Here is a 144,179-nt window from a genome sequence, read left to right on the forward strand (position 1 = left end):
GACCCGATTACTGCATATCTCTCCATTTCAATAATTCGATTCAAAATACAGCCATTCAGTAGTGTTATCACTCAAAAATGTTCACGAAAGTCTCAACGTGGCATTTTCCATATAATATTTCTGTAAAAATATACACATTAGCTAATTATTCCTCTTTATTTTGATGCATTGTGATGTAAGTGCAAATACCATGCTTCTTTTTGTGAAAAAACAGTGTCAAACACTTCTTGATTGTTATAAAGATCTGCATTAAACATACTTGGAAAAGAAAAACATTATTTCAGAGCACAAATTAACATATATATTAAATTTCATTGTAAGGCTGAAAAATATTAAGATTTTTTAGCTGTATCGCACCCAGCTCATATCTCGTAGTAGATGAAGCATCACTATAAAAGCAAAATGATATATCCACCAGAATTAAATAGTTCCAGAGAGTTTAGATTGTTTGGTAAATGGACTGTGCAAATGATTTTACACACTGACATGATTTAAATGGATTTCATCACAGAATATGCTGATCGTTTTAAAAAGTTAAAGCCTAATAGAAAGCTTTGTTTGTCATTTTAATATTGAGAGCAGAATGACCTGTGAGTGTTGATGAAATGTTGTAGAATTTGATGTTAAATTCACGGGTAAATAAGGCCATAATGGACCTACTAGATGATGACCTGGACTGATGTAATGTAATATTTTGATTGCAGTGATATTAGTTAAATTAGCAAAGTTGAAGAGATAGCATATTATGTGAGGATTGACGGTGAAAGAGTAGAGAAATCAAACCACACAACTGTAAAGTAGAAGTTTACCACAACCACCTGTAAATAACTTGCTGTAAAGCCATAATTGCAAAGGGGCATTTCCTCTGAACACAGTTCAGCATAAGACATTTGAACCTGCTGCAGTGTTTTGTGTGTGAAGTCTCCGAAGGCCATGGATTTCAAAGCTTTCCTGGAAGCTTTTGAAGTTTTGAGTCCATGGCCGGAACTGCTCTCTGTTCTCTGCAGCCATGCGGGTCTCATTCTCCTTTATTATGCCTGTTTTTTCTACATCTTTTTCATAAATGCAGAGGTATCAGCTGAGTGCAAAATGCCACAGCCAAATATACCTGCTGAGAATTGTGAACAAATTCTCACTGAAAAATGCTCTTGGTTATGTATGCACTGTGCAAAAGTCTTAGTCTGTGTCAGTTTGTATCTGTTTCTTCATGTCATTCCGGACAGACTGGATGATGATCAGATCAGATCTCTGTGTGGAGCACTGGCTGTTGTCAGAGAAAAAATCTCACTGGATTATTACAATGAATGGCAAAATGAATGTTTGGAAATGTAAACTGATATTTCCTACTGACACATTACAGCAAAAGATAGAAATAACTGACAAAACCATTTTTTATAGACAGATAGTTTAAATACCCTTTTGAAAAATAACCTAGAAAGGTTCCGTTCTTGCACTAAAAAAAGACCTTATTTCGCTCACTGGGTTTTTGGCCTGATGCCCTGCAAAGAACAAGTGATAAACATTATTTAAAGCAGAACTGAACAGAATTTGACATGTGGAATCAGGAATGAGAGATGGATAGAGACAGAAGTGTTGAGGGGGTGACTGATAAATTTATGAGCTTAATTTAGTCTGTAACTCATAGACAGATCGAAAGATGCCTCACGGAAGATCATATGAATCATGATGAAACTCTTTTCAACTCTTTCAAAAAAACGCAACTTTTTGCTGTAGCTTTTTTTTTTTTTCTCTGTTTTTAGTAGGCTATCGTGCCACTTTTGTTAACATATAATGATGTAGTGTTGCCATTACTGGTAAAATTCATATGTATATCCATTAACAAAAGCTAGTTATGACTATTATGTTTATGTTATGTAAATTAGTATGTGTAGTTATTAATTATTCATGAGTATTTAGTGCATTTTTTTCTGTTCAAGCTGAACGCTGTCACATTGAGATCCTCGTTATTTTTGTTTTAGATAAACACATCTAAATTAATTATAATAATGAAAACAAATATCCTATAGTTATGTAGTAAAAACTAGTATTTTGCTCCTTTAAATAGCTGTGATATAGTTATTTTTTCAGTAGTTTATAGTGTTTTTTTATTTTTATTTTTTCTATGAGATGAATTGTTTCTAATTAGCAGTAGCTTATATCTTGAGAAGTTTGAAAAAAATAAAATAAATTATATACATATATATTTGCAAATGAATGTCAGTTTTTAGGAACCCCTTCTCCAGTGTTATCCCAAAAGTGAAATATCTAGACAGGGGACCTGAGTTACACTCCAAGGATATACTGCACTGCCAGTATTATTTTTTTTATTTATTTTTTTTAAGAAAAGCTTTGAAGAACAGAGCAGCTCTTCTGTGTCTCAGAGCCAGCATGAATTTCTATTCTCAGCAGGTTTCTCAGATGATGCCGCTGATGGCAAAGCTGCATCATCACTGTCAGATATCCCAGAATTCCTCCTGCTTTGAGAACGCCAGCTCTGCATGATACAGGAGCGAACAATGAATATCGCACATATCTGAGTCAACAGCTTTAAAAAGACACACACTCACAAACACACTCGCACACTCATGCATCTCTACAGTCAATAGTCCCAATGCTTTCTGAAGTCGTACGCTTCTGAAACGTCCCATATTCATTACCATCCCAGCTGGAGCAGCTAAAAATGTAAATGCACCCATTTTAAAAGTATATTTTATTTTGTACAAACAATAGCGCATATGAAATATGTAAAATGCACATATTTACACAATGAATTTGAGAAAATCCGTAAGTATTTCACATCCGTTCTCTGCAAGCAGAGAGTGTTCTTTTTATTTTAGTTTTTCACAGCAGATGATTTCATTCCATATGAACTTAGAAGTCAACATGAAACCAAAACTGACCCTGATTACATAATATGCACAGCTGGTCTTATAGTACATGTTCTTAAGAAAATGTTCTCTGTAAACTTTCATCAAAATGTAATAACTCGCTCCACCTAGGCTGGTACTAGTTAACCCTTCAAATTTTTTTCTGCATTCTGTTTAACGATCATGAACATTTTCCAAGCTATCAAAATAATACACTGTAAAAAAAAAAAAAAAAGAAAGTTGTTTCAACTTAAAATAATTTGTTACCCCGCTGACTTAAAATTTTTAGTTTATTCAACTAAAATATTCCAGTTGTCCCTTAAATTAACACTGAGTAACTTAAAATTTCAAGTTGACAAAACTAAAAATTTTAAGTCAGCGCGGTAACAAATTATTTTTTAAGTTTTTAAATTTTTTTTTTTTTTTTTTTACAGTATACCAATGTGAGTTAGATTTTATTGGTTTGGTGTCAAATGGCTGTGAGGTCTGTTAGGCAGCACATTATAGGCTTTCTGATTGATTTTGATTGATTTATTTAGTTGTTTGATTTTTTATTTATTTGTTTGCTGTGAATTCAAAGCATTCAGAGATAAAATTTTCATTGGATCTGGAAACACTTCATTTTAAAGTGACAGCACATATGTTACATGCACTTACTATATAATAACAGCAAAGTATGCATAATTACAAGCAACTAACCCTAAAACAAACCCCAACCTTAACCCTACAGTAAGTACATGTTGTTAATTAATATTACTCAGTACTTATTTGTGTAGTAACAATGTCACCTTAAAATAAAGAGTTCACATGGATCTTGATTCTACTGCCATATGTTTTACCTTTACCCTTTAAATCCAACTCTATTTTGTCCATGTGCATATCTATTATGCATAGTGATTACTGTGAAAACCCACCATGTTTTAACTTAAGCAACGGATGTATTTTATGATTATTTTTATAAACTGCCCATCTGTAACGTTAGCTTTAAAAAGTGTAAAATGTGTACAGAAATGAGTAAGAAATGCCCATAATGATGTGGTAAGCAGCAGCAACCATGCAGATCCAAAGTTGCATAGAAACTACAGCTATAACATCATTTCCTATGTGCAAGTTGTTTTTTCTTCTCCTAAACAAACATACATGTTCACAAAAATGTTCCTAATTGAAACTCTAATGCAAAACTACACCAATGGGTCTGAAAGGGTTCATGTTAACTGTATCCTGTTAGGCTGTTTCAGGATACTGTTGTTGGTAATGCAGGTGAATTCTGGTCAAAAAGCCTCCTCAAAAGTACATAACAGAGGTGCTTTCAAATGGAAATGATTTCTTTACAAATCACTGAAAACTCAGCTCTGACACCAGTGTGATTCTAAATCCTTGCAGCCGTTTCTAAATATTTCACCGGTTGTGTCAATCACAGCCTATACAAATACTAACCTTTAAACCTAATCTAAAGCCTAAACGTTAACCTCAGTATAGTGATGGCAGAACATTTGGATAGATAGCAGCACTGTTTGTCACAATCAGATCCATGAGTTTTCTGAACTCTAAACTGAGTCCATTAGGTCTGAACTTGTCTTTAGAGAAGAATGTGTGATTTAGTTTACAGATTAATAAGGGTTTGCGTTTAACCGGTTTGCGAAAAAAAATAAAATAAAATCACATCTCATCCTACTCTTCTGTGAAACTTCTATTTGAACAAATCATAAAACCATTTGCTAAGATCTCCTATTCCCCTAAATATAACACATTAAAATGGGTTGGGTATAGAGCACTGCAATGCTAATGTATTTGTAATGTAATGTATTGTAGGCCAACCTGAAAGGTTGCATCACCTTGATTGAAAATTACAAGTGGGTATGATGTATTTTACATTGTAGAATAAAACATGAAAGTATCTTGGGTTTGTGTTAAACACAGACCTTTATCAGGCATTTAACGAAAAAACATAAAACAAAAAAACATTGACTTCGGGATGGAATTGCTGAGATGCATCTTGTTTCTGGGTTCTGGCCTACAAAAATACATTATCCCTGCAGCACTCTATAATCTTTCATGTTGACTTTAAAATTCATGTACAGTTCTGACACTTTCAGCATTCCCAAAGCTACAGCTTCTAGAGCCTGACCTGCATCACAAAGGAGCTCCAAACTCTTTCTTTCTGCTCACGTCATCCACTCTTGAAACCACCACCAGATGAGTTCTTTCAGATAGACTTCATAGATGGTGAACCTCATAACATCAGGTTACCATCATCACTAGCTCACCTGGAGGTAAAGTTTAGCTTTGGATCAAAGTATCCAAGAGTGAGGACACTTCTCAACAACCTCAGTCCAAAAATTCCCACAAACCTGTTGCGTTCTGGGGACAGGTTTGACTGTCCAGGACTGGCCTCAGTTTACCACAGACATCTCCGGAGGTCTCTGGTGAAAGCTCAAAGGCAGTCCCTGCATAGCGCCACCTGGCCATGGAGGTAGTCTCTGCATGGACAAAGCCGCTGGTGTTTGGCACTGACTCCAGCGCAACTGAACAGCAGCGGCTCCTTTTGCTGAAAACACTCTCTCCTGTCCACATGTACGGCTGGAAACACGTGGTTCTTCTCCGCTTCTAAGGACTCACACTGAGCGTTAAGCCTGAAAAACACACATTCAAACAACCGCAGATGAGAAAAGGGGGAAAAAATGCAATCCAGCACAGTGAATAGTGAACAATGCTCATTTTTACAGCGGTCTTGGTTACATAAATATATATATTTGTTTTCATTCATTAGGGACTGAAGATCTGTCAGCTGTAAACCAAACCATCTGTGAGATGAATCAAAATAATACAAGCTTTAATTTGAAGCAAAAAAGTGCATGAACAATGAGAAAAACACAAAGGCACAAGACTGTACATATATATTTGTTGAGTACATGAAGCACTGCAAAAAAAATAAATAAATAAAATAAAAAATAATCTACCAAGACCAATTCATAATTGATGCAGATTTCTTTTGAATAACTCATATTAACTATCCACATATCGACTGTAAATTTCATTTAATTATATGTATTATACCGCATTATACTTTTTAAAGGTGTAAATATGAATAGATTAGTGTATGTATTCTAATAATAAGTATGTATTCTAGTGCTGTCAAACGATTAATCGCGATTAATCACATCCAAAATAAAAGTTTTTGTTTAGGTAATATATATGTGTGTATACTGTGTATATGTATTATGTATATATAAATACACAGACATACTGCATATATTTAAAAAAATATATATTTACATGTATTTACATTTATATATTTATATTCATAAAATGTATATTATTTATAAATAAATTTAATATATAAATGTAACAGATTTTTCTTAAATATATACATGCATGTATGCGTATTTATATATACATAATAAATATACACAGTACACACACATATATTATGTAAACAAAAACTTTTCTTTTGGATGCGATTAATCGTTTGACAGCACTAGTTAATACATACTTATTATAATGTTAAACAAGGATTACACTGTGCATTATAATGCATTATACAGTAATTACAGGTTTTAAATAAAGTGTCCCCCAACAAATGAGTGTCATAACTGCATATGAACTGCAATAATGGCTGCACAATGAACAAATAAATAAATAAAACAACAAACACATTTGAGCAAAAATGCGCATAATCCAGAAATGCCGTTTGTCTCTCACCCATTGAAGGCCTCCATATTGTTGATGAAAGGAAAGTAAGCTGGCTCGCAGATTAGACCGGCATCCTGGCAGGTTTTCACACAGGACGATGCCTCTGGAGACAGGAAGAGCCGGAGGGCGCTGAGGGGCGGCCAGCAGGCCGGAGCACTGATGTTGGGAGCCCAGATCAAAGCTGTGGAGTTGGGCAGCTGGAGGAAAGGACTGGGTGGATTCCCAGGCCATGATCTAGATTCATTGGCTGCAGGGAATGGACTGCTGTTGCGACAAAAATCCTGCAAAAAATACACATTGAATGTGACTATGACTGAAAACATCTTTGTAAGAGAGCCTTATAATAACTTGTCACTGACAGACCATTTAAATAATGTAAACTGCTATTTTACAATTTCGATATGGTTCATCCAGTCAATTCTATCAGCATTTAAAGTCAAAACGGTTTTGCCAAAATAATAATAACAATATAAGTAAAAAAAGAGCCCAAAGCTTCCCCCACACTATCACTTTAATAAATTCTCACAAAAGCATGTTTAAGTCAAATGAAAAACAAAAAGAAACCGAAAATGAGGCCTATTTTTAGGACCATTAACAATTGTACTGTGACATTTTCTTGATAATTAACATTAAAATGTCATTTTTGTGGGTTTCTTTTTAATTAATATTGCATTATTTAAACCAAACGTTAACATGCATTGGTGTAGGCACTAATATAGTTATCATTACGAATCACATGTATATATATATATATATATATATATATATATATGTATATGCTTTTTAACCACAATTTAACATTTTCCCTTTTAATTAACTATTGTTTAATTAACTCTAAAAAATTTATACTCCCAAGGGTTTTCTTTAAAAGAGACAATTATGCCTGTAGTTCAAAAGAGTCATTTTAGTTTCTGGATGTTATTTTCAAGTTTGAGCTCAAAAAGGTGAGAGTGAGTGTTGAAGGTGTGGAACAAAGCATTCAGCGTTGTTCAGGTTCTCAAAAGTGTGCGTTTCACTTTATGTGCTCATATCAAATCCCAGAGGCAACTGACTAGCAAACTCAGCATATACGTAGTTCACATCACAGGCAAAAATTTGCTTACACTTATTCTCTTACATTTTTGTCTACGTGTGCATGTGTGTGTAACACAGATCATAGACTTGCACCGCTCTCAATTCACACACTACCTGTCCTAAATATTATACAGCATAAAGAGAAGTGTGTCCCAAATCATAAAAAATATATATTTTATTAAAGGTTCCTGCATGACAGTGTTGCCAGGGTCGCAGTTTTCCCAAACAATTAAGCTATTTTGAAAACGCAGGGTTGCCCTTTTTTTGGGCTACTTATATAATGTACCACAGCTGCCAAAAACTTTATCTGTTGACTAGGAAAAATAAAAATACATCCTTTGACTAATGTGTTTTGATCGTGGGAACGAATATCTGAACAATCTAGAAGTTACGTGAGTTTCGCCCACTCAGGGAATTTTAAGGAAGGTTAATTGAGTTTGACATTTTAAATTAATTGCACATTGAAGCTTGTGTGCAGACAAAACAAGAGAATGTGAAAATTAAAGAGTATGTAGGCTATTAATAATGATCTTGACTGAGATCAGAAAATAGTTTTTTATTTATTGTATTAAGATGTGTGCAATCAACAGTACAGTATGTTAAAAGAATTGGGGATGTGAACTCACAATACACATTTTAAGGCAACTATAATCAGATTAAAAAAATAATAATCTGCTAAATCTATAATTTGCGAAATGCTTTATAAGGCATAAAAATACTGTATATGCCTTTAACAATAAGCATTAACATCACCATTTTCTCTAAAGCTGCTCTAAAATGATGTGCATTGTGAAAAGTGCTATGTATATAGCCTAAATTTGACTTTTATGGATGGCCATATCAGTTTATCACATTGTGACAGACATATTTGAAACATTTATTTTATGGGAATCCTGCAGCTGTCAATGTAATTTGACAGGATAAAAAAAAGACTAGTTTTCATTACCTTTGGATGAGTTTTGAATTGATTTTGGGCTGGCTTTTTCTTTTTTCTTTTTTTTTTTGGACCTGGCAACCCTGCTGAATGATATACTTCTCCCAGTGTGTATCTGTGCATGTTGTTAGGCTCTCGTTAGGCCATTTTCTCATGCTTTTATGTTTCTGTGGCTCCAGAGAGATTAGTCACATGGCATTTTTGGCTTGTGTGATTGGCTCAAAAATAGACCAGAACTGATAATCATTAGCAAAGATGACAGAATTCAAATTGTGTATTTCTGGAGGTTGTTAGCAAATCACATTGAGGCAAATGGAAACTTTAATGGATCAATTTCTCCTTAACTATTTATGTTTGATTACACAACCCGAATTCCGGAAATGAAAACTTTCAAAAAGACTTTCAAATCACATGAGCCAATATTTTACTCACAATAGAACATAGATGACATAACAAATGTTTAAACTGAGAAATTTTCACATTTTATGCACAAAATGAGCTCATTTAAAATTTGATGCCTGCTACAGGTCTCAAAACAGTTGGGAAGGGGGCATGTTTACCATGGCGTAGCATCTCCTCTTCTTTTCAAAACAGTTTGAAGACGTCTGGGCATCAAGGTTATGAGTTTCTGGAGTTTTGGTGTTGGAATTTGGTCCCATTCTTGTCTGATATAGGTTTCCAGCTGCTGAAGAGTTTGTGGTCGTCTTTGACGTATTTTTCGTTTAATGATGTGCCAAATGTTCTCTACAGGTGAAAGATCTGGACTGCAGGCAGGCCAGTTCAGCACCCGGACTCTTCTACTACGAAGCAGTGCTGTTGTAATAGCTGCAGAATGTGGTTTTGCATTGTCCTGCTGAAATAGACATCGTCTGGAGGGAAGCATATGTTGCTCTAAAACCTTTATATACCTTTCAGTATCCATAATGCCTTCCAAAACATGCAAGCTGCCCATACCATATGCACTTGTGCACCCCCATACCCTCAGAGATGCTGGTTTTTGAACTTAACACTGATAACATGCTGGAAGGTCTCCCTCCTCTTTAGCCCGGAGGACACGGTGTCCGAGATTTCCAACAAGAATGTCAAATTTGGACTCGTCTGACCATAGAAGACTTTTCCACTTTGAAACAGTCCATTTTAAATGAGCCTTGACCCACAGGACACGACGGCGCTTCTGGGCCATGTTCACATATGGCTTCCTTTTTGCATGATAGAGCTTTAGTTGGCATCTGCAGATGGCACGGCGGATTGTGTTTACCGACAGTGGTTTCTGGAAGTATTCTTGGGCCCATTTAGTAATGCCAATGACAGAATCATGCCGATGAATGATGCAGTGTCGTCTGAGGGCCTGAAGACCACGGGCATCCAACAAAGGTCTTCGGCCATGTCCCTTACGCACAGAGATTTCTCCAGTTTCTCTGAATCTTTTGATGATGTTATGCACTGTAGATGATGAGATTTGCAAAGCCTTTGCAATTTGACGTTGAGGAACTTTTTTATGCACTCTTTCACAACCCATCTCTCTCTGCCCATCTTTACTTCTGAGAGACTCTGCCTCTCTAAGACATCCCTTTTATAGCTAATCATGTTACAGAACTGATTAACTTAATTAGTTGCTAGATGTTCTCCCAGCTGAATCTTTTCAACATGTCTTGCTTTTTCAGCCCTTTGTTGCCCCCGTGCCAACTTTTTTGAGACCTGTAGCAGGCATCAAATTTGAAATGAGCTCATTTAGTGGACATTTATTATGTTCTCTATGTTCTATTGTGAATAAAATATTGGCTCATGTGATTTGAAAGTCTTTTAATTTTCACTTTAAAAAAATAAATAAATAAATAAAATAAAAATAAAAAAACATCCCAACATTTCCGGAATTCGGGTTGTATTTGTTCTTCAATAGTATTGTGCCTGAAATGCCTACATACCTGATGTTGAATGTAAGCATTCACTCTCTCCAGCATGCCCTCACAAGTGTACTCATATGGTATAAAGGGCTCCACCTGTGCAAACGGACAAATGACAAAAGACACAGACAGACACTTGAGACATTTCTGCAACAAACTTCAACTTATGCACCAAACATATTTATTTATTTATTTAGCTTAAACAAACAGGAAGAATGCTATAAGACATTTTGTGTTTTGAAATCATATGACAGGTTTGTATGAAGAACTGTCTCAAATTAATGTTGGTATGGATGGGAAATCTTCTCCAATGCAGCTTTTAGGTATTCTTCTTCATCACTTTTGCTTATGGCCCAAGAAAACTAATGATATCAAATTCAGCGTCAAAGAAAGAAATTACATTATAAAGTAAAATAAAATGGAATGATGTGAGCATGTGGAAATCAAGAAACAATTGTCATTAGTAGGTGAACTATTCCTTGATGGAATAGACAAATTTACCTGCCATAAGTTAGGAAAATGGCAATATTTGGTATACTTCCAATTTTTTTATACTTGGCCCAAAATGTTGTGTTGTCAACCATACATTTTTTTAAGCTACACATAACAAAAATCTTTTCAGCTGGTCTTTTGAGGAAACAAACATTACCACTGTGTAAACAAAGTGCTAATAATATGATTTTGTTTGTTGCTGACCATTTTAGAAGCACTGACTAAGAATTTGAAGACGAGTCAAGATGAGACTGACTTTTGTGCATCTCTACAACTGAAAACGTTTGTTCTCTACATTCAAAAAACATGCTTCCGTCTTTGTTTACTTACCCTATTTTTGCACTGTTGATGAAAAACATTAAAAAAAAAAAAACTTCATAGTGATTTCAAACCTTTTAAAGGTACTGTATGTGTTCCCATAACAACGAGACATTTCTGCTCAGAGAAAGTCAGAACTGAAGTCTAAACCAACTCAAAAACACTGCATTGCACTTTATGGTGTTTAATTGGCACCCATTAGAGACTTATACAATAAAAGTTGAAAGCATCTCCAACTCTTCGTCCTCCAACAACTAGACATTTCTGGATGTCTGTATATACTTTTCAATCAATCAAGCAATCAATCAACATGGACATTCTACATATCTATATATAGCCATGCAACCACCTGTGTTACACAGACTGTAACAGAGCAGTAACAACGAAAACTAGTTTACCTTCTCTTTGAGAATATCTTGAACAGCTGTCTCGAATTCTTGAGAGTTGTTGAAGTCTACTGTTATGACGTGGGGTTTGCCAATATACTGTTCAGTGTACGGATGCTGAGATGACACCTGATGAGAAGAAGAAAACACGAGTACTATCTATCATGAGTGCACTATACCAATTCTTCAGCTCCAGTTCATTTTCACAGTTCACAGCTTTGAAGATCTGAAAAGCAGGATTATATGAACAGCAGAATTGTGTGCCATTCATAAGTGAATTGAGATTGCCTTTTAAAGTTTAGTACAATTCCCCTTGAATTGAGGTAGCAAATATATGCATATTATATTATGTATAGTTTGAATTTAAATTTGGCAGTAGAACAAAGGAATACAATTCAGAAATTCACACATTTATAGTTTGAAATGCTTTAGAAAGTATAATATACAGTATATTTTAAATTTCTACAACAAAATCTGACTTTTTCTCATAGTTATCTTTTTTTTTTTTTTTTTTTATTCAGTGGCAGAAACAGGATTCCATAGACTGTAAAGATGGCTATGTTACATGTTTTAGAAGTACTAAGCTTTTTGTTTGGAGAAACGTGTCCAGAAATAAATATCAGGAATAAACATATACTTTAAAAAAATCTAGATGAATGATATAATACAATTTTTTTTTTTTTTTTTTGTAAAATTGTAAAACAATTAAACTTTCTTAGATTTTTTTCTGGCAAAATGGCCACTCTTTGAATTGATGATGGATATAGTGAGCAGACTGAGCTTACCTCTCTGGATGTGGGCTTCCCTCTGAAGAACTCATGATTGAGGGAGCTACGAGGGGGACTGAAATTTGGCTGCAGGAACACACAGCCATTGGCTATTGCCTCTAAAGGGGCGGGACCTTCATAGGGAAAGCCAAACCCCAAGAAGAGCTGAGAGAAAATTGATGTTTAGGACTGTTAGGGTTGTTAATTGATTACAAGTTTAATCAAATTGCTACATATTATCATTAATTAAAACACTGTTAATAACATGTATAAATATTTGATGAGGAAAGTATAAAGGTCATTACACACTGAGTCCGAAATTTTTGTCCAAAATTGTCGCACGTTAAAAAAAAAAAAATACCTCACGTTGTGTCAATCACATTTACACACTGCCTCCAAAACTTTCATCCATCATAAAACAATTCGGATCAGATTCGATTTAATGCGTTTTCACATCCGTAGCATGCATTTTGATAGGAAAGGATGAGGAATACGAAAAAAATTGAAAAACGCAGTGTTCAATGACCTTCAGTGTACATGCAGTAATTGCTCTACTGGTAGAAAAATCGCTTAAAATTGAATTTGCATATGGGTCATGGGTTATTTTTAACACGTTATTTTATTAAATATATATTTTAAAAATATTTATTGAATGTTAATTTTATCAGTCTTTGTGCTGGGTAGGATCTGATTACATGTAATCTGGATTATGTAATCAGATTCCAAAAATTAAGTAATTGCAGTTGAATAATATGCTCATAATCAAATTAAAGTTTTTTTTTTTTTTTATGGATTACATGATTACATATTCACACGGCAAAGTTGTAGTTTTGTGAATTATATGTGTACTAAATGTGCTTTTGTAATACCTTTTTAGATTGTTAATGTGCATTTGTAATGCCAAAATTGCCTGTTCATAATTAAACACTTCCATTATGCAAACATATCTGAGTCTACATCTGTATCACTGGGAAAAATTCCCCTTGTATTTGCATGTATAATTTTGCAATCCACACCATTGAACAAAAGCACCACTCAATCCTTTAGACCATGTATGAGACCAGTAATTACGCAAGTTACAAAACACTGACATTTATTTAAACTGCATTATCGCTTAAATATGAAAGTCCATCATGCTAACAGTACCTTAGCCTTCCTCAGAAGCTGCTGTAGCTCCTGTTGGGGCAGTAAACCGTGGTTCCTGACAAATGCGGGCACCTCTGGGGGCCGCTGGGCCTCATAGTACACTGTCCCGTGGATGTCCATGTAACGGTGTAAGATGGTCAGCAGCTTCTCCTTACCCTGCAGGAGCACAGAAATCAAAAAGCAGATAAGAAACACTAATGTGTCTCTTGATGCCTCCTACTTATGAGTCCCATATGAGGTCCCTATTTATGAGTCCATAAATTGTAATTATTATGTCATAATGAAGATCAAATGATTTTGGAAAAAATAAAAGAAAAAATGGTCCTAAAGCAGCATACTGAAGTGCAAAATATGTGCATTGCATTTAAAGGGATAGTTCACCCAAAAATGAAAATTCTGTCATCGTTTACTCACCCTCAAGTAGTTCCAAACCTGTATGAATGTCTTTGTTCTGCCGAACACAAATAAAGATATTTTGAAGAAAGTTTGTAACCAGGCTGTTTTGGGGCACCATTGACTTCCATAGTAGGGAAAAAAATACCATGGAAGTCAATGGTGCCCCAGAACTGCTCTGTTTCCCACATTCTTCAGAATATCTTCCTTTGTGTTCAGCAGAACAAAGTCATTCATACAGGTTTGAAACTACTTGACGGTGAGTAAACGATGACAAATTTTCATTTTTGGGTGAACTATCCCTTTAATTGTTGCTTTATCACTGTTTTAACATTGTTCTGCCACAGAGAATTATGGGAAATGTAGTTCAGTCACACAAATCTGTCGACTTTTCTCAACCGGCTAAATTAATTATGTTGTCTGGCATGCATTTTAGTTGTTTTTAAACAGAAGTACACAAGTGGATAGTTTTGTGTCTGACTCGAGATCAGCACCATGGACAGCACATACACAAAAGCAAAGGCTATACAGATGAGAGCTGTGAAACTCACTCACCGCTGCGTCCAATTACAATGCAACAGCAGAACCGCTACAGTTTTCCATTAGTATTTCAGGAAAAGTGTTTAATGCTTTTACCTTTGACAAAAACAAAGAGTCTGATCTGATGTAGCCAGAACCCCCGCAGCAATAATTCACTCCTGTTGTCGTTCAATAAAGAGCTCAGCAGAGCACAACACTTAATTTCCCTGTCTTTGTGTGTGCATATGCATGTGCGTTTTTGCATTGTTTCTGTGCATATTTGACCACAGTAGCTGCACAATTTATAATAAAAAAAAAAAAAAAAATAAATATATATATAAATGGTAGTGACTTGCAGAGTATTTACACACTGAATTCCAATGACATCCTAACCAGGAAGACCATTGATCACAAATACTAGTTTTATTCATGTAAAAGAGTCCATTCTGGCTCACAAGATGATTCAAAGAAAAATATTAAAAGTAAAAATGCCAAAACACATCAGCATTCATTTATTATGCTGGCAAGATATATTGAAAGTAATACATCTTATAGCTCACATCTTTAATTACTCATGACTAAAGTCAATTTCACAATCTTCTCCACACAGAGATTATTACATTTCATACATTAATACAGATTGGATGCTGTCAGAGTTTGACTGAGAAACATGTAATCAAAATGAGCCATGGGCAAGGTTTTTTTTTTCCCTTCTCTGGCTGCTTATTAAGAATCAAGTTAGTAGTATGCAGTATTTCTTTTCTCAAGAATGTTGCCGTTTAATTTATATTGGCCAGCTATCAATTTCATAGGTACAGGTATAGTATATCTGGAAGCACTGAACCGCTAAGTGGGATTTTTATTTTATTTTTTAATAATAATAATAAATTAGTAGTAGTTTTATTTATTTATTTATTTATTTATTTATTTATTTATTCATTCATTCATTTAGCGGATTAGGGCTTCTGTAGATATATATAATCTAAAGGTTTCAGGTGAACAAAATAAGTAAATTATAGTATAAATTAATAAGGTGGCGTTTTTCCAATCTGACCCTTGCCCATAAGTTTGACATAGCTATTTTTGATGTTTCTATTTTCACCTCATCATACACCATGTTCTCGGGAAAATAATGAAAGTTCTACAAGATGTGCAGTAAAAGAGTGGTATGAATTATTTACTTATTTAAATCATTACTCCTTTAATAATTCATACATCTCCTCAGGCAAGTGTTACACCTAATTTCTTATATCACACCATTAAGAGTTTTGGAGGCAAGCGCCTCCTCTTGAGAATAAAAACACATTTGGCTCTTTTCCTTGCACAGCAAAAAAAAAAAAAAAAACACTGCTTGTTCTCTTTGCTTTCTCATGCATGCTTTAACAAATAGCATACTGTAGTTCTTAAAACAAAGTGACTGCAACAGTTCAAAGTTTACCTTCTGGACATTTATGACCGAATCATTCTTGCGTAAAGCAAAATTGCTTCTCCTCTTAGCGGTAATGAACGTGCGATTGAAGAATAAGCGTAACAGACGACGTGCTGTTTCAAACAACGGAGTGACATTCAGAAAATCAATGTAGGGCCTCGTTAAGGTTCGCATTAAAGATTTCTGTCTGTCTTCGGAAAAGCGGTGCTACCTTAATGACATCTCTGTATCGATCTCTGGATGCAAACATTAGTTAAACAGCACTGAGGATGAAACATCATTATAGAAATCTGGAACAATTGATCAATCTAAATTAAACAAATTAAAGCTTATTTGTGAGTCAGCAAGTTCATTTATAAGAAACTCGTTGACTTAAATGATTCATTCCAGTGCTGCTTTCAGAATCTAAATTGAATCTTGATTAAAAATCATGCATTTGCTTGTGCAGGCGTACTACAAAGTCTGCAATGTAAAACTAGCTCCCCAATCTGTCCATTTATTAACATGGAGCTGTAAAACATCATTAGTGCTTACTAAGTTATTCAAAACCTCTAGTCCTAAGTATTAAAGTTCAGTGTGTAACACATGCCACACTGCCGATTCCCCAAATCCTATGATTTGAGTGATCAGACAATTTTCGGCTTGTGTTCGATAAACTGGGTGAACAAATCCCATAGATTTGTGTTGAAGAAGGCATCTGAGCCCAGAATATAATAGAGTCTTGGGGATGGGCTTTTCCGACTCTTTTTGGCAGAATGAGGATTACCAGCCTTAGCAGAAGAAAATAAAAGAGATTCACTTTCTTTTATAGGCAAATAAAGGACACTCTCCCTTTCTTGACACATATGCTGTTTAACAACACGGTAAACAAAACCTCAAGTGCTACAATTAAGTGCTAAAATGCATAACTTTTGGCTGATTGTAACATCTTAATATCTTGTATATATATATATATATATATATATATATTACATTTTTTTTAACTGCTACATTTTCTAAACTTTGCCTCTTTTTTTTTCAAAACTTTACACACAACTTGCAAAATGAAGCACTGCATTCACAAACACATCTCAAAAGCAAACATTTGCAAACACCTTTGCCATAATATTAATTCCTGTTAGATTTTTTTGTGTGTTACATAGAGAATTGTGTTGTGTTTTGCAAAAAGTATTTTATGAAATTGAAAATTGAGAATTAGTGTGTGGTTTTGCAGATTTGGTGTCAGGTTTCAGAAATTGTGTGACAAGTTTAACAAAATAAATTGATCAAAGATGACTGAAAAGATATTTACAATGTTAATATTTCAAATATTAAAATCCAACACAAATGTTTTCAACATTGATCAAATTAAGAAAAGATTTGTAAAGAATCGTGTAATACTGAATAATGGAATAATATATTAAAATATGTTATAATATATTAAAATAGAAAGAAATTAATTTATTTCATACTATTACACTATTTATATATTACTCTATTTACTGTACAAATAGATGCAGTCTTTTGCAAAGAAATGCAAATAGTTGCATTCCCATGACTTGCTTTCTGACTTATTTTAGTGCAAGAGGTATTAAAAAAAAAATCAAGTTATGCTATGTTATGCTACCCACACTTTTACCAAGAGGGATTCTGGACCAGTGAGTTGCACCTCACAATTTTGACTTATTGGGACAAAATGTAATAATATGTATATATGTATGTGTGTATTTCTTTATTTATTATTTGCTGCTTTATTATATAGGTTCTTTTAGAATGCATTCATTAATTGCCATCTACATATTTAAGGTATCTATGCCTTTTGACCAATGAATTTCCATGACTTTCCATGTCTGTTTATATATATATATATATATATATATATATATATATATATTACATTTTTTTAACTGCTACATTTTCTAAACTTTGCCTCTTTTTTTTCAAAACTTTACACACAACTTGCAAAATGAAGCACTGCATTCACAAACACATCTCAAAAGCAAACATTTGCAAACACCTTTGCCATAATATTAATTCCTGTTAGATTTTTTGTGTGTTACATAGAGAATTGTGTTGTGTTTTGCAAAAGTATTTTATGAAATTGAAAATTGAGAATTAGTGTGTGGTTTTGCAGATTTGGTGTCAGGTTTCAGAAATTGTGTGACAAGTTTAACAAAATAAATTGATCAAAGATGACTGAAAAGATATTTACAATGTTAATATTTCAAATATTAAAATCCAACACAAATGTTTTCAACATTGATCAAATTAAGAAAAGATTTGTAAAGAATCGTAATACTGAATAATGGAATAATATATTAAAATATGTTATAATATATTAAAATAGAAAGAAATTAATTTATTTCATACTATTACACTATTTATATATTACTCTATTTACTGTACAAATAGATGCAGTCTTTTGCAAAGAAATGCAAATAGTTGCATTCCCATGACTTGCTTTCTGACTTATTTTAGTGCAAGAGGTATTAAAAAAATCAAGTTATGCTATGTTATGCTACCCACACTTTTACCAAGAGGGATTCTGGACCAGTGAGTTGCACCTCACAATTTTGACTTATTGGGACAAAATGTAATAATATGTATATATGTATGTGTGTATTTCTTTATTTATTATTTGCTGCTTTATTATATAGGTTCTTTTAGAATGCATTCATTAATTGCCATCTACATATTTAAGGTATCTATGCCTTTTGACCAATGAATTTCCATGACTTTCCATGTCTGTTTATATATATATATATATATATATATATATATAAAATTTTAGAGATAAACTACTAAAAATGTATATTTACTGTAAGTTACAGTACTTTAAGATTTTATTCATTTGCAAGACTTTTCCAGGCCAAGTGTAATAAGTCAGACAGGCAATAAGGCAATAAGTACTTTCAGGTTTTCCAATGACCGTGAGAACCCTTCTCACCCATAAACTGATGAAATGATTGTCACGCTCTGACTTGGAGCTGTAAGTGAGCCAAGACGGGCGACAAGAGACCAAAAAAATAAATTAGAAGGGGGAAAACCAGCGGACAAAGGGGCGATGATTGTCTTTCCAATCTCTAAGCGTACAGTTGTAGCGCTGGGCTGAGTGACACATGCACAATGAGAGCGAGTGGGCTGCCATTTGGCCCAGAGGGAACTGTCAGTGTTTAGGGACTCCATAGCGCAGATAGCTTTTAAATGGCAACCTGTCAAACAAAACATACACGACAATGCACACCTCAAGCAGCACAGAGACACAATAACACGGCGCTGAAGAACACAGCGTTAAAATGGCACTCAAAACATTCAGGTTAAACGTGGAGACTTCATTCTTCAAAGACTCTGAGCTTTTCGCGCCTCCCGAGGTACATTTTACTCTCATCAAAACCAATCTCTGCTCCCAAACGCCTGGCGGTTTGAACACACTTTCTGATTAAAGTCTGCTACTTGTCAAGGTTTATTTATTTATTTATTTATTTTGTCGGAGGACGGGTGGGCGCAGTTTCCTCTGGCGATGTTCACAGCCTGTCTCTCTCGATGCTGCAGAATGTTTGCTTTCATCCTTCTTTGAAGCGTGTTAAAGCAGCCTGATGTTATTTGCTGTCAGCACATCCAAACGCCACTTTAGCGCAATCAGTGTGCCCAACAAGCCATGATAGGAGCCAGGCAATCAATCTCTGTATGTTCTGACAGTTACACAGACTGAAAGCAAGTCTACAGTAGCGATGCCAGAGTGTTTTCAAATGCTGAGCAAGGCTGGCGGTACATACTGTAGAAAAGTGTCAAAATTCTGCTAATTCTGCTGTTTCTGTTAACCATTGGGAGAAGCACTGCTTTGACAGGCTGTTATTGGACGTATGCGCTCTTACCTTCCACATACTGGCCTCTTTGCCGTAAACCACAGCCATGTTGTTGACTTTGTCCCTCTTTATGTTGAATCGTACAGTCTGGTTTAGTTCCTCGGTCACAAAACCCATGAAAGAGTTATCAGGAGTGTGTGCTGCGGAGGAAAAAAAAAAGTGTATTTCTAACTTCATAAATACAGTACTTTGACGCAATGAGACCATTACATTCATTTGGAATGTTGCAAAGAGAAGCAGCAAACATAATCATTTCATGAATAGACATAGTTTCAGTTTGATTGCTGAATGTAAGGTAGTAAACAAGAATTGTGATTCATACGATTAAATATGAAAATAAAATGAAACAAGTATTATATATAACATCTATACATTTTTATTTTTTGTTTCTTTTAAAATGTTATGCAAAGGAAGAACAACAACATGGATTGAAAAAGCAAATGGTGTCAAGTAAATGCTTGTTTTAAACAGTTCATAAACATGAGTTTATATAATGCAATTAAAAACATTTTGATAAACAACAACATTTACCTAAAAAATGTTTGTTTCTTTGTTCGCTCACTCGTGCTTTCGTGCATTCATTAATTTGTGCATTCATTCATTCATTCATTCATTCAGTATTTATTACACATACACACAACCTATGGATTATTTCTATAACCATTTTAAGATATTTAGCCATTTTGAATATTATTGACACTTATTGTAATATATATATATATATATATATATATATATATATAATTATTTTTGTAATTATTATTTATTTCGTTTTTAATTAAATTTAATACAATCCATTGTCTATGGGTGAAGTGTTTCATTTCTCAAAGTAATTAAATTTTGATTAATATATAACATTTATACACATAAACACACAATTTACAGGAAATGTTGTGGGTTTGTATAAGAAAATTATTTCTGATGGCTGCTAACGGTTTGACTGCACTAATTGTTAGAGAGAGAGAGAGAGAGAGAGAGAGAGAAAGAGAAAAAAAAAATATTCTAGTATTCTACACTAAATAATCATTTACTGAAAATTAATCTTTGTTATGTGTTGAATTTCTGTCATTCCGATACGAACTCCAATTTGTCATCCTGTGGGGCATCCGGCCAATTCAATTTAAATTCACACTCATGAACTGAAAGGGAACAAATTGTTAAATTCTGAATTTGGGCCAACCTTGTGTGGTCTTTAATATACTGAAATGAGGAGCAGTGCATTGGAGTTTGGAGATGCAGATTTGTGCATATGCTGCACAGACACAAACACTCTCCAGCTCTGACAACATCTGCTGCTCTTCTCCTGCTTACAGATGCTCTGCGCCTATAGCATCTGCTACCCAAACACAAAACACTCACCCAGACGTACTCACTGTTCTCCTTTTCTGTGCCATGACTACTAAAAGACTTTTATAATGCAGCCTGATAAATGCATTTATGCATTTAAATGCTGAGAAGCTACAAGATAATCAGCCCTTTCATAAAGAAGTTAGCCACAGTACAAGCTACTAATAATGAATAGATGACTAAACTATATTTAGTAGCAATAGTTTTGGGATCACTAAATCTTTGTTACATCATGTACTTACTATATTAATTATTATATATGCAACTAACAATTACTTATTGTGTACATACATGTTTTGTACTTATATTTTTAAACATATCAATATGTAATTACATCTGTAATTAATTTCTGTAATTACATTTATAATTACACTGCTGACCCATCCCTTACACCTGAACCCACCCTTAAACCTACCCATACCACCAAACCTGTCCCTAACCTTACCAGCAATAGTGTTTTGCAATACAATATGAACACAATAAGTGTGTGTGTGGGGGTTCTCTGTAAACACATTTTTCCTTAAATTATTTTCATAGTGCATATTTTTCCTATTTTAATATTTGTTTTGAAAGTATGGTAAATACTGGTAAAATGTACCAACAATGACATTTAAAAATGTACACTTTTTGATATACCATGAAAATATCCAGAAGTCCATCTGAATTATATAATATTTAGGCTATCAATCTCATAGTAGCCTACCAAAATTGTATTAATAGTAGAAGTGAAATCTTATTGTAGTCTTCAAATCTGGGTACTGTCTTATGTTTTAAAATCACTTACAGAGGAAATTTGTTCCCATCAGGCTAACATGACAGTCACGACTTTTGCCGCTGTAAGCTTTTCTTTTTCTTTTGTTTTCACTGGCGATCTTTACAACACACATTACATAACATATTTCATTGCACACTCGTTTTATGCGTGTTTGGCGCCACCTATTGTTGTGGGTGTATTATTGACATGTCAAAATCTAGCCCCCGAATATAAGACGACCTTGTTTTTTCAGATGTATTTCCAAGAAAAAAACATTGTCTTATATTCGGGTCAATATGGTATTTTACTTCAGTTACATAAAATGTCCCATTAAATTTATTACAGTTTTTCACCCTAAATAGTAAGGAAACATAAAAACTTTTTTTTTTTTTTTTTTACTATGGAATTTGTTTCTTTCAAGGAGCATTTTTGACTTTTTTATTTATTTATTTATTTTTTACAGTGTCTAACTTATATAATATGACATATTTCCAAACAAAACACCATTTTAAATTAGTAAAAACACATAGACGTGGTGTAATCCATTGGGATTTGCTAAAAAAACCCCACCAGATAGCTAGTTTGTTTTAGAATATGTCTTGTCCATTCCATCCCTGGATACTCCAAAATTCGGAATAAGTCAAATCAAACCTTTATTTTCATAGCCCTTTATACAACAGGGATTGTTTTAAACCAGATTTGCACTATTAAACAGGAATGTAAAAAAAAAGTTTAGATTAGGGAACAAAATTTATTATTAACTAGTTGTTTATTTGCATGCATAATACTAGCACATCGGCTGCTTATTAGTACTTATAAAGTGTAATGGAGGCCAGCCGGTAAGAGATGCACAGGTAAACCTCTCTCCCCTCTCAAGAGGCACACTAGCGACTGATGCTAGAGGCTGTGCTCTTTAGTGTCCTTATTAGTGCGCCCACCTCCCATGCTGGCGGCCCACATTCGAGTCCCGCTCAGAGCGGAGTTGAGACCCTTTAACCCTATCCAATACCTTAACATAACTACCTTAACAACTACCTTACTTTCTAGCAAAAAACAGCAAATTAGAAGTTTATAGAGGGAAAACTCTTAGTTAATAGTGAATATGTGTTCCCTAATCTAAAGAGTTCCCAAAATTTCAAAAATGAGCCACAGCCAAATTCTGCTGTAAGGCAGCTCTAACAAGACGATAGTGTCACGATGCAGCTCCAGAGAGTAATAAGCAGTCATAGACTTACGGAACATGGTCATATATTGTTTGCAGTTGAGGTTCCAGTAGCCCCAGTTGGTCCTGTATCCATGCAGTGTGGCGTACTCCTCATTATTGTATGCCGGCTCCGTGCCGAAGGTGTCGATCACGCGGATGTGGCACCTAGACAGAAAAACAAAATAGTTTTTTTTTTTCTTTTTTTTTCACTGTACCCTCAATTCTGTTTATTTTAGTTTGTTGTTGTGTGGTGATGCACAAACCAGCTAATATTCTCACACATCCCATTCCACCAAACTAAACGATGTGCGTCTTGTAAATGTGATTATAAACATTAGCAGAAAGCTTTCTATTAATTTCCCCATTAAAGACAATAACCTCTGTGGCTTTGTTTTTTCCCACGTGGAGATGTTTTGCTGATTTTTCAAACTGCTTTATATTTTTCATAAAATTAAAGTGAATGGTAACCAGGGGCTGACAAGCTCCAAAATGAAAAGAACCACAGCAGTAGATCATTTGACTTGCAATGTACGTTAAACAGACTACCGCTGTGGTGCTTTTCATTTCCAAGTCTTCTGAGGCCATATGATAGCTTTGTGTGAGGAACACAGTGAAATTGAAGTAATTAAATCTCTCTCCATTTTAGATCTCAATCTCATTAATGGGATTAAATATGCAATGATATATGACTGAATATACAGCAGATATTCTTATCAGTACATAATCAGATTACATCTCATGACTGAAAATATTTTAAAATAACATCATTCCCTGACTTAAACTGTTGCAAAAAACAAAACAAAAAGGGAATCACACACCATATGACTCTTAAGTTGTTACATTAGCATATACTTAAAAAAAAGAGTATTTGTTAATTTGAAATATTTTTATTTAAATTTTTAATTAAAGAGTAATTTAATTAACTCTAATACTCTCTATTCTATTTTTATTCTAACTACTTGTTTTCTTTTTATTTATTATAAAAAAATGACCCTCGGACATTAGCATTCTCTATTCTTTTCCTATTATTTTGACTTGTTTATTTTAATTAAAAATGGAGCCCGGTCTCATGAAAATACGAATAAATATTGCAGCAAAAAAAAAAAAAAAAACTTGTGGTATTGATACGCAAAAATGGACTTTGGCAGTTATATGCTATGCACGTTTTTGCCGTGCATACAGTATAAAATATGCAGTTTTCGCGTGCATATGATACAAAATTTGTTGGCGTGCATATGATACGCAGTTTTCGCGTACATATGATACGCATCTACACCACAACCCTAATCCCACCCATCTCGTAGCATAGACACGCCAAAGTCAATTTTTGTGTATCAATACCACAAGTTTTCGTTTTTACGCACTTTCATGAGATCGGGTTGTAAAAAAGACCCTCTAACACTAGCGTTCCCTATTCTTTTATTTATTTATTTATTTATTTTTGATTTAACTTAAATCTTTGGACAACAAGAGGGTGATGACAGAATTTTGGGATAAACTATCCCTTTAAATTTTCTGCATGCTTTAAAATGTCTTGCAAAGGGATTCTGAAACAATTGAACTTTGTAATGCAATAATCAAATGCGTTGAGTAGTGGAGCCTCAAACTTTAAACTCAGAAACTAACTAAAGATTTCTGTTATAAATGTCGGCTCAAAAAATCAAATATGTCTTATTATCTTTAGATGGAATTATGATGTGAGAATTGAAAAGTGAGAGCTAAAGTCTGTTCTTCCAAAATAGTTCTTACTTCAGCAGACTCAAATATAACATTTTAGTCATATTGACTACTTTCGTGGATCATTGTTTGTGAGGCTTAAAAGCACCTGAATTTACTTGGATTGTATGGAAAGGGCAACATTCTGCTAAACATCACCTTTGGTATTCCAAAGAAGAAAGAAAATTATGTTTGTTTTGTGGTGAACTATTGCTTTAAGGGTGGGTTTGTATTTATCTACTTGAGTCGGCTTGCTTGTTACGAAGGTTCTGCAGTCTTAACTCACACTCACACTGAAACACAGCAGTGGGAACATATAGGCCTCTGTAAAGGGATTCTGCTGCATCCCAACAAAGTCTTACTCTGATTTTTGGGAGGTAACAAGATTAAAGCTTAAGATCACAACAAAATAACTTCCTACAAAGAGGCATGAGGGAATAAAGTGCAGCTGTGACCACACACTCATCTCAGAGGCCTTCGTTCCCATCCATAGAAATTTCAAGAATTGCTCACTAAAGAAACTTACCAGGATGAATCAAAATACAACCTCATAGAACAAGAAAAAAGAGAGCATGTAAATTGTGCTATAAAGTCATCAGATAGAATTCACTACTCATCCTATGAAGCACTGCGAATGGCACACTCGAATCAGTAATGGCGGTAAAGTACCAATGATAAATGTTTAATAATTCTTAAAGAGAGATTTCTTATCGCATCCAACTACACTTTAAAGTTTTCCTTTAAAGTAGATTTTAAATATTATGTTTTATTTATCTTTTGTTGTACTTCAAATAAATATAGCATAAAGTACTTGATTGTAATTTCAACTGTAGTGTGTTATTCATTTTAAAGTTAATAGATTTTAAATGTACAAATTGTGAATAAAAACAGAATGCAATGATGTGGAAGTTTCAAATTTCAATATTTTATTCAGAATACAACATAGATGACATATCAAATGTTTAAACTGAGAAAATGTATCATTTTAAGGGAAAAATAAGTTGATTTTAAATTTCATGGCATCAGCACATCTAAAAAAAGTTGGGACAAGGCCATGTTTAGCACTGTGTGGCATCCCCTCTTCTTTTTATAACAGTCTGCAAACGTCTGGGGACTGAGGAGACAAGTTGCTGTTGCTCAATTTTAGGAAAAGGAATGTTGTCCCATTCTTGACTAATAAAGGCTTCTAGTTGCTCAACTGTCTTAGGTCTTCTTTGTCGCATCTTCCTCTTTATGATGCGCCAAATGTTTTCTATGGGTGAAAGATCTGGACTGCAGGCTGGCAATTTCAGTACCCGGATCCTTCTTCTACGCAGCCATGATGTTGTAATTGATGCAGTATGTGGTCTGGCATTGTCATGTTGGAAAATGCAAGGTCTTCCCTGAAAGAGACGACGTCTGGATGGGAGCATATGTTGTTCTAGAACTTGGATATACCTTTCAGCATTGATGGTGCCTTTCCAGATGTGTAAGCTGCCCATGCCACACGCACTCATGCAACCCCATACCATCAGAGATGCAGGCTTCTGAACTGAGCGCTGATAACAACTTGGGTTGTCCTTGTCCTCTTTAGTCTGGATGACATGGCGTCCCAGTTTTCCAAAAAGAACTTCAAATTTTAATTTGTCTGACCACAGAACAGTTTTCCACTTTGCCACAGTCCATTTTAAATGAGCCTTGGCCCAGAGAAAATGCCTGCGCTTCTGGATCATGTTTAGATAAGGCTTCTTTTTTGACCTATAGAGTTTTAGCCGGCAACGGCGAATGGCACGGTGGATTGTGTTCACTGACAATGTTTTCTGGAAGTATTCCTGAGCCCATGTTGTGATTTCCATTACAGTAGCATTCCTGTATGTGATGCAGTGCCGTCTAAGGTCCCGAAGATCACAAGCATCCAGTATGGTTTTCCGGCCTTGACCCTTACGCACAGAGATTGTTCCAGATTCTCTGAATCTTTGGATGATATTATGCACTGTAGATGATGATAACTTCAAACTCTTTGCAATTTTTCTCTGAGAAACTCCTTTCTGATATTGCTCCACTATTTTTCGCCGCAGCATTGGGGGAATTGGTGATCCTCTTCCCATCTTGACTTCTGAGAGACACTGCCACTCTGAGAGGCTCTTTTTATACCCAATCATGTTGCCAATTGACCTAATAAGTTGCAAATTGGTCCTCCAGCTGTTCCTTATATGTACATTTAACTTTTCTGGCCTCTTATTGCTACCTGTCCCAACTTTTTTGGAATGTGTAGCTCTCATGAAATCCAAAATTTTATACCCGCACTGCAGGGCGGGGTGCGCGTGGCGAAACACGCACGCCAACTGTCATTGGCTTGTTTTGTTAACATTCGAAGGTGATTGGGCTCTTGGGCGAGATCCCATTAGTCAGTCACACTGACATTACGTCGAATGTGACTGACTGATAGGGAACTAAAGTTTTGCAAACTGCTTTTATATCAATGTTATCTAAATTTTTGTTTTATTGCAGTTAAGTGTCTAATTTAGCACAAGAATGGCGTTTTTTGTAATTGTCTGAAAATAGCAATGTGAAGATTATTAGATTATTTCTTATTTTGTGACACTTGGAAAGAGCAACAGCTTTCAGACTTGGACTGCTGTAAACATTCCAGTGCAATAAAAAAATGAGACTGAGCCCTACAGGGTTGATTTATTACACAAAAATCAGTCTTATTCTCTCCCAGACTGAAATACAGAGACATACTGTATTTTACAACTGACAAATGCGAAATGGCCTTTAATTGATCTTCCAATAATTTTAATACATTATGCATGTGACGGTCTTGGTGTGAGCGATGAGACACAAATATTATCCATTATTTATGAGGTAAATTTCTGAAGTATTACTCATCAGTGTTTTATGTATCCGAGTTCATCTCTATTCATTATTGAACTTACTGATGGAAGAGACAGTGAGATTGCTGGCATGACCAAGTCAATAAAGACTCCATTATAAAGCATATGACACAGCAGCTTAAAGCCCCCATGAAATTAAAATTAAAGTTTTGTAACTTTTTTTCAAAAAGTCACGCAAAGAAATGTCTTATTGGTTAGAAGGCAGGGGTTCAGGAGCTCAGTTTTTAGAAGAGAGGCTTAAACTGACCTGTGCAGTCTAAAGGAAAGGCCCATGTGTTGTTTCATCTGCTGCAGGCCATGGTAGTCTGTATAGATAAGGTCAAAGGGCAACGGGCCAGTCAGAGGACAGCTTCCTCTTCCTGGAGGCACGCCAAGTGACCTAAAAGTGAAGAGAGAACAAGCTTTAGCATTAGCATTAGCATTAGCATTATAAGTTAAGGGCACTAATCAACATCAACATTGAGAGAACATTTCATTCCTCTGCTTTTTTTTTATGTATAACAACTCATTTACTGTACTTGCTTTGATACAATATAGATCTCTGAGTGATTCAGTGGATTTCATTTACATTTTGTGCATTAATTTCAGGATTTCTTGCATGTCCACTTTTAACCCTTTTGCAACATGACATGCAAAACTGCAGTGTCTTCAGAAACCTTGCAGTGTGCTTAATTGCACTTAATGAAAACTTGTAGTGTACTTCAAAATGTAAAAGTAAAACTGTATTTGCAGATAATATATCATTAATGCAATAAGGATGTTTAAGCGTTTTTAATGAGCACACTTTCATGACTGACTTTGTAATAATGTCAAACTAAAACATTTTCTTTAAAGTATAGAGTTTTTTTTGTTCTGCTTGAAAGTACACTTGTAAAGTACTTTATAATTTTAAACTGTAGTGTGTTATTTGATATTACATTTAATGTTAATGTTTTAAATGTAATAAACTGCAACTTCATCAACAAATGTGTAATTACAAAAATATAGAAATACATGACATACGTTTCAATTAGGCCTGTCAGTCGATTAAAATATGTAATCGTGATTAATTGCATGATTGTCATGAGTTAACTCGTGATTAATCACAACTTTTTATCTATTCTAAATGTACCTTAAATTAATACTTTTCAAGTTTTAATACTATTAACACATTTTGACAGCTCTAGTTTCAGTAGAAATTGCATTAAAATATATTTTAATTTAATATACAAATGAAAATATAAATTTACTCGTCAGCACATTTGACAGTGAATTTTAACCATATTTCAGACAACAAAAGTAATTATGAACTACATATAAAGATGCACTACTTAAGTGGGTCAAGAAAATGGTTCAACTAATTGCATTTTAATATAAGTTGAAACATTTTCTATAATAATTTTTTATTTAATTGTAAAATACATGCAATTTTGTGTCTGGGGGAAAAAGTATATAATTTTCTTTAAAGTATGTTATTTCTGTAACAAGTACTGTTTTTAAAAGTGTGCAAAATGTCACAAGGATCAGTTCTTCATTTAGGGATAAAAAAAAAAATTAATTAAAAATAAAAATAAAATAAAATAAAATAAAATAAAATAAAATAAAATAAAATAAAATAAAATGAAATAAAAATAAAATAAAATAAAATAAAATGAAATAAAATAAAATAAAATAAAATAAAATAAAATTGGGGGACACCAAGCATGAGGTTTCAGAGCTAAATTTAGTGTGACTCATCATCTAGATCACACACACTCGCACACAGCAGGTGACTGTGAGAAGAGCACCTCCTCTCTGCAGGAGATCATTTGTCAGTTGGGAGAGTTTCTCTGGGATTCTCCTCCAGGGATACTTGAACTGCCAAAGCCAAAGCCGCTGGTGTTTGTGAGCAGATGCTTCAGCAGAGAATGTGTAAACCACCAAAGACATGCAGCTAAACTGGATTCTGATATTTCATTATGAATTCTGGGCTGGTTTCAGCCACCCACATCTTTCATCTACAGAAAATGGAAAAAGAGCAATAAACGCATCACAATCTCATGCAGGTTGGGCTCCGTTAAAATTCATTTCCGAACACCGAAGGTTTTTGATCTTATTTCGATCTGAAATGTCAAAATGCGAGTGCCTTTAACCGTAACACCCGGGGTTTAATAGACAATACTGGAAAGACCTTTTTTTCTTAACCAATGCTCAGTTCGTTTATGCAAATCCTCAGGCACAGGTAAAGGTTTTTTTTTATCCTGGTCTGCAAATCTTTGGTTTTGTAAATGTCAGCTCTGTAAGTGAAGTGGTCTCTTGCATACAACAGGTTACTGGGTCCAAAGCAACTCATTCAAACTGGTTTGCAAAGGGGCTTGAATACATGTAAACTGACATAATATTTGTAGATTAACTTCTTAAATGAATCCATGTTAATTGAATGGTTTAAAGTCTTGTGAATAGATACACTTTTTATACTGAAAAGACTTAATTTCAACTTTTATTAAAATTTATTAATTCAAATTGATCCATTTTTTGATGCCTTTATGGCTTTTTTGGACCTTCTAAGTTTCAATGGAGAGACAGAAACCTCTCAGATTACTGTAAAAATATCTTAATTTGTGTTTCAAAGATTCACCAAAGTCTTATAGATTTGGAACAACATGAGAGTGAATAAATGATGAAAGAATTTTCATTTTTGGGTGATCTAAGAAACATAGTCATGAAAGTGTACTCTCTTTAAAAAACACTCAAGTGGCTTTTATTTCAACAATATTAAATGATCTGCAAGTACAGTTTTACACACTTTTAAGATTTGAAAGAGAATATTCAACAAGCACACATTTTTCCAAAAGTGTAGGACACAGTACCAAGTAAACTCCTGAAACATTGGTGTCTCATATTTTAGAGCAGTCAATGCATTTTGGTAAAACTAAAATCAATCAACTCTGTATGTGTGTGAAAATATTCAGATGTAACCCCCCTTTGTAATCATTAACATTTTCATAAGTAACTGCAATTTATTTTATTTATTTTTTTCTCAGTAACTGTAACAGATTACAGTTACATTTATTTAGTAATTAAATCACATAACTCTGTTACATGTAACTAGCTACTCCCCAACACTGCATACAATACATATCACAAAATACTTGCAAACAGTGTATACTATAGTATACAGTAGTTTGAGACTTGTCAATCAAAATGCTTCATGGCAGTAGGCAGTCACATTGGGAACCATTAATGTTTCCATGGGAACAGCAACTTTTGAAACTCTATATACTCTGCTGCTCTAATAAGATTATATCAATAAAGTTAATTATGTCAGTGTTAATTTCCTTGGCAAGACACAGTTTGAAAATAGTTTCCTCAAACTTTGAAAACATTGTCAATTAAACATAGAAGAGTTACAGCCAATGGCTGATAATTTCATAAGGATCTACAAAATATATTATAAGTAAATAAAATTAAATAAATACAATAAAAATAAAGTAATAAATAAATTATATGAAATAAATATTCTCATAAGTTTTCTTAATGTATTGCCTGTTTCCTCACACAACTAGTCAGATCACATCCAAACAGTGTGAGAGGAGAGTCTGAGCTCTGAAGTTTACAAATGTAGATGGTCCTTAAGCAGTTTTGTAATTATTAATCTAAAGCAATATTGGTTTTCCTGGTCATGAGAGAACAGCTAAAGCTGAATCATCTGTCAGATCTGCTTTAGAATTAGTCAAATTGTCAATATCTGTTACTTACAGACTGTCAAACAGAAATAAAAGGGATTCTAGAATGCACAGCTGAAAGAATATGGGATACTGTTAGTTGCAATGAAAACAGTGTATGTTTAACCTACTTTGCGCAAACCAAATGGCCCCAAAATTATATAAAAGCTGAAATCAGCTCCTTCGTGGGGACTACCCAATGACCCCCGTGAGGAAAACAGATAAATAAACATACTAAATAATTAAAAATGCAAATACAGTTCCTGTGAGGATTAAGTTCAGGGGACAGAAAATATCATTAGCTCAGTAGTGTTTGTGTACAGGTTTAACCTATATAATCTAGCAGCTGCTAAAAGACAGCTTGCTGTTTTGTTTTCTTATTAAATATAAATTTGAGCATGCACATGATATTTACCATTGAATTATACAATACATATGTAAACTAAATTGACATTTCCTTTAAATATACAATATAGCAAACTACTTGCCAAACAATTAGTTCACATGATAAAAGACCCTTAACGTGTGCATTGCCAGATGAAAATATCACTTATGCACCATAGTGCATGATTTGTAACCTGATACATTTTGACATTTATATTACATAACCAGCTTCATATGTATTGATTTTCTCACATTGTAAACTTGCTCGGTACCCCACCCGGTAAAGCATCGCATTTGTGATACTGAGCACTCCTGAGTATCAAAAAGATCACACACTTGTAGAAGCAAGCTAAAATTGCACTGATGCTTTAGCAAATGTGTTTTTATCTCACGTTTGCTTTTGTTAACACTATCAGTTATAGGGTCAGGTTTACTGTAGGCGGTACATTAAATGTGACAGAGCAACCAGGGTACAGCACCAATGTAATAAAATGTTGCCTGATCCATGTTCATCTGTTCTGGATAATTTTGCAGCAATGCTGCTGCAGGTACATTTATTTTATTTTATTTTATTTTTTTATTTATATTTTTTTCTGTGGGTTGAGATATCTCCCCAAATATTTTCTGAAAAGTCTGGTTCATATTTGGTAGCAGCTGGAGTGTTCTGAGGCTAAAAAATAAAATTTTCCCCACTTAAGACTGTCACGGTTTCCAAGCTTTCTTTGCAAAACGAGTGAACTAAAACTGCCTCCCTTTCTAAAAAGAGAAATGACTGTGAGCCAAGTGTGAGCTGTGTTTCCACAGGTCACTGGAGCTCAGCAAATGTGACAATTGACAGATACACAAACTGTCACAGTGAGCGGCACACAGAAATACAACACAAAACATAACATTTATGCACCATTTACAACGAACGTCCAAAGATGACATCTACACCTCAGTGGAAAACACCACATGCTCAACACTACCTCACACAAACCCAAAGGAATGAAAAATCACAAATGTCATCTCCAAAATACCAAATAGATGGAAAGTAAATGGAGATGTTTGCCTAAAGTCAACATGAAACTCCATTAGGACATCATTGTTTTTCCAACTGATAGGATATCCAACGATAAAACTTTTTTAGATTACTGTGTCCATTTTTATGTAAAATTTAAAAGATATTAAGAAAACAGAAGTGGCAATTCCACAATAAACAAAGCTTGTTACAGTGCTGTACTGTGTGACAACAATTGACAATGTTTCTTATGAATTTAAGGAGAAACATCTTAGTGTGATACTTAAAACAGTGATCTGATACTTAGTACTGTGAGACATTGAGTTTCATGAGCTATAAAACACAGACACACACAACAATAAAACAAGTCTTTACAAAGCAAATGTCCTCGCACAGTTAAAATCAGATACACCCCACTGTTCTGTTTCCATGTGATAGATTTATCTTGCTGCAGTATTTTATTTCAACGAAGAACGGATGTCTTGTAAAACACTAGCTCAATAATCAAATCTATAAGACAACTTGTTCTACAGACTAACTGAGCCATTACAAAAGCTGTAGTTATAAAACACATAGTTCAGCTTTAAAATCTGATAGGATGAGCTACATTTGAAAACACTGTAAAAACTGCAGGTGAAGCCATTTTTTCTTATGATTGATTTTATTTGACATGCACAACAAGGATCATTGCACACAGAGATGTGCTGTTTAGGTTGGATTTGTGTTGAAAAGCTGTTAATGAAGTAATCTGTGCACATAATGTTCCCTCTCTTAAAATGTAAAGGTGAACAGTATCTTACATGTTAAGAGTTTATTGATGCTATTCAGTCAATCCATTATTTTTTTAGAACTGTTGCCCCTGCGACAGGAGGTTTTGAGGGATTTAGTTTATATCTAGAGTTATGTTGGGTAACACTTTAAAATATGGAACACATATCCACTATTAACTACAAGTTTTCCCTCAATAAACTCCTAATTTACTGCTTATTAATGGTTAGTAAGGTAGTTGTTAAATTTAGGTATGGAGGATTAATAGGATTAAGGGATCTAAAAGATGGTCATCCAGAATAAGGCATTAATTAATTTATAAATACTAATAAACAGCCAATATTCTAGGTAATATGCATTCTAATAAGTAACTAGTTGATAGAGAGAATACATCCCTAAAATAAAGTGTTACATTATACTTCAACTAAGTTCAAAGGTGCAGAGCAAAAATATTTATTAGTGTGCAAGTTATAACTACAACTGGCCCCTGCTGATTTAAATACAGTGAGCAACAATGACGAAAGAAAGTGAAGTTAGTGAAGAGAAAAGATCCTGCAGCATATGAGCACAGATGAGACTTGTACTGCAGTGACATTCAGACATTTTTAATTGTGAGTTAATTGTCCAAAAAGTGTAATCAGAGAACTCTCTTTTACTATGGAAATGAAATCCTGGCAAAACAGCTGAGCAGTGACTGTCCACTCCCATGAAGCAATGCACATTAATCAAGCTGGTCTCCCTACACAGACTCAAACTATTCTGGTATTTGTGTACATTTGAATACTTGGCAATATTCTTGGAGATTATTATTCAAAAATGCTCATTCAACCTTGTAAGCATGACTGCTGCCTTCCCTCAAATCCCCTAAGTTACATGTTCTACCAATCAGTTTGAAACTAAACGTTTCGTCCAGCTCTTGAATGTGCATTATGCATCAAGTGGTCAGTGAAAGGATTGTAGATGGCCTGTGGATGAGACTACTGCATTAATATATTCCCTAACTCCTTTCTGTCTCATAGTCTATTGACCACTGTGAGCAAGCACTTTTGATACCTCTTAAATTAGCCCATATCTTAGCATCTCTGCCAGTTGCCACACTGTTTCGGCTGCTTTAAAAGTGGACCGATTAAAAATTAAAATGCCCACATTTCTTTCCATTCATTTCAAGCCTCACTGCTTCAAAACAGTTTGTCTGTTTCCAGCTTACCCCAATTAAAAATAAACTCAACTCTAAAGCTGTCACAACTCCTAACTCTTAAATTACGTGGAAACAAAACCCACACTCTCTTTTCTTTCAGGATTGTCTTCTTTCCAAAAATGCAAAAGGTAAACACCCCTGGTGCTGTTCATATTCTAAACTCTGTGTGCACAAAAAACATAGCCTCATTTCCTATACCGCAGTATGTGATTTTCTAAGCACAATCACAGCAGGACAGGTCTTTATTACATCTCAAATGTGTTTTTGTAACAAATGCAACAGATTACACAGATTAGAAGGCGGAGCATTTATGAATAGATGAACAATTGTGACGGGCTGAAAATCAAGAGAAGTGGTAGTGTATCACACAGTGAGAATGAATATGCTGTAATGGAAGAGCACAAGTCTGTATTTAGCAGACTGCAGTTTCATTAACTTAACACTGCTAGAGGCTTTAATTAGATGTATGCAAATTCCAGTATGAACGCGTAGAGCAATCAAAGGGTTTAAATTTGCAGCTATGTAGCATAAAGTGTGAGCAGTGGTAAAAATTAATACTGCATACACACAAACACACAAGTAAGGAATTTAATGATTCTGGTTCTGATTACGATTCCATTTAATAATTCCAGCTCTGTAACAAATTTGTTAATGATTCTTTTTAAATTTTGAGGAAGGAATACTGAATGAATATTTATTTATTTGGCATCCTGTTGTTAAATTACATTTCAGACTTGAACAGAATAGCAACAATTAAAAAATAAATGATTTTTAATTTATGAGGCTGAACTCACAAACTCACAAAACTCAAAACCAACATCAAGGTTGTACTGCAATTGAATTGCTCTAATGCTGAAATAATTCTGTATTATTTAATTAATTTTTTGATGTAAGTACATAGTAGTTAAGGCCACCTAATATAAAGTGTGACCGTCATTTGCATTACTTTTCAGTCACACCTTACATGTCAGTCATTTCACAGCTATTTATTGTGTGTGTGAGTGTGTGGTACATGCATACCTTATGCTATGGGGACAAAATGTCCCCACAAATATAGCTATGCCCAAAATCCTTGTCCTTTTGAAAGGTTTATTTTAAAAAAACCATTACATATGGAATGTCCCCAACAAACATGGAGACCCAATGTGTGTGTGTGTGTATATGTGTATGTGTGTGTGTGTGGGGGGGGGGGGGTATGCATGCATTATGCAGAGTGCAAAGTGTGTGTTAAAAATATTTACCTACTTAAGAGACTCGTGTCTCCAGCCACAGATTCAATATCAGTTCCTAGGGAGTACTGCAAGGTTTGGTGTTAGGCCCTTTAATCTTTTTTCAGCTGCACGTGATAGGATCAGACTCTCACTGGGAGAAAGATTGTCCAAACTGGATGCAGACGCACATTTACAGGGAGCAGTTCATGTTCTGAATATACACTGCTGAGTACACAGCTCTCGCACACAGTTCCAATTCAATAGAGCCACACTAATCTCTCTCCTGATATGAAATAAAGCCCGAGGAGAGATTCTATAGTGAACATACCACTTCATTTTGACCCTGGGTCTATAAATATAGCCAAAGACTTCCATTCTTGTCGGATCTTAGGGCTTCACAGAGGGCCACTGGGGTTCAGATTGAAAAACGGCAGGAAAGTAATGAAGCACTCCGTGTGACCAGCGATTTGTGTCATATGGAAGAGATTTGTCTGTTAGTGTCGGCTCACTGCACTCAAATGAATCAGACACCTAGAGACGTGAGACAGGCACAGACATAAATCCCAATCACCACTCACTTATTGTCTTTCTTCAGAAAAATCTCTAATCAAATGAATGCTGCATTAGAAATAAGCCCCCAAGGACACACATTTGCTTTACAGAGTGAATGGAAATCATTGTAATCTTGTAACAATATTAATCCTTTTGCAATTTATAATATTTGTTTGGCTTAAAAAGGTACCCAGAAGTTTCCTAAAGCACTGCAGTGGAGCAAGTGTGGTTCACTATAGAATAAAAGCCTTAGGATTCAGATTAACTGACCCTGTTGTGTTTAAGACTATCAGGTTGACACGATCTTGATAAGACACTATGTTTTATTCTCAAGAGGCTGAGTTTGCTTGCTATCTCCAGTAGAACATGAAAAAAAAAAAAAAGCTTGAAATTCTATTGCACTTCAACTTTCTACTACAGCGAGCCACATGATTTTTTTTTTCTTCTTACCAGTAATTAAATAAATTGAATGTAAAACAGACATAAATATTAATGTCCTTACTGGCTCACCACCAGGGGGCCCTTTCACTATGATTCCACCTCGAGCAGTGGTCAGAAGCTCAGAAAAGACAAAGATAGCTTCCTGAGTTTAGATAATCCATATTTCCACTTCCATTTGCACACAATTTCCAAGTTAAAGTCATAATTGAAGATCTTTTAAATTCCATTTTATTCATTAAGAGTAAGATGCTAGTCACCAGTGATTTTTGATCTATAATTCTACATAATTCTACTCTCTTCAAGATAAATTGAATGGCTGATGAAATTTTAGCAATTCTCTCAAAATATGTAATTGAAACCATAACAAGACCACAACAAGATTGAGTGTGATTATATTCTCTCTTTTTTTTTTTAATTCATGCATCAGAATGTTTTATTTGCTTTTAAAAACAAATGGTTATAAAGAAATTTAAACCTTCTTAGGTTAATTTCTGACATTTATGCAAGTAAAATGTGAAAATAAATAGATAAATAATTTAATAATAATAATAATATTTATTATTATTATTATTATTATTATTATTTTAAACAAGAAAAAAAATCTTGTCGTTGACCCTTAAACATGAACACGAGACTCATTTCCAGAAAACTGTGATAACGATTTCCCTGAGTGATGTAGAGGGTTTAGTGCTGCTTGGATTAGCAGATTTGCAAACAGATTTGCAGCTAAAGCAACAAAATCACATTCATCACATGCTATCAGGAAGGGCTACAGACTGGACAATTTCAATATGGCAATATGACTCAGAAATGTGTCATTTACCAGAGCTTTCTCAATCTATTATAGATATATACTTTGGTATTAATGCATTAATGGTCCTTGAAATAGGATCTGATCTTATATAAGGACTTATGAAGGAAACTGCATTTCTTTTTTTAAGCTCAGGTCATATTGCACTGCAGGTTAATATTCAAACTATTTTTAACAAGCATGGATAACCAAACCCTTACCTGTACTGATAGCACTCTAATGATCTTATTTTCAGTAACTCAATAACCTTGATTACTTTGATAAGTTCAATGAACAGTAAACTCTTGTATGTAATTAAATACAACTGATTTAATTCATTCAAATTAGCTAAAGATCAGAGTACATATTAGGAGCTATTGGCACAAAAATGAGAATTTTTTTCACAAAACCTGTCATAATTAAATCTTATTTTATATTAGTGAATTAAATATTGTATGCCTCCAAAGGCTGAAAAACCACTAAAGGGGTCACGCCATGAGAAATCAAATTTTCCTGTTTAATGGACTGAAAAGCCAAACGATTGAGCACAATCAGAGTGATAATCCTACAGAAAATGAAGCATGCACATTAGGGGTGTGCCACAAGCCGAATACCTTATTCGGAAGGATAATGGCTTTTAAAATGAATAACGGATAACAAATAATTCTGCCCGAATATTCGGCTGAGGCTTTGCTAGATTCACAGGTGAAGCCAGGGGATCAGCGCAATATTTTACACAAACTTCTAAATTCACGCAATGATGAGTGTGCGAAGTGAATGAATGTAAACTTTACGAATGAAAAGAGTGCAAATCAAACACAGCTTGCTGTTATACTACCTACCTAAAATAATACATCATACACATTCTATTATTTGTGTATATTTAAAAGGCAATGATTTAAACCTTATAGGCTACGATATGATACACGAATGAATGGAATAAGCACAGCGTGATCACCAATCAAACAGCCTCGTTGCCGTCTCTGCGCATCTCTCAAAAACCAAACCAGCTCTTTGTCAAGAGTAAGCTAATAATCAACTTAGATACAGATACATTTTCTACTAGGCCTACATGTTTGCTTCTTTATCTTTTGCTTGTTTGCGTGGCACATGCACATTTGTTTAGAGAAGTTAAAAAAAAAAAAACTTGCTTAAAGAGTTCTGCGTAATGAAAATGTGCACCTTGAATTAATCTAATTCAGTCGTGTTCAAATGATCACTAAACGTTTGTCATGAAATCTCTCTACTTGTATGATACATTTATTTTTAGAAATTATTAATTTTATATTTTAGAATACTGAATAGGGTAAATAGTCGAAACACAAATATTTTTCCATACTCTGTTCACTTTTCCAGACCTGCAAATTACTTAAGTTAAATACTTTTTAAACTGCGCAGGAACCGGTTAGCCAAAGGAAATCACGTTGTTTTACATAAACCTCTAAAATTACAACGCAGTAAGAAGTGTGTGAAGTAAATGAGCTTAAAATACTATGAATGAAATAAGCGCAAATAAAATAGCAGTGTTGCAGTTGCCTTCCATGCATTTCCTGTAAATTCCTTAAATCAATTTCCATATTTCTAAACTGCGTAGGAACCCTTACTGTTTTAATTAGAAGATATTTAAATATTTATTTATCGGATCACGAATAAATAGGCACTGCCTATACAATACAAGGGTATCGGCTCCGACTGTTAGAAGATATTTAAATAAATGTTATAATCCTAAAAAATAATTATTTTAGTTAAACACGGCATATTTGTTCAGTGATAACTACAAAAAAAAAAAAAAGGCTGTAAAACCATAAACATAATAACGGACTTATCAATTTTAACTGTACGAAGTTCTGATAGAGATACAAATCATTTTGTGATTGTTACAGATACAAATACAGATACAAATACTGGCTTCACTGCACACCCCTAATGCACATAAATCATGTATGTATGTATGTTTCTGACTGTGTATGTAGCACCTTCCACTCTGCATAAGCTTCTGAAGAGTCCACTATTAAGAAAGTAGCACTGAGGCATTTATAAACTGTTATTGTAGAACTTAACCAGCAAACCAACACAAAATGCTGTTGTTTATTGTGAATAAGTTATTTGAAGACATGACATGACCCTTTTAAAGCATTTCTTTGTAAAGTGAATCAGGCCTGTAAGTGGGAAAGCAATAAGACTGTTCTAGTAATAACTCCTCGTGTGCCATCAGCAGCACATATGAACTGTTCGTTTTGCTGAATATTTTACTGAGTAGCTTCAGTAATGGACATCCATTCTTTGTACCTCAGGGCACAGATTTGTCTTCCCAGTACCATAATACATAATTTTGTGGTAAGACAGCGTTCATTCGCTTACAGGCAGCTGATAATTTAACAACATGCTTTGTGTCCATAAAAGGTCTCATGTGTCTCAGTGAATTTCTACAGTGTACCACGTCAGCGTTATCTTGATTAGGCACCTAACATTGCTTTCAAACTCAGTGCTGTGGCTGCTCCAGATAGAGCTTCAAAGCAGCTGAACAAAAGTACAGCGATGGAGAGAAACAGAGAGTATGTGCCCTGTGGCAGTAAAAAAAAAAAAAACTCTTTAGGGTTTGAGAGTGCATTCAAAGAAAAACTGAAGGGACGATATGTGAAACATAGGCTGGTTGGTACCTTTAATACGCACTAGGGTAAAATAATGAGGGCCCTGAATGTTACGACTACAGGAGGTATAAACACAAAACACAAACCAGCGGTGATGAGAAATGAAAATTCTTCCATCATCATAATTTATTTATTTATTTTTTATTTTTTCACCCTGAAGTCGTTTCCAACTCACATGGCTTCCTTTCTACATCGATACAAGAATGACTATCTTTGCTGCTCTTTTTCATACAATGAAAGTAAATGGAGATTGGAGATATCAAGCTTTGAAAAAAGCAGAATAAAAAAACAGCCCAACTTATGTACTATATTCTGAGCCTTCTAAACACAACAACTTTGTGTGGGGGGAAACAATAATAAATAAATAAATAAAATAAAATAAAACAACATAGTTGACAATGCAATACAGCACAGAACTGGATTTATTTATTTATTTATTTATTTTTTATTAGTTTTAATAATTTATTTTATTTTTATTTTATTTATTTTTTTGGGGGGGCGTGGGGTGGCCTCTGTTCTTTAAATGCATTAAGTATTTAAAAGTATTAAGTATTTAAAGCAATAAATAGATAGATCAATAAATTAATATGAATATTGTTATTCCTTATTTACTTTTTCTATTTTTATTCTTTTATTATCTGTGTTTTTGTTCTGTCACTGTCATTCTGTTGCACTGTCATGAAAACAAATTCCTCATATGTGTAAACATACCTGGCAATAAAGCTCATTCTTATTCTGATTCTGAATAAAGAAATGAATACTGTAGCGTGTGTATATGAAAGATTTGTAATTTTTTATTTTATTTATTTAGAAAATATTTTAATACTTAATACATTATTTTTTAATACTGTTATTCACCAAAAACATTAAATTGATTAAAACAAAATATGGGGGAAAAATATTTATATTTTAAATAACTTTTGACCTTTAGATTCATCAAAGTATTCAGGAAAAAAATACAGGGGGGGATGAATGGATGGATGATAGATACATACATACATAAATATTAAGCAGTGCAATAGTTCATAATAATAAATAAGAAAATTAGCATATTAGAATGATTTCTGAAGGATTATGTGACACTGAAGACTAATAATGATGCTCAAAATTCATGATGCTTTGCATCATGTCAATGATATCTGAACGTATATTAAAATTGAAAACAGTTATATGAAATTGTAATGATATTTCACAATGTTACTGTTTTGTTTTTTGTATCAAATAAAAACAGGATTGTTGAGCATAATGTTGCATAATAAAATTGTTGATTCAATTTTTTTTTTTTTTTTTTAATCTTACCAACCCTAGATTTTTGAACAATTTTTATCTGCAATATATTTTTCTTTTGGTTCTGTGGAAGAAAGAAAGTCATGCAGGTTCGGAACGACATGAGGGTGAGTAAATGATGACTGAATTTTTATCTCTGGCTGAACTATTCCTTTAAATTATGCACATCATTTACATTCCTCAGAGTGAAAGACAGTGGTGATTTGAGAAGCACAGCTGATGCTGCTGCAGTGCTGTGCTGCAGACATATGCTCCTCTAATTCAAAGTGCACTGAATGACAGTTTTTAAACTGCTGTCCCCTCACAGCAGGAGAGACCCCATTTATTCCTTCCACCGGCTCATTTTCCCTTGAGTATGACAGGAGGATGGGTGCTAACAGGGAGAAAGATCAGATAGACACTGGATCAATGACAGAATGAAATGTAACAGGAGATATTAACACTGCATTAATCTTAATTTAGTTTCTCTCTAGCTTATACCGATGCTGAATAATTACCAGTCTGTTGTACAGGAGATCCCTGATGGGATGTGACAGCTGTCTATGTTTCTTTTCTCACCTCTGGTGTCTTGTAGCATACAGCTTTACAGCTTGTGTGACAAACTGTATCTGCAAGTTGTGTGCTGCCCTTCCTCTCACTGAACCTGTTCTCCACAGATGCCTGGGACTCCAAGCCATTCACACTGATGGCTGTAATATATTCCCATCAAATCTCTGATGGGATGTTCACATACACAGTCACTGTATTGTTGGAGGTTAGCAAGAGGCTGTGGCGAATTGTTGTTATATTAATAGATGCCCTAATGTTTATGCACAAATGGCCAGGGATTCTAATCAATTGTCATTTACAAAATGTATTTTGTTGTAAAACTTCATAAATTAATAATTTTGAAAAAATACCAGTATTTAACCCTTTCGCACGTGAGTTTAAAATATTCTAGCTGAGCCCCAGGCGTGAGTTTTTTTAGGCGACCGTTATTTTAGAACTTATAGCCTTATTGTTTCCATGGCGACGCGTCATGCTTGTCATGTGACACACCGCAGCCGTAATAGCGCTGTATGACACATGGATTGCTTTTATTTCGTTTTTCCTTTTTTTATTATTAATATTCACAAACATACTCGCTATATTATTAAATATCTGATATTCCGATTCTGAAATATGTGCAAGTAAATGTGTTTGGTTGTTTAAACACGTTTATAATGATCGTGTTAGTTGATCTATACCGGGTGATGGGCGCCGCCATGTTTGCTCGCGCTGAATCCAGCTGTGGGATTTACAACACGTAAATTCATCCTCGCCTCCTGAAACACGTTAAAACAAGTCTCCAGTAAACTGGGAGAAGAGCAGAGTTAACTTTATTGTTACCTACACTATGTGTATATGATATCAATAAAACATGTCGTCAGATTATATTTGTAAGGATCATTATTGCTGCTTCCATAGACATCAGTGCATATTTTACAAACTATAAATGTATGGCTTTGCTAGTACTTATGTGTATTTAAATGTCTGAAATCTTAAATAAGCATTATATGGTTGAAAACACTGAATAAGTGATAATATTACAAGCGCTCGCGCGTCTGATCTGGCTCCGCGCCAGAAAGCAGATTTGAATTTCAGCAGTTGATGACGTGACTCACTGAAAGTTCTAATCACACCGGTGTGATCGTACGCTCCAGGGACCAGCCAAGACTGATCACACCGGTGTGATCGTACGCGTTAAAGGGTTAACTTTTGAAATATTCAATTAAAAAAAAAAAAAAAAAAAAAAGATAGAAATTTTGCTCTGGCAACTAACTGAAGTGATTAAAATTAGTTACTTTTAAATTAGACTACTACAACTAATAGTAATAAAAGCTAAATAGACATATATATTTAAAAAGTAATAAAATCACATAAGAAACTTACTAACACATTTAGTTAGGTTTGGTAACATTTAACTATAATTAAAGTGAAAAATAAAACACTATATTTTAACTAAATTAATTCATATAAATCTGAAATAAAATAAAGCATAAACATTTGATGAAAAATGTCCAGGGTTACACATGTAACCATGGTTCCCTGAGAGGGAGCGTGACGCAGCCCAATCACTGTGAGTACTTGGAAAAAGCCCACATCACAAGGGAGAGACTGGACCAGTCAATGGTTCGTCAACAAGTGAAACACATAAGAACATGATTAGTCCAGTCTCAGAGCCCAATGTAAGCAGAGGTCTAAAAACACTCTAAGGGGGTGGGGAAGCATCAAGAAGTGTTAGAATCAGAGCGCGGTTTAGAATAGGAACACCTCTCATCCAACACCTTCCTGAGATCCACTCTCTTTCTCTTAGCGCTACTCTTCTGATCCTGTCTATGATCCTCAGCTCAAGATGGACCAGCCTCCTCAGAGGTTTTAGAGGAAGACTCGGGACAGCAGAGAATGAACTTCCTAAAGGCAGCGGACTGCATCTTCGCTTCCCTGAACTTCTTGACCACCGCCTCAGCGGAGGTGCTGAAAAACCCGGAAGGTGCCCTCAACATTAGCATAATTTGCATGCTGAAAAGACGCAACCGAGCTGAATATGGCTTGTCCCACGATCTCACTAACTCTGTGTGGAGGTTGGGAAGAAAGGGGAGACTCCTGGGAGAAGTTAGTAGTGCGTGCCATTACCTCAAACCTTTCCCCCGTATGCGGGACTGGAGTTAGGTTGGGAAGACTCGGTGCTCACACTTTCATCTCAACCACAACCACCAACCACATCCACATCCTTACTTTCACCAGATTAGCCCAATGTAGCATTATCCGCAGATTCAGATGACCCAAGAGAAAGAGTATCCAGATCCCGCCGAGGAAGCTGTCAGAACGGTGTCAGAAACATAGAACATAGAGGCAAACACTTTCTAAAAAACTCACTTGCCTTGGTTTTTTCATGATGCCTTCACATGCACGGTCAAACGAATGGCTCCTGAAAACATCAAAAGTTGGCGATATGTTCGCAGGACTGCGTGGGCTACTAGGATTGGAATTGTTTCACACGTGCTTCAGACACCGGTCCTGCTGGCGGCAGTCCCCATAGTGTCCACTAGAGGACGCAGCACGAGTTCCCTCGAAGGGGAACTTACATTTATATATATATATATATATATATATATATATATATATATATATATATATATATATTAATAAGTAATAAAATCACACGAAAAAGTGCTAAAACCTTTTGTAACTTAACTTAACTAAGATTAAATTAAGACTAAAAATAACTATATAAAGGCTAAATACTAAATACAATAAATAAAATAAATACTGTTACAGTATATAAATAACACCAAGGCCCTGTTTACACTAGTGCATTTTCGTTTTAAAACACATGACTTTTGCTATGGTAACGCTGTCATTTACTGTCATTTACACTACCCCGGCATTTTTGACCCTCGAAAACTGAGACTTTCGAAAACGCTGCAGTCCACATTTTAGTTTAAAAACTCCAGGGTTGCATTCCAGTGTAAATGGACCAAAACGGAGACTTTTGAAAACGATGGCATGGCTGCCCACATTCACTCTGCATATGCTTGACAACCGTGTAAACAATAACATCATGCTCATTGTTGTACCTGCATGAATGATCATGTGACACGCATCTGACACGTGTAGTGTGGATGAAGATTGTTTCTGAAATGCAGTGAAAACGCCAGTGTAGACAAGGACCGTTTTCATTTTAAAACAAAAACACACTAGTGTACACAGAGCCTAAAATAACATTGTCTTAGTTTATTTTATAATTAATTATTTTTAATATAGCACTACATGTGAGCAGAGATAAATCATAACACTGGAATTTTCACAATAAAAATAACTTATCTATTGTGCCAGCACTTAACTATCACATGACAAATCGCATGAGCTCTAATGTCTTCAGCTACTATTGGTAGTTGCTGCATTGCCTCACTGCTCATTTGCATAAAACGACTTTGTTGTATTTCTAAACATGCCCACATTGCATTACCAGTCACAGTCACTGATAATATTCATGACAACTTTCATTAAAAAAGTAAGTCAATTATTTCCACATCAATTATCTTTAATCTTAAAAGCTCAGAAATAATTTCCCAGAATTCATTCTTGTCTTCTGTGTTTGAAATGCACACTGAGTCAACATCACAGGATGTATATAGTGTGTTATTGTATATGTCAGCAGTGTCTTATAATTATTCATGAGGCTCTATTGCCTCATCCTAAGAGAAGACCGTCTTATAATTATTCATGACTCCACGTGACCTTTTCCTTAGACAGGTACTTCAAATACTTTATACCACACATAGGTCACAAGTGTTGGCTTGCATGGTGCAAAAATATAGTGCTCTCCCTCGAAGCTGACAGAGCGACAGGCTTTCAGTCAACAACTGACACTTTTGAAATGCTTGTGTAATAATAATTTATTATGGGAGAGTTTCTAGATTTATGGAGAGGTGGACTGCTGCTCATTTGAAACGATGCGATCTGATGTTGATAAAAATAGCATTACAAACACTATCCATCCTTACTGTCAGCGTGTTCACTGATTAGCGCCATTACATCTGGAAATCATCACACAATGACAGTTATTTAATAATTCTCTATAAAAATGTTATTTATAAGACATTAAAAATGCGAAAGCACATTTCTATATATTCAGAAGTAGAGGACAAATGCAAACAGCTCTGCATTTATTGGTGCATAAAATTACTGATACAAAATGATCTGTGCATGTGCGTAATATAAGCTTACAAAAAGTATATAATATATTTGTGTATTTTTTGGAAAAATCATATAACAAATTTACTAAAATGTTAGACGTTTTGCAACTTTTTAAACTAACATTAAAATAAGGACTAAAAAAATAAAATAAAAAAAAAGAACAATTACTGTAATAGTAGAATAAAGTGTATAACATTTGTAAATGTTTGTGCATTTCATCGCATTTGCAAATATGAACACTTAAATCTGTTCAAATGTATTAAATTGTAACAATGGTACCTCTGTTAAAATAACTAAAACATTTTTGTTATTCTTAACTTAAAAAAAAAAATAAAATAAAATACAAATCTTTTAACCTAAAAATTCTAATAGTATAAAAATAAAGTGTATAATATATTTGTAAATTGTTGGTATATATTTGTGCATTTTTTTGAAGCATGTATTTACACATTTGAACATAAAACATAAAATGTAATAAAAATACACATAACAAAATTACTAAAATGTTTTGTTTCTGTTTGCAACTGAAAATACAATAACATTAATTTGATTGATTTGATATTATGAAATTGAAAAAAAAAGGAATTAAAATGCATTTAATATATATATATATTTTTTTTAATTATAATGAAAATTAAATTAAAATAAAAGATTAAATATATTTGTAATAGCATAGCAATAATACAAAATGATCTATGTCTTTAATATACAGTGAGCTTACAAAAGTATTTGTTTGCACATTTTCTGTGTGCAATGGTGAGTTGGAGCATGCAAATGTCAACATTTTTAACTCTGTTAAAATGTAATAAGAGAATAACAGAGGTTATAAAATAATATATTCTCCTCCCTTCAGTCCACAGCTTCAGGCATGCATTTTTACATTTTCATATCTTTGGTGAGAACTGACCTGTGCTGAATTGGGGAGTTTCATGACATTTTAAAACATGAAAGGATGACAAGCTTCTGTCGTGTAGCATGTGCTGGGCTTTTGACAGGAAGCATCAGTGTTTCATGTATTTGCTGTGAATCTGTGCTCTGCTTTGACACTGACAGAACACAGCCAGCGGGAATAAAGATGAGAATAGAGGGACAGCAGCTGCTGTGGAGAAAAGAATATCATAAACCTCTCCAGCAGCTGGAGAACAGACATCTGCCTATTCCCTACAGAGAAAACACATGAAGTATGCAGTGAAGAGGGAAAGCCAATCAGAGCATGCTGCATTAGTGAGACTCATCAGAGAGGCTGAGTGTGAGTCTGATCAGTTCAGAGAGTCAGAAGATACTGAGCTACAATCAGGACTAATTCTGGACTATTCTGCTGTGAACAAATGTAGAGGTGATGGGGTGGTTGCTAGGGTGCTCCGAGTTGTTACTAATACGTTATTATGGAGTTGCTAAGATGTTCTAGGTGGTCACAAGTTTATGTGGATCTGTTCCATAACCTGCTGATCTCCATATATAGATAGCACTGTAAAGCATTATAAGCAATTAGTGTGAAGACTATGATATGCTATAGTATGCAGTATGTTGTAAAGAAATAAATAAATAAAAATGTTGCGAAATAATTTTATCATTTGTGGGGAAGACAATCTCAGAAATGCACTGCATCACGCTCTGTAAAAAAAAAAAAAAAAAAAAAGGCTGGATAAAGAGGAAGAATTCCCCAATAAATACTTTTTGAATTTAGAATTCATTCAATTCATACAAATTATAAATACTAATAAGAAATTTGTTCAATACATACAAGTTGTATAAAAAATGAATTTAGAACGTATGCCGTACATACAAGTTATAAATTAGAAAAGAAAAATGACAGACAAAATCAAAATCTAATCTAAAATAATAGATCTAGTGTGTGACAATTCCATAATTACATTAAAATATATTTAGAATTAATTCAGTATAGAGAAAAATATTAATTATATATATTTATCCATCCAAAATGATAAAGCGGTATAATTATCTAAGAAATATATTTAGAATTTATTCAGTAAATAAATAAATGAGTATCGCCGAGGACTATATATACCAAGATTGCTTACTTATATTAATAATGGGAGAAACTGCAATGTGCAATGTCAGAATAAGTCCCGACTTCTAAATAAAACAGCCAATCATCAATTTGTAAAGTCAATGCATCACTGCAGCTGCCATTAGAAGCTCCATTGTGCATTTTTAATGTTATTTGAGCATAAGAAACAACATTATGGAACAGTTTGTGTCAGATTTTGTTGCTGATTTTTTTTATTTAAATGTGAGTTATTGAGATCAGTATTTCCTCATTCAAGTAGGCAGGAATTGGTCTTGCATGTTCAAAATAGTCATTGCAAATATATTCGTCAAGTCAACTGACATTCGTTAAAAGGGAATTTAGAACTGCATCATTAGCATGCTAACAACGAACTCTTTTGAAATCGCTTGGATTTAGCACTGTTCTATTTTAGTTTGGATGTTGCCTTAGAAGACTTTCTGGGTTTTGGAAAACAGCCTGTGATATTTTGGTCCCTATAGATATGGCTCAGGTCCCTGCTAAGCTTAGGGGTTTGTTTGTTGGCAAATGCAAGAGATGAGGAGCCATTTATTTGTAGAAATAATTTACTTGAGCGAATCTGAGCAGAGCAATCTTGAGCAACAGAGCCAGTTTCCTAGAGTGATTCTACAAGACACTGCAAAGAATTTATAAAGTACATTAGTGTTTTGGCTCTCTTATAGACGGTTCACTATTTCACAGGCCAATTTATAGACGTATCAGATCATAATAAAGGAATTAATTTTTCTTTCTAATGAAAAGACTATAGAAATTGCATTTCATCCAACTTCAAAGCAACATATTGAAGTCTGTAAGAGATATGGATCAGCAAGAGCATTAACTCCAGCAGCCTCCCATCTTCTGACAAAACAGATTAAAGAAGAATGTCTTCAAGTTAAACACAAAAACTGTAACTGAAGGCAATTTTCACACATTTCATTCAGGCCTGACAGTTAACAAGATTGGCAAAAACCAAAAGCTGAACTTTTGAAGGTGAAGTGAGAATGGCGTTATCTGTCAGTGAATTGAACCATTAATCAGAGGAGGGCTGATAGAACTGTATACTGAACAGAGACTGACAGATAGGTCTTTCACAACTCACGTCAGCATTGCTCGATGCATTAAACTGTTAAGCAAACCATGAATTACACCATTACCTCCTTTTAATCCTCCTAATTTCCCAAGAAACTGCCAGACTTTGAAAACGAGGGTAAAATGAGTCAGATTTCTGTATAAAGAACATATAGGGTAAACGTACCTATTAAGCTCACCAAAATCCACATCGAGACATTTTTAGTGCACAAGATGTTGGTTTCAATACAAAAAAATATGAATCTCTCACACTAAAATATTTCATTTTGTTTTAAATGACAAAAATAATTTCAATTATGATGTACATCATTAAATTCAAAAGGTCTGGCTGTGCTTAATGGGTAAATTTTTGTACCCTTTAATCACACCCCTGTTCCCATTAAGCTCACATCATGTTTTATTAAAAATTCTTGTTTATTTTAAGGAACATTTTTAAAGAATAAATGTAAAAATATATATTTTTGAAGGTACAAAGTCAATCACAAAAAAAAAACAGAACAATAAAATCAAGCAACAAGGTACTCTATTTGATCAATTATATATTCATAATGAAGTGTCATTTAAGCATTGATGAAATAAACTGTTGGATGTGCCAGAACTTTCTTCAGTTAAACAAGGAGAAAACTGAAGTCATTGCATTTGGAAACAAAGATGAAGTTCTCAAGGTTAATGCATACCTTGAGTCTTGGGGTCAATCAACTAAAAACCAAGTCAAAACTCTTGGGGTGTTTCTGGAGACAGACCTTAGTTTTAGTAGTCATGTCAAAGCAGTAACTAAATCAGCATACTATCATCTCAAAAACATTGCAAGAATTAGATGTTTTGTTTCCAGTCAAGACTTGGAGAAACTTGTTCATGCCTTTATCACCAGCAGGGTGGATTATTGTAATGGTCTCCTCACCGGCCTTCCAAAGAAGACCATTAGACAGCTGCAGCTCATCCAGAACTCTGCTGCCAGGATTCTGACTAGAACCAGAAAATTTGAGCATATCACAAAGGACTGCCCTCAGGTCTTTACACTGGCTTCCGGTTACAATTAGGATTGATTTTAAAGTACTTTTACTCGTTTATAAATCTTATAAATGGCCTAGGACCTAAATACATTGGAGATATGCTCACTGAATATAAACCTAACAGACCACTCAGATCATTAGTATCGAGTCAGTTCGAAATACCAAAGGTTCACACAAAACAAGGGGAGTCCGCTTTTAGTTATTATGCCGCCCGCAGTTGGAACCAGCTTCCAGAAGAGATCAGATGTGCTAAAACATTAGCCACATTTAAATCCAGACTCAAAACTCATCTGTTCAGCTGTGCATTTTTTTGAATGAGCACTGTGCTACGTCCAAACTGATTGCACTATGTATACTCATTTTCTATTCTTAAATGTTGTAATTTTTTTTTTAAATCAATTTTTAAATCACTTTGTTTTTATTGTTGTGATTATTATTTTGTTTTTATTTTTAATGACTATTTCACTTCCTTTTATATAAAGCACTTTGAATTGCCACTGTGTATGAAATGTGATATATAAATAAACTTGCCTTGCCTTGCCTTGCCTAAGCACATAGCAACATCTAGACTAGTCCACGTTCAGCTAAGTAACACATATTCAAAAATCAAATAAAACAAACCAATAAAACATTTAATTCATGGAGATGAGCACAGAAATTAGCCTCATTATGAAACCTCTTGTTAAATGGATGTCAACTTATCTGTAGTCTCTTATGGCTGGAATACACTACACAATTTCCCCCCCGATTTTCCACAGATTTACAGTCTGGAGAAGTTAATGCTAGTTGCCAAAGGTCAGAGCCAGTCTACAGATTTGAGTCGACTGATTCCATAGAAAATCGATTAACTTAATTTAAAGTGACAACCATCAGTTTATATGTAAAGTCTGTTTATGAAGTATTTACATAGACGTTCAATGTGAAAGATCTTAAAGAGAGCACACAATTTTTTTTTTTTTTAATAAATTTCATGTAATATTTATTAAAATGACAGGACTTTGCTAAATAAATAGTCTTGGTCATGTATTAAGTTCATACATATTTTAATATGAACAACTATTATTAACAATATCTATGACATTATACTTTTTCTTATTGATGTCACACTGAAGCTGTGTGATTTTCATAGTAGTGCACCCTTTAGGCTCACCTTACAATAATATGAAATCTTTAAAAATTACAGCACTGTAAAACGACAGACCAGCAATAAACTGTCAATTTATAATATTATGGATGTAAAAGTACAAGCCAGGAATGCCTGTGAAGTAATATGTTAGCATAGTACACAGTTTTATACAGCTAGTCAACTAACTGTGTTCTGTAGCATCTGCACTGTGTTGCTAAAACTATCTTTTGGATCTAATGTAATTATTTCCCACATCCAAGTTCCAGGTTATAATATGCAAAAGTCTGAACATTAATCTCTTAATTTTACACTAAGTAGTGAAACATACCCAAAATAAAGGCTTAAACATCTAAATAACGCACTCTAAATAAAGGGGCTCCTCTTTTGGTGAAAAGTTTTAGACAGCTTTCAAAATGGCCGCCAGACAGTGTGAACACATGGAGACTCATATCTCAGTGTGCAATGATCTGATTGACTTGAAATTATAGGAGGTATATAGTAACAAACATATCAATTGGTTAACACATCAAGTAGGATAATAAATTATTTTTTTCTTTTTATAATCTGATCTCAAATATGGAAGTGTGCTTAATGGGTACGTGAGCTTAATAGGTACGTTTACCCTACATATACATATACATTTACTCGTATTTATAATCCTTTGGAACAGGAGGTCATGGCTGGACAATTTCATGCTCCTAGTCACCCTGGTGTGCTAAACATATAAATATGAATATGGGAATATACTTCAGAGATATTTTACTCATAAGAATTTCTAGGGGTGCCAATAATTGTGGCCAACACGCATTGGAGAAAAAACATTTATTTCATCACAAGATTTTCTCCCCATTTTCAGTTGTTTTACTTCAATGATAGGTTAGAATTTTGTGAAGTTATTTGAACAAAAGATCAAAAGGATAAACAATGCAGATTTATTTTCACAGCCGCCTTTGCTCATATTTGCCAAGGGTGCCAAAATTAGTGGAGGGCACTGTACCAACACACAACTGTGTCCCTTTTCCTGGTTGCATTTCATATTGTATATCAATCATCTGTATTATTCTGCTTTACTAAGAGCTACAATTTTAGTTCATGCAGATTTCACAAATAAAGGGGTTCTACGGGTGTTCAGTAGTGTTTTTCTTTTTACTGTGTCATGCACAGTATCATTTTAGGGGAAAATAACATTCTTTTACTTTAAGTGGCCTTTGCACCCTATCATAGAGAACACCATGTGTTAGGTCATAAATCTTTTCAAACATTGTCAAATATTTTGGTGAAATTGTATCCAGATTTTCAAAATGAATGAATGAATGAATTAACAAACAAACAAATAAGGCTGAATAATAAACTGAAAGTTGATTTTGTTCTGTTTGATTGACATTCTTGACATTGGAGCGTTAACACATAAATCATTTGTCCACATCATCCAAAAAAATTAATAAATAAATGAATAATAATAATAATAATACCTTTGTCCAGAGGTTTAAAGAGTGCCTGAAATCCATAATTGAGTACAAGTACAGTGAAAAAGACTGTATTACAAAATACAAGTCACCAATTTAAACACAACTTGAGTAAAAGTCTTATAGTATCTGATTTCACCAGTAGTTAAGTATTTTACTTATGCTGAATAGGCTCAAAGATGCACCTCAATACCTAAGATAAATGGCCAGTGAAAAACAAGAAACAGTTGATTTCATAGAAGAGCAATCGCATATTTATGTTTGCTCACACTTTATTTTAAGGTTCAATTCTCGCTATTAACAAAGCATTAATCATTAACTATGACTTTGGCCTCAATAAACTCATAATTTGCAACTTATTAATACACTGAACAAAATTATAAACGCAACACTTTTGTTTTTGCCCCCATTTTTCATGAGCTGAACTCAAAGATCTAAGACTTTTTCTATATACTGTACACAGAAGGCCTATTTCTCTCAAATATTGTTCACAAATCTGTCTAAATCTGTGTTAGTGAGCACTTCTCCTTTGCCGAGATACTCCATCCACTTCACAGGTGTGGCATATCAAGATGCTGATTAGACAGCATGATTATTGCACAGGTGTGCCTTAGGCTGGCCACAATAAAAGGCCACTCTAAAATGTGCAATTTTATCACACAGCACAATGCCACAGATGTCGCAGGTTTTGAGGGAGTGTGCAGTTGGCATGCTGACTGCAGGAATGTCCACCAGAGCTGTTGCCCGTGAATTGAATGTTCATTTCTCTACCATAAACCGTCTCCAAAGGCGTTTCAAGGAATTTGGCAGTATATCCAACCGGCCTCACAACCGCAGACCACGTGTAACCACACCAGCCCAGGACCTCCACATCCAGCATCTTCACCTCCAAGATCATCTGAGACCAGCCACCCGGACAGCTGCTGCAACAATCGGTTTGCATAACCAAAGAATTTCTGCACAAACTGTCAGAAACCGTCTCAGGGAAGCTCATCTGCATGCTTGTCATCCTCATTGGTATCTCGACCTGACTGCAGTTCGTCGTCGTAACCGACTTGAGTGGGCAAATGCTCACATTTGATGGCATCTGGCACTTTGGAGAGGTGTTCTCTTCACGGATGAATCCCGGTTTTCACTGTACAGGACAGATGGCAGACAGCGTGTATGGTGTCATGTGGATGAGTGGTTTGCTGATGTCAGCGTTGTGGATCGAGTGGCCCATGGTGGAGCTGGGGTTATGGTATGGACAACGAACACAGGTGCATTTTATTGATGGCATTTTGAATGCACAGAGATACCGTGACAAGATCCTGAGGCCCATTGTTGTGCCATTCATCGACGACCATCACCTCATATTGCGGCATGATAATGAACGGTCCCATGTTGCAAGGATCTGTATACAATTCCTGGAAGCTGAAAACATCCCAATTCTTACATGGCCAGCATACTCACCGGACATGTCACCATGTCAACAAAAGTGTTGCGTTTATAATTTTGTTCAGTGTAGTTAGTAAGATAGTTGTTAAATTTAGGTATTGTAGGATTAGGGATGTAGAATATGGTCGTGCAGAATATGTGCTTTATAAGTTCTAATAAACAGCCAATATATTATTAAAAGGGATGCCAATAAGCAACTAGTCAATAGTGAGAATTGGTCCCTAAAGTATTACCCTATTTTCTAAAATCAATATAAAACTGAACACCTCAAAATTTCAATAATTCAAGGTCAACACAACAGTCTCTTAAACGTCTACAATAGTTTATTCAGTTCCAAGCTCATATACATGATTTAACGGTTTATTTTGTACGCTTACCGTCTTCTCGTCAACAGTTTGACAAAGTCAGACTGATTACAAGCTCACATTTTGTCTTTATTTCCTCTTATATAAGCCTCTTATACTTTGTACTTATACTTTTATAATGGCTATTATTGTTCATTAAAACATAAAAGAGGCAGAGTTGTGCTTATCGTCACGCTTTATTGTCGATCGCTACTTTCCAGCATACACCACGCCTATCAAGTGAGGGTACTGCTGGCAATGGAAACGCAAGCTAGATCAGAGTGTTCAGTCCCGGACCGTACCGTACCATACTGTACTGACCCGTACCGCTTGGTGGAAATGAGCCAAAAGTAGACAAAAATACTTAAGAACAGTAACTAACTACATTTACCCCAATACTTTACACCACTAATAGTCTATTGTCTAGTGATATAATAGCATAGTCTATCATGTGTTTATTGTACAATCATTAGTAAAATAGAAAAAAATAAACCCATTCAGGCTGAAACAAGATCCTGTTATCCCTTTAAGTTTGTATTTGTGATGATGGCTGGCTGTACATTATTCTTTACTTAACTAAGTTGTAGTTGTTTTTTTAGCACTAGGGACAACACTTTTTTGTATGCTTTCCATGTAAATGTTCACACCTCTATGTTGCGCAAGAAGGAAAAAAGTGTACCTTTTTCTCAGGAGAAGGTCAAGCTGGTTGTTGTCCAGCCTGAAGCGAGACAGAAACCTGTTGTCATGGTGCTCCAGTTTTTCAACTAATTTAAATTCACTAGGAGCATCCAGAGATAGTAAAGTTCAATGTTCGACGTTGACATTTTTCTTCCTGCAATTTATCAAAGCCTTCACTGCAACGTTTATTCAGTTCCAAGCTCATATACATGATTTAACGGTTTATTTTGTACGCTTGCCGTCTTCTCGTCAACAGTTTGACAAAGTCAGACTGATTACAAGCTCACATTCAAGCAGGTGTCACCCCTAGGGTATTTCATAATAGCCTTCTCTTCAGCTCTAATAAAAACTACAGCATCCAAGACAAGTACAAATTAAGCGCTTTAAAATCTTTCAGGGACATTTCGCATATAATTAGAGCAAACACAACCAGACTGTTGTATGTACAGTATATGCAGCTGTCAGCCACAGTATCGCATCAGATGGTAAGTATAGATCCCATGAGGAACAATTCCACTCATTCTCTTCTATTGGAAATGAAGAATTGTATAAACTTGTTAAATCATCTAAACCAACAACCTGTATGTTAGACCCTGTTCCATCTAAGCTCCTAAAAGAGGTGCTTCCAGAAGTAATAGATCCTCTTCTGAATATTATTAACTCATCATTGTCATTAGAATATGTCCCAAAAACCTTCAAACTGTCTGTTATTAAGCCTCTCATTAAAAAAACACAACTTGACCCCAAATAATTAAGTAATTACAGACCGATCTCGAATCTCCCTTTTCTGTCAAAGATATTAGAAAAGGTAGTATCATCACAACTATGTTCCTTCTTAGAGAAAAATTATATATGTGAGGATTTTCAGTCAGGTTTTAGACTTAACATAGTACTGAGTGCTCTCATTAGAGTTACAAACGACTTACTTTTATCATCTGATCGTGGTTGTATCTCTCTATTAGTGCTACTGGAACTTAGCGGCGCGTTTGACACTATCGACCACAACATTCTTTTACATAAACTATAAAATGATGTTGGCATTGGAGGAAATGCACTGGCATGGTTCAAATCGTACTTATCTGACTGCCATCAATTCGTGGCAGTAAATGAAGAGGTATCATACCAATCACAAGTGCAGTATGGAGTACCTCAAGGCTCAATACTTGGCCCCTTACTTTTCACGCTTTACATGTTACCCTTGGGAGATATCATTAGGAAACATGGTGTTAGCTTTCACTGTTATGCTGATGATACTCAGCTCTATATTTCTTCCCGACCTGATGAATCTTACCAATTTGCAAAACTAACGGAATGTATAGTTGATATCAAAAACTGGATGACTAGCAATTTCTTACTGCTAAATTCTGAAAAAACAGAGGTGTTAATTATTGGACCAAAAATGTCTTGCATGTAATAACCTAGATCACTGTCTAATACTTGATGAATGCTCTGTAAATTCTTCATCATCAGCCAGGAACCTAGGCGTACTTTTTGATAGCAATCTTTCCTTCGAAAAACATATTTCTAGCATTTGTAAAACTGCATTTTTCCATCTTAAAAATATATCTAAATTACGACCTATGCTCTCAATGTCAAATGCAGAAACATTAATTCATGTGTTCATGACCTCGAGGCTAGATTATTGTAATGCTTTATTGGGTGGTTGCTCTGCACATTTAATAAACAAACTCCAGCTGGTTCAAAATGCAGCAGCTAGAGTTCTTTCTAGAACCAGGAAGTATGAGCACATTAGCCCGGTTCTGTCACACTGCACTGGCTCCCTATTAAACATTGTATACATTTTAAGATCTTGCTAATTACCTATAAGGCCCTGAATGGTTTGGCACCTCAGTATTTGAGTGAGCTCTTATCACATTATAGTCCTTCACGTCCGCTGCAATCTCAAAACTCTGACCATTTGATAATACCTATAATATCAAAATCAACTGTGGGCGGGAGATCGTTTTCCTATTTAGCGCCCAAACTCTGGAACAATCTACCTAACACTGTTCAGGAAGCAGACACACTCTGTCAGTTTAAATATAGATTAAAGACCCATCTCTTTAACCTTGCTTACACATAATACACTATCGCATTTCTATAATTCAAATCCGTTAAATGATTGTTAGGCTGCATTAATTAGGTCAACCGGAACCGGGAACACTTCCCAAAACACCCGATGTACTTGTTACATCGTTAGAAGAATGGCATCTACGCTAATATTAGTCTGTTTCTTTCATATTCTGAGGTCACCGTAGCCACCAGATCCAGACTGTATCCAGATCAGATGGTCACTGCAGCCACCCGGATCCAATCCGTATCCAGATCAGATGGTGGATCAGCACCTAGAGATGACCTTTACAGCCCTGAACGTTAGCAGAGACCAGGACAACTAGATGAGCCCCAGAGACTGATCCCCAGTGAAGACCATGTCTCCTAGACGGCCATCGGGACAAGACCACAGGAACCAGATGAGCCATCTGCACAATTTGACTCTGCTTTAGCCTAGATTTAAACTGCTGATTTTGTCTGGCCAGAGGAGAATGACACTATTTCGACACACTATTTCCCTGTCTAAATACTGTAAAGCTGATATAAAGCCACCCAGCTTTATATCAAGCTGATGTAAAGCTGCTTTGACACAATTTGCATTGTTAAAAGCGCTATACAAATAATAGTCACTTGACTTGACTATGGGAGCTGTCACTCAGTACACTCAGTACTGTATGCAGGAATTTAAAGCGGCACTTGTGGTTTCTGGGTCACTCAGTGCCTTAGGCAAGGTAAGAGATGACTAAAAATAAATCCAAATAAAATAAAACATGCAAAGTATAGTAGGGTTAGGATTGTTAAGTTGTTGGCTGCAGTTCACTTAATGTCCACCGGTGTCGCTAATAACAAGAGTTTCTGATTTCTACAAATAACCCCTTTAACAATATGTAATACATAGTGTATCTGATCACATTTCAATATCACCGTCAAAACAATGCAACTGAAACACACATCTGCACAGGCCATCAGACCATAAATAGTACCAAAGCAAATGCTTGCCTTCTGAATATTAATAAGGTAAGAGCATTATCAAGAGACTCACCCCTGCAGTTCTTTGACTGAGAGTGATATCTTGAGGTTATGTCCCAGCACATGAAGGGTGGTCAGGATGTCTGCCCATTGGACCATCTCTCCGAGCGGGCCACCCTTCAACACTTTTGGACTGAACACATCACCGGATTCCTCTGTCAGAAAGCCCACATGCACCAGGATCTGAAAGGAGCGGGAAAAGAGGTTCAGAATAACATATTACTACATTACTCATAACACATAGCACTATTTCTGAAGAATAGTATGTCTGCTGTGCACATTATACAAAACCTCTGTAAGTGCAGAATGATAACCTACAAAATTTGCCCAAATTCAACCATTTTTTTTTGTTTTGTCCAGTGGGATAAATTAAATATAATATACTAATTTTACTGCCAAAAACACTACCTATCAATAATAAGTCAAGTAGCAGTTTTAACTATCCACAGCCTTAAAATATTATTATCTTAAATTTATTTTAGATAAAACACGAAGCTATGTTGTGACAAAATATACCACACTGTAAACTCATAAAATATCTGTAACTTACTGAAACTGCAAACTTACTGATATTTCATAGGTGTTATTATACTTTAGTACCAAACTGTTTTGTTTTGTTTTATTTTTTAATTTATTTTTTTATTTTTTTTAAGGGAACCATTTCACTCACACTCAAATGTCTGATATAGGAGATACAAAGCGGGCCAGTGGCAAAAAAAAAAAAAAAAGTAATAAAAAATCAGGCCTTTTAAGTATAAAGGCACGGTCAAAAAATCTTTATTATTTGGATTTACAGTTCTTCCAGTCACCACACAAGGTTGATAACATTTGCCCTTTTGGCTAAAAAACATATTTTTCTAAATTTCAAATGAATAGCTGTATAACTCAACCTACATATATGAAAGAATAAAAACATTCACTGCTAAGTGTCTATTCCTGACAGCAGTACGAGTTTACTTTAGTATTGCAACCTCTTTCAGATATAAAGAATAGCTACAACCCTCCAAAAAGAACAAAAGACTATGTTGAAGTTGCATTATTACATAAGTCTGTATGAATACTACAGCAAAATAAAAAAAATAAAAAAACTCCAAATGAAGTATGAGCTTGTACAGAGATGTAGGTGAGGCACTGTGAGACCACGAGAATGGAGAGTTTTTTTAGGAGTAACATCAATCTCAATATAACTGCTGCGATACACTGAATGTAGCAACAATAGCCAGCTAGTGAAGCTAGAAATAGAATGTAACATGCACTCTAAAGGTATCACCATAATTGGGGATGAATATCTCTGAAACCTTCCACCTCCCCCAGATCCACCTGTCTAGATCTGTTACAAGATTTATGTATGCCTATTCATGCAGCAACAGTATACTTTGTATGTTATCTATTTGCAGCAGGAGGGTTCTGTCATTGATGAGTCTAACTGAATGGTGGTGAATTGCAAAGTTGGCTGTGGATTGAGTTCTGACTGAAAGGCTCCTCATGACTGATGTCTAATGTATGATCAAGTGCACTATTAACAATTTCCAATCCAAACATTTATTCATTTAGCAAACACTTCAAGTTAAAATGGCTAAATGAGGACTGCTACAAACTAAAGTGTTTTTTAGGAGGCAGAGACACACAAAAAGTACAGCTCAGTAGAAGCCACATCAGTTGACTTGCCATTTTTGTTTGGCCACATAAGACATGTCACTGAATGTGAAGAAATGAAAATTATACAGTCGCCCGCCTTAATGTTTAATTGAGGGCAAGTCAGTGACAGGTTTAATGGATCAGCACTAATCGGAAGCAGTCTGTGGCTACATTTTGCTGTTTGTTTTCTTTCTCTTCATTTATTCTTATTTCTACCTATACCTACCCTCAATATACTGTCTTAGCATATGTAAACCAACCATGTGTAATTGAATTGTATAATTCTGTAATATCAGAGGCTGTGCTAAAAGATTCAGAGGCCTGAATCATTCATCGTTTTCTTGTGAATAAATAGCATTTAATCACATAGTCTTTGTTGTTTAAATGTTTGATTGAAAAAGCTGAACTGAGTGTCCATAAACAAGTAATCTTTTCACCTACCAGATGCTCTTTTTTTTTTTTTTTTTTTTGTATGTATAAAGGAAATTATATTGTATTTTTAGTTTTAAGGGGAAAGCAGTTTATTTACTGAACTTGCAGATGGACTACTATTTTCATCTAGAGGGTTTATTGAGTGAATGTCATTGAATGTACCTTAAATGAGTAATGCAGTTCTCAAATATTTCAAGGTATTTCAGAATGATTCATGAAGCTCAACGTCTTATCCTAGTTTTTTTTTTTTTTTTTTTTTTTTTTTTCCCCAGCCATTCACAAGCATTGTTTGCATGGTGCAAAAGTGTGAAAGAGTTGCATGACCTCCCCTGAGATGATGACAGACGACACCTCTGAAATATTTGTGTGTAACGTGCATTTATTAACATGTTGATATACTACAAATGACACTTTCTCTGAAACAAGACACGGACTGACACTCTCAGCATCACAAACTACCCTTACAGTCAAATATCTATTGTTTTTAATATAGCATTGCTTTAGAATATGTATTTAAAGCAATATTTATCACATAAATATTAAATTATTACAGCTAACAGAAAAGTTGATTTTTTTTTCTACTGAAACTGAATGATGGAATATCATAGAATATCGGAGTCCAGACATGGACTCAATTTCTCTATCTGCGGTTTTCCAATGAAATCACTCTCAATGAAAATGAATTGCTGATAAAATGATAGATGGGAATAGAGGCCAAGTGCTTGATCAATACCATTTTTAATGTGCTGCACAGCAACTTCAGCCACTTTATTTCCCCTCTCTGTCTAAAATATAATGTTTTCATTAATAAATAACATATCAAATTTTGCCATTAATTCATTTTATTCGTTGTATAATTTTATTTTGATTGCATGGTACATTGCTAGCCCGTGCTTTAAAGAAGTACACTTATTATAACTATACTATTAATATATGATTATTAACTATTAATATATTATTAAATTAACATGGAATTGATTCTAAGCCAAAAATAATTAGATTCCGTAAGATTCTCATGCTCCTCGTGGTAAACACAGTCATCTGGTAATTCATATCCATTAATAGCTTTAGACAGATTCAACCAACACTGGCTTTTACAGAATGTTAAATGACTCAATAGGGACATAAAAAGTGCACCAACCAAAAGGAATGTTGAGAAAGCATGGACAAAGACAAATCGACAGAGAAACAGTCCATAATTAAAAACTACCACATGGGAAATCTTTGCAACCAGCCACCACAAACATATTCAAAAGTACCTGCAATTATCCTACACTTACCAGTCAAACTCATAAGCAGCAGACTTCACCTACAGTAAACAGCTTTTTCATGGTCACAGTCAACCTCTTCACAGAAAACCACTTCTCTATGTGACAGAACCGAGAGTGGGTTTCTGGTCTGTATCTCGCAGTGAGACTGATTTAATTTAATCCACAGTTTTTCATTCAGGCTTGGCTCTAGGACAGGAAATGAAAATAATCAGTCTGTAAAGGCTTATTTGTAACCGATTTCTGAAAAAGCGAACGGTACAAACATTACTACTAATCATTTTTTTCTATAATAAATGTTCCTATTCAAACTATATTTTTTTTCCCCCGGAGAAGGTTAGGTAAATGTGTGTTTTGCAGACCTATTTTTCATTTTAATACCAAATCAAATACGGCTGTGTTTTTCTTATACAACCTCTATAAAAATTGTGGAGTAAATTCCATACTCAGTTGGGTCCTCTGAGAAATCTAATCCCATCTTTATTCCAACATCTGTGATTGCACAATATGATTGCAGTTCTCATTTATTTCGACCTTCATCAAATACCATATCTACAGCTAAACTTCTGGTTTGAAGTTCCAGTCGCATCCAAATCAATACATGACAGGACAGATTTCCTCTGTTAATAACGAACTCAAATGTCACTTAGAAAAAGAAAAACTAATCCGAATAGTGCGAAGTAAGAAATGAGGAAACCTCATTATATCCTATAGCGCCTTTAATTCAACTTGTTTAGACAGTGTGTGACAGCTCACCCTCTTCTGCTCTCTGTACTGACCGCGCAGTCGCTCGTCAAGTCTGCGTGTAGCTGCAGCCCACTGCGCAGCCAATCTGCGCATACGCCTCCTCATGAAGCTTAGAGATTCTTTTCCCGAGCCAACCCGCTCCAACAGTAGAGACAGATCTGAACGGAAATATGCCTATAGAAAGAGATAAAGTTAGAGATAACAAGCAAAGAAGTGTACAGATCAAATTTGTGTCCATAAATGCGGATTATTTCACTGACCAAACATATACAGTATATATTCATACTGTTATACTTTAGAAGTACACTTTAGTATACTGTACTTTTAAAAAGAGTACTTATTATGGAAATAATGTACAGTAGCCTACTTTAAAAGACGTGTGAACTGAACATAATATTTTCAAATGCAACTGCATGCTTATTGCAATTAAATGAAAATGTGTTGTAATTTCAGTTTATATTAAATACAATTATCTGAACTTTAAAGTGTTTTTTGACCTACTTACTGTAAGTACATCTTGTGTATGTAATTTTATAACTGATTTTATTGTCTTTGAAATATGGTTAAAGTGTACTACTGAATGTACTTACAATCATTAAAGTATTATTTAGTTTACTATAAATGTAATTTCTATTACAACCTGTATGCCATGTATTTAAATATATTCGTAATTACACATTTGTAATAATAAAGTTGCAATGTAGTGCATTTAAAATATACTGTAGAAATATATTTATAAATATACATAAAACTGCAATACTGAATAACACACAATTAAAATTATAATCAAGTGATTTACATTAAGTGCCCTTTTATTTCATTAATATTATGTTACAGTATGCTACTTTTTAAAATATACTTTTAAGATTTGAAGTACACTACAAGTGGACATTCAATACAAATATGTGCACTTCCTTTCACAAGGGTATACACTAATATGCTGTTCTGCCAATCTAGAATATTGCTAATAAATGACTTGCTACTAAACTCTGAATATCTTTTTGAATATAAAACCTGTAAAATACAGTCATTAGTTGTCAAAAGCTCAAAAGCAGTAAATGTAAATGAATGGACTATAAGTGGTTTGTGGACATGAGGTCGAGGTTAATCAGGGTTTTGCAAATGAAAGAACTGCCATTTTAAAATAAGAGATTGTGGCATATTTCTAAAAGAGTTCAGATGCATACTGGTAATAGCTGTGTGGAATTTACAGAGGTAATTTTGCTAGGCAGGAAAATGCTACAGTATTTTATGCCTTAGGGGAAAAAAATGAATAAAATGATATCTCATTTCAGTCTTAGCAGGGCTTGGAGGCATTGTGAATAACAGTTAAACAGCTGGAACTCTCTCACTTGAAATAACACACTGTGAGAGTAACTAACCAGGTGAGAACACACATACTGCTCACACAGTCTCTGTTCTAAAACCCACTGAGCTGCCTTGCCTTCTATACAACCTAATAAGTCAGAATTCCGACTAAAAATACAACCTGAGTTGGAATGTTGTATAGGTAACAACTTGTCCATTCTAGGATTGTCTTCCTGGTAATAGATACCTGCAAAACTGCCTATGTATGAAGGCAACTCAATGGGTTTTGGAAAAGAGCCATGCGATCTTAGCCATAATCACACTTCACTAACTCCTACACTTCTCTGTTGCAATGAATTCAGTGTAGTGATTACTGACACTTTCAGGAACTCACCTGTCTTTTTGGCAGGCTGCTGGCTGTGGGGTGACTGCTTTGATTCCTCCAGGCCAGCGGGGGGCAGAACCACTCGACTTCACTTAGGTAGATGAGGAAAGAGCAGTCGGAGCCATCTACTCCATAAAAGGAGTAGCAAGGGTCCGATGTCCACCTGGCTCTCATCCACTAGAAAATAGAGAGATGAGTAACAGTTAAAGTTGTCACTATTTTGACATTTCACTGAGGGGACCAAGGTGTGATACCTGAACCAAGTGCAATGAGAACCATCAAATGAAGAGTTTTAATTAATAACTAATTATCTTTTGTCTTCGGGTAAGCAATCAAGCAAGCCTCATATTACCAAGTACAATACCAAGCATTGAATGGACTTGTGTAAAGCAGTGGTGTCCACTCCTGCTCCTGGATTGCCAAAGTCCTGCAGATTTCAGCTCCAACCTGCACCAACACACTTGCCTAGAAGTTTCTAGTGAGTCGGAGGACCTTGATTTGCTTGTTCAGGTGTGTTTAATTAGGGTTTCAGCTAAACTCTGAAGGACAGGGGCTCTCCAAGAACAGGACTGGACACCCCTGGTGTAAAGCATACTACCACTGTATTCTAAAGCAATGGAAACCTATTCTGTGGCATGATGAATCACACATCACTGTTTGGCAGTCTGATAGCCGAGTCTGGGTTTTTGACATATGCCTGGAGAATGTTATCTGCCCATTGTACCAAATGTAAAGTTTTGAGGGATAATGTTATGGGGCTGTTTTTCAGGGGTTAGGCCCCTTACTTCCAGTGAAGGGAAATCTTGATGCTTCAGTATACAAAAACCCAAAACACACTGCACGATTTTTGGCTATCCCAGACAAAAGATTGGCATCGTGAAACAATCGTGGCAATTTCTGTGATCGTGGCTCCTAATCGGTGCTCTTAAGTCGTACAGTGAGAGAGGTTCAAAGACAGCCATTGTCACGGTCTTGCAACCAAAGACAGCCTACGATAATTTTCTGACAGAGACAGAAATTCAGCATGATCATTGCAAGGTGTGTTTGCTACTACGACCCACGTTCACTGACCAGCCAATAAAAATACGACATGAAATCAACGCGACATGGTGCTAAAACATAAAACTTATTCTTTCCTCTTTCACCACTTACACTTGTTTCAGCACACATAAAAAGTACAACTGCTTAACATGATTCGTCATTCTCTTTTTGTTTACCACTAGCACATGCTGATGATGTTTTATTCTTCTATAGTAACGTGCGTCATAGCGAGTCAATAGATGTCATTATCGTACAGTCTACATGCATGTCGTACCCACGTTTATTAGATTTACAATGATCTTACAGGATTGTTAAAACTGTGCAGTCTGAAGAAGGCTTAAAGGCACACTATGTAAGATTTTCGTAATATCCAAAACCTACTTGCACAGTGTGATATAGTTCATGCAGTTGTGTATTTATGTTATGCCAACAATTCCCAATGATTTGTAAATCCAGAGAAATTCCAATTTTAAATAATGACTCGTCCCTGATCATTGACGCCTATCAATAATAGGCGCATATACCGCATATCCTCAGTTTCCACTTGTAGAAACTATGGCAACACACGGACACAAATGCTGCTGTACAGTTAAACTAAATCCATTACGGCTGTCGCAAATAAAATGAAAATGAAATGAAAAATGAAATGAAAAGTGTTGACCGCAGCATTAAATTTAGTTCTATGTTGCGCCATGATTTTTTACGTGTTTTTACAGTGTTGCGCATTATAACCAATCACACACGAATCTGCTGAGCTTATGAATGCGATGGCCAATCAGAGGCGTTCAGATGAGTTTTTGTTCAGTGCACGCGCTCGTTGACTGAATTCAGCGCTCATGCGAATTCATCTTAAATAACAAAGTGCAGATGTACGCATGATGTAAGAGATTCATTCATAAAACCGTGTATAGACAGCTTTACTGTTTATAAGGGGAGCTTTTTGAGAGTGCTTAAACTCTAGAATTGTCCCAGTAAATGTTAGAATTAAGTCAGTCATAATGTTCTTTAACAATGTAAATGTTCTTTGCTTGCATTCTCTTTATAATTTATTCACTGTTTGAATAGCTGTGAAAGGTACAGGCAATAAAAAATAAAAATAAATAATTCATTATCTCATCCATGAACACCCTCCTTTATAGCGTCATCAAGTTTCGCCATTGCTATTGTTTTGAAAATGCGACCTCTACTGGCTAAAACTTATTGTGTTTTGTGCTTTTAAGACACAGCATACCAACTATTAATATCTATGTATTTAGAATGTGCAACAATCCCTCATAGTGCAATGTTGTCCATATAGTGGATTTCCCTGCATGGGAACCTTGACATTGTTCTAGCAGTTGAGCATCAGGGCCTGATATAGGGCATGACAATCTTTAATGAAAAAGGTCGAGTCAGTTCAGGTCAAAGGGTCTTATTTATGTGCCGAGTTCAGTCTTCACCTCAATGCCTCAGCAAACCTTTACAAGAGAATAGAAAACTGAACTCTAAGTGCTTTCACACCCAGTTTATTATTTTTTTTAAACCCAACTGTATATGCTTTGCAAGCAAAGATTGGTTTGATTTAACTGCTTTCAGGATTTGTTTGGAATGGGACTTCTGAACAAACATTTGACCTAACAGAATCTCTCATCCATACAACAGCCACTTCACATGGGTGATGGATGGTGTAATACTTATTTGAATCAATCCAGACCTGAGTGACTGACTGAACAGAGTGTACAATTCTAACAGTCCTTTCACACCAAATGTGAAGTAAAGCACAAAGGGCCCTATCATACACCCGCAAGTGTTTTTGCTAGTTTCAGCCCGACGCAGTTCTCATTTTAAATATCATAAATATACAAATTTCATACATTTAATGGATAGTCATTGCGTGTATCAGAATTAGCCTACCTATTTGCTCGCACATGAGCAGATCCGTTTGCTCTCTGGAGATGCGTTCAGTCTGTGCACCTTAAAATTTAAATAGCGCAACTCGCTCTTAAAGGGAATGGGTGATGAGACTCTGATTGCACGTTATGCCCAAAAACAAAAAACCTGCACCGTGCGCTTTAGACCGCTTAGATTGTTAAAATAGGGCCCAAAGTGTTTTGCATTTTTGTATGATGGAATTTAATTAGTGAAGGTCAGCAGCAAAATCATCAGCAAATAAAGTGAGATAAAGTCCATAAACTCTGTTTGATGTATTATTTAATTATTATTTCATAAAGTTCAGAAACTGTTATTGCTGGACACCGTTGCTGAAATATACTCCTTTATGGTTACTTATCTGTATCTGCACACATTTTATGTGCTCATACATTTTAGTTCCAGAGTAATGAATGTAGGAACTTTGGAAGGTAAGGTGAATGCAGCAAACAATTGCACTTCTGGGCACTGTATTTCAGCCCAAGAACCTGTTGTAATGCAAAGTGAATACAAAGTGAAGGTAAAAACATTTATAATGTTTACAAAATAAAATGTAAAAAAAATTTAAAATTGTTTCCACAAAAATATGTCATGTTTTGGTGGTCTGCCTCCATGATATAGCAATACAGCACTCCGAGGTAGTTGTGAGATCTGCACTGTGTAAAATGCGCTCAGCCCAGATTTTCAGGGCGTTTTTGAGCTGTTGCCTGATCTGCATAATTAATTTTGTGAATCAGGGGCTAAAGCAGCGCTGACAGCACATGCAAATAAACAGCTTTCAGTGGGAGCAATTCATTCTTAATAAATTCCCCTCTGTATGCATTAACTACAATACATCATAATTATTTTAAACTTTTGACAGCCCAAGATTTTGTTTCATAAAAGCTCACTTAATGCAATGAGGAAAATATGCAAATGTAAAATGTGTGGTAGAAGAATGTCCATGTAGGTAAAAGACTAATGAGGATCAAATGTGTGTCTCACACAGGGCAAAAGTGTGAATGATTGTTAAGTATTTTATGTAAACAACTTGTTTACCATAGGTTACGCATGTAGTTCATGAAGACTAAAGAGCTCATGAACTGCAATCATTTTATTTAATAAGTAGCCTAATTTTCAGGCTTGCGCTTAAAAGCAGGAAGTACAAAGACAACAGTAGTTTTAAGTTGCCACCAAAAGCTCTGATATGGGATGTTCACCATAAAAATATGCATTATTTATTTTACTTTTTTGTACTGAATATTCACATTGGAGTGAAAGGACCATAAGACTCCATCCAAAATCACCTCAGTCACCATGAATGCAACCCAGATTGCAGTTGATGTATCCAATATTCACAATACATTTGTTAACCATTTATTTTACTTTAATTTATTTTTTAAAGCCTATTAGAACATTTTGTGAATGCACTCTGAGTTTCTTGTAGTAACTGATAGTGACACTTGTTAAACTTGGCTTAAAGGCTAAGCACGTCTTGGTAAAGTGTCTGGGATGGTCTGATTTTAGAAAGAAAAAAAAAAGAGGACAAACTGTACTCAAACAAACAAAGGAACTAGACATAATCTAAAAAAACAACATTGTCAATCAATGAAACAGGTGTGAAAACACTCCGCGAGAAATCCATTTGCTGGGTGCCAGTGTTTGCCTCCACCTATCTGTTTTTCTCTAAGGCAACCAAGAAATAAAAAGACCAGACATAAAGGAGTGTGAGAGTTTTTGAAAAAATCTCTGTCAACTCACATCCACTTTACTAGCGCAATCCGGGTACCTGGGATCCTTCGGGACTTCACACTGGCCTGTAACTCCATCTCGGCCTGTAGATGAAAAGGACAGGCAGTCACAGTCTGACAGCACTCTTCCACACTACAGCAGCTTCAGTGTGGAACACCAGTGGGATCCAAACACTCTCGGTTTTTAATGAGACTTTGGGAGAGCCCTCCATATCTTCTTCCATCTCCTCAACTTTCTTTAAGCTTGCTTTATTAAGCATTATGAAAGCGGCCTCTTGCCCTCGTACCTCTTAGTTGTCGGAGTAATGCTTGCTCTGGGCTTTGTTAAGAGCTCTGTACTACTTTGTGTTCAGTTGGGTAGAAAAAAGGAACAGAAAATTGCAAACATCCCTCGCCTTGATTAATAAACTCCCATCTCTCACTGGTAGCCGGTCCCAGTCAGCCTAATTAGTGAAGAAAGAGGTTGTTCTTTGTACAACAGGCTACTTCAGATCCATCAAGCATGCTCACAGAGAAAGGAATTATGGGCTATTCTGCTTGATTATGAAAAGATACTAAGCAGCCGAAAAACACCCTTGAACTTTTCAATCAGAAGACATCCAGTGACTCCATGTGCTCTGTACACATTGAACATTGATTTAAGAGATTCACTACCACATCTTGCACTTGTCACTCCTTAAACTTTTAAGTTTGTAAATGCTCATTGAAATCTCTCTGATTGCAGTTTCTGATATCTTAAAAAATAATAATAATAATAAAAAAATTGAAAATTCTGAAACCCTCTTGATGAGACACTTTGATATTATTGTTTTTTCTCAGGAGAAAAAAGTTTAAAAAGCAATTCACTTTTTCAGTATTAACTGTCACATGATCCGTCACAAATCATTTAAATATGCTGATGTGGTGTTCAGTTATTATTGGTGCTTAATCATTAATACTATTTCTTATTATTATTAGTGTTGAAAACTGTTTTGTTTTTTTTTCCGCTGAATAATTTGTGCAAAATGAATATAAACATAGTTTATAAATAAAATAGAATTACATTTTAAAATATATTCGGTCGCAATTTATTTTAAGGTTCTTGCTATTACAGTAACAGTCCATTAACTTTGACTTTTGCCTCTATAAACTCCTAATTTGCTGTTTATTAATAGTTAGTAAGTTAAGTTTAGTAAGTACGATGTGAGATGTTAATAGTAAGATGTTAAGTTTAGGTGTTGGGTAGGATTAGAGATGTGGAATATGGTCATGCAGAATGTGTGCTTTATAAACAGTCAATGTATTAATAATAGGCATGCTATACTAAAACATTACCATATATTCAAATCGAAAACATTTCTAATAACATTTCACAATATTACCAATTATAGTACAGTACTTTTGATCAAAAAATGCATAGTAAAACGTTGAGAGACCAATTTTCACTATCAACTGGTTTCTTGCTTATCACTAGCATATTGGCTGTTTATTAGTAGATAAAGCACATATTAATGCATTTGTCTTTATGACCATATCTTAGATCGCTTAACCCTACCCCATACCTAAACTTAACAACTACCTAACTAACTGTTCATAAGCAGCAAATTAGAAGTTTATTGAGGCAAAAGTTGTAGTTATAGTTAGTTAATAGTGAGCACTGGTCCCCAAACTAAAGTGTGATCAAATACATTCTTATTTTCTGGGATTGTGTCACGTTTTCATATTTTCACATTCATTGTGAACAGGCACAGTCACTGGAAACTGAGAACATGATGTATGACTTTAGATCAAAAGATACTGTAATTGGAAATGTCCAAAAAGTCATTAAAACACAATTTCAATAGCACACAATGTGCTTATTTTCAGCATAAAAATTATCATAAAGTAAGGTGAGTATGAACAGAATCCTTGAGTATTCTGTTCAAATGGCAGAGCAGAAGTAAGAATTCTCTTTGTCTTATATTAATAGTTTAAATAAACCTCCCACACAGCTTGCACATATGCTCGCTAAAAACCTGCTGGAATTCTACCAAACTCTGTTGGCAAACTTTAGAGATATCAAACCCTACAGAGGCGCTCGCTGTACAAATAGCGGCAAAAGATGATTGGCATTATAGCGATCGAGTCCAATCAAGTTGCATTAAATAATAAAGAGCGAATGTGCTGTCCTGAAAAAATGGAACTGAGCCCAGACCTCTTCATGTCTAATTTTAAACAGCGCATTTTAATGAATTTGGCTCACTAAGAGACTAAAATGGGAGTTTTTGGTGAGTTATTCAGTCTTGTGTGTTATGTGCAGCTCTTCAAAGACCTAGCAGACTTAATTATACTCAATTTAAGGTTAGACAAAATGAAACAATTGTTAGTCAATTATAAAGTATGGAAGAACTGGCAAATGTAAAATACGCGTGGCAATCGTAACTCAGATCATTTAAGCTTTTTTGATTGAATATTTAGGTATCTTGGCAAATAGTTTGAAATACTGTTTGAAATATCACTGATCAATCTCTTCTGAAACTTAAGAGGAGAGTAATATGAGACCTTTATTTGCTCTGTAAAAAAGCAGGATGCTTAAGTATTAGTCTCCAATTGGCTCTACTTAATGTGATTGCTAATTCCTATCTGATTATATCTAAATCCTACAATATCAACAAGGAAATGTTCGGTCCTTGCCACCCAAACATAAATGAACGATTCACCTCTGGCAGGGATGCTAGTCTTCTTCAGAATCTGCTCCATTCGTATAGCCATGTCAGACACATTTTGGGCGATGGCCTGGATTCGCTCCACCAGACCCACCGGCTGGAATCTGGAAAAGTGAACAGGAGTAAGAGAGAGAAATGATGTGCGGCAACAGGGCTATCAAAGAAATAGTTCACCCCAAATGAGGCTGGGCTACTTTGATGATACTCTAAAGGAAAGAATCAGCTCAGACTTTTCGCCTAACATGTTGTGTTCCACAGAAGAAAGTAATAGTTCAGAACAACATTAGGGTGAGAAAAAGCTAGCTTTAAATATGCAAAATGGAAATGGAGCAAATCGTACAGTACCTGTGCCTAATGAATATGAGAAAATATTAATGGATAATTGTGTGTGTCTAATTTGAATTAAAGTGCACCTACACATGCTACAGCCTTGAGAAGAAACAAGAGTGTGAAGCACCTCTACTGAAGCAAGTCTTTCTATTTATTGTTGAACTGAATTGCAGCATCCTTGAATGGTACGATTATCCATCGGACATGCTAATTGTTTGAAATTTGCTAGGAGCATGAAACAGCGATGCTTCTGCACTGACACCATTCACGTAGATAGATAATGAAAATGACATGCGGCATGTTTAGGTTTGGCCCTGAGAGAAAAACATGTTACAGCAATTAAGTCGGTAGCAACTTAATTCCCTTGATGTTGACAGCATAAAAAAATGATCTAAAAGATTAAAAAGCTGGGTTCAAATGAAAGGAAACATTGCTTCATTTAATTGTCCCAGGGGTTGATTTTTATTAAAACGAACAGATTGCACTGTTTTGTTATTTAAAGGAAAGTTTTAACCCTGTGCTCAATATTTTCAAATGCTTTTCATGTGTCATTATGTATTGATTATAAGAATAATATTAGGTTGTTAAAGTAAAAAAAAAAAAATCCACAAAAAGTATGAAACAATTCATTTCATAGCATTATGAATGCACTGATGACGTATCATGTCTGCGCAAGATATGCAAATACATGCGATGACAGGCAGCTAGGACAGCCTATCGTAGCCCTCGGACTGAGGGATATGATTGGACGAACATTTTATGGTTCTACGCCTTCCACAGATTATATAAATACACATAAATATATTTAGACCGCTTAACTTAGTGATCTTATCGGGGTGTAAATACACTTTAAAACAGCATAACATTTTTATTTATTTATTTTTTAAACCAAATCACCTACCCTGGCTATTTTTTATACAAAGTTATGAATGTCCCACAGTTAGTGATGGGATACACAGTAATGCTACAGAAGGATCACCTATCCTTGAGTTTGAACACTTGAGTTTCTAGCTCAGATTTTTAACCATTACGCTTCACTGCCCCATAATGCTGAAAGACAAGGCTGAAATGAGCCTTAACAGAATTGCAGGTACTAATTGAGTACTTCAGTACTCAAGTATTTAGAAGTGACAGCAGTTTAACAACCTTTGTACAGCAATAATGACACAATTATGTGCAATACAGCATGCTGAAATTATTTTCAGTATTTTAGCACAATTACCAAATAGTTGATTTGCCAATATCTGAAAGTCAGAAAGATGCTGATGGCCAAATAACAATAGAATTATCTGCATTTACAACCAAATAAAAGATTCAAATATTTGCCCATGTTAGCCCTAAAAATATAAAAAGACAGAATGATCAAATAATCAAAAATGTTCAAGTTCGAATGTTCAGTGCTCAAGTTCGGATGGATGGATGGATGGATAGTGTTTCTCTGGAAGCAAGAACACCTGACTGTATATACACATAGGCTACCTGAGTTCACATGTTTATGCATTTGCTTATTTAATTCATAAAATTCAAGTAGTTTACTATTTCTAGTTTACTTCATTTTACTTTATCATTGCACTATAACTTTTGTTATTTTAAATGTGCAAAATCCCACAACTTTGTTTATGTGCAACTAAAAGAAAATAGAAAATAGACTATCACTGTTGTCTCTGTACCCACTGTACTTTTCAAGCTTTGTGCAATTCTAGTTATTTTTGACTATATTTTTCTCTTGCATCTGAAACTATTTCAATAAAACCTCAATAGGTTTTATTTCAGGTATCTCAAGAGACTTGAAAAATCTCTTTCAGAGAGACAGGAAAATGTCTTTCAGCAAGCTTAAGGAACGCATTGTCATCTTTGTTTCACACCAAGAGCTTGATTTCTTTATAATACAGCTCACATGAACCGCCTGCAACCTTGTGCCCTGCAGCTACATCAGCAACACGCTGAAGCAAACAGCCCCCCTCTGTGAGCAACACTGTCACTCCCAATAAATGTCACCTCCACACGGCACAAAGCTGAACGCTCAGAAAAACACGCCATCTGAACCCTGACCTTTCTGACTTCACACCCAAAGACAATAAAATGTTCAAGCAGAGCTTTCACATGCATGTTTGACTTCCGCAATCTCTACACTTCTAAGATTTCTTTTTTTAGATACTGTCAAAGCTTTTTACCTCCTGTGGTCTTTCATCCACACCAATCAAATCAGCTTTAGAAAGAACATCAGTGGTGATTTTTCAGTCCAACAGACACATTTCAAAAACACAAGTTCTAAGGCTTTGCTGATACTAGACCCAGTTCAATCTGTATACTGTATTTCAAACCCGATCAAACCCGGTGAGTGATGACGGTGTAGTCAATATCTGTTAAATCTACATCGGTTGCTGTTATAATTACTTTGGCAACAATATGATGCCCAGAAACGTTATTCTGCAACAACACAGAGTACAGTGCTCTGGGGCATTGCTGTATTTTACACCTTCATGAACATGTCCACTCATTCACTATTTACTATATAGCAAATGGCACATAGTTCACTACATTGTGAAAGAATGAACAAAAATGAGATCTGGCCTTACTGTAGACTGCACATTATACTACATCCACATAAAAACTACTCAGTATCTGATCTTATATCATTCAGATTGAGACAGATGTCCAAAAACCTGTTTTTCTTATATCAATTCCCTTACATTTTACGCTCAACTCAACTTTATTTTACAGTAACTCAAGTCACAACAAACAACCTAATTGTAAAAGAAGGCTCTTTACATCATCACATAATTGAAAAGCATTGTGTGTATGTTTGCAATGCTAATATACTTGTCCTGACCAAACCAAAACTGTAGCATAAACTCCTTTAATGGAAAATCACTAGTAAATTTCTATTTAGAAATCATGTGTGAACAGGACCTTGTGAAAAATACCAATAAATTAGTTAAGGCAATTTTCCAGGATGAGAAGTTGTAACATTACCAGTAAATTTCTGTTACAATGAACGAAACATTAGATTACTGGTATATGAGCATGTACAGGGTCTGTAATAACACACTCCTTGCTACAAAGACGGAACAAGTTAACACAAATGTTTATTTGTGAATACACCACAAATCATATTGCACCATAGGCTTCTTACCCTAAAATACCTCTTTTGCACAACATCGTTTACAGTAATTCTCTAAAGTACTTGTACAGTTTGTCTTAGATTTTGTGCATGTACAGTCAACTATTTATAGTATTTGTGATTACCGCTTCAGTAAGTTAGCTTTGTACAAGTTCAAAATTGTTTCTTACTTCTATGTTTAATTATGCAACACTGTGGTCCTGCGAGACATGAAATTCCGTTCCACTCTATATCTACATATGTCGCGGAATGACAATAAAACTCAACTTGACTTGACTAATGTAAGAAGTCTGCTTTGGGCCAGTTATATGGTTTTGACAGTGATGACACGATTACACCACACTGTTTACAGTAAAAATTTAAATAGTTGCTTTTTTTTTTTTTTTTTATTATAATTATGAACATGCTAGACAGACATCTTTGTAGCAGGGTGTCATTCTGCTTTACCCTGTCTTCTTTTCCATTCATCAGTGGCTCTGCACTGAATATTATTGTGCAGTCTTCTGTTAGATCATTCCCTCATGCCTGTCACTCAGAATTCAAAACATTTTGTCAAATTGGACAGATGGTGAAACTAAAGCGATTCTCCTCATCCGGGCAGATGCAAAAAACGGTGAACCGTTTAAAGGTCATTTCTGCTGACTGACATCTTGGAGATTATTGGTATTTTGGTACTGATGTGTGAACGGTATTTTAGCAGTAAAAAAAAAATGTAAAGCATTTGTGTATTTACCAGAAAATTCAGTCTAGTAAATTTACGGTAATTTACCAGGTAAGCATCAATAGTTTGACAGTTTAATTATTTTTGCAGTTTCATCAGTGACACCAGTGGTGCAAGAATGACATACTTCAGCTTTAAACTATCACTTCCATTGATTACTTTTCAGCGAAACAGAAGAAATAGAAAGTTGACATCATACTTTGATGCGCATCAAAGATTGTAGAGCTGGGGTGTGTGGGTGTTTTTATCCTCTAAGATTTGTTGATGTCTGGAGAAATCACAAAGTAAAGCCATGGCACCAGCGCCCGTTTGAACTTCTGATGTGACAGGCATCTGTTTCCATGGAGATAGCTGAAAACTCTGGGAAGTGTCTTAACTAACTCATCGGCAAGAAGTTGTCTGTGTCTGAAATGTTCAGACAGCTGCTGCCTTCAAGACCTATTGGGAACTTCCCACTGGCAAACTCTGAACTTGTCACTGCGGTGTGATGTGTGTTCAAGTGCTGTCGCTGGAAAAAAACGCATTTTTGATGCATATTTGTGAGGGTCAAGTGTAATCTCTATGTTTTCTCAGTTTATGTTTCTTTCTGCATTCTCATGCAGCCACAGAAAATGATGACAGATGTGTTTTGGTCATGCTGGCCAGTTGCTTCATTATCCAGCAGCTATGCTAATGTTTTCTGGCGAGACTTATCGCTATTCCTCATCACTTACACAAAATATATGCAAACCAGTTTTCACAAAGCGATAGAGCTCTTGGAAAACGCATCCGTAAAAATCTAATCAAATCAATGTAGTGTATCAAGTAAAATTCTTAAAATTAAAACATTGTTTGGTCCCACTTTATATTAGGTGGCATTAACTACTATGTACTTACATTTGAATTAATCATTTGGTACAATGCACTTATTGTGTACATGCATGTTTTTACATTTTACTTATATTTTTAAAAATACCTATATATACTTACATCTGTAATTAATTTCTGTAATTACATTTATAATTACACTGTTGAACCATCCCTTACACCTTAACCCACCCTTAAACCTACCCAGACCACCAAACCTGTCCCTAACCTTACCCGTATCCACCTCAATAGCTGCAATAGTGTTTTGCAATACAATATGAACACAATAAGTACATTGTACTTATTTTTTGATGTAAGTACATAGTAGTTAAGGCCACCTAATATAAAGTGTAACCCATTGTTTATTAGCAGCTGCAAAACCTCATTTGGTTCCATTTTAGTTTCACAGACTTGATTAATTTGTCCTCAAGCCGTGATGAACTGCATTTTCAGTTGAACCATGCGCTAACAACACAAAGATAAACATGGAGATAACTGGCAATTAAAACATTGTGGTGCCGTTCGTGTGCATTCATCTTCTAAATACGATTATCCCTACGTGACTTGAAGGCAGCAAGTGACACCTGACTTGAAGAATGTCACTGCTGCTGTAATCATGAGTGTGAAGCTGCACCTGTGGAGAGCAGAGCTCAGCTCCTCCAGTCTGTGGGACTCGCTGCTGTTGCTCATTTTTGATAAGGTGTCGATCCTCTTCATGATTATCTCCAACATCTCGCTGATCTTTCTCAGGACCCCACGAGACTCCAGACCACCCAACACTGTCACACAAAACAATGAGGACATGTCAGTTCAGACAGATAAAACAAGCAACATGTTATGCTTACAGACCTTGCTGGAAAGATCAAGGTGAGTTTAAGAAAGGGATAGTTAACTCAGAAAAATGTATTATTATGTACTCATTATAAACCTGTCATTATAAATCAGTATCACTTTCTTTCATGGAACACAAGAGGATATATTTTGGAGAATGTATCGAAAACATGCAACATTGTAACACTGTCACATAAGATATGTTTTAACCACTTTATATTTAATAATGATTTTGATGTATATAGGACTTGGTTTGCATTTTACTGTATATGTGTATGTCTTTTTGTGTATGACTAATATACACAATGCACCTGCCACGTGAAAACAGAACAAAAGTCAGTGCAGTGCAAGATCGAAAAATGCAAAAATTTATTGACATACAATATTGACATAAATGTCTTCTGAAGAAGAGCCTATGTGCTTGAAACGTGTGCTTGTGTGATAGTCCAGTAATACATTTTTTGCAATTTTTTCGAGCTTTGGTTATGGTTGCCAACCGATCCGTATAGTACAGAATTGAGAGATCACAGAAGTTTATCCCATATTCACAGCCGTTTGCCATATATGACCATCAGACCATATGAATAACAAATTCAAAATCAATAATTAATCTTTTTTTTTGGACAAATTATTGTTTTATTTGTTAGCGTAGCTGGTCAAGGAAGGCTTTTGCAGAATCCCCTGGTTGCTTTTGCTTCACAGCGAGCAGGATTTGAGCTAACGGCAATTCCCTTCACACGTCCACGTTTTAATTTCAACAAATCAGTTTGGGAAAGTGCAAACAACGTGGTTATTGATCATGAGTCAGCCACACAAGAAACAATGCAATCTATCTGACGGAAGACATCTTTTACTATTGTAAGTTAATGTTGTTAAACAGAGAAAAAAATATGCATTTTTAAAATTGGAAATTCTAGCGTATTATTAATCTTGGGCCTCATTGAATCACAAATTCAAGCACCAAAATCAGCCCACACTAACTCGCCCACACTAACTAAATCTATTATTATAGATTAATAAGGGATTATTTTCCTTTTCTGAAGTTGGCAACCCTAGCTTTGGTGTACCAACCCAAGCATGCATTCGTTTTTACTGAACAATCACATGACAGGAAACTTGGAAATGCACCAGTGTTAAAAGAGCAGCATGGGAATAAAAATGGCTGTCACCAAACACAATGATAGCTGTGGGGGATCACTGCTACTCTGGACTGTGCATTTCCCTATTTGTGGGCTTACCTTCCCAGAGACTGGCTTGAAGGGTTTTGGATTATCAATTTCTTGTGGATTGTATATACACTGGTGGGCAGATTTGGACTTTCAGCGCACTGGGACTCTTAAAGACTGTTTGAGATGGTGCAAATTAAGTCTATGCTTTAGACAGCCTATTTTATGTTGTTTTAATTTCAGTGTGTTTTAACAACTCATAATTAAAATCTGACCCCATTGTGACTCTTGAATCAACAACCGAAAGGTTGTTATTGTTCACATATGAGAACATTTATGAGATTTAAGAGCTGCTGAGAATGTTCATCAGTGGTAGGACGTATTCATAAAGTTAATTTCTTAAACATTTCTTATTATCAATAATTAAACCAGTTGTGTTGCTTAATATTTTTGTGGAAATGTTTTTTCAGGGTTCTTTTGAATAGAATTTATTAGAAATAACATGCATGTATAAGTTGTATAAGTAGTTGTATAAGTACAGTATACTGTAAGTCATTGTCACTTGATCAATATATACATCCTTGCTGAATAAAAGTACAAACTTGCACAACACTGCTTTTTCAGTAAGCTTCAATGACACCTTAAATTTTAAACTAAACTACTGCCTTTTTTTCATTTTCAAAGCTCAGCAGACCCATTCCCGCTTCACTTTTCATTGTATGGTGAAGATTAATGTGCCATGAATTTGTAAACATCTTTTTTGTTCTACAAAATGAAAGAAAGGTTTGGAATGACACAAGGGTAAATGATTGAAGAACAGTTGACACCACAGCGGGTCCCCATGCAACTAGACCAGCACCAATCCAGCATGGAAATTTATGTTGGCCTGAGCCAGTCTTTTCAACAGAGGAAAAACACAATACAGAGATAAATATACTCTAGGGCTGCACTCTCTTCTGAGAAAGGCTCAAAAACAAAGTCATGGCAAAACAAAGAGCCTAAATGGAGACTGAACTCAAATTCGCTGGCATATTAGTTGTATTTACTCATAATGCAAACAACAGGCTGAGGGTTTTATTCAACAACATTTCAAAAGCATCTCATTAGCACAGCCTCTCTCTCTCTCTCTCTCTCTCCAGAGTATCAGCGGTGAGGCAGCCTACTTCAAGTCTTATAACTGAAGAAAGGACACAAACAGCACAATACAGGAAGGGGACCAATTAGGCTGACAGTCAAGTTTAATTTCAGAGCTTTCTGAACTCCTGCCGTCTGTTTCCCGGGAAGCTGGTGCAAGTGAGTGGATGCCTCTCACCTGGCCAATTAAACAGAACACATCTACAACTGTGAGGTCAGTAGGCCTTCAGAACACTCCGCTCTGACATTCTCTGTTCCCACTCGCTGTTGAGATCATCCTGAAGTGAATGCATCTTACTAATGATGAAGGCTACAAGAACATTATAGCCGAGTTATTTCAAAACCTTCTTTTACCCATATGAAGGCATCTCCTCCTACATTATTTTGGGGTCAACCCTTCTCAGGGTTGGATTTGTGCACTTTCATTGTACAGCAACATTTTCACCAAAGCATAATTCTGTGATTGTTTACTCACCCTAATGTTGTTTCAAACCTGCATGCTTTTCTGTCTTGTGTGGAACACAAATGAAAATATTTGAAAGAATGTTGGGGTCCAAAAAAACACTGTAACCCATTGATTTTCATTGTATGGATACTAGGTCAACTACAGTAATTGGAAATTAGGAAGCCTGTATAATTAGTCTTTAGCTTATATGTTTATTTGAAAGCGAATGAGCATTAAGACACGTCCAAATATAGGACAGGGACTTGGTTCTGTGCTTTGGTTCTTGATTGGATGGAGGCAAATCTATTGAGTAGATAGAGTTCTGAAAATTTTAATTATGAGAAATTTAAATAATAAAAAAAAAAATGCATGGATGAATTGTTCACAGTACAGTCAATAATATGCATTTAGAATATAGATTGAATTTTAATGTCATGCCAACTTTAGGTTTATCCTAAAACTGCATTACAAAACAAACTGGTGGATTGTGACACATCCTTAGTTAATGCGCTGAAATTTTTTCACAAGGTCTGGCTCGAAAGCAATTATGATTTCATATCAAACTTAAAATATGTGTGACAAATCAATGATAGGTAATATCTAGTAATCTACAGTAGTTGAACTATGTCCAGCAAGAGTTTAAAAGCATTCTGGCCCATATTGGTCTGCTAATTAAATGACCACTGAGTGATTTTGATCTCACTGGATTTTGTGCAGAGAGTGCTCTCATATATCAGCCCTTATAGCCATTTCATACAAATCAATTGGAAGATGTGTAAAAACGATTAATGGGTTGGATTTGGCCTGCAGGGTGCTATTTGAGGATGATCAGACAAGCATCTGAAATACTGTTCTATATTTTAACATGATACAAAATAAGTAATAATAATCCTGAATAATACTGGGTTTGTTTCAATGTCTTTCAGTTAAAAAATAAATAAATAAATAAATAATTATATTTATAATAATTTATATATATAAATAGGAAATTTTGTGACTGTCAGTTCTAGCAGACAAGTGTTCTACAGGGTTTAAAACTAGAATTGTGATTTTCTTTTTTTCTCAAAGCACTAAACCAGGGGTCATCAAACTTGATCCTGGAGGGCCGGTGTCCTGCAGAGTTTAGCTCCAACTTGCCTCAACACACCTGCCTGCACTGTTAGACATTTCTGTAATTTCCACAGTTATTTACTGTATATCACCCAGTATAATACTGCAAATTCCCTTTACAGTAAATAACTGTAATACCCTTTGCATCATGGGAATTTTCTGTGACGTCAGACCCCACATACAGAGACTTGCTGTATTTTTTAAAATTGCTGTATACTACTGTATTTGTTGTAACGGTCTCTTTGGCGCCATTCTATTGAGGTCATTTTATTTTCCTCATTTCTTACATTTGGATTGACACGATTTGCCCTGGACCATGTCTATAACACCGCAACAGCTTGGGACTGACTGCACTGGATGTGTTACATCGCTTGTAATGATTGGAAAAATCCATTTGTACTTTGTGTCAGAAACAGCACGAGTGCTTGGAGTACATCTGCACGTCAGAAATATACCGGGGTATCAGTTTACTGTCCACATCCACTGTAGATAGTATATATAATGGGTTCTGTTGTCTGTTGTCGAGTTGCGCCGCGCCTCTCGTGTCCGAGGAAAAGACACAGAAGCAGTGGGGCAGCGCCGCGGGTTTTGCCCGGGGATGAACCTGCAAGAGTGGAAGAGCTCCGGAGAACATCTACGCTGTGTGTTGATGCACCTTACGAGAGAATAAGACCAGCAATCAAGTTCAAAATATATATATGTCTGTGTGTTTGTGTCAGATTTTTGCACACCAGTTTAACCTAGTAACATTTACCCGTCAACATGGCGGTTACAGAACTTTACCATGGTAAACTGTGCTGTCGTTTCAAACGACTTTTGTCATCTTATTGAATTAAGTTACCGAATTAAAATTATTTTTAACGAGCAACGCTTATCTTATATTAACATTAGGTTAACTAATGTGAAATTTTGTTCAGGTGTTAGTAGTTAATGTTAGCCAGTAGCCTATTGAGAAAATAAAATAGCTAGGTTAAACTAGTTTTATTTTTCTGCCTTTCTAGTTTTAGAATTGTTATTGTTATACACTGTAAAAAAAAAAAAAGGTTGAGCAAACTTTAAAAAAATTTTTTTACCAGCTTCAGCAGATTTTTGAGTTTGCTCAACTTATTTTTGTGGGAGATTCTCAAATTTTTGTTGTATAAACTTAAAATGACAAGTTGAGAAAACTCAAAAATCTGCTGAAGCTTGTTGCCTTAAAATTTTAAGTTGGCTAAACTTTTTTTTTTTTTTACAGTGTAGTTTTTAATGGAATTTAAGATTTACTGCATTTTTTGTATTTGTGTTTTAAAGGCAACTGCAATGAAGCATCAAGAAAGACATGAGCAGGCCAGCCACCCTGAGACTGATAATTCATGGTAAGAGAACAACTATGGTTTTGAGAGATTTGTGTATTCTGTATGGAGTTTGCCTTTTAAAAGTGTGCTATTTCTACTTCTTGTTTTTCAGAGAAGACATTTCTGTAACTGACAAAGTGGATGGTGAGCAAAGATGGTGGCCACGTTTTGGAGCAGCACCTGGGTTTTGCAGATAGCTATTTATTCTTTGGCTGCTTGTCTTTTTTTTCCTATTATGTTTCTGTTGCCTAAAGATTCTTTGTAAGGATGAATCCAGCAGATACAACATAATGCACTGCAAAACGTCCTAAGACAGGAGAAATGGTGAAGATGCACTGTTCCAGAGTTGGAAGTTTATAATTTTAAGTGTTATACATGCAGTGTTTGAATTAAAGAATTTTATATTTTGTAATTATTGTGTCTGTTTTAACTGAATGCCAGTAGTACCTATGTAGAGTAAAAATAACATGAATTATATATAAAAATTATAAAATCTAATGAAATCTATATTAAAATGAATGAATTACAGTAATGAATTGGATTTTATTTATAGTAATTTACTGTAAAACAGTACAGTTTTCAACAGTAAATCAAATACAGTTTGCTACTGTAGATCTTAATTACAGTAACTTACTGGCAAAAGTTACTGTAAAAACCCTTTGAAATGTCTAACAGTGTGGAAGTTTCAAGTATACCTAGTAAGACCTTGATTAGCTGCTTCAGGTGTGTTTGATTAGGGTTGGAGATAAACTCTGCAGGACACCGGCCCTCCGGGACTGAACTTGGTGACCCCTACACTAAATTGAAATGTTGTTTATTATTTAAGCAAGCAGTGATGATGAGTACATTTTGTGTAAGTAATAAGTGACACATCATAAATTATGTTTTGAAACCTCAGAGTCCCTTTTCGCTTACTGTTTACATTTTAATGTAAGCGTTAGCAGCGGTAGCAGCTTCACAAAGTTCTCTTCAAAAGGTTATGGGCAATCCCTTGAAAAGCTGGAAAAAGGCAGCATACTGCTGGACTTTGCTGGTTTAATTATGTTTAGCTGGTGTTCAGCTGTCCAAAACCATAACCAGACTAGCTTGACAAGGAGAAACCAACCATCGTGGTGGCAAATTAAGAACAGCAAACCACTATAGTTTGGATTTTTTTTTCTTTCTTTCTTTCTTTTTTTTCCCAGAAGGGATATTAACTCAAAAAGCCTGCTCAGATGCATACTTCAAAACAGTACACCATCTGGGATACTTTGGCATACTATTTTGAGCGTAGGTCTACCATTATTTGGGATGCAAATTTTAATCATGCATTCAATTCAGGACAGATTGTATGCAAATTAGAATGCAGTCAGTGATTTTTGAATAGTTATGTAACGTCGCTTTTATGTCCCCTGCACTGAGAAAAAATAAAAATAAAAAAGGTTGGTAAACAACTTCCATTCATATGCCAACATGCAATTTTACACTTTCAAAATCCGGTAGTTTCACTGATTCACTGAGGGTTAAATCAAAATTACTTTGAGAGGTTACTGACAGAAGGCCACAGACAGTGGGTTAAAAATAACCTGGAATATTTCTTTACGTCATTCCTTAATTTCATTCAAACTACAGAATATAAGCAGTCAAGCAGTAAGGTAGGCATTATGATTCAAAACTTTTCCTTTTGTGTTCCTTAATCAACCCTATTATGCAGCCAGAACTGTCCCGATAGCAAAACTGGCTGCACAGTTCAGTCATTACTGTCCATGATAAAGTCACCAGCATTTGCTTAATTACATGATACGTGGTGGTTATTGCGTTTTTAATCTGATGAGAAGTCATATTTCTGCTTTGAAAAGTGGAGGTGGACTCCATAGTGCTTGAAGTTTTGGAATACTTATGTCTTTGAATATCCCTGCTGAACCTGAAAACCAGCATGACCTGTTTTGGTTTTTCATCAAGGCTTCTTTATTGTCTTATCTTAGTCGGCCAGCCAGTGTTGTAGTACTTGAGACTGGAGTCTGCCATGAGTCCGAGGATGTATTTTCAGTCTTGGTCTTTCATGGACCGAAGAGCATGTCATCTGTCCTGACTTGAACCTGAGATTAGATTCAACTACTACAGCACTGCAGCTACATTTTTTGGTTTGCGCCGATTTGCGAATACAATCCTGTCTGGGCTATTGTGTCTCTGGACCAGAGCACACTGTTAGTGTGTTACAGAGGTTCGCATAACACTGACATGAAACCAGCCTTCATTCAACCCAAAGGAAAGCATATGTACATGGTTTGAGACATACAGACCCTTTTCAAGTATCTGTCTTGACAACACAAATTCAACCTCCTTCTTGACCAAGTAAAGACCAAGTCTGTGCTTGTTCACCAGCAGTAACCCAGCACTACAACCAGCATAAACAAGCCTAGCAGCATGCAAATTCATCCAGGTCTTGTTCCATGTTTTATCCAATGAAACTAGTCTCCAGACTGGCAAAAAAGTGTCTATAGGAATTACAGTAGTACACATTTCAAAGTATGTTCACTATACCACAGTATAATCCCAGCTGTGATGTAAAATCATTATCCCTGTTTCCCAAAACCCTCCTGAACCTTAAGCGATACATTTGATCTTTGTGCTGTTCTAAGGCTGACTTTAATGCGGACACCATTTTCAAAGCTGTGGATCAGTGAATGATGTGAGCAGCATGTGCCTACTAATCCCACTAACGTATGCTGCCTCAGCTTCCTGATGTATTTATTAGCTTACTGAAAATCCCCTATTTGTTAAACGGCGAGGGCTGATAGAGTGATTCGTGACACCCACATGCGGCTGTATACTGCTGACTGGAGCCGGATCTTGGAAGGAATGCTTGTGTGTGCATGTATGCAGGTGTCAGTGTTAGAAATCCTTAAGGCCATTATTCATGCTATGTGTGGGTGAATGGGTTTAAGTAATACAGTAATACTGTATCTAGTATTCTCTATCACAGAATATTTACAGATTTACAGTCAAGATTTTTTAATTTTATTTTATTTTTTTATCATTTTCATGACCATTTTCCACCCTCACTCTGATCATTACAATTGAACAAACCAATAAGTGCTTGACTGACCAGTCTCACCTAGTGTAGACACTAGTGTAGATCCATACATTAGACTATGGGATTGTGCTATGTTGGGTCTACAACCCAGCAAACTTTGTAACTTTTTTAGTCAACATTTTGTGGTTACAAAGGGATGAGGATGGTATTTGGGAAAGGGCTTTAGTTTATAACAGATCAGGCCAATTTTCTGGATACTGAGTAGACATATCGCTTCTGAAATTCCCAGCATTGCTGGTCAGCATAAGGTAACTTTTGCGAAATCTGACCAGAATGGAAACTGATTGTTAGTTTGCTGGTTCCCAGCATGGCAAGAGCTCAAACCAGCTCTGTTTGGCTTGAGAACTGCATGACAATGCTGGTCCACCAGCTAGACCAGCACTAACCGACATAAACCAGCCTGGATCAACATAGAATTTGTGTTGATTTATGCTGGATGTACTCATGGTTGTGATGACGATACTGTGACAATTTGTAAGTCTAAATGAGGTTTTTGCAGAGCAATTTCAATAAATGCTCTGCATGGACCGGAAAGGATTTGTGCTGACTTTGTTATGAGGGCTTTTTCACTAGTCGTTCTAAACACTGTAGGGAAATAATTTAGAAGAGGGGTTAGTACCGCTTTCTTCTCATGGTTATGAAACTCTACTCTGGAATGGGGTTAGCACTTAATTTACGGTAACAACCCCGCATTGTGGTGCCAAACATGCAGTTACACTTTATTTCGATAGTCCACTTTCCACTTTAGACATTCTACAAATATAAGTAACTTTGCAACTAACTGTCAACTAACTCTCATAAGAGTGTTAGCAAAATGTTAGGTTAGGGCAATCCTGCTTCTGGAGGTCAATGTCCTGCAGATTTTAGCTCCATCCATACTAGATAGCATTTTATTTCTAAAGAGTCAGTAGACATACCCATGTACATATTCCAGGATGACAAAACCAAGATTTACTACCAGGCTAAATTTGTAATAAATTAGCCACCACAGAGTCCTGACCTTAAACCCATTGAAAGTCTTTGGCATACACTTTATAGATTTTATACTACCTGTCCAAAAAAAAAAAAAAAAAAAAAGTTGCACAGTCTAATATTTAATTGGACCGCATTTAGCTGTGATTATAATGTGCATTCATTGTGGCATTGTTTCGACAACATCATGCAACGTCACTGAATTTATTTCCATCAAGAGCTGCATTCATTTTTTTTTTTTTTCCGAGATCTTGTATTAACAATGGGAGAATCAAACCACTCTGTAAAGTCCCCTTCAGCACATCCTTGTAAAGACTCTCAATGAGGTTAAGCCCAGGACTCTGTGGTGGCCAATTCATACAAGAAAATGATTCCTCGTGCTCACTGAACCACTGTTTCACAAATTAAGCCTGGTGGATCTTGACATTGTCCTCCTGGAATATGGACATGGGTACACACTGCATCAGTTTTGCATCCTAAACTCTTCAGCATTTGCTTATTTCAATCCAGTTTTAAATAAGTGTGCATAGTAATCCTGTTTTCCATGATTCTCCCCTTTTGCCACACGTTAAAGGTATTCTTTTGTTCATGAATAATAAAGTACCAAGTTGCACATGTATTACTTCATAAGGCAAGCCAATGGCAACACTTAATACAACTTTCACAGCTGTGATAACACTTAACACAACCTTCAGTGAAGTCAGAGTCTATTGCATCTTTCGGAAGCTCCAAGATAAGCTTCAAGCAGCTCGCTGATAGGTAAACACTCTGAGTCAGTGCAGGCTGTTGGGTAAACATTCACTGATGGCTGCGAGCTCCTGAATATGGAAAAGTGTACCGCTTTGATTGACTATGGCTTGGTATTGTAGCATGCTGTAAGCCCCGTTGGCTTAGTGCATAAGACATAGGCCATCTGAACCAAGGATTGTGGGTTTCAGTCCCATCTGGGCTGAGTGAGGCAGTAGATGCATGCTGGACACAACACCTAGAGGTCAACAGATAGAAACAATCCTCTTCTAAGACTGCTCATTACTCCTGAACTTCCCCTCAGGGGTCAATACAGTGCATCTGCCTTCTAAGAGTTGAGAATCTTCTGTTCTGAACAGCTGGAAGAAATGTTTCCAGCAGTGTGAGTGTGGTGTGATGGGCTTCCTCCTGCAGAACAGACAGATGTATTATCACTAATTGGCAGAAGAATAAAGTCACATCGTGTTCATAGAAACCCACATATGCAGAATGTTGGGACATGGATTTAGAATTCTGTCGCAAATGTGATCTAGCAAAATTGAAGTTTGCCAAAACACGCTTTTGTAATTTTTGCAATTTTAGAAAAAGCCTTTTCAAAATAATGTTATAGCCAAGCTTTGCTAGTGGTTCCTTACGGTGTTCTGGATGGTTGATTAACTTTTCTGTTTGTGATTAAGATCTCTGTGTGGTTGCTAATGCTAATGTGTTCTAGGTGGTTTATAAGGTGTTAAAAGTAGAAGCTAGAGTGTGCGTAGCAGTTGCTAGGTGTTCGGAGTGGTTTCTAGGGCTTTCTTGGCAGTTGATGTTTACTGTCAGTCAGTGATGGGAATAAGTTACTAACGGCGTTATTTTTTTCAGTAACGAATAATCAAACAAATTACTGTTTCCCCCGTTACAACGCCGTTACCGTTACTGACAATAAAATGTGGCGTTACTATATTATATTATTAGAATTAAATTTTTCAGTTCATCTGAATGGATGCGCAGTGTAGCTGTATTTGACGTACCATAAACTCTAGTGTGAAGGCGCACGTCTCGCCGTCGCTTTCTCTCACATACACGCACGCAAAGAAAGATACAGAGCAAGAGAGTCTTTCATAACATGTAGAATTGACGCGCTACATGTAAACGACATTCTTTGATGTATTTTCCTGTCAAAATAACGGAGTTCCTTTGGAATTATTCAGCTTTTAAGAACTGCCGGGTTCTCTGGTAATGGGCGGAACCAATGCGCAAACGACAATCTCATTGGCTGGCGCTCACCTATTATCGTCCCTGTTTTAATTTCAGCAAATTAATTAGAGTGAATGCAGACAACGTGATTAATAGTAATGAAACCAGCAGCTCATTAATCCTTAGTGTGTTTTATATTGATGACAAATATGCATTCATCCTTGGTTATTCTAATTACTAAAGTTCTATCATCATATAATATTAAATTATCATTATATTATATTATAATGCTTGACTGACTTATACTAAGTGTCAGTAGATAAATAGTGTAGATTAATGTACAATGTTTTATACTAATAATTTATTCTTTTTAGTGTCCATTTCATTAATTTAACATATTTAATATTGGGGGCATCCAAAGTTATTCGACATTTGAACATTTTTTTAAAAAAAGTAACACAATAGTTACTTTCCCTGGTAATTAGTTACTTTTATAATGATGTAACTCAGTTACTAACTCAGTTACTATTTGTGAGAAGTAACTAGTAACTATAACTAATTACTTTTTTAAAGTAACATGCCCAACACTGCTGTCAGTGGTGTACAATCCTGCTTCTGGAGTGTCCTGCAAATTTTAAACGCCAACCAGCACCAACACACTTGCCTAAAAGTTTCTATGTAGTGAGTCTGAAGACATTAATTACTTTGGCTTAGGTGTGTTTAATTATGCTTGAAGCTAAATTCTGTAGGACAGTGCCCCTTTAAGAAGAGGATTGAAGACAACAACGTAGTTGCTACTTTTTGGGGGGGGTTACAATTTATTTTGATAGTCCACTTTAGGCATTCAACTAACTATTAGTAACTTTGTAACTAAATGTCAACTACATGTTAACTAATTCTCATTAATTTGCAACTAAATGTCTACTAACTCTTTTAGTAGACTGTAAGGTTAGGTTTAGTGTTAGTAGAATAAGTTGACATATACGTGCAAAGTTTCTAATAGTCAGTATGTTGTATGTTGTGGACCCATCAAAATAAAGTGTTAGAAGATATTAAGCAGACAGTCTACTAATACTCTAATGACTGCTAGTTGACATGTAGTTGCAAAGTTACTTACTGTTAGTAGAATCTCTAAAGTGGACTATCAAAATAAAGTGTTACCTTTTTTTTTTTTAACATTATTATATTACATACTTATGCATACATTACATACCGAAATGGAAAAACATGAGCTCAAACAACTGTAGAAGTTAAACAAAAACAAATTCTACAAAAAGTCCACCACAAATGATAAAAATAACTATTAATTGCCATTGTAACTGCCTCACTATAATTTTGAGGACTTCTATTGTGTTTCTAGGTGGCGGATGTGTTTAACACTAGAACCGCCACGTGGTAAATTTTACCTGTGACTGTTTTTCAAATGTATATAACAGATTTTCAACAAAACATTCAAGTCTCCCAGTCATTGACTTTTACTAAAATTATGCAAATTGCAATCCAATGTTGTTAAAAATTATTTAGATGAAACCAGATCAAAAAACGGAGCATTTATACCTAAGCGCCGCGCAGGTCAAATTTACCCGCTATTAGGGGTGTCATGATATCCCGGTATTGACGATAACTGTGATATTCAAAGCAACAATTATCGATATCGTGTTAATTTAGTGTGTGACGATATACCGGTATTGGCGATAACCACAACATTTAAAATGAACAGGACTCTTATGATAACACATGTAAATACTCCAGCGCCAGTACCTGGTTGACCTCCAGGTGGCAGTATTGCGCCTTAATCCTGACACCTGTCAAACAAGAAAAAGACACAGCGCGCGCAGCTACTCCGAGGAAAGCCATGTTCAGTTATAAAGAGTAAGTTGAGATTATTTTATTAGTCATAGAATGGAAAATGTTACGTTAACCTGTTAACAGAGGTTTTCTGTGTTCATATATTTAAGGACAGGGTGATTATTTTAATAAGTACCGTGTTTTCTTTACTCGTTCTCATTTTTGTAATTGCAATCAATATGGTCTGTGTGTAGTAACACTTAATTTCTTTGTTCAAATCTATTATTAACAGTTACACGATTAAAACTGATCTTGAAAAACTGAGCGACGACATTGCTATATTAAACTCTGTAAAATGGTAAGTTGGTCGCAGTGCCATGCACTTAATGCCTCATCTGCAGCCGTTCTAGATGCACATTAAAACTGAATTAGCAGCGCTCTTTACTGCATGACTTCAGTGGCGCTGGCGCAACTATAGGTTACAGATGCTTAAAACACAGGTATACAAGTTAACAGGTTAAACAATACTTTTATTAATCTTAGTTCATGTTAATTTCAGCATTTACTAATGCATTATTAAAATCACAAGTTGTGTTTCTTAATGCAAACATTAATGCACTGTGAACTAACATGAACAATGAACGACTGCATTTTTATTAACAAAGATTAATTAATTGTGTAATGTGTTGTTCATTATTCGTTTATGTTAGTTAATACATTAACTAATGTTAACAAATGACATCTTATTGTAAAGTGTTACCATTAATATTTATTCATCATACTGTTGAACTTGACAGTGCTCATTATTGTCTATTGGCTATTTTAGTAATTTAAATAACATGTGTTATCCTAATATATAGATTAATGACATTGTATTATAATATTACACCACCCAAATATTTACTACCTTCTAATTTTTGTTGTCAGTGCAGGCTTTTTTTTAGTTTACTGACCATTATGGATTAGTGTAGGCTGCATTAAAAAGTCTTGAACATAAAACAACAGGGTAAAAATATAGTTGACGACTAGACAATCATTTCATGACTCTAGACACTTCTTTGTGAAGACAGTGGCATAGTACAGTGAAATAATATGTTCTTTAGCCATATAAAAACAGTTGCCATGTGTGCGGGTAAAATTTTCCCCTCTGGCGCTTTTAGGTATACAGCGACCTCTGGCGGTTCTAGTGTTAACAGGGTGTTTTGGGTTGTTGCAAGTTGGTTGATAACTGCCTCAACTATAAATATGCACAATAAATAGCATTGTTAATAATGTAGCTAGAAAGCACACCCACACACGCACGTCTATGGATTAACCGAAGCAGGTGTGTGTGCTATTCAAGTGTTTTATAATGTATTCTCATTAAGTGAATGCAAACTGCAGGTAGTTTGGATAAAATTCTCAAAAAATAAACAAACAAGAATCAAAATTCTATGCCTTGCCTCTCCAATGAATATTAGTGATGACGGTAAGTCGCAATGAATGCCCACCTTATGAGTGCAGGTGCGGATATATTCGGCATGTCAAAACACAAACTACTAAAGTCTCTCCCTGCCAAATGAAGTGTCATATCAGTGAAATTGAAAATAGCTTTGCATAGTGCCACTGAATGAAGTCACTTGAGAGAAAAAATTAAAATAAGAAGGTACACACAGGATAGAATAAAAAAGTAATGAATTCTCAATTTTCTCTTGAAAATGTAATCCCTTACTTTCAGTGTTCTATGATGAGAAAATTATATAAATAAATATCAATAAACATATCCTGTTTTTTTCACCTGCTCCACACTTCACACTCACAATCTAATAGCATAGACACCCTCTGTCATGTCTTACTGTGTCTCGTCTGTGTCTCACAACAGCTCAGGGATGAGAGCAGGTTTAATTCATGTCATGCAAGTGTGTGTGTGTGTGTGTGTGTGTGCGTGTGCTTCAATTAGCAAGCGCTCACTCAGGGATATGAAATCGGAGTAAATAGGCTTGCGGGAGGGATTAGAAAGCATGTGACAGAAAAGGGAAAAGAGCTGTGGAACGATTAGGAATATTAGAGCCGAGTGCAGGAATATATTTCCACAGAAACCAAGAGAGAGAGAGAATGACTCAGGCTACAGCTCTTCATCACACACTTCACTGCTCTTACAGCTTTAAACGATGACCACTGCCATCCAGAAGAACGTGAGTGGCTCTCAACGTGCCACCATTGCAGTATCTCATTCAGCTATAGGAAAACAAAAGCTCTGTTTCAGAAGCTACTGACCTAGCAAAGCTAAGCAACATTTGATTTATCACAGATGCACTCATTCATTGAGTTCTTAATTGCTGTGGCTTTATTTACTGAGTTGACCTCAAAAACTAAATAAGTCAAATTTGTGAATGAATCATTCAGGGGTGTGTTTCCCAAAAGCAACTATTGTCGCAAGTTCCGTTGTTTCAAATGTAGTTCAATGGAACTAATTACTATAGTTAGCTGACGATGCTTTTGGGAAACGCAGTTCTTTAAACTCGATCAGCAAAAATAGAAAAAGGGGCAAGAGTAGAAACTGAAATGTAAAGGCTAAAATTAAATTTAGCTGAAATTCACACTAAAAAGCTGTGGCATTCTTAATAAAGTTTTATATTTTTCCTCACTTAATGTCATTGGACAATAAAGAAAATATTTTAAAAAGGAATGCCTACGGTTTGACTTCAGAACCCAAACAACATTTATTAATTTCCTTGTTGACACATCACACATTGACCTAGAACAATTACTCAACACTCTCTTTTTTTTTTTTTTTTGTGAAACAACCACAAAAAATACATCCGCTCCTCAGTTCATTTTTAGTACGAGTATTTTATAAGCATTTTGTCTGTTATCTTTTTCAATACATATTCATATTGTAGGTTGATCCTCAGTGATATAACACAAAATTTTGAATGCATTGACCAATATGCTTATTGACCTTCTGAGTATCATGAGTCAGTCACTTAATCATCAAGAGATTTATTCAAAAATTCTCAATTCTCACTGATCCTACTATCTTTAATAAAAACCTACATAAATAAAAGTTCATAGATAGATAGCAGCCGGTTGCATAAACCACTTAGTCATCTTGGTTAGTCATCTGTTTTTTGTTTTGTTTTTTCTCTTCAAATTAGACATTTTTTATGTAGGTCAATAAAAATGTCATAAAAATTTAAAAATGTAAATTTAAAAAGTGACTAATTACTAGTGACAACTTTAATATTTTACTTTGAATTGTTTAGACTAGCTCTTATGACACAATCTTAAACTGGCTGTGCTTGTGCAACTGTCCCCAAGACTTACTGTAACTATAATCTATAAGACACAAGACATCAGTAATGGCCTAAATAAATTAATTTTGAATTTCAATAATGTCCTTAATCTCCCTGCAAAGTCCTGTAGGCTACTGGCAATTAATGTCATGTGAACGGAGTATGGTCATCAGTCATTTTTACTATGCCCCCTTTGTTCTGTAATTGCCTCTGTGGGAAACTTTCAGATTATTATTTTATATATATATATATATATATATATATATATATATATATATACATAACAGTAATTACAAAATACTGACTACATTGTGTCCGTGTCTGTATGTGACAAAGCATAAGTGCAATATTTGCTCCACTTCCATTAAGTCGACCACCATATAACTAAAAAAAAAAAAAAAAAAAGTTTGGTACACCAAGCCATCACACCCACTGTGAACTAAGTCAGAATGTCATCGGAAAGGGTGTATAAATTAATTGCATGTCAAGAGCACGTCAAATCATCATTAATATGTTTGCTTCCTGTCAGAGCTGAGTCATTTTATGTCTTATCTTGGTCAAACCACATTTTTGTGAGGCCTAATGGATTTTCAGGATTTTAATGGAGTTGGACCAAGAAATCAGCTTGTCTCTCTGAGCTAAAAATACATCCAGATAACCGAGAATTACCAGCACAGTTTGACCGAAAGGTGAATTCATGCAACAGTATATCAAACTATCATACAGTACATCATTTTTTTTAGTCATGAGAGGTCCCAAGAGGAATCTGCTCACTTTTTTCACATTGTATTTAAAATTCTAGAATAGCTTTTAACATTTCAAAGCCATGAACCTTGTAAACTTGGTCTAGTTCTGTCAACATTTTGTATAGTAGATTCTTTTTTTATATGTTTTAATATGCTCCTTCTTTTAAAACTTTATGTTTTCTCAGTTGTGGACCATAGTTTGGTAACACAGTAAAAACACTGGGAACCATTCAAAGGTAATATCATTGCTGATGAAATAGATACATCTAGTTCATTTTGGGGCCTACTACATATATAAAATAATCACAAATATCTACCCAGTTCACTTCTCCACTAATGGGCTGGTAAATGTATTCAGGTGTGTCAGCTAATGACGACAACCAAAATACACAGTGCTGGGCCACTCCAAAACACGGATTGGAAAAACGCTGATCTAGAATGATATAGTCAGCTCATCCACCTCCCACTGTTGGAGATGTCAGATAAATGCATGATCTTTCTGCACAACTAACAGTGCTTTGTGGCACATCATTATTGGACATAGACATTTGTCACATTATCCACATGATGGTAATTGGAATAAATAAGAATTTTCTTCTAAAAATTTAATTAAACAAGCTAAGTATAATAATGCGACTTACTGATATAAAAACTATAATTAAACTTTATTTAGAGTACTACTTGTGCACAATACACATTTCTTAAAGGGGTCATGAACTGAGAAACCAAACTTACCTTGATCTTTGGACATATAAGTGGTCACTGTACTATAAAAACATTCTGTAATTTTCATAACTTTTTTTTGTTAGTCTAAAAACAGCTTATATTGAAGGCAGTCTGCCAAAACATCAGCTTTTGAAATGTTCTACTCTATGATGTAATAGTGTGGCTAAACTCTGCCTCTGCAGAAGAAGATCAGTGCTTCTACATCACTGCCTGTTTAGCCCCGCCCACCGAATTGCACATATGGGCCGTTTCGAAGGCTGCATCCTCCGGAGGTCGCATTTGTAGGCTGCATACGTCATAAAGAAAAACTTATTTTAGAATATTAACAGTTATAAAATTGACCGTTATTCTTAGTTAAGCGTAAATTGTTGTAATATGCTTATGACTCGCAAATGTAATGATCAGTTAACTGAAAGAAACCAAACTTGATGACATATGCAGCCTGCAAATGTTACCTCCGGAGGATGCAGCCTTCCGTTTGAGAAATGGCTGTAGTGTTTACGAAATATACAAACGCACAGGTCTATATAGAAACCAAACGATAAAGATGCTCCGAAGACAGTGTCAAGCTGTGGAAAAACTGTATTTGCATTGCCTTCCTTCTGATTTCAACTAGGGTTGTGACGGTGAGGAAATTTCCCCACCGGTTAATCGACGTGTAACAACACTGGTAGTACCGGTATCACCGTGGGGGTGGTTGGGGTTCCCCTACTTTTCACGCTTTCCTTCACTTTTAAATAGCTTGTAAAAATGGGGTGCGCATTTTACTTTCACTTTCAAATTAGTGGCAATTCGGCATAAAGCACTTGTTCGTTGTTAGATCGTTTTTGTTTTCCCTCTTTTCCTCACTTTCCTTCGCTTCTAAACAGCTTAAAAGCGATGTGCGCATTTTACTTTAACTTTAGAACTGGCGGCAATTCGGCGGCAATTCAAGCATCAACAAAATACAACTTCAGACTCAACTTAGCCTATATATAAATCATAGAACTTTTATTAACAAAACGAATCAAAATACACCATTCTATAGGCTGTGCCTAATATAAAATAACAAATAACTTACACAGTTTAAATAGCCTAGGTAGGCCTATACAAAACTGATAATCAGCAAACACGGTGGAACCAATTAAATAAGAAACGAATGTTTAAAAAAAAAAAATCCAAAATCACCTTAGAATTAGATAAACGGCAAAGGTCAACAGGCTTTTCAAAGTGCAAAATATTGCCAAACATGCGCTTTTACATTTAGTTTTTAAACTAAATCTTCCGCTATCATCTTGTCCCCACTCTTCTTGTCGGTCAGCTCGACTCACTCTCCTCACGTGAATGAAATCAAATCTATGCAAGTGACATTGCAGCTTAACACCGCAGCAAGCCTAATTTCAACATTCGTAAAGAGTGGATGAACTTTATTTTTTAAAGTCAGTAAGAACTTGGTCCTTTGTTCACTTCATTTGACTGCGGGTTCGTTTACAAACAAGGCACAATTCGACATGAGATTTTCAGAAAGATAGAAACTAAAAGACGATGCTGTGCTGACTATATTGAATATGACATTAATGTCGCAAAACACAAGTGTAAGTAACTGTTTTTATTATGTGATCACTATTGCTTTGTCTGTTGAACAGATAGTTTGATACAAGTATTTATGCGTTTTTAACCTAAATCACAGCAGTGTTCATCTGTGAAGGACGCAGACTGTCAAACTATTAGCTTTAGGGTTATATGATCTTTGTATAATAAAGGTGTTTAAAAGCATGATATTTAAAGTGTACTTAAAGGATACTTGCAATAGTTCCACTTGAGCACAATCAAATATACTTCAGTATATCTTTAGTTGTACTTCAGCTCTACTTCCACACAAATTAAGTGCATTAAGTACAAAATTAGTAGTTCCAATTTAGCAGACTGTATACCAGTTTAGTATACCAAAAGTACAATTGCAGGGTATTTTTATTAAGTACAAAATATGTAGCTTTATTTGTCGCATACTTAGCATGAAATACATTTATTTCAAATACATTTTAGTATATTTATTTTTCACTAGGGAACACATCACATTTCATGAACTGACTTATTGCAAAGGTGGCATCACTTCATAAATACTTTTGTTGCTTTGTGAATGCAGACTGAATGGCTAGGTGCTTGATTTTATACACCTACCTGTATTGCAATGAGTCTGATTGAAACACCTTCATTAAGAGAACCTGAATTAATGAAGAGGTGTGTCACAATATTTTTGTCCTTATATGCAAACAAGGAGTATCTTTTTTTTTTTTCTCCTCACAATTCAAGCACTGACTACATTTAGTAATTCCATATATTTTCCCCCAGGTATGTTGGTGTTAAATGTGAAGAAAACAAACACGGATTATGTCTAGTGAGTCAGTCTGAAATTCAGGAGGTCTTTTGCTCGACTCTGTCTGACAGCAGCTGTGGGTGTATGTGATAGAAGACAAGAGATTTTGCCATGAAACCGCATCAGTTTTCTGATGATTCACTAGCTGTAAGACGACCTGAGGGCTTCTGTAAAGCAGCAGGTCAAACTCACAGCTCCAAAATCACTAGCTCCAAATGCAATGTGTACCCACATCTGTCTAAGATATTTAGCATGAGGTGTCTTTAAGGCATACATACATTATGCAAAGTGGTATGAACACACATATATTTTAAAATCAACATAAAATCTAATCTGATATTGTTTACATGATGTTGTTTATGCTATTTAGAAGAAAAAAAGGTCTCAATAATACCTGGAAAGTAGGGGTGTGCAACGGAGCCATTATTTGTATCTGTATCTGTATCTGTGACAATCTCAAAATTATTTGTATCTGTATCTGTATTCGGATAGATCCGGAAGTGTCTTAAACCGGAAGTTCGTCAAATTACATGAAAATACCATTTTAAATGCAAATCTGTTCGATTCGCAGTTTTCATTTAACAAATGTGCCTTGTATAACTAAAGAAAATATTATTTCTTATTAAAATTATAACTTTGTAAATATCTTCTATTTAAAACTTTATCAAAAAAGAAAAATAACTGTATTCTTCTTATTTTCCAGTGAAACTTTGTGTACAAATTTGACAAGAGACAAGCATCCACAATCTTAAATAAGAGCAGTAGTAGAAAAAAAGAAGCTGAAAGAAAAAAAAAAATAAATGGAAAGAAAGTGTTCAGTAGCCTACTCATAGCAGAATGACAATAAAGCTCGCTTGAACTTTAAGTAATTAGATCATGTGCGGGAGTCTGTGATCATTTTTATCAACAGAGCGCAACAAATCATTTGGACCCTCCAAAAGCCTTGATCAAACATCGCTTTGCGCTCATTTCATTCATATAGGCTATAGTTTTCACTCATTCACTTTACACATCCAGGCCCATAGCCAGCTATGAGGTCCAGACCTCCGTAAATGCTTCATGTTCAAAAATACAATTTGAAAACATATGAAAAATTATTTAAAATCATGTCGCTGAATCATGTAGCTGACTCGCAGCAGCTGCGAAATGCAGGAGTGAAGCTTGGCGCAAGTGCAGCCTCCGCTCCGCCATGTTGCCAGATCTAGTTAGGGTGAATCCCATTTCTCTGTCTTACCCCTTCCCCTTCCCCTTCCCCTACCCCTTCATCTTACCCCTAGCCCTTGTCCCTCGAAACTGAGTGGTAAGCGCTAGGGGTGAAAACATACCCCTATGAAATGAGACACCACTTGGTTACGGTTACGTCATCATACACTGTCGCTAGCTGGCTGCTACGTCACCAGAGCCGACAAGTGTTGATCACAAACTTTGGATCGTTTTACAAACTTGTTAAAACTGTAGACATGCATGTAGTCCATTCAAGGCTAGTCTGCGGGACTGTTGTGCAAATCAGCAATGTAACGTTAGCGTAGCAAACTAGCGATTTATTTAAACTTTTCAATTAAGAACATGGTTGCAAATATATATGTACAGGACTGTCTAGAGCACAAAACAAGACTGTCGTAATTTTGTAAATAAATTATTTAAGCCGAAAATACTTGAATACTTGATGATCTGGCCGCCATTGTTGCCGGTTGCGCAGTGTGTTCTGGGTACCCCTTGGTTTCAAGTAAGCTCGCGAAAATGCTTGGTTTTAAGGGGTATCTACCACTTCCCCTTAGCCCTACCCCTCGATCAAAACGAGAATTGGGATAGCCCTTACTCTCACGTGAATGTGCAAAACTAAGGGGAAGGGGTAAGGGGAAGGGGTAAGACAATGGGATTCACCCTTAATATAAGCGTCGCTGGACTTGTTTTAATACTTAATGTAACAGCGTTAATAAAGTGGGAAAATGAAGGTTGAGGTTAGAGATTCTGTATCCTATTTGCAAAATACAAGATTTAAACTTATTTTGGTGCGTTTTTCAGGAGATTGGTTGTGTTTGTTTTCTGTAGCAACATCTGGCAACACTGCTTCGCCGGCACTGACAGGCAGCAATCAAAAAAGGAGTGCGCGGATAGTTTATTGCTGAGGAGACCACATTCGTTAGACAAACACAATGATCATCATTGATAAAGGATTTATCCGAATGACAGAAAAAATATTCGGCAGACACAATCACATGACCTCACTAATGTAGTGCTGTTCCAGCAAAATGTGATTGTGTCTGCCGATTATTTTTTCTGTTATTTGGATAAATCCGTTATTCGTTTTGAAGTCATTATCCGTGCCTTTCCGAATAAGGTATTCGGCTTCGGATCACATCCCTACTGGAAAGCTACCTGTTTACGTTCATTTCAATGGCTCATTTACATACACTAACAAGTTGTTAGTGTATGTAAATGAGCAAGTCGTTCTTCAGAAATAATCTTGAATTGTGAGCTTGAGTTTGGTCAAAGGTTCCTCTTACTTTCTTATCCTTTCACTCCAAGTGCTTGTCTCCATTCTAGTATGCAATACTTCTCAAGACCCAATCAATTCCCAGTGGAGAAAATCAAGACCAGCACTACTTTTTTTTTTCTTCCTCATTGACTATCTTGTTTCACTAGGAAATACATCCGTTTACAGAATTAAAATGGGTTGAGAACTGCATTTCATGTTGACTTTTAAGGTCTACTCCAAAATGTTTGATCTAATCTGCAGTGAATTTGTGTTTTAATTACAGAGAAGTCTTCAAAAATATGCTGAAGCAAATATTTACAGAGTTTATTTCACCCCAAGAACCCAACAGCAGACTCCTTGAGAGTGTGTGTGAAAGAACACAGTTCCTGTTCCCATTAGACTGTCATTTAGCATTATAAATACACAACAGCGCATGGAGAAAAACATGGATGCCGGTGAAACTAGGGCACATCCTGTGCTAAGAGGACTGGGGATTATTATATCAGTATCTATATTATTTCTATATGTAGTACATTTCAGTATCAATTCATTTGTTTTCAGAATAATATCATGCAAAAAAAAAAAAAAAAGATTGATTTTGCAACAGTCAGTTGACCCATAAATAATGCAGAACATTGTTTCTAATTAATATTACATAATGAATTGTCTTTTTTGTTTTTAATTTTTTAAAACACATTTATTTTTGTTCTAGATGAAAAATTTAAATCTGAGATCTGAAACCAGATTCTCAATGTGGTTTTAGACATTTGGACCCCGCTGTATACAATGAAAAAAAGACCTCTCTTGTACAGAAGAAGATATAGGCTTTTAATAGAATCTGTGTTTTCATCTCCTGCTGTGCCTGCGTGCCACAACTGTCAAAGGCCACAGTCTTTGAACCTTGCATTGACTGTCTAAAGGAAGTAGAAGTACTGGTTTTCATCTTAGAGCAGTGCAGATATCTGCCGGAGTGTGATGGAGCACAGGGACAATTCCAACTGAAATCTAAAACCCTTCCTAGAGGATGCTATGTCAAAGCCCTGCAATCCATAGATTTATATGCCACTGGCAACCAAACAGCATATGAAACACATGGGAGACTCGACTAACAGGCTTGTGCAACATTCAGAATAAAATGGAGCTAGCGAACCAGATGCAGAATAGATATTTACTGTAAATATGAATGTAAGGGTGTTGAATTAAAATGAGGATAAATTCATATAATAGTATATGTTGAAAGACCTAATAGCGTATGTTGATAGGAATCTATTTAACCCCAAATTTGTATGTGCTATGCATTTTTATGTTTACTAGACTGTAAATTTAGCATGTTTTGTTGTAATAAATAGTACTTTAAAATACATTAAAGTGCTAAGGTCTGTTTACATTTTGATAGTTCATATTTCAATTCGAAATGAATTAAACAGTGCTTCTACCATTTTTTTTCCAAAAATGTACCTATACCTACAATTTGCTGCAGTTATCAGTTGAATGAACACTAGTTGGAAAAACACTAACAACTTTTATTCCATTTCATGCCAATTCTGATTGCATGGTAGATTGCATATCAATTAATGGTTCCTTGTACAATCCTATGTTATCATCTCAAAACTATTTTACCATAGTGCATGATTTGTAAATTAATAATGTTTTATTGTTTGCATGACATAATCAGCAGTGTATGCATTGCTTTTCCAATGTAGTAAATTTGCTTGGTAGCCCACCTAGTACAGCATTGCATTTTTAACATTGCATTACAGCTTTGCACAATTTGGTGAAAGAGTTCAAAGCCATGTAAAAATAAGGTAAAATTGCACTATTATTTTATTTATTTATTTAGTAGAAAATGAATAAATAGTTTGAATATTAAAATTCCTACACTCTAAAAAATGGTGGGTTAAATACAACCCAGTGGTTGGGTTACTGCCCAGAAGGTTGGGTTAAATACAACCCAGTTCTGGGTAAATACTGTACAGAAACCATGCTGGGTTGTTTTCAACCAAAAGTTGGGTTAAATGTTTAACCAAGCATTTTTTAGAGTGTAACAACCAATGATTGATCGACCAAAGATCTAACCGTGCTATCATCAGTTCTTATTCAATTCTGGATTTAACGGCATTAGTTCTTGCATTTAATGTGGTAAGTCTGAAAAACATGGTACAGATGAAATGTGAGTGACACAAAGCTGTCATATAATATCAGAAGATATAGTAGTGCATAAGTCCTGCTTTTCTTGGTGTTATTTGTTTAATTTTGAGCTTGGCCGTATCATTATACACTTTCATTGAATAAAGAAGAGAAATTTAGATAAGATATAAGTTTAGATAAGATATTTTACCAAACATCTGTTTGTGGTTCATGGTAAAAACAGTAATAGGGATATAAGGATGAGACAGTAATGACAAAATTTAGTTATTGATTGATTGATTGTTAAACATTGAATGGAACCATTAAAGAAGTGGAATAGTAACAAGAATCCTTATATTTTCAGCCCTAGTAATGAAGCATGTAAAACTCCAATTTCAAAACTATATTTCAGGCATCTATAGGCATATATATATCATATTATAGATGGATTAAATCAGGCGAGTTACATTTTTAGTTTAAACATAACATATTCTGAGGCTCATGAATGCTACGAGATATTGAGACCCAGTTTTGGCTCTAATGGTTGGCATCCTGTATTTACTGCTTAACTAACACACGTCTGCTATTTAAAACAAACAAAGTGTTCCCTGCATCAACCCACACACAAGCTTTCATTAAAAATGTATAATAACAAACCTCTCTTAGAATAGCCATTAGTATCCATTAGAGGCATAATCCCAGAACATATGCTGCATGGTATTACTCAAGATCGAACACGGCCAGAGTGAGGGTGTAAAAGCTGGAAGATCTTTTATGTGGAAGAGGATTAGTGAATCAGCAGGTTTTCTCTCAGGAACCGAAAGACAACAGCCATTGAGATAACATGTATACTACTGGATTTTAGGGCTAGATCAGTGATCAGTGTTATAGAGTAACAGAACGCTGTTATGTTGTCAGGAGTCAGGATGCACAAAGAACAGCATTTATTCAAAATAGAAATATGTTGTAACAATATTCACTACCGTTCAAAAGTACGGGATCAGTTATTTATTAATTTATTGATTGTTTGTTTGTTTGCTGTTATGTCGGCATCGATAGCCTTGTGGGCAATATGCCGACATAGAGGCGTCCTGAGTTCAAATCTGTCACGATCCCTGTCTGTGCTCCCTGTGTCTGTGTTCAAGGACTTTTAGTTTGTAGTTCTGTGTCCCTATTGTTACCTTGTTCCCCTCCTGTTTCCCTGCTGCTCTGCTCCCTTGCTTGTTGTCATGGAGACTCATTGAACCACACCCATCTCCTTAGCTCTCTGTATAAATAGGCCTTGTGGTTCCCTTGTGTTTTGTCAGTTGTTGAATGTTAGTGTTGCTGCTCTGCTCGTGATTCTGTTCTTGTTCCCAGTGTTTCTAGTTCTTTGTTTGCTTTGTTATTTTTTTTTAAACTACCTGTACGTAGATCCGTGGCTCTTGCATCATAACAGAACAACTGACCAAACCATGGATCTAGCAGGAGTTTTTCGTGATCCCGTGAGAGTTCTCTGCTCCATTTATCGAGATGACCGACTCATTGATGTTTATGTGGAGGAGTTTGTGTCTTATTGCCATCTTGCCCCACTGGATGATGTAATGTTAATGGAATGCTTTTGGAGAGGTCTAGATGAGAACATTGGCCGTCCAATGCCAAAGGGTGAGTCCAAGTGGCACAGTATATTGATTTTTGCCCTGAGGCTGTGTGGATCCCCTCTAACTGTGGGGGAGGTAGAGGAGGACCGTGTTGAAACCCCAAATTGTTTTTGGGGGGGCACCATGCATCAAGCTCCGATGGCCATGGAGCTTGGCTTACCAATGTCAGTCTTAAGCCATCGTGGATGCCACCCCAGTATTCCCGAGCATCGTGGATGTTATGTTTGAAGACACCTAGCCGTTCCAATGGCGTTTGAGACTGGCGTCCCCACTGTTGATGTCGGTGCATGCAGTGGGGTGTTCCAAGGGCTTCAGCACTGGCCGTCACGGAGACTGTTCCCCTATCCTCAGTGTTCCCTGTTATGGCGGTCGCCATTCTGTGTGTTTGGGCTACACATTGCTCTGTTCCTGATCCAGTTCATGAACCCACTCTTGAACCCACTCCAGCCAATGAGTCCACTCCAGTTCTCGAATCCGCTTCAGAGCCTGTTCCATCTCTCGAGGTGTCAGCTCCCACTGCGGAACCTCCCAGGTCGTTTGAGCCAGCTCTAGCTCCTCCCAAGGTGGCAGCTCCCACTGCAGAACCTCCCAAGTTGTCTGAGCCAGCTCTAGCTCCTCCTGAGGTGGCAGCTTCCGCTGCGGAACCTTCCAAGTCATTTGAGCCAGCTCTAGCTCTAGCTCCTCCCAGGTGGCAGCTCCCACTGCAGAATCTCAGTTTGTAGTTCTGTGTCCCTATTGTTGCCTTGTTTCCCTGCTGCTCTGCTCCCTTGTTTGTTGTCATGGACACTCATTGAACCACACCCATCTCCTTGTTAGTTGCCCTGGTTACTGATTAGTTCATTGCCTTAGCTCTCTGTATAAATGTATAGCTGTATATAGAGCTCTGTATAAAGCTCTTGTGTTTCCCTTGTGCTTTGTCAGTTGTTGAACGTTAGTGTTGCCGCTCTGCTCGTGTTTCTGTTCTTATTCCCAGTGTTTCCAATTCTTTGTTTGCTTTATTAAACTACTTGCACGTAGATCCGCGCCTTAGCCTGTTTCCTCCTGCTCTTGCATCCCAGAATCCCAGCTCGAAGACCTTTAACAACTCGCTTCCTTTCAACTCTAAACTATCCAATCACAAAGGCAAAAATAAAATTTTTATCTCAAATATATATATTTTTTTTTTATGAAAGAAATTAATACTTTTATTCAGCAAGGATGTGTTCAATTGATTAAAAAGCGGTAAAGAATTATATTGTTAGAATATATATATATATATATTTTTTTAAATGCTCTCCTTTTTAATTTTTTATTCATCAAATAATGCTGAAAAAGGTTCTAAAAGCAATAACTGTTTCCAACATTATATTCCAAGTATCATGTGATACTTAAGACTGGATGAAAATTCAGCTTTGCATCACAGGATTAAATAACATTTTAAAGTATATTACAATAGAAACTGTTGTTTTGATATGTAATATTTCACAATATTATAGCTTTTTTCTGTATTTTTGATTAAATAAATACAGCCCTGATGAGTATAAGCATGGCTTTAAAAACATAAATCTTACTGATCCCAAACTTTTGAAAAAATGGCCCAGTGCAAACCATATTCTGCTTGAAAAACTCATTTTACTTCCCACAGATAGATAGATAGATAGATAGATAGATGAGCTATGTTAACTTGCAAATATTGCTATTCTTGTGTATTTATTTGCATTTATTCATAGCAATGTAAAAGTAACTAAAAGTCAGATTACAATACTTGTGATATTTGAACTTGGACACTGATTACATTTTAAGTAATTCAAAGGTAATTAGTTTGACATAATTAGTGATTTGTAACTGTAATTCATTTTAATGTAACCCTCACATCTATGTCAGCACTGGACTCCCAAAACACAGTGACGTCCATCTCTGGCTGATCAGCAGGCAGTGTTTAATGAGCGAGAGCCAGATGCTTTCTCAAGGCTTCAGCCTGGGAGTGGTTAATTAATCAGGTTGTGCTCTCTCTCTCTCTCTCTCTCTCCCTCTTTCCCTCTCTTTCTCTCCCCTCTTTCCTCCATGCGACCTCTCCCACAACATTACAGAACACTAATCCATCATCTTCAGCTTTTTACTGGGGTTTGCGGAACACACCATGAAGCAGTTTTCCAATTTTCCAGCAACCGAGTGGAGCTCTTAAGATGGCTATTTGCCACATTTGGGTACACCATTTCCTGTTGGGCACAGCGGTGTTGAAACTAGAAAGGAACTGAATATTAAATATATTGGCTCTGTTCCAAAACCTCTGTAGTGAGCCCATGTAGGTAGAATTTTAAAGCACTATAGGTGCGCTCCCAACATGAATGCTTTCACAAAAGGTAGACAGCATAATTATGCTGCCTTCTGAGATACCTTCTTTTCTCCACTAAATAAAGTCAGTATCACATGTATCTTTTACAGAGAAGACAAGCCCAGCCAGGCCACACAGAATCTGTGCAGCGAAATCTTTATATTTTAACCATCCTTCTCTTGTAAACTTTCACAAATACACTTTATGAGGGAGTAAATGAAGACAGAATGTTAATTTTTGGGTGAATCTTTCTCATAGACAGGTTCTTCTTGGGATTTGCAGTGAACGAGACCTCTAGCCTCTAGCGTGATCTATTTTCATACGCATAAAAAGTGATGACTGATGACAAATGGGATCTTCCGCAGCCAGAGATGCTATTCACAGCACATTGACCCCTGGATAATCAAGCCTGTTAAAGGCCAGCGCAAAACCCTTCATTACCCCCATTAAAAATCCCATAAAATGATGCTTTCTAAATGTCACTGGATAAATTAGACATGCATACGGTCAGCACAGGTATACATACAGAGCTGCCAGTTATTAATGTACCTTCAGTTCGGATGCTGAATGGGGAATCGCCCAGTCGCTTGGCCGAGAACTGCCCCCCCAGAGAGGTCATTAAGAAGCACAGACTGAAGAAACCGATCCCCGCCACAAATATCCTGCAACAGACAGACAGACAGACAGATAGGAACAAGAAAAAAGCCAGACAATGACGAGAAAACACCATGAGAGGAAGTATAACTGTTAGAAGAAGTATTATCCTTGTGAAACTTTTCCTTTGGAGGAAAAATTAAAGGTTTGTCATTGTTTACTTACCTTGTTGTTGCAAACCTGTTCACTTTTTATTTTTTAATAAGAAAAATATTCACACAGGCATTTTCTATGAAAGTGTAGTACAGTAACCACATCTGCTAAGCTAAAAAGTAAATAAATACATGAATTAAGTCCAAGTGACTCATTCCTGTATTCCAAATATTCCATCACACAACATGTCTGTGTAACAAACAGAGCAAAAAAGTATTAATTCAATTAACTCAATAATGTTTCGCTCCATCAGACTAACAGAGTGCTCCAATGATGACACATTTTTGTAGGCAACCCGGAAGTTAGCAAACAAATCCATCAAGATATTTTTATATTCAAGCAGTTGCTTCCAGCTTTAAAAAAAAGAAAAAAATAAGTTGTCTTATTTGAATCAGGAGAGAAATATACACAGATCAATCAAATGTAGTCCAAAACAATTTAAAACTATTATGTTGGTGGGTTTTGATGTGAGAGGGCAACAGGGAATGGGGTTTTTCACTGGAGAAAGCATTATTATGGATTATGGACTTGAATTTTGGCCAAATTCAATGGTTTAAAGTCAAAATGCCATAATGATGGATTTGCTTCCTACAAACACACAGCAACTTCATTCTGACGGCACCCATTCACTGCAGATGATCCATTGACGAGCAAGTGATGTAATGCTACATTTCACCAAATCTGTTCAGATGAGGAAACAAACTCATCTACATCATGGATGGCCTGAGGGTGAGTACATTTTTCAAAAAAAAATTTGGGGGCCGGGGGGGGTGGCAAACTATTCATTTAAGCTTCCAACAACTCATTTTGTCTTTAAAGTATTAAGAAAGAAAGAAAGAAAGAAAGAACATATTTTCCCTGAATGTTTGAGTTAGAATAGCTTGGATGAACATCATTTTAAATGCAACATAACTGTAAAAGTAGACTGACAAGTTTTGTGGCTTATGGACTGATGAGCTGAATTTTACTGTTTGCCATGATTACGTTTAATGTTCCTGACAACCTCTGTAGTCCCATTTAGACACTTGATAGTAACTGCCTTTTTCAAGGCAAGTAAAAGCTTTTAAAAAATCAAAAGTTGGTATTACTGATATATTTTGTGCTTGTGTTAACCACAGACCACTGACTTCCAGGATGATGTAACCAGAAGTGCTGAAATGTTGACTCGTTTCCAGGTTTTGCCTACAAAAATGTGTCATCTTTGCAGAACACTAACTGGTGTGTTTTTTTGTTTGTTTTTTTGTTTTGTTTTTTTTGTTTGTTTTTGTTTTGTGGAATGACATGGTGACAGAATAATTTCATAACAATGGCAGAAGTATAATTTTTGGGTGAACTGTTTCTTTAAACATCACTGACTACTCAGTTTACATAAAACTAAAGTTTTATGTATAGTCATCCTAAGGCAAATTCACATTTCACATTTGCATTACAGATATTTGAACAAAGTGTGTGAAATTCAAAGTAGTATTCGTGTTTCTTAAACAGTAATGAAAATGTACAAGGTCACTCATGTTGACTGTACGCTCTTAAGAAGCCCACTAAAAATTAAGTGTGCTTTTCATAGCTATATGTAATTCATAGCATTGTAAACTATGGATAAACCATATATCTTTTGTCAGGGTTAACCTATACAGTATATGCTGTAGCCTGCAGGTTAGAGCCTTGGATGTGTAAACAAAACCTTTGAGGTTTAAAGGAGATTTACACAGTTTGCCATTTTTGTAAACCTGCAATCGATTTATGAACTATCGCAGATCTTCTTTTCTCTCTCTCTCTCTGTTATAAATTATATATAGAAGGAAACAGAAATGTCATGTCAGACCAGACATGGAGGGTTGCAACTGGACAAAAAACAATAAAAAAGACACATTATTTGCGTAATGATTAGTTGTTTCTATTTCAGTTTGTAGAAGACAAATGTTGGAATATTAGAGTAGATCAAAGTTTTAGACATGTCGTTTGCAGCAGGAAAACTCCCCATACATTCTCCTCTACTAAATTACTGTTCCTTGATGACATCATTCTCCAGAAAATGACATCATGTTTGGTGGTAAAGTAACAGCAAACATCAATAAGTATTATAAGCTATAAGCCAACTGTTCATCCTTCACTGAGCACTAACGTTGGCTCTTATTTTCATTATGTAAGGCATCTTATTTCCATTGTGTGTCCTAACTGAGTTTGACCAGAGCATATGTCTGTACTATCTGCAACACTTTCATAGTAAAAGCGTGCTTAAACTACAAGACAAGCATTATTTATTTATTTTATTTTATTTTTTAAGTTGAGCTCAGGTAGCCTATACTGCAGAACAGAATGACCCACATCTTCGCGCTGCTGGATTCCCGCCACTGCGAGAAACAGCGCGAAAGCTCATCAACGAGACTCAGTTCTTACACCATCCTCACATCTTTGCCTGAAAGTCTCCTGACACCATCAATGAAACCCTTTCAAGAACCGAGAATAGTACCACCTCCACCACCATGTTATTTACAGTAAGCCGTTATATCTCTTTCTTTGTAGATACACTTTTATGTGGTAACAATAGTGAATACACAAAGTTTGACAGCTTTCAGGTTTTTTAGATTTGTTCAATTAAGAGAACCTGAGAACTTCAATAAAGCCTTTTTAAATAGGCTAAAGTTCGTTTATTATTATTATTATTATTATTATTATTATTATCATTATTGGCAAACTATTCTTCACAAAAATTAACATGGTAGCCTTTTTTTTTTTTTTTTTCTTTTTTTTTGTAATCTGTATTTAATTATTATTTCGCTATTGCAGTAAAAATTACCTGGTATTATACTACACCATCAAAAAAAAACAAAAAAGCAAACAAACAAACAAAAAAAAAAACTTAACAGTAGTATTCTTAACGTTGTTGCACTGAAGATCTTACATTAATTTAATAAGATTTTACATTTTAAAAAATACTGTAAATGTAGCATTTTGGCGGAAACTTACTGTTGTCAAGGTGCATTTTTGTAAGGACTTAACCTAGTGGTTGACCACAGACACCAAACGAAGACCTCAGTCAAAGTGGTCAAACGCTACAGTGCCAATTCGAGGTTTGTCTAAACGGTGTCCTATCAATGTATTCAATATTTGAACATAAATGTCTTACAGTAGATTATGTCAAGTAAGTCTTACCTGAACGGTTTGAACGTCAGAAGGCATCTTCTCGTCATAGTTATACACTCGCTATTTACAGCAATCATTTTTCGCGCCGACTGTTTAACAACATACGAACTATAAAATGCATCATTTACTTTAATTATTTGTGTTTCTTAATATGCGAGTTTAAAGTAACAGCTCTAATTCTGTCCGAAAGCTCTTTGATGAAGTTGCAAGAAGAAAGGCGTCCGAAGATTGCTGAGCGAAATAATCTGCAGGTCATTCAGTTGGTGATATTGAACTCTTATTTATGATAGTTTCCAAATAGCGTCAGGAGTAATCCGGTGTAGGTCCATCTCCGTACATTTACTGAAGTATCAATGAAGCTCGTGAGGGGAATGAACGCGTCAGAACTCCCTGCGCAGCGCGCGACGACACTGGATCAGTTCACCGGCACGACTGGCTTTTTCTGTGATGTGAGCCATCACTTTCACCTTCTTTGAGAATAATGCTGTCTCTGTGGCTCATTATGAACATGAATGCAGTTCAGCTGCTTCAGAGGAAGCGTCTAAAAGCTTAAACCGCTCCGCTGTAGTTTCAGAGCCATGGACAGCTCCCAGTGCACAGGCTATAAGGCATCAAGAGCGCCATCCGATGGATTTCTACCAGTTTACTCGGATTATCCGATCTGAGATATGACGAATTGGGTCCTTCTGTATGCAGCGTTATTTGTGTGTGTGTGTGTGTGTGTGTAAGTGCTTTTAGAAGAACACAAGTCCACTGATTGGATATGCGAGTTAGATTTTTTTTAAAAAAAGAAGAAGAAGGAAGAATAACATTTCACAAATGTATGGCCTTAAGTCTTCTTTGCACATGTGTAAAAAAAAAAAAAAATAGCAGTAGTAATTAGTCATAGTCATCTTACCCCGACATATCTGACACACTTTACTGCACAGCTGCCATGTTAAGAACTGATTCATTCCAAAGTCCATGGCTAAACTTCAGACAAATCTAAATATACACTTTCAATTCCCTTTGCCATTTATGTATTTTGAATACGACAGACTCTTTCTAAATAAATACAGTATGCACAATTTGCTAGATTACAGGGTGACTCATCTTACCCCACTCTCCTTTACTGCCTTTAATGTATGCTGATAAACACACTGCATATGCTACCATTGTGTCTAGAGAGGATGTTTCATTACAGTATTAACAGTAATGAGAAACTAATGAGAATCATTATTCAGAATAATAATAATTATGAACAAACTCAAGGGAAGTCAAGCATCCTCAAACTCTACGTTTCTCTGGCCCAGCTGATGGTTTCTGCTAGTTTCATTCTCATCATTTCTGAACCCTGAGAACCCAGAGGACTATTAGCAGTGCAGCCCACACCTCTGGATGACACACTTCATATCCAGTGAGTCTGACAGATCGGCCACTAATGAAAGCCTCTCTCTGTACAGTTTAAGATGCTGAGGATCTGCTTTCAAAAAAAAAAAGAAAATCAATAGTTTTCTATTTTCTAGACCCACAGTTTCAGAGTACAACAGTACAACTACAAAAAGGACAGCAGTGTACAAAACTTTCAGGTGGAGTGGAATCCATATTGTTTCAGGGCTTCTTCAAGACGCAGAGATTGTGAACAACAACAAGATGATTGTCTTGCCTAGCAAAACAGACTTACAGCATGCATTGCTTGATGATATTAAGTGCTCCTTATTGCTCTATATAATTTTCTCTTTGAAACAACACCACAGATGAGAGAAAAATAAGCAACATGATGTTTTCTTCAGTCTGCAGGGTACAAAATGTCTAGACTTGATAACCTGCAGCCTGCCTTTGGAACACAAATCCCAATAATGACAGACCCAAATAGCTGCAGTTAATGAAGCTTTTGGACTAGAGACATAATTGCAAGCAACATACATCACAAATAGTTCATTACATTCTGGAAGGCAAAGAGTGAAACTGACATGTTTTTCTCGGTCTGCTGTGTTTGACGTCATTAGTGAAGAGCTTGATGTTCTTGTGGTGTCATCAAACAATCCGCATTTTCATTTTCCTCCAGGCACAGAGGTGATTAGTCACATGACATTTATGGCAAAACTAAGTGCTTATGAGCAGTGTTGAGGGCAGTATATTACAAGTAACACGAGTTACATAATCAGATTACCTTTTCCAAGTAAACTAGGAAAGTTTACTTTGTTTTCCCATTTATTGACTGACAGTCCTCCTGTCCCCATGTTGAGAGAAATCAGGAGTAAGTGCAGAGGCGTAGTGTGTGCTTTGTAAACATGATGCTTACTGTAGTTCTAGATTAAATAATGTGATTTAATCTAACTACAGTAAGAACTACAGTAAAAATAATTGTCATATTAATATGACAAAAACAGATCCAATATTCCACAAAAAGAATTAAAACATTGAAATGCAAACTCGAAAACCTGAAATAATTACATAAATATGTTAAATAACACATTTTATGTATTTAATCCCATTTTATTAACTAATGTCTTTGCAGCTGACCTTCGATTATCCAATTAAGAAATACTAATAAGCCAAAATAACTTTAGATAAGCATAATAATTGTTTTATTTTATTCATTGTTATTTTTTAATTGCTGAAGAGTGTTGAACTTTCTTCCTATTCTTGATGCAATCAAGAATTGTAGCACAGCTGCAAGGTTTGTTTGAGCTGCACCCTCTGCTGTACAGGTGTGAATTTACATGTTCTTCAGGCTGAGGCTTATTAATTTCACTTTTGGTGTGAAAAGGATTTTATATTTTTGCTAAAAATAGAACATTTTTATATAAAAAACAATCAAGGAAGCCCAGCCCAGAGAAACATAACACAAAAGTAACGTAACACATTACTTTCTATAAAACATAACTAAGTAACACAGTTAATTACGTTTTTTAGGGAGTAACGCAATATTGTAATGCATTACTTTTAAAAGTAACTTTCCCCATCACTGCTTATGAGCAAAGACAGCAGGTCACATAATTCTGAGGGGTCCTGTGCCAGTCAAGCAACTGCAATTGAAATAAACGTGAATGCTAATTTAGCCAGGTATTGTAGACCTCTTTGAGTTAATCAGCTCTTTACAATGGTTTAGAACATGGCTCATCCAATCAGAATTTAAAGTTAGAATACATTTTATAAAGATGTGTAAACCTAGCGAGAGTAGAGTGATAATTTCAGATTCTTACAAATACCACAAATATATATTTTTGCATTCCTATTTGCTCAAATGGCAAAATAAAAACTCCATGAAAGTGTTTTCATGACTTTCAAAAAAAAAAAAAAAAAAAAATGAGAGAGACTGATAACGGCAGTCAGAAGAGAGAATGGTGTCAAATTTACCGTCCCTCCCAGAGGTTTTTTTTTTTTGTAATTTGATGCAAAGGTAATATAGTACAAAGAATAGTATTATAAATGTGCATACATTTTGTAAAAGAAAAAAATACAAATATGAAAAGCTTTCGAGGATTTACGATGCTGATGACTGTTAAACACGTCATCAGTCTTGTGAAAAGGGTCCATTGTAAAGTGTTACCAAATTAATAATGCAAATGACTCTGTTCAGAGTGACATTGATGGGAAAGTATATGTTCTACTATGATAACTAGAGTACAGCTATTAGAGAGCTGTAATGGGTTACTGATCTGATTCTTTGAACCCAATGTAATAAACTGTAACATTCAAATGGTTTATTGTTTAAAAACAAACCGCCAATGACACCAATGTCAAACACTGAAACACTGAAACATTAAATTAAATATAATCTTAGAATGTGTGGTTCACACACATCACTAAAGCGACACATTGCAATAAACAGTGCAAGCTGCACATTTTAGGCTACTTCAGCCTTCCAGAAATCGACTTTATCGCAGTCCATTCGTCATAAGCCAGCCAGTCACTTGTGTGTTTAGATGCCAATAAAGCACTTCAGGCTCACAACTCATCAAATTCAATTTACTCTCACTGTGTGCTAAAGGCTCTCTATGCACTCTAAATGCTCTCATTCATTCATGTACATTAAGAGTGATCAGCCCACTGGAACTATTGAGAATCTAAGTGATCTGTTCAATGAAACCTTTAAAATTTGGTGGTAAAGCCCCCTTCAAAAGCAATATAGTAAGGACAGCTGGACACTTGGATCGACATTCTCAGACCTCTCAAGTCTTAACTTGATCATCTTGACTGCAGTTTTCTGAAATGATAGAAATAACAAAATCAGGCTTCAAGATACAGAGTTCAGATGATTTTTGGTCAAGTCTTCAAGTTGTGTTATTAAAGAACAACTGACCTAGAAATGTGCTGTTGTACGTGTCGGATAATAAACAGGTGACAAGAAAAAAAACAAAAACAACAACAACAACAAAAAACAATTAAAGACTGACAGCGATGAGAGCCATCTTGGAGGTAGACTCATTTAAATGTTTCAATTAATTTAAATAAATCTATTTATAATGCTGTGTCACTGATAAAACAGCAATATTAGCATGTCTTCATTATGTCCTTCAACCTTCGTAAGAGAATTTGAGAAATGACACCCACACCATTGGTTTTTTGTTTTAAATATTCATGGTCTCATGTTGTCTGTGGCTGTTAACAGCTGGTTTATAAAATATTAAAATACCCAAGGTTTTATTGTGTCTCTGGTTTTCAGAATGCTTCAGATCCAATTAATTTGCTTGCTAGGATAATAGTGAATATTTTTCAAATTCATTTTCTTTTTAATGATTTCACGAGTGTGTTTACAGCATACATCAGCTTTATCTCACCATCATATTGGCATTAGCTATTGGAAAATCCATTTCTTTTAACCTCCAATCTGAACCCTGGTAGTAACAAGTGATCCTGACTGGGTCTTTCAGCACCATGAACTGAAAACTCAAACATTCACGAGGTGAATTCATAAAAAAAGCCCATCAGCAACAACACTGGATTCACTGTTGTTATTAATTCATTAATATCATCCAAAATTGAAAAAGGACACTCACTACAACAAAGCCACAGGCATACAACACAAACACATGCGATGAATCTTGAGAGAAACCTTAGGATGCACCTGTACTTTGGACCTTTTTATTCTTCCCTTCAATCTCCTGGTCACAGAGTTTTTAAAAGACGCACACACACAATCAGCCCTTGACACAGTGCTCCTTTGTACATGTGTTTTCATTACAATTTACCAGAGGGATGTATCTCAGACTCAGCGATGACAAAGGGAAAGTCTTAAGTGACCAAATCCATCCATCCCAGTAAAAGCCTTAAAGGGCACCTATTATGCAAAATTCACTTTTACATGTTGTTTGAACATAAATGTGTGTTGGCAGTGTACACAACCACCCTATAATGATAAAAATCCACCCACTCCTTTTTTTAATCCCCATAAAGTATAAGCAGTGTCTCATAGCAAGAGTTTGCAGAATCTGTAAAATGTGACATCACATTTTACACGCCCCGTCCACAACTGTTGACGGATACTGAAATAGTAGCAGAGACCCCGCCTTGAGTGAGCCACACACAATCCGCCATTTTTATCTTCACGCAAGAACATTTAAAAGCAACATTCAAATAAACAATGTCTTCTTATTGAAGCTACAGAAGTCATTCAGTCAAGAGCAATGAATGATTTTCTGTTTTTTATTTTATTGGTTGGGCCATATTAACAGCGTAGACAGCAGTATAGGTACTGTATATTATGCTGCTGTCACTTAATACACAATTTATATATATAGACATGTGATTTCTTTCCCAGCTGTTTACCTTCACAGATATAACCGATTGTGTTTTTGTTGCTTATGTGTGTTTTTAACATAAACTTGTGTGTATTTGACAGTTTAAGCACAATAAGACATGAAAGAGAACTTAGTTTAGTACTCACATGCCGTGTGACAGCCGCTTTCTGTGCGCGTGCTTTGGATGTGTGCGCTCAGAAAACCGTATACCACAAGTTTAAATTAATATGGTTTAAAATGCATGATCTCAGTGCAATAGACAGGATAATCAAAACCGAACAGATGTTTGTTTGTTTTTTAGCAGAATATCTGAGTTACAAGCTGTAAAGCCACAGCCCTGTAGAGTTTAGATCAATCAGACACACACTTATTCATTATATTTAATGAATAATCCAGCAAACCCTCTCATTCAACAAACAAACTGTGAGGGTCTATGGACCCTTCCCCCGAAAGAGCACCCTAAAGAGCTCAGTTACCAGGGAAACCATCAGGGAAAATTCAGCCTTTCTCATTGGTCAAGCCATCCTGAGAGGTGTGACTCTTCCCTGACTTTAAAGGGCTCACGCACAGGTCCGCCTCTCGCTTCTGCACGGAGAGCCTGAGCCGGTGCGGGCGGGCCCAGCAGGCCCCAACATATAGAGCCACGTGCGATCTCCTGGGGAGATGGCTCTTGACCACCAGTGTTGGGCAGTAACTAGTTACTAGTAATTTAGTTACTGTAATAATATTACTTTTTGCAGTTACTAGTAGTGTAACTAATTATTAATAAGATTTCAGTAATAATATTACAGTTACTTTCCATAAAACAGCTTAGTTACTTAGTTACTTTTGATGCCTCAACCCTGCTGATTTAAAATCTAACAATCAAGTAATTCCTAGATTTATTTTCAGAATTTTCATGATGCGCACATGCATGTGATGTCCCCAGTGCAGCAGGCAAGCTCAGAATATGGAAAAGCTTACATTCAGCAGATAGAAATATTGCATTATATTGATTTTGTCAGGAAAAAAAGGTGTTGTGTAAGTTGTGGCTTTACTTTACTCTGGCATTACATCCCTCTGATCAGCATGTGGTACATTATATTAATATAATTAAAAAATATTTTTGGAAAATTAAACAGTTTCTTACAAACTCATGTGATTTGATAAAATACATAACGAAATTTAATCGCATATGGGTAACGGAAAAATTACTTCAAGCTACACATGACAATTAATGAGATGAATACAACACTATCAATCACTGTTGAGTGTTTGTAATAACTTCTGACTGTGATCCAATGTGGATTTTGGTCAAATGATGAGGCAGAAATACGTTTTTAATAACATTCTTGAAGAATTTTATCTGGAAGATACACAGTTACAACTTCTGTGGGGCGTGAATAAAAAGTAATGTAACTAGTAGTGTAACTAATTACTGTTGCCAGAAAGTAATAAGTAAAGTAACAATATTACTTTTGAAAGGAGTAACTAGTAATGAGTAATATATTACATTCTTTGAGTAACTAGCCCAACACTGTTGACCACAAAGAGTCAGACTAATACCACTGGAGTTCGTCCTCACTCAACCCTGGAATTCACCATCATGGAATCGCCCTCGCTCAGACATTTCTCTCTCCCCACTCCTGGCAGTCTCTGCATCTTCATCTCTAGATTGCGGCCTGCAGTTCCACTACGGCCCACAGGGCCAGCAGGCCCCATTTTACACCCAGCCATGTGCTTACTTAGGAGAGAGGACTCTCTCAACCACAATAGTGTCAAGAACAACCTCGGAGTTTCAAGAGATTGCAGCTTCGGCCATTGAATGGAACCATCCAGACAGAGGTTTGTTGTAAGCTATCGTATACCGTGCTTTGAATTAGAGACTGATGATACTTTCAGATGGTCAACTCGGCCTCATTCCCCCTGTTTCTGTCCAGTTTCATTCATCCAGTCTCACTTACCCTTCCCATGTACCACGTATGCGTGATTTGTGTGTGTGTATGTGTTTGTTTAGACTAGTTATGTGTTTGCGATTTAATTAGTTAATAAAACTTTGTGCACAATACATATGAGTATTTGTTTCTGATTCCCTGCTTGCAACAAAGTCAATTTAACGATTTTGATCTTGTTACATGCTCTGAGTAGTACTGTACCTTAAAAAGGGTATTTCCCTTACCCTGGAAATTAAGATTTCTTTGAATTCATACATAATCAATACTGAGCATTTGCTAGATGACCCGGTCAATTGATTGTACTGTAAATTCTGCTTTATCAAGCTAATTCTATTAACTTATCCAAATATTATAATTAGTTATAATGAGTTATGATTAATTATTAATATTCCCCCTTTGAGCTAATTTGCCACAGCCCTATGCTGGAAAAGGGGACAGGGAGTAGCAGCTCATTTACATTTAATGAGACATGCATGAAAACAGTGTGTTTCTGCTTCCACTCAAAATAGCCACTTTCAAAATTATATAATAAATGATCTGTTGGCTATTTTGAGCTGAAACTTCAGACACATTCTGGGGACACCTTAGACTTATATTACATCTTGTAAAAAGGGGCATAATAGGTGCTCTTTAAAGGGTTCATTCTTTTTTCTTATTTTCTCTTCATAATCGGTTATATTCTCATGCATTTTAGGGAAATGTCGAGCTAGGCAAATGCTAGTTGAATGCTGATTAAATTAATAATTCACACAAAAACTGTCATTATGTACTCACAATATTTAATATGCTAAAAAAATAACTAAAAAGTCATATAGTGCTATGTTCCAGGTTTGACATCACAGTTCATGCATGTTATGTGACTGATTGCATCCCAAGAAAATGAGCAAATTATGACTTTTTTTTTGTTTTTTGCGAAAAAAAGACATGGTGTTAATATGCTGTGTCCGCCATTATCATTTGATAGGTGTGTCACTGTACTCTACTGATTTCTCTAATGCAGCATGCTCTGATTGGCTTTCCCTCTTCACTGCATACTTGTGTTTTCTCTGTAGGTAATAAGCAGATGTCTGTTCTCCAGCTGCTGGAGAGGTTTATGATATTATTTTCTCCACAGCAGCTGCCGTCCTTCTATTCTCATCTTTATTCCTACTGGCTGTGTGCTGTCAGTGTCAAAGCAAAGCACAGATTCACAGCAAATACATGAAACACTGATGCTACCTGTCAAACTACAATAAATCTAATTTATTATCAATCACTCCTCCTTGTGTGTTTTTAGAGGACGGCTTTTGATAAATATTGTAACGTTTCATAAAATATACATTTCAATCATCTGTTAGTTCCCTGTGAAGTTGACATATAGGAAATATACATAAATACATAACATAACATACTCAACTTTGCTGCAGCCAAATTTATTACTTTTTCCCAAACTATACAGGTTCATCTCAATAAATTAGAATGTCGTGGAAAAGTTTATACTACGGGGCCGTTGAATGCTTGAATCTGATTGGCTGACGAACGTTCTAAGGTGTGCAATTATTTTCAGGGAAACGCACGGCGAATGTAGTTCCAGGCAGCTCTTGACCGCATTACATGACCAAATCACTTCGCCAAATGATTTCTGTTATTTCAAAGGTCTTACAACAGCAAAATAACCAAAACCCACAATGATGCTGGCCAAATAAATAAATATAGTAAACAATATGATAAAAACGACAGATCATGTCCATGTTTTTGCCACAAAATTGCGCTTTATTATGTCCGGAAAGCACATACTCTATCTCTCTCGCTCCCTCTCCCTCACAGACCGCACACACATAACAGTTACAGTTTGCACACACAGTAACAAACATCACGCTAATGTTGTTAGCGCTACTCTGACGATTTTATCAGTAAACAACTTAAAAACTTACTGTTACATGATTTCTCACAAGCGAGGTATCAATAACGGCACTGTTCGTGAACAAAAGGAACTAAGTTTCACTATAACTAGAGACATTGCTGCCGAACACTATTGAGAGACGCACAGAGGTAATCTCTCTCTCTCTCTCTCTCTCTCATAACTTAGTTATTAACTGTATTAACTGCATTAATCTGTTATCAACTGCTCAAGTCTCCGTTACTAGGTTTAAAATGACGTTTTGGAATTAGCAACGGAGGCGTTGGATGAAATGCGGAAGAAATAATCCTACTCACAATAGTGATTTAAGTAGAAATACTGGACGAATGCCTTGAAATATATCATCTGATCAATGTCTTGAGGTGTGGCAACCGTAGTATAAGCGGAATAATTGACTTCGGTCCGTTGAATTATTAGAAAAATAATGCACACACCTGAGGTGTAACGGCCACTCCGCTTCGCGTCGTGACCGCATCACCACCTCGGGTGTGCATTATTTTTCTAATAATCTTATGGCCCGTCGTCAATTATTCCTTACTCAGTGCACACAGACTGAAGTAGTTTAAGTCTTTGGTTCTTTTAATTGTGATGATTTTGGTTCACATTTAACAAAAACCCACCAATTCACTATCTCAACAAATTAGAATATGGTGACATGCCAATCAGCTAATCAGCTCAAAACACCTGCAAAGGTTTCCTGAGCCTTCAGAATGGTCTCTCAGTTTGGTTCACTAGGCTACACAATCATGGGGAAGACTGCTGATCTGACAGTTGTCCAGAAGACAATCATTGACACCCTTCACAAGGAGGGTAAGCCACAAACATTCATTGCCAAAGAAGCTGGCTGTTCACAGAGTGCTGTATCCAAGCATGTTAACAGAAAGTTGAGTGGAAGAAAAAGTGTGGAAGAAAAAGATGCACAACCAACCGAGAGAACCGCAGCCTTATGAGGATTGTCAAGCAAAATCGATTCAAGAATTTGGGTGAACTTCACAAGGAATGGACTGAGGCTGGGGTCAAGGCATCAAGAGCCACCACACACAGACGTGTCAAGGAATTTGGCTACAGTTTCCCTCTTGTTAAGCCACTCCTGAACCACAGACAACGTCAGAGGCATCTTACCTGGGCTAAGGAGAAGAAGAACTGGACTGTTGCCCAGTGGTCTAAAGTCCTCTTTTCAGAGCAAGTTTTGTATTTCATTTGGAAACCAAGGTCCTAGAGTCTGGAGGAAGGGTGGAGAAGCTCATAGCCCAAATTGCTTGAAGTCCAGTGTTAAGTTTCCACAGTCTGTGATGATTTGGGGTGCAATGTCATCTGCTGGTGTTGGTCCATTGTGTTTTTTGAAAACCAAAGTCGCTGCACCCGTTTACCAAGAAATTTTGGAGCACTTCATGCTTCCTTCCGCTGACCAGCTTTTTAAAGATGCTGATTTAATTTCCCAGCAGGATTTGGCACCTGCCCACACTGCCAAAAGCACCAAAAGTTGGTTAAATGACCATGGTGTTGGTGTGCTTGACTGGCCAGCAAACTCACCAGACCTGAACCCCATAGAGAATATATGTATTGTCAAGAGGAAAAATGAGAAACAAGAGACCAAAAAATGCAGATGAGCTGAAGGCCACTGTCAAAGAAATCTGGGCTTCCATACCAGCAGTGCCACAAACTGATCACCTCCATGCAACGCCGAATTGAGGCAATAATTAAAGCAAAAGGAGCCCCTAACAAGTATTGAGTACATATACAATAAATTAACATACTTTCCAGAAGGCCAACAATTCACTAAAAATGTTTTTATTTTTTTATTGGTCTTATGAAGTATTCTAATTGGTTGAGAAAGTGAATTGGTATGTTTTTTGTTAAATGTGAGCCAAAATCATCACAATTAAAAGAACCAAAGACTTAAACTACTTCAGTCTGTGTGCATTGAATTTATTTAATACACGAGTTTCACAATTTGAGTTGAATTACTGAAATAATTGAACTTTTCCACGACATTCTGATTTATTGAGATGCACCTGTATTACAATTATGGTTAGGTTCAAACCATACATATTGATTTTAATGTTAATTAAAAATATTTAGCTTCCCAAAGACATTTAAACAAATTTAAATAAATAAACAAACAAACAAACAAACAGACCACCACAGTTAATCCATACATTTTCTTTCAACAAATGTTAAAGGGATAGTTATCCCAAAAATAAAAATTCTGTCATTAAATACTCACCCTCATGTCGTTCCAAACCCGTAAGACCGTTGTTCATCTTCAGGACACAAATTAAGATATTTTTAATGAAATCCGAGAGCTTTCTGATCCTCCATAGACAGCAATGCAACTGACATGTTCAAGGCTCAGAAAGGTATAAGGACATTGGAAAAACAGTCCATGTGACATCAGTGGTTCAACCGTAATTTTACATTGTAAATAAACCAAATAACATTTATCTCTGTCAGTTATTTTTAGTATTATATCCCATGCTCATTGTTTAGGGAATAGTGAACACAGTTTGAATGTAACACAGCTACAGTCATGCACCATCTTGCATTACTCGTGCACCGTCATTAATGCACTACTCCTGTTGAATGAGGCTCTGTACAGCTGAGGGAGCTTGTGTTTCACTGACATTTCATTACCGGTGACCCTCTCATTTTCATTACCCTCTGGACAGGAAGATGAATTACAGGTGTGATGACGCTTGTGCTCAGAGACCCGGAGAGACACAGGAAGAGAGTGAGAGTGCAAGACTGTGACAGACAGAAATATCCGTACTGCAGGCTCTGAAATCAGGAGCTCTAACGCCGCACTTCTGTCAATGTTCTGTCCAGTACAGATCCTAAAGGAAAGCAGTCATTCAGTGTATTGTTGCTATGGTTACGTCCTCTGCACCATCCACTAGGGTCCCTGGGGCCGCTCAGAGGATTCAGCCCTAGCTGACTACTAGGGCCTTGTGGGACCATGATCTGACTCTTATAGTACTGAAATAGTGTTTGAAAATACATAGGACATGTGTACAATTAAAATTTATTTGGACTTTTCAAAACCATTTTCTCCAAAGGTGGGTTCATCTTCATTACATTGGTCAAACCAACAAACCCTTAAAAATTTACACAAAGCAGTGTGTGTGTGTGTATGTGTGTGTGACAGAGGGAGAGAGAGAGAGAGAATAATTGTCAACATATGTACAGTATGATGTGTTAAAACACAATGTTCAAATTTAATTTAATTTCAGGCTATTATTCCACCTCATGTGTTCTGCGCTTCCATAGATCTGTCTCAGCTGAACTATACAGGGAAAACCAAAGAAAAATTACAGAGCTGCTGAAATCAAAAATGTAGGACACAGTAGGAGAACGTTATGTTGTCATACAGAATTCATATCAGAGCTGCCATACAGTAGTGTGTTGTGCTAATGAGACTGTAGACTTGGAGGATGTGATCCAGATAATCACCTCCATCACACTTCCACACAAAGAGAGAGTACATGGTATGAACAGTGAATTCATGAGCACTGAAGATGTTTTGAGCAGAAATGAAAGGAAAAGCACACTTCTTTCTTTCTTTCTTTCTTTCTCTCTCCATACAAACAGACATACAGTATGCAACATACACATAAACATGTTGATATATTAAAATTGTTTTGTATACTAAATTAAAATGTTAAAAAGTTAATTAACATTTTCTCTCTCTTTTTAATTAATTAATTTATTTATTTTTGTTTAGAAGCTTTTCATGACTATTAATAACAATAGAAGGTCCCACTTTATATTAGGTACAATGCACTCATTGTGTACATATATGTTCCCTTTCAGTCAGTCACGTCGGGTGACCGACGAATTGGGATCTCGCTTATGCCGAGTTCACACTGCACGATTTTAGCCCGATTTTTCACTCGCCGACAGGTTTTGATAAATCGCAGACAAATGCCCAACATCGGAGGCAAAACGGAGCTCGTTCACGCGAGTGACAATCGTGCAGTGTGAATTACCGACGCCCGTGAAATATTTGGCATGCTAAATATCTGGAGCTGTAGGCGATTCACAATCAAGCTGTGTGCAATGATTGCTGACTGAAAACTACATCACGATGACCTTCAGCCAATGAGAGACAAAGATACAGGGCAGAGGGAAGTTCGGTGAGGAGTTATCATATCAGTATTTTAATTTGTACAATTAAGTTATATCATACAGAAACAAGCACAACCGCTTGACCGCAACATCATTACTGCAAATTATTATTTACCACTCTTTGCAGAACACAATCCCTGTTCCCTGCATCTCCCTCCTGCATAATCTGTTTTTGTTTTTGTAGCTGGAAATCAGCGCACAGACCATTTGCGGGCTATATTGTTTTAATACTTCCAGTCTCGCTCGAGAACAACGGGCTGATGCACGCAGGTTCTCACGTTATTTCCTTATCACTTCTCGCGTGTGTTTTGTTGTGAAACGTAGTTTGCGGATCAGACAGAGTTGTTGCCGATTCTTCCTATTGTGAAATCGTGCAATGTGAAAGCCCCTGTCGCCGATCCATCGTGCAATGTGAACACAGCAGCCACTGAATGCTACCCCAGATAGTCACGCAGTGTGAAAACAACAGCGATCCGACGAGTTTGAAAATCGTGCAGTGTGAACTCGGCATTAGAGAGACCAATCCACTTCGAGTGTAACTAAACAAGCCAATGCACATTGGCATGCGATTATTGCATCTAGCTGCCGCTGATCACAGCGTGAGTATAAGTAGGCAGCAGGTGCAGCGCATATTCAGCTTTTCGCTTCAGAGCCAAGCGGTTACATCGTTCTGCTCCTGACTTCTGCTGACGAGTGAATTCAACGAGTTGAGCACGCTCTTTGGAAGACTCTCATGCTGGTGGTACGGCGCTACAGCGGCATTGGTTCTTCCCGTGTTGAGTGGATTGCACACATCAGGTTGCACTACCCCCTGTTTGTGTTGCAGGCGACCATCTCCCCTGTGTGCTTCAGCACGCTAAAAGAGCTTTTTCCCTAAAAGAGCATTCACGGGTGCATCTTTTTAAAGACGACGTTGCATCCGGCAAATTTGACATTACGTCTTTGTAAAGACGAGTTGGGTCTTGCTACAGACAACGTGTCACCCGTGCGTTTCTGGATGTGGTCGTTTACCTGGCGCCGGGTTATAGTCACGATCGCTGCCTCACGTGCCAGGGCAGTAAGCACGCTGAGGTGGCGTTCATGGATGAGTCATCTTCTCATTGGGAAGGTGATCATCTCGGAGTTGCGGGCCAGGCTCCGTTACCTCGACAAACGGGCGGAGCCCTGTTGCCTCTGCCTCGATCTGGTTCTCGTTCTGGCTGCAAACAGGCGAGGACTACTTCAGGCGGTGGCACGGGTGGTCTGAGGATTACAGTGGTGGCAAACCCTCCAGGGAACCAACCCTCGAGGGACCATCGCTCCTCTTGCGCTCCGAAACCAGTGAGCTGCCAATGGAACGTGCTGGCGGAGCGCACCAGCAGTATCCTTGGCGCTCCTTCCGACGACCGGATGTCGATCGCTACATCGGATGGTGAGCAGTGGCAGTGGTAATGTCTAAATCAGACCCGGAAATGACGGCTATGCTTTCCCGAGCCACTGAGAGGGTAGGGCTCGAGTGGAGACCTCCACCGTGTCCCGAGCCCTCGAGGTTGGATGACTGGTTCTCGGGGTAGCTTGTGCTGGTTCTCAGCACCCTGCCCCGGTGCCTCTCTTCCCGGAGGTGCATGGGGAGCTTACCAGGTCGTGGGTGGCAACTTTTACTGCCAGAAACCGACCTGTTAGATCCTCCTCCCTCACCACCCTCGATGGTGGTGCAGCTAGGGGGTATACGGGGGTCCCCCCGGTGGAGCGGTCGGTTGCGATGCAGTTGTGTCCTAATACCGCCTCCACCCAGAAGGGAAAACCGTGCCTCCTCTTCCGGGCCTGTAGGTATTCGTCTGGTCTGTCCGGCGATGCTTATGTGGCCTGTGGAGAAGCTGCCTCCACCTTACGCTACGGTGTTACTGCAGGTTCTTCAGGCTAAAAGCACTGAGGGACATGCACGAGGGTGGTCACAATCCGGAAGTTCTGAAAGAGCTTTGTACCGCTACTGACCTCGCACTACGAGCAATGAAGATCACTGCGCGGTCTCTGGGTCATGCGATGTCCACACTTGTGGTCCAGGAGCACCACCTCTGGCTGTGTCTTGATGACATAGGGACGCCGACAAAGTTCGGTTCCTCAAGGTACCTGTGTCCCAGACTGGCCTCTTCAGCGACGCAGTCGAGAACGTGGCCCAGCAGTTCTCGGCTGCACAGGAGCAGACTGAGGCGATCCAACATGTCCTGCCCCGGCGGGCAGCTGCTGCCTTCACCCGTCTGCAGCGCCCCAGCCTGCTCGTCGCCGAGGGCAGCCCCCTGCGTCAGCCTCCGCTCCCGCACCGCATCCGCAGCAGCCTCCAGAAGCGGCGCCGTGGAGCTGGGCGTAGACAGGCCGCCCTGGACCCCGTCAAACCTGACGATGCTCTGAAGAGCAAGAGGCCAGGGACGGGCGACCCAGAGAGAGAGGGAACTGCTTCGGGAGATGGTGGATGCACCTCTCCCTCCCCCGGAGGAGGGCCGGGTGGAGAAATCTTTTGTTTAAAAAAAAAAAAAAAGACAAACCTCGACAAGAGGCGGTTGTCTCTGTCTCTGGGTCCCACAAGGGCATAGAGAGTCATGGACGGACCAACACCGTACCACACTCATCCCCCTCTCTTGCCAGTGAGCAGCTGTGGGCGGTTCGAGAGTGCGACCAATCGTACTACTCACGCACCCTCTGCCAGAATGCAGGCTGGTGTTGCACACACACTGATACCGCTTCGGACCGGCAACGAGACGCCCGAGCTGGGTCCCTGCGTTCTCCTCGCTGCCCCACCGCGAGTGTCGGTGCCACTTGTGCGGTTTCTGGGAGCCTGGCTAGCGCTTCCCAGTCCGTCTCGTTGGCTCCATCAGACCATCAGACTCGGCTATGCGAATCATTTCGCCCAGCATCCTCCCAAGTTCAGGGGCGTCCACTTCACTTCAGTGAAGGTGGCAGATACTCCTGTCTTGCGTGCAGAGATCGCAGTCCTACTGGCGAAGGATGCGATAAAGCCGGCCCCTCCAGCCGATATGAGGACGGGGTTTTACAGCCCTTACGTCATTGTACCCAAGAAGGCGGTGGGTTGAGATCAATCTTGGATCTGCGCGTCTTGAACGGGGCCCTTCACAAACTTCCGTTCAAGATGCTCATGCAGAAACGCATCTTCGGGTGCGTCCGTCCCAGAGATTAGTTTGCAACGATCGACCTGAAGGACGTGTACTTCCATGTGTCGACCCTTCCGTGCCACAGGCCATTCCTGCGGTTTGCGTTCGAGGGACAGGCATATCAGTACAAGGTCCTACCCTTCGGGCTGTCCCTGTCGCCCCGTGTCTTCACAAAAGTTACGGAGGCAGCCCTTGTTCCCCTGAGAGAACAGGGCATTCGCATTCTCAACTATCTCGACGACTGGCTCATACTGGCTCAGTCTCAGTTGTGCGAACACAGGGACTTGGTGCTCTGGCACCTCAGCCAGTTGGGCCTTTGGGTCAACTGGGAAAAGAGTAAACTCTCCCTGATGCAGAGGATCTCTTTTCTCGGTATGGAGTTGGATTCGGTCGATCAGACAGCACGCCTCACGCAGGAACGTGCTCAGTCGGTGTTAAACTGCTCGAATACGTTCAAAAGCAGGACAGCGCCCCCACTGAAACAATTTCAGAGGCTCCGGGGGCATATGGCAGCTCTTCATATGAGACCGCTTCAACACTGGCTCCATGGCCGAGTCCCAAGGTGGACGTGGCAACGCGGCACTCACCGGGGTCCGAGTCACACCGGCTTGCCGCCAAACCTTCACCCCGTGGTCAGACCTCTTGTTTTTCTAGGCAGAAGTGCCCTGGAACAGGTCTCAAGGCATGCTGTGGTTTACACGGATGCCTCCACCACCGGCTGAGGGGCCACATTCGACGGGCTTGCAGTATCGGGGGTTTTGACGGGCCCCCAACTGCACTGGCGCCCGCCACCTTCTCCTCTGGAGTCAGAAGCATCTGAGGTTGCTTCGTGCCATTCACATTCCGGGCTTGCTCAACCGGGCAGCCGACGAGCTTTCACGAGCTGCGCTCCCCAGAGAGTGGAGACTCCTTCCCCAGACGGTCCAGCTGATTTGGAGACGTTTTGGACTCGCTCAGGTAGACCTGTTTGCTTCTCTAGAGACCTCTCATTGCCAGTTGTTTTACTCCCTGACCGAGGGAACACTCGGCACGGACGCACTGGCACACAGCTGGCCGCTGTTTCCCCCAGTGAGCCTTCTCACACTTCTCACACTTCTCACACAGGTCCTGCTCATGGCGCCGTACTGGCCCACTTGGACTTGGTTCCCAGAACTGATACTCCTCGTGACAGCCCCTCCTTGGCAGATTCATCTGAGGAAGGACCTACTGACTCAGAGACGGGGCACCTTATGGCACTCGCGTCCAGACCTCTGGAAACTTCATGTCGCGGAGGTTCTAGGTGACCTACCCCAGGAGGTAGTTGACACCATCACTTCGGCAAGAGCGCCGTCTACAAGACATGCTTACGCCTTGAAGTGGAACCTGTTCGTCGAATGGTGTTCTTCTCACCAAGAAGACCCCCGGAAGTGCCCGATCAGAGTCGTGCTGTCCTTCTTGCAGCAAGGGTTAGAGCAAAGGCTGTCTCCCTCCACCCTTAACCCTCTGGGGTCTGAGGGTGTTTTGGGGCCCCGGAGAAATTTTGACATGCCCTGACATTTGTGCTTTTTTCAGTTGCTTATAAACATTGTAATGGCTAAAGTCTAAAAACACTGTATTCAGCACAAACTGGGCTACAATAATATGTGAGCAGCATGTACGTACGTGATTGTGTTTTTGAGAAAACGACGTTTATGCGTGGTTGGAAAAAAACTAAAATTTTATAGTAACTGAAATAAGGCCATAAAACACATACAGAACATTTGTTCACAAGACTTTTGAGAACTGGATCTTGTAGCCTAGAATATTTGCTTCAAAACGATCTGAAAATAATCTAACTCATTCATTCAGATAAAACAATATATTGATTTAAATTTTCTAAGTCACTTTTTGAGTGGAAAGGCTCTATGCGAGAGGGCGTGACTCACACCTGAGAAGACAAAGGCCCGCATAATGAGCTCCATAATGAGCCATTCAGTCAGGTGTGTGACAGAGGGAATTGCTACAAGAAAGAATGTGAGGAAAAAAGAAATGTGTATACATATAACTATCACATAAAATAACTTGAGATTCACTTGTGAGTGCAGTTAAGCAGTTTATTAGGAACAAATGAACAACAAAAGAGTCAAGATATCATGGGTGAAATATCCAAAACAGTGGCAAGAAAATGGAACCCAGGAAAACGGGAGACAGCAGAAACTGCATGAGAAAACACAAAACAGACGTGAGCAACACAATGAACGGACAAAGACAAAGCAAACATGGTGACCATACATACACCACCAGTCAAATTATTTAAACAGTAAGATTTGTAATGTTGTTGTTGTTGTTTTTTTTTTTTTAAGAAGTGTCTTCAGCTCATTTATTTGATCCAAAGTACAGCAAAAACAGTACATTATATTTATTATAATATATAGGCCTACATATTTTTACTATTCAAAATAAATAAAGGATAGAACATATAACTATCCTCATGTCGTGCAACATTTAAATGCAATGAAAGGTTGCCTATCATATTTCAAATGTTGCACTCGATTTTACACATTTTATTCTGGAGTTATAGTTTGGGAAAACTTCAACTATTAATTGCGTTCAACACATTATCGAATGCCAATAAGAAACATTACTTATTCGGTATAGAATATCTCCTCCTCCGCCGGCTCCAGCTGCGCTCGCGCTCTGTTTGTGAGGCAAACAAAGCTTTTTCCTCTCAGTGCGTCTTCTGGGGGTAAATACAAGGCTTTTTCCTCTCAGCGCGTTTCTGAGGTAAATATAACTTTTTCCTCTCAGCGTGTTCTTCCAAAACTGAAAAGTATCCGAGATGAACGCGTTGCTGCTTTGTTTACGGTGGTGTGGGCGTTTACATGCCGTGTGGCTCGCGTGGAGGTTTGTAATAACAATAGCGTGAGCAGCGTGTGGGCGTGACCTAATTAGAGATAATGAGACCAGACGGAAAAACTGGACATGTACTTGGTTTCATACGGATTACTTTATAACAGAATATTTGTTTTCGGTAAGACTTACTTCATTTAAAAGTAGACATATCACGCTTTCTATAGATATATTTATCATGTCTCTGTGTGAAGTATTTGCTGAGTTACAGTTCATTTTAGTGACGTGTTTCAAAAAGCAGTTCGCGGAGACGGAGAAGACAGAGAGCGCACCCTGTTTGTTTTCTTTATTCTTCAAAAGCACAAAGTTTAGTTGTTATTATGAGTGTATACAAATAAAAGTAGATCCCTTACAGATTCGAATGGTGTATTGCTCTTATCTGTACGATCAAAAATGGCAGAGTAATTCAAGCTCATTTCGCGTTTGTCGACCCCAGGGGGTTAAAGTCTATGTTGCTGCGATTGCTGCCAACCACGACCCCGTGGAAGGGAAGTCGGTGGGGAAGCATGACTTGGTCATCAGGTTCCTTAGGGGGCGAGAAGGTTAAATCCCCCACGGCCCCCCTCTATACCCTCTTGGGACCTGTCTCTAGTGCTCAGAGCACTACAGCAGGGCCCATTCGAGCCTTTGCAGACAGTCGAGCTGAAGTCTCTTTCAATGAAGACTCTGCTCCTGCTTGCATTGGCCTCCATCAAGAGGGTAGGGGACCTGCACGCATTTTCGGTCGACGATTCGGGCCTAGAGTTTGGGCCGGCTTACTCCCAGGTAATCCTGAGGCCCCGGCCTGGCTATATGCCCAAGGTTCCCACTACTCCCTTCAGGGACCAGGTGATGAGCCTGCAAGCGCTGCCCTCGGAGGAGGCATACCCAGCCCTAGCTTTGCTTTGTCCCGTCCGGGCATTGAGATGCTACGTTGACAGGACGCAAAGCTTCAGGACCTCAGACCAGCTCTTTGTTTGTCACGGAGGCCGGCAAAAGGGGAATGCCGTCTCTAAGCAGAGGATGGCCCACTGGATAGTGGACGCCATCACCCTGGCTTATCAGGCACAGGGTGTGCCCTGCCCGTTCAGGTTGAGAGCTCACTCTACTAGAAGTGTTGCATCCTCCTGGGTGCTGGCTCGCGGCACCTCCCTGGCAGATATTGTAGAGCTGCGGGCTGGGCGACCCCTAACACGTTTGCTAGATTCTATAGCCTCCGTGTGGAACTGGTTTCCTCCTGTGTTCTCACCTCAAACGGGTAGAAGCACTGAGAGGCTCTGGTTTCAGGTCGGCTTGCTAAAACTGCTCCAGAGAGTCCGTACGGTAGACCCTGTCAAGCTCCTCCGTCCCTCGGTAGCCAGACATGGCGGAGCGTCTGGTGCCAGGCCCTCACTCGATGAATCCGTGAGAACCGGTAGGGGGCTGGGTTCCATATGTAGAGACCTAATTGGATCCCATATGTGTAAGCCCACAGTATAGCCTCAGAGCCCGTGTTTCCCCGGCAGACTTCCTGCCATTGCCCAAGAGGCTACAATCACCTCTAATCTTCCATATTCACCTAAACGGTTGTTATATGTGTAAGTGCTTCTGAACCTCCTTCGGGAAGGATGGGCTTCCGTAGCGTTCCTGTTCCAAGTGGAACGGGTATTTTTTCCCAGTGTTATCCAGTCTTACTGAGTGGGTAGTGCCATAGCAACAGTAGCTGGTCTTCCTGTGGTGAGCCCTGACCTACGCCAAAGAGTAGGGGCGCAGGAGGCTTCCACAGAACACTGGAAGGGGCAGTGGCCCTTTGATAGGGATCCTAATTCGTCGGTCACCCCGTCACGTCCCGTCGCCATGGCTGCTGTACCACCGCTGAGCAGCCGGGTCACCGGCTCGGCTCCTCAGCGAAAACCTGAATATGCGCTGCACCTGCTGCCTACTTATACTCATGCTGTGATCAGCGGCAGCTGGATGAATAATCGCATGCCAATGTGCATTGGCTCGTTTAGTTACACTCAAAGTGGATTGGTCTCGCTAAGCAAGATCCCAATTTGTCGGTCACCCGACGTGACGTCTCCATTCCCACGTAATTTTTGTTTGTTTTTTACATTGTACTTACCTGCATGTAATTGCATCTGTAATTAATTAATTTAATTACATTTATAATTACACCGTTGACCCACCCTTAAACCTACCCATACCACCAAACCTGTCCCTAACCATACCCGTATCCCACCTCAATAGCAGCAAAAGTGTTTTGCAATATAATATGAACACAGTAAGTACACTGTGCTTTTTTTATGTAAGTACACTAGTAAAATGTTTTACTAGCTTCAGCAGATTTTTGAGTTTGCTCAACTTATTTTTGTGGGAGATTCTCAAATTTGTGTTGTATAAACTTAAAGCGACAAGTTGAGAAAACTCAAAAATCTGCTGAAGCTGGTTGTGTTAAAATTTTATGTTGGCTCAACTTTTCTTTTTTTTTTCTTTTTTTTTTTACAGTGTAGTTAAGGTCAACCTATTATAAAGTGGGACCTACTTTGAGTCAAAAAGTACATTTAAAAATGTATTGAGAAAAAAAAAATGCTAAGCAGATAATATAATATTATAGGGTAACACGTTATTTTAAGGTGTCCTTGTCAAACATTACATGTGCTTACTATTCTAATAACAATAAATTATGCAATAATTGCATGCAAGGAAATCTAACCCAAACCCTAACCATATAATAAGTGCATGTAGTTAATAATATTACTCAGTACTTAAATGTAACAAGGACACCTTCAAATAAAGTGTAACCTAATATTGTATAATATTGTATACATAACGAGAGACAATTTCATGACTATATTTCTCAACTCACTTAAGATATATTATAACTTGAACATAATTGAATAACACAACAGTTAAAATTATAATCAAGTACACTTCATGAGATTTAGTCAACGCATCAAAATAAGTGTACTTAAAATATTATTAAAACAATGATTTGAAATGTACTTGGAATCAAAAACTTTAATTTAGACATTATTACAAAAACATTTAAGTATTATACTTAAATCTGCTAAATTGCAACTTCGTTATTACAAATGTGTAATCATAGCTATGTTTAAATACATGACATGCAAATCTCAATACAAAATAGCATGGTCCCACTTTGAATTAGGTGGCCTCAACTACTATGTACTTACATTTTAAGTAATCATTTGATACAATGCACTTGTTGTGTACATTCTCGTTTTTACAATGTACTTACATTTTTAAAAATATACCTGCATGTAATTACAACTGTAATTAATTTCTGTAATTCCTTTTATAATTATACTGCTGAACCATCCTTTACACTAACCCACCCTTAAACCTACCTATCATACCACCAAACCTGTCCCTAACCTTAAACGTATCCAACATCAATAGCAGCAAAAGCGTTTGGGTCACACTTTATATTAGGTGGCCTTAACTACTATGTACTTACATCAAAAAATAAGTACAATGTACTTATTGTGTTCATACTGTATTGCAAAACACTATTGCTGCTATTGAGGTGGGATACGGGTAATGTTAGGGACAGGTTTGGTAGTATGGGTAGGTTTAAGGGTGGGTTAAGGTGTAAGGGATGGGTCAACAGTGTAATTATAAATGTAATTACAGAAATTAATTACAGATGTAATTACATATAGGTATTTTTAAAAATATAAGCACAATGTAAAAACATGTATGTACACAATAAGTGCATTGTACCAAATGATTAATTTAAATGTAAGTACATAGTAGTTAAGGTGGGACCAGTGTTTGCAATACAGCATGAGCACAATAAGTACATTGTACTTATTGTTTAATGTAAGTACATCGTAGTTAAGGCCACTTAATATAAACTGGGACCAATAGTATTTAAGTTCTAAACAATCTTGACTTATTTGGGTAATGTCTCACTCTGTATTCAGTATAATTGGGGTCAGAATTGGTGCAACGCATCTTGATGCTTCATACATGAACCTACAGACACCTTCAGCAGAGGGGTGAGTAAATGATCACAAAATGCTCATGTCAGGTTAGACTTTCTTCCTCTTTTTCCACTGTCTCCCATTTCACATACACTTTGTATTTGTAGGACGCAAAGGTCAGCGTAAAATAGCAAGCTTTGAGCTTTACTCATAGGATAATGCATGGGTCACTTACATTGTCTACCCTTTTCTGCTTATTTGTTGGTGATGCAGATGGTGTTTGTGAGAGCTTTGAGACTCAATGCACACACACACACACACACACACACAATGACACATGATTGATAGAGCGAGCAGGGGATGGGAAATTGGTCTCTTATCAGCTCTACTCTGGTGCGCTTTGAACACATTCAGCACAAGGTCATCTGGGCTCAGGTAACTCTGGTCGGCTCTCGGTCGATAATGGACCACAGAGATGGAAAAGCTGTTCTGCCACACCGCTTCAGGCACATTAATACAACTACAAACAATTTCTCCTGAATTTATTATTCACAAGTGACCTGTTCCAACACACTCTCATAAGGAAACATCTCTCTCATGACTTTCACCCTGCACCAACAATATGTCACCTTCAAAACTAATTTCGAACATACCGCTGGTGTCATTTTCCACTTCTTCAGAGGATTCAATCACTTTATCCAAGACTAAACTTTCAAATTTATGGAAACTCATGTTAGCTTTGACAGTTAGCATAGGTTGGTAGATGCTCTAACTGCACCATTACACTGACAAAAATATGTTTTTCCATTGACACACTGTATTAACTGTCTATAAAATGATGCATGGTACAATTACAATCGCAGCCAGGACATACTATTAGAAGTTTAATTTACAGCTATGAGGAGCAGGATGCTGAACCAATTAGAGTTCATGGCTACCCAGCATGACACCACTGAAATAGAAAGCAAGCGGTCAATAAAATGTTCTGTTGCTCGTAACTTTATTGCACCATGACTGGTGAGGACAGTGATTTTGCCACAGTTGAAGGGATAGTTCAGTCAAAAGGGAGAATTCTGTCATCGAGTAGTATCAAACCTGTATGATTTTCTTTATTTTGTGGAACGCAAATAAAGATATGAAGAACGTCCAAACAACACTGGAACCCACTGATTTCATAAACCTTTACAAAACCTGCAGTTAAAAAAAGGAAAGATCAGTTATAAATGAGATGCTGTGCATTTAAACTACACTTTGTACTCATCGGTTCAGTCAAGTGTATGACATTTAAATGGTGGTTTGTTTTGCATTGTATACTTTGTTTTTGTTTTTGTTTTTTAATTAAGTGCATCATCCAGGTATTTGACGTGTTCTTTAAATTTTCAATGCACTATTCTCACTGCTTGTACAAAAGAGCTTAGAATAGTACCCAAATTGAGACGTGCCTAATATTGTTGGATCACATGCTAACACTGACTGTGCAAAATTATACGGATTCATATATTACTTTAATGTCATGACAACATATCACTGGTAAACTTAGCTTTTGGAAGTATATCCTAAAGTGACTATTTACCTTGGAAAAACTCAATTACAGGAATTATTGGTAATGCATAACCAGAAGTTGATCTGTAGTAGGAGTCCCGTCACAAAAAGGTTAGGCACACACAGTTCAAATTAAAAAAGAAAAAAAAAAAAACATTCAATACTGAACAATATAAGTACTCTGACTCCTTCCACACCACTGATGAAATTGTACAGTAGGGCTATTACTATTATGCATCTACTGAAATAGTACCGAACCACCAGATTCAAAAATTGCACCTTGACTGTTCACACTTTACGAGCAAAATGAACATGTGAGACCCCCGAACCCAGAACTTTGTAGCCGCCATCACTTCCGTCCAAACCTTGCCACGTCGCCTTGGTTTCGGTTTGTTTTTTTGGTCTGGATTTTACACAGGCACAGTGAAGGAAAAAACACAAAATTTAGGTCAGTTGGCTCATAGTTCCGCTTCAACTGTGCGATACCCTCACGAGGGGTGAACAAAATGCGACGTGCAAGAAATTCATACGATTATCGATCGGGAGAGGATAATCGCCTCTTGTTACCCCCTGTACACTGCTTGTCAAAAGATGCATGACAAAGCTGAAATTCGGCCCGACTCAGATGAAAATTGCAGAGTGTATAAGTACACAATCATCAAAGTGGACTGTGTTTTACCAGTGTTGATGGACTCCATCTGCTTGGCCTATGGTTTGATCATCATTCTGATTCCAATTATATGTTCAGATATTCATACAACAGAATGTTCCTTTCAAATCCATTACCATTTCTGTGAAAATAATTATAAATGCGCTGAAAAAGTTAAGTTCTAGAATACGAATTAGACAATGGCTGCCACTGATTTATGCATACTTCCCTATATAGTAGGAATAATAAAACTAATCTGAATTCACAGTATACATAAAACAACAAGCAAAGTACCTACCGTATTGACCCGAATATAAGACGATGTTATTTTCTTGGAAATTCATCTGAAAAACGCGGTCGTCTTATATTCAGGGTCTAGACTTTGACATGTCAATAATACACCCACAACAATAGGTGGCGCCAAACACGCATACAACGAGTGTGCCATGAAATATGTTATGTAATGTTGTAAAGATCGCAATTGAAAACAAAAGAAAAAGAAGATGCTTACAGCGGCATGAGTCGTGACTGTCATGTTAGCCTGATGGGACCAAAATTCCTCTGTATGTGATTTTAAATCATAAGACAGTACCCAGATTTGAAGACCACACTAAGATTTAACGTCTACTGTTAATTAAATTTTGGCAGGCTACTGTGAGATGGATAGCCTAAATGTTATATTATTCAGATGGGCTACCTTATTTTCATGGTATATCAAAAAGTGTATATTTTTAAATGTCATTGTTGGTACATTTTACCAGCAGTTACCATACTTTCAAGACGAAAATTAAAATAGGAAAAATATGCAATATCAAAATAATTTAAGAAAAAAAGTGTGTTTTACAGAGAGAAAAAACAAAACAAGATTTGGTTTTAAAAAAAGCCTTTTTCCAAAAGGTACATCTGGAAAAAGGGAGGTCGTCTTATATTTGGGTCAATACGGTAGTTAACCTACTACTATGAAATTCTGAAGTGTGCCTCCAGTGGACACTTTACTATCCCATGAGGCCACAGAAAAGATGTTGTGAATGCTAGAAAAGTGTTTCAACTGACAATGACAACATTACGTCTAGATTACATTCATATACTACACACATTTATAGAAAATACTCTTTGTAACAGTTGCAAAGTAATTACTTATTAGAGGATGTTTTAGACGTATTCGTTGCCACGTTGATCCAGTTTACTTCCATTTTTACTGCATTACTGTGACCAGAGTCTAAATTGTTTTCTGTGGTAATCAACTTTATGCCACAAATGCGATTGATTTAATTTACTGAACCTGGAACATTCATGTTATAAAACTGTAACATTTGGTTAAAGTGTAGTTTTATTCCACGGATATATATTTGATATGAAAGCAAAAAGAAATGATTTCTTCCAGAGTTGACCAGGGAAAAAACAATTCAGATACTGCCTTTGCTGTTTTGCAGCGCTGACATCCCTAAACACCGCTCTGTTTTTGTGGAGTAATCAGCAGTCTTACACACTGTGATCTGCATTCGGACCTCTCTGCTGAAACAAGCTTTTCTACAATATGTGTGCGTGTTTAGTCTGACAGAGACAGAGAGAGTGAGATAATAAACAGAGAGCAGCACACTCCAGTAAGCTCCATGCTGCGTGTCGGACTCTTCCTCCCGGTTATAAGTCTTGTGCGGCAGTATATGTGTTTCTTATCTGTAATGCATCCAGCAGATGAAGAGAGCAGATGTACGCTCCACATACACGCTTATAAGTCACATCACTCTGCTGAGCTGGTCTCGGATGGTGGACGAGGACAGGAAATGAGACGAATGGACAAACAAACACACATGTAATGAATTGATGTAACCATGGTAGCACTCAGTGGTGGAGCAACCATTATGTGAGCACTTGTAGGTATTACTAAACTTCCTTGCTTACACACACTTTATTCGGAGATAATTGGTATCCCTGCTGGAAAAAAAACAATATAACCCTGCCCAAAACACAATGCAAAATGTAATGGTTATAATGGGAATTGTATTGGTTTTAATGGAAACTATAATGGTGTCTACTGGTATGTGATGGATTCTATTGGTGGGATGTTAAATCCTATTGGAAAAATGCCCAAAACACACTACAAAAAGGAATTTTGTAATGGTTTTACTAGAAAAAGCTAATGGTTTATAATGGTATTTTAATAGAAACCATTTTAATTTATTTTAATTTTAATTTTGCATGATCACAGTGCAAAGACTGGTGGTCATATATCAGTATCTACTTTTTTAGCACATCATAGCCAAATATCACATTACAAGCTTCATCCTATTTTACCAAAATACAGTAAAAACAATCATATCTAATAACATATAGTGAAATATTTTTGTAATTTGGCAAAGCTGAATTTTCAGCAGCCATTATTCCAGTCCCCAGTGTCAGACAGTACCTTACTCATTCTTTGTGGTCAGCTCCTGGTAAGTTAAAATGAATTGTATTTATTCATTTGATCACAGTTTATTTGAAGGTCCAATTCTCACTGTTAACTAACTTTTATGAGAATGAGAATGAGCAGATAATAAAAACAATAATATACAAATATACAAAATAGACAATGTACATAATAGCAAAAACACAATATATAATATAGACAATTATGTATGTACAGGTATAATATGTGCAAATTTGAAATGTAAATAAGTATGTGTGTTAAGTAAATAATGTATAATAGTGTTGTGTGTTTGACGTTTATTGTCAACTGTTCACGAGATGGATTGTCTGAGGGAAGAGACTGTTCCTGTGCCAGGTCGTTCTGGTGCTCAGAGCTCTGTAGCGTCGACCAGACGGCAGCAGTTCAAAGAGGGAGTGTGCAGTGAGGGGTCCTGAGTGATTTTGCCAGCCCTTTTTCTCACTGTGGATAAGTACAGTTCTTGGAGAATGGGGAGGGTTGTACCAATGATTCGCTCAGCAGTCCGGACTACCCTCTGTAGTCTTCTGAGGTCAGATTTGGTAGCTGAGCTGAACCAGACAGATATTGAAGTGCAGAGGATGCAGATTCAATAGCCGCTTTTCCACTGTCAGGCCAGTGCGAGCCAGTGCTTTAAACGGGCCGGGAGGGGCTAATAGCCTCAGACCTGTAGCACCGAGCACAAAATCACAATGCGTTTCCACCGTCGGGTCAGAAGCTCAGCTGTGCTTCACTAAAACCCGCCCTTTACACGCCTCTCTGGAACAACGTCACGCAACCCCATCATTTCATCAACAAAGAGAAGTTATCAGAAAACTAATCAGAAATAAGTCACTGGAAATATAGCGTGATCACAAAATGAACATGATAAACACAGCTGTTTGTTTGCATGTTTTGTTAGATTTAAATCCAAAACCATCTATTTTTTCCATAGCCTATTAAGTGATACATTGATCATAATGAATTAATTTATCAGGATTGAAAATTAGTCACACAGAAATAAAGCAATGTGAACCACTATTTCACAAAAGAAAGAGGACAAATAGGCCTACCCTACTTATTCGGTAGAGTCTGTTTCTGTTTATTTGTAGTCACAGTATACATCACGTTAAGTAAGAATGATCATTTCTATATTTTTCCATCAAAAATACGACCTGAGTAGCAGAGGGAGCTGCGTTGGCCCAGTGGAAGCACTGACGAGGCATGATCAAGCCCCGGAAGTGACAGTGGAAACGCGACTGGCCCTGGCATGCACTAGCACGCCCGCTTTTGGCCCGACAGTGGAAACACGGCTAATAACGGCGGAGTAGAACTGTTTCAGCAGCTCCTGTGGCAGGTTGAACTTCCTCAGCTGGCGGAGGAAGTACAACCTCTGCTGGGCCTTTTTCACAGTGGACTCAATGTGATTGTCCCACTTCAGGTCCTGAGAAATTGTGGTGCCCAGGAATCTGAATGACTCCACTGCAGTCACAGTGCTGTTCATGATGGTGAGTGGGGGGAGAGCAGGGGGGTTTTCTCCTGTAGTCCACGATCATCTCCACGGTTTTGAGCGTGTTCAGCTCACTTTATGAGGTTTTTTAACATTAATATGAGTTCTCCTAGCCTGCCTATGGTCCCCCAGTGGCTAGAAATGGCGATAGGTGTAAGCCGAGCCCTGGGTATCCTGCTTCGCCTTCAGATGGCCCAATCTGGAATCTTCCCTTTACGTCGTCATACGGGGAAAGGTTACCTCCCCTTTCTCTGCTTTGCCCGCCCATGAGAAAATGAGCTACTACCGTGCGAGGCGAGCGCAATATTTTTTTTTCCTCGAGAGACATCATGGCTTGCAAACGAGCGAAGCATGGCAGTTGCTCAGTGTTTGGATGTACAAATGAACACCGAAGTATTTTTTTATTTTCTTCATCCGAGCCTATGGCTAGCATTAACTACATGATAATAACTGTAACAGCATACATAAACAAACCAACTAAAGTACCGTATCCAGACACAATATTTTAAACTAACCATTCGGAGACGTCCTGCTGTAGCCGCTGAGTTGCAACTTCTTCATATGGTGCTTCTCCATCCGGATCAGATTCTGGGTCAAACTGAAAAGCTTGAACAACTGCGTGTCTATGAGCCATTGCGATACATCCACTGTCAACATTAGCACATGGTAGCGCAAGCTGGTTAAGGGCACACACCCACCCTCCACCTTGCCCCACCTCTCTCCTTATTATCATTCAAAGCTACAGACACAGGAATGGCACGTCCTAAGGAAAGCTCATTGTGGGACTGGCTTGTAGTGGCTGAAATTCTACACCAAGGCTGAATTTCGGGAAAGAGACTTCAGATACAGTACTGTAATGAGGAGGCTGTGGCGTTAGGATCCATGTGCAGTTTTATTGAAACACAAGAGAAGTCAGACAGGCATAGATCAGTAACTGGTGTCAGATATAGCAGAGGCAGGGCAGAATCAGAAACAGAGTTTGTGCTGAGGGTCAGGGCAGGCGGCAGACAGACAATAGAGATACTCAGCAAGGCAGGCAGAGTCAGAAGAGGCAGGCAGCAATCCTTCAGAAACGGGTAAACAATCCAGGTCATCAACAGGTAAGCAAACACAGGGAAAACGCTCAGAAATGACTGCATAGCAAAACAAGACTTCGCAAGGAGAGCAAGGGTGGCACGGTTTAAGTAGACCGAGCAATGAGGAACACCTGTGCAGGTGATCAGTCTCTGGCACAGGGTGTGTGGGAAATGAAGTCTGAATGGACCGGTTAGTACTCTGGTGATAGTTCCCTCTGGTGGTGATTGGAGGGAGCCACAGAGGCTGAATTTGTGACAAGTACTAGGGACCACTTAGGCCTATATAAAAGCATCCAAAAAGCAGCATGTCATGGGACCTTTAAGACTGCACCAGACAGCCAGCTCCTTAACCTCCGGTCTGTAAGCAGACTCGTCACCGTACTGAATGAGGCCGATGACTGTGGTGTCATCTGCAAACTTCAGGAGCTTGACAGAGGGGACTTTAGATGTACAGTCGTTCGTGTAGAGGGAGAAGAGCAGTAGGGAGAGAATGTAACCCTGGGGGGCACCAGTGCTGATCGTACGGATGATGGATGAGAATTTACCAAGCTTTACTAGCTGCTGCCTGCCTGTAAGGAAGCTGTTGATCCACTGACAGACATAGGTGGGGACGGATAGCTGAGTTAATTTGGACTGCAGGAGTGATGGGATGATGGTGTTAAAAGCGGAGCTGAAGTCTACAAACAGGATCCTCACATAAGTCCCTGGTCTGTCGAGTTGTTGCGGGATGTAGTGCAGTCCCATGTTGACTGCATCATCCAAAGACCTGTTTGCTCTGTAGGCAAACTGCAGGGGGTCCAGTAAGGATCCAGTGATGTCCTTCAGATAAGCCAAAACCAGTCTTCAAATGATTTCATGGCCACAGACGTTAGAGCCACAGGTCTGTAGTCATTAAGTCCAGTAATTTTGGATTTCTTTGGGATGGGGATGATGGTGGAGCATTTGAAGCATGAGGGGACCTCGCACAGCTCCAGTGATCTGTTGAAGATCTCTGTGAAGATGGGGGCCAGCTGGTCAGCGCAGGTTTTCAGACAGGCTGGTTTCACACCGTCTGGGCCTGGTGCATTCCTTCAATAAACTTCAAATTTTACCTCAATAAACTCCTAATTTGCTGCTTATTGTAACAGACGGTCCACTGGAAGCAAGTTGTGATGAACCCAAGTGCAGCTTTTATTTAAACAAGGTGAAATCCAAACAAACAAAGAAAGACTTGGCTTGGCATGAACAGACTTGAACAGACATGACTTGGCATGAACAGGCTTGACTTAAACAGACGTGACTTGGCATGAACAGACTTGACTTGAACAGACTTGACTTGGCATAAACAGAAACACAAACTCACCAACAGCAGGTTACTTGGATCAATACTCGACAAAGGACAAAGGCAACACAAAGGCTATTTATACAGTATCTCACAGAAGTGAGTACACCCCTCACATTTTTGTAAATATTTTATTATATCTTTTCATGTGACAACACTGAAGAAATGACACTTTGCTACAACGTAAAGTAGTGAGTGTACAGCTTGTATAACAGTGTAAATTTGCTGTCCCCTCAAAATAACTCAACACACAGCCATTAATGTCTAAACCGCTGGCCACAAAAGTGAGTACACCCCTAAGTGAAAATGTCCAAATTGGGCCCAATTAGCCATGTTCTCTCCCCGTTGTCATGTGACTCATTAGTGTTACAAGGTCTCGGGTGTGAATGGGGAGCAGGTGTGTTAAATTTGGTGTTATCGCTCTCATTCTCTCATACTGGTCACTGGAAGTTCAACATGGAACCTCATGGCAAAGAACTCTCTGAGGATCTGAAAAAAAGAATTGTTGCTCTACATAAAGATGGCGTAGGCTATAAGAAGATTGCCAAGACCCTGAAACTGAGCTGCAGCATGGTGGCCAAGACCATACAGCGATTTAACAGGACAGGTTCCACTCAGAACAGGCCTTGCCATGGTCGACCAAAGAAGTTGAGTGCATGTGCTCAGCGTCATATCCAGAGACTGTGTTTTGGATATAGACGTATGAGTGCTGCCAGCATTGCTACAGAGGTTGAAGGGGTGGGGGGTCAGCCTGTCAGTGCTCAGACCATACGCCACACACTGCATCAAATTGGTCTGCATGGCTGTCGTCCCAGAAGGAAGCCTCTTCTAAAGATTATGTACAAGAAAGCCTGCAAACAGTTTGCTGAAGACAAGCAGACTAAGGACATGGATTACTGGAACCATATCCTGTTGTCTGATGAGACCAAGATAAACTTATTTGGTTCAGATGGTGTCAAGCGTGTGTGGCAGCAACCAGGTGAGGAGTAATTATCTGCACGTCGTGTCATATCATGTACTTCATGGAATGAGATTTTACTCTGTGTTAAACTTCAAGAAGCACTTCTTCTCTGCTGTGAAACAGAGGTGCATGTTACACTTTGGGTGTTCCTGTGCACTCAGGAAACTTGCATCTTCCCTTTTTGTCACACATTATTTGCCCGTATGTATTGTCAAAGAGAAATCCTGGTTAGGGATCGGAGCTGTGGACCCCTGCTTCTTTACCCCTTACTGCATAACGTTGCCTCAGAAAAACTGAATTTCTGAACATGCAAAATAAAATAAGAAATCATAAAACCTGACAAAAGTATTCTCTACACATTCACACACACACACACACACACACACACACATATATTTTATGTACAGTTCATGTCATTTTAAATAAGATTACTAAAGCAAATAATCTTGCCTTTTTCTCACACCATGTGTGCCTGTGACCATGTGTCAGAACAGGTTGTCCTGCCTTCAAGTGGTGCTTGATAGTGACTCTCACACCTTATTGGACTGTTTTTCGATACTTTTCAAACATTTGAATTGGTTGCAATCATTTAAAAAATCATGTACTGAACATGGGGCATAAGAAAAACTTTTCGTTGCCTGGGGCAACACTATGCCGTAGAGGGTTAATATGTGCTTTATAAGTACCAATAAACAACCATTATGCTAGTAATATGCATGCTAATAAGCAACTCGTTAATAGTGAGAATTGGTCCCTAAACTATTGTGTGACCATATATTTTAATTCAACATTAATTGAACTACTTTTGAGTTACTTTTTTGAACTTTTTTGTGATGTAATTATCTATATTAAATTAGCATGCCTAGCATTCTTATTTTTAACATTACTGAAACAATGTTTTAGATCTAACTGAAATATTACTGAAATGCTCCATTTACTGACA

General features: G+C 36.9%; 1 protein-coding gene across 3 annotated transcripts; it reads right to left on the reverse strand.

Moving 5' to 3' along the window:
- Positions 1-2,695: 2,695 nt before the first annotated feature.
- On the reverse strand, positions 2,696-110,756 carry LOC131533819 (alpha-1,6-mannosylglycoprotein 6-beta-N-acetylglucosaminyltransferase B-like). Of its 3 annotated transcripts, XM_058766265.1 has the most exons (17): positions 110,179-110,756; positions 106,768-106,880; positions 77,414-77,558; positions 71,753-71,862; positions 69,085-69,158; positions 64,405-64,572; positions 62,712-62,876; positions 58,631-58,800; positions 27,912-28,043; positions 23,104-23,237; positions 19,777-19,907; positions 13,582-13,737; positions 12,454-12,600; positions 11,681-11,797; positions 10,494-10,568; positions 6,570-6,841; positions 2,696-5,500 (listed from the first exon to the last, which is right to left on the reverse strand). In XM_058766265.1, exons 1-17 carry the CDS (start codon positions 110,244-110,246, stop codon positions 5,302-5,304), a joined length of 2,376 nt encoding a protein of 791 aa, XP_058622248.1. In that variant the 5' UTR covers positions 110,247-110,756; the 3' UTR covers positions 2,696-5,301. The 3 variants fall into 3 exon arrangements, with proteins under 3 accessions (XP_058622248.1, XP_058622250.1, XP_058622257.1); XM_058766267.1 differs by lacking the exon at positions 12,454-12,600; XM_058766274.1 differs by lacking the exons at positions 77,414-77,558; positions 106,768-106,880.
- Positions 110,757-144,179: the final 33,423 nt, after the last annotated feature.

The sequence above is a fragment of the Onychostoma macrolepis genome, chromosome 03 (assembly GCF_012432095.1).
Source record: "Onychostoma macrolepis isolate SWU-2019 chromosome 03, ASM1243209v1, whole genome shotgun sequence".
NCBI classification, from domain to species: Eukaryota; Metazoa; Chordata; class Actinopteri; order Cypriniformes; family Cyprinidae; genus Onychostoma; species Onychostoma macrolepis.

Excerpts from the sequence above, each read along its gene's own strand:
- LOC131533819 (XM_058766265.1), bottom strand. The coding sequence starts at position 110,246 with ATGATTGCTGTAAATAGCGAGTGTATAACTATGACGAGAAGATGCCTT. Across the intron at positions 77,559-106,767 it reads ATTCAGCATCCGAACTGAAG|TGTTGGGTGGTCTGGAGTCT; the intron begins GTACATTAATAA and ends TTTGTGTGACAG. Across the intron at positions 58,801-62,711 it reads AGTACAGAGAGCAGAAGAGG|ATCCTGGTGCATGTGGGCTT; the intron begins GTGAGCTGTCAC and ends CGCTCCTTTCAG.